This window comes from Trichosurus vulpecula (genome assembly GCF_011100635.1).
Source record: "Trichosurus vulpecula isolate mTriVul1 chromosome X unlocalized genomic scaffold, mTriVul1.pri SUPER_X_unloc_2, whole genome shotgun sequence".
Taxonomy (NCBI): Eukaryota; Metazoa; Chordata; class Mammalia; order Diprotodontia; family Phalangeridae; genus Trichosurus; species Trichosurus vulpecula.
Genome location: NW_023494378.1, coordinates 2,296,767 through 2,440,945, shown reverse-complemented (window position 1 = coordinate 2,440,945; position 144,179 = coordinate 2,296,767). Strand labels below are relative to the sequence as shown.

Below are 144,179 nucleotides of genomic sequence, written 5' to 3'. Positions count from 1 at the left end.
AAGTAATGGAGTTATGTTTTGTAGAAAAAATGATAGTCAGGTCTTGAGTTCTTATAATAAATAAACCTTTCCCTTCCTCTACCCCCTCCTCCTCTCCCCTCAGGTTAGCTACACAATCAGCAAGTTTAATGTAAGGAAGTGATTGGGGGCAGGGGCACATTTTCATAGATGAGTTGGAAGGTATGGTAGACAGTAGAGGAGGCTGCAGGAGAAAATGGGAGAGAGGCAAGGGGAGGTGACTGTTCTAGAAGGAGATGCCCCCCTGCATGGCCCCAGGACCAAAGGCACTTTGGGAAGATCTATTGCAAATCTCCAGCAGCCCTGGTGTTGGCCACAGCTGCCAAAGTTGCAGAAGTCATCTTTGCCATAGTTATTGCTGTACCTGGTAGCACAAGACCAAGCTCTGTTGCTCTCTCTGCTGCAGGAAAAATTGTAGCCACAGTTGTTGCCATCTACACTGCTATCCATACTAATATCCTCAACCCCAATAGTGACTCAGACCAGGCCAGAGTTCTACTTCCCCTGTAGTCATGGCTATTATAGTCACTGTGGCTGGCATCCATGTTGCCATCCATACTATAGCAGGCCGTGACCTCAACTCCACTCATTCTGCTGCTTCTGCTACATTTTACTGCTTAGGCTCTCTCCATTCTCCATGTCCATCCTCAGTACCAAGGCTTCCCAGACAGCCATCCCCAAAGTTGGTTGGGTAACCAGCTGCATAAGCACCTCCTGCACATATGGCTATATAATCACCTGAAAGGCTACCAGCATGTTGAGGGGCAGTCTGCAATAGAGGCCAAGGCCATCACAGAGCCACTTTCAAAGAAGCTGCTGGCAACATCCATTCTAAGGGTCCACCCTCCAATGGCCCATTGTCTGCCAACTCTCATTCCCCTAGTATTGAGGATGCAGCTGCCTGGACAGCAAAGGGTACCCTGATTCTGATCTGAGCCTGGGACCTACCTGAGGCCCAGGCTTATTTCTTGGCTAACACCCAGGACATCATAGCCCCCTTTTACCAAGTGCAGCTATGCAGCTATGGCCTTGGCCAAGTTGGAGAGGAAGCCAAAAGCAGTGGGACCCCTTTATCTGCCAATTTACCACCACTAAGCAGTCAGTGAGCTGTGCAAAGGCCTCAAAACAGGCCTGCAGACCTTCAGGTGCACTGCTTGAGAGTTCAAATAAATAGCTTGCATAGCTGCTATGAGCTCTCCATGGTACCAAACCTCACTGCTGTTTAGTCCCAACTGGCCAACGCACTGGTCAGTCCAAGATCATCCGCTGGAACTAAGAGGCACCTAGCAATTACGGAACTGGGCCTTTGGAGATAAATGGGGAAAAGAGATTCAATATCTTGGAGACCAACAACTAGTAACCTCTTACTTAGGGCCAAGTGAGCTACATGTAGATGGATCTCAATCTGTGTTTCCTACTTCCTGAAATGGAAAATATGGAGACAGATCTTCCACAGGAGCAAGAGTATAATTAAAATCCAAGGAAGGGAGTTGTCAGAGCAGAGGATGCCAAGAATGGCTTTCCAGGGCTCAGGTCTAGTTCTGATTTAGCTGAGAGTCTCAAAGAGATTTAGTCATTTTGCTTATTGAAAGAAGCACTTATTATATACCTATTATGCAGAAAAGACTGTACTTGATGGTGAGGATACAAAATCAAAACTGAAGTCATACCAGCCTTCAGGGAACTTAGAAACAGATAAAGACATACGTTGTAATTTGAGGAGGATGAGATCTTTAAATAATTACAGAAATGAATAATAATAGCTAGTTTTTATACAATGCTTTAAGGTTTGCAAAAACATCTTTGCCTAATTTGATCCCCACAACAACCCTGGAAGATAGGTGCTATTATTACCTTCATTTTACAAATGAAGAAATTGAAGCTGACAGAGGTTAAGTGACTTGTTCACATAACTAGTAACTGTCTGCGGCAAGATTCAAACTCAGATCTTCAGCACACTATTTAAACCATGAAGGAGCATATTACTAGGAAGGAGTGCTTTGAGTAAGAGAATCAGGTGGTATGAATTCCAGTTCAGGAAGTGTCAGATCAAGCCAGATACAGATATATTAGCAGGGCAGACCAGGGTAGACCAGAGTAAGGAGGCTAATGCCATTTTCAAGGCCTCAGGATGAGGCTCCCTAAGAGCTGCTTCTCTGAAGTGGTAGAATATTCCCATTGGTCATTTGTGGCCAGGATTTTACAAGACTTCACCAGGGCCCTAAAATAATAGCTGGGGGGGGGGGGGCAGAGAAGGGAGACAGGGAACAGGGAAAGGCTGGCAACGATCTGTATGTGCATATTTGTGGCCATAATAACATACAACTGTAAACTGGTTACTACTTAACTTCTCGATTCATAAAGTCTGGCTTTTTGTTAAAGAAGAAGCATTGGAAAGAGGCACTGGAAAATTTCAGTTCTGCCACTTAATATCTCTGTGGCCTTGGGTAGATTACTTCATTCTGGGTCTCAATTAGTTTGTTTGTGAAATGTGGAGGATGTCCTAGAGGACCTCTGGTGATGAAAGGCAGGTGAAGAATCTGAATTAACTAAAAGTTCCAATTATTTGGGGATCCTTTCAGAGAAGCACAGCCTAATGGACTAGAGAAGTGATTGCCCTCCCATCCTCTAATCCATCTAGAGGACCAATCAGAGGATCACAAAGTTAGAAGGGACCTCAGTCCTATCCATTCATTTTATAGGTGAAGAACTGAGACCCAGGAAAGTGACTTGCCCAAGGTTATACAAAAAATAAATAGCAGAACTGGGATTTGAGGCCAGGGCCTCTGGCTCCAAATCCAGCCCTCTTTCTCCTGTATGATACTAGTATTCTATAGGGGTCACCCTTTAGAAGGGATATTAACCAGCCAGAGCATATTTAGAGCAAGAATCAGCAAACTCTTTCTTCAAAGAGCAGTTAGTCAATATTTCCAGGCCCTATGGGCCAAGAAGCAAAATCAAGGGTATTATGGAGATATTTGTAGAGTGAGAGAAATAAATTTCCACAAATTTTTAAATGGTGAAATTCAAAATGTAATAATAATGAAGTATAATCTTGGTAATACACACCTACTGATGAGAAGAATGGAATTCTTTTAGGGAGGAATAATATTTTGCTTAATTGGGATTCAAGATCATCAAAATCAATCATAAATGTTCATAATTATAATAAAATAATAATAATTTTAAAATGTTATAATAAAATTTTATGTATTCTATCTTTGAAAATGCCTTTTCTCTCAGAGAGGTACTGTCAAATAATGATATCAATCCATGAGCATTTGATTTTGATTTAGTCGAAAGGCTAATAGTCTCCAACATGTTTGTTTTCTCTGGACACATTTCTTGGACTGTTACAATCAAATAGGCTTTCATTAACTCACTATTGGTAAATAAATGGCTTTGTTTGCTTGGCTGACACATGAGGCACTTGGAAATTTACTTTGGTTGTAGCTTCATTTTCATTTTTTTCCATTTTTGTCAAGAAATTCTGCTCTTTTAAATTTTTGAATTTTTCTGCCTGCTGCTCTCCTATGAATTGGCAATATTACGATAAGTGCTTAGTCTATTAATAACGATATATGCTGTATTCTTTTAGCACAACTATAGTATCATTGCATAATAAACAATGCTTTGCTGTGCCTTAAAAGCTTGCCATTTGAAGTCTGCTTCTTTCCTCTTCTTGTTTCAACATGGTAAGCATACACTGGTCAATATATATATATTATATATATATATATGTGTGTGTGTGTGTATATATATATATGTGTGTGTGTGTATATATATATATATACACATATATATACGTACACACGTATACATACGCACCTCGCTGAAAGCACCGTCCAATTATCATTGTGTCTTCGCAGTTGGTACAGCAAGGAGAGCACCACATACTATCCCCTGGTATAGAAGAGATAACCAAGAAAGTGAGAGGGTTGGAAATCAAGCCTTGCGGTGAACAGTTAATAGTTAAGCAGTATGACTTGGCCACTAGTGGGTAGGCCTTGAGCCAAGATTTGAAGTATCGTCAAATGAAAGGGGAAAAGATGTCTCCTATGGCTGCAATAGCCAGCCCTCGATTCAGTAGGTAGATGCTATGGAGCATCATACATAAGTTCAGTGTAAGAAAGACCTACTGAAAAATAAGAGAAACCTCAAAATAAGCACAGTTTTTTGGTCATTTCCCAGAAGTGGGATATCTACACAAGACACGTTTCTCTCTATGAGCTGAGATGATTGCAGGGATAATGTATAGTGCCTTCCTTCAGACTAGAGTGAGCAATTGGACTGCATAATGAGTTATTGCCCGTCCTAAGATTCTGTGATTTCACTACAAGGAGATGGGATGGGGGAATAAGTTGGGGTGGGGAGGTGGCTATATGTGACTCACGAAAATGGGAGGAAATTAGATTTCTGACTCTAGAGTTTGGTCAATTCTCCCTTGATTGAGCTTTTAATCATTTTCTGAGTAGCTGAAGCCATGCTCTTTATAATGGATAGAAATTAACAAGCTGTCATCGGTCTGCTGAGGGGAGGAGCTCTGCAGCCCAGCCAGGCATATGAGATCCCATTATGGAAAAAGGATCTTAGCACTAAGCTAAGAGAGATCTTGCCTATGTTTACCAGATATAGCTTGGGAAAAGTCATCTGGGTAAGACCTTGCTAGGCTGGGCAGGGTGGAGGGGGGGAGGAGTCATTTAGTGATGCAGATGATCTGATCAGAATCTAGATTCTTCTAGCTTCTTCAAGCAGTGGGTCACACTTTTTGTCTGCTGGTACCACCTTAAAAACAACCCCCCCCCAAACCCTTACCATCAGGTCACTTGTCTACTCTAAAGCCCAAACAGCCAATATCACTTGAAGAACTTGATAATTCCCTCTCTTTTTAGATGAGAAATGGAGAGATTCAATACTGACACCAGGCAATTATTGTATAATGCTTGGACAAACCTATATCCAGTTTGGGTCCCAGGCTGATCTCAGAAAGGAAGTCTCCTTTGTTTATTTATTTACTGGAGGAAGGTAGGAAGGTACCTCTCAAGGATATTTCTTTGGTATTTCCTTGGTGTAAAAAAAAAAAATAGTGCATGCTGCGATAGTTCAAACTTTTCCCATCTAAACATTAGTAATTTTCTGTAATATTAGAAAACATTTAACAGAAAAGTCAGACTATGGTCATGTTTTTTTTTAAATTTCCTTATCTTTTAAATATAAATTTATTTGTTTAATATTTTTGCAAGCATTTATAATCTGTCCACCCCACAGACTATATGGCATATGATATGAGATATTGGTCTAAACATAATTTCTTTCAGACTGCTATTCAGTTTTCTCAGCCATTTTTGTCAAATAATGACAAAAATGCTAAATAATGAGTCTTTTGTCTGGTAACTGGGGTTTTCCTTTGGTTTTTATCAAGCACTATGTTACTGTGTTTCTTTGCTTCTGTTTGTACCCAGTCTGTTCCACTGATTAATCTCTCTGTGTTTTAACCAATACCAAATTTTTTTAGTGATTACTATTTTGTTGTACAATTTGGATGTTGTATTGATAGAGCCCCTTCCCTATCATTAAAAAAAATGTATTACTCTTGAGATCCTTGGGCTTTTGTTACCCCAGATAAATTTCATTACTATTTTTTCTAGCCCTATAAAACATTATTTTCGTAATTTGATTGGAACAGCCATGGATAAATAAATTAATTTAGGTTGTATTTTAATTATATTTGCTTAACTTACAATTAATTAATTACAATTAATGTTTCTCCAATTATTTAGGTCTACCTTGATTTCTAAAAAAGAGTGTTTCATACTTGAAGATTTTAATTTTTGGAGGGGGGGAAGGCAGGGCAATTGGGATTAAGTGACTTGCCCAAGGTCACACAGCTAGTGAATGTGTCAAGTGTCTGAGGCCGGATTTGAACTCAGGTCCTCCCGACTTCAGGGCCAGTGTTCTACTCACTGTACCACCTAGCTGCCCCACTTGAAGATTATATATATACATATATATATATATATATATACATATATATACACACATATATATATATATACATACACACACACACACACACACACACACACACACAGAGTTCCCAAATATTTTATAGCTTCTATAGTTATTCTGAATAGAATTGTTCTCTTTAGCTCTTCCTGCTGGGCTTTGTTGGCAATATATATGAATGCTGATGATTCATGTGGTTATATTTTGTTTACTACAACTTTGTTAAGTTTATTATTTCAATTAATTTTTGGTTGACTATTTAGGGCTAAGTAAATCATCATATCATCTACCAAAAAAAGATAACTTATTTCCTCTTTGTCTTTATTCCCTTGATTTTTTTCTTGTTTTATTGCTATGGTTAATAGTTCTAGCACTATGATAAATACTAGTGGTGATAATAACATCCTTTCTTTATCCCTGCTCTTATCAGAAAGGTTTCTGACTCTTCTCCATTGTATATACTATTTGCTCTTGAATTTAGATAGATGTTATTTACCATGTAAAGGAACAATCTATTTCTTTCTAAAACTTTCTAAACTTATATTTTTTTCATAGAAACAGGTGTTGGATTTTGTCAGAAGTTTTTTCCAGCATTTACTGATAAAAATCATATAGTTTTATTATAGTAGTCCCTCCACCCTTATCATCAGGGGATAATACCCCCAGTGGATGCCTGAAACCATGCATAGTATGCAACCCTATACACACAGTTCTTGATTTATGTAAATCTGCATTATGTGAATTCAACTTTAGGTAAAAAATTCTGAAAGAAACCCACATTCCAAAAAAAAAACAACTATGTTAATTTTATTGTACAGTACTGTGCTCTCTCTCTCTCTCTTCCCCCACTCTTGCCCCCTAGGCTTTGCATTCCACAGCTTCCCGCTGCCCCACCACCAAAAAAGACCCCTCTAAGTTTAAAGCAGAAGAATGGCTGGGGGAGGTAGGGGGAGGAGGGAGGGTGGAGAATGCTTCAGGATCAGGGGCTTTGCTTGAGACCTCCCACTTGCCCATGTGTCAGCCTCAGGGTGTCTACCATCTATCCACCCTAGCCCCTACCTGTCCTTGAACCATGTGCTGGCCCCATTCCTCCACAGGCTCATGACCCCCTTCCTGACTCCCTCATTCACCTGGAATTCATGGTTTAAAAGGAAACCAAGCTCCATCCCTCCTACCATCTTTGTGTATGTAATCTCCATCTTGCCTCCATGAGGGGGCTCAGATTCAATCTAATTCAGTAGCCAGTTCCCTTGGCTGAGAAGGCTTGAGTCGAATTCTTTCGGCAGGACCTGGTGCGTCAATATTTTGGGGTGTCGAGCACCTCTCAACCTTTTACCTCTTCATATATGGTGCATGGGCCGGGAACGACTGCTAATCTCAAGTTCTTCTCCAGCCAAGACTGGAAGGCTTACCCCCAGATCCTCCTTGCAGAAGAAGGGACTCCCGAAGATGGCGGCTGGTAAGCACGGACTAGAGTGAGCTCCGTACCCGAGTCCCTCCAAAAACCTATAAAAATGGCTCTGAACCAATTCTAGAACGGCAGAACCCACAGAACAGCAGAGGGAAGCAGGGCTCCAGCCCAGGACAGCCCGGATGGTCTCTGGGTGAGCTCTATTCCACACGGAGCTGGGAGCTGGGAGCTGGGAGCTGGGAACGGAGTGGAGCAGAGCCCAGCTTGAGCGGCGTGGACGATCCAGACCAGAAGCCGGGCGGAGGGGGCCCTAGCGCCCTGAATACGTGAGCAGTTACCAGACCCCTCGACCCACAAACACCAAAGACTGCGGAGAAGGTTAGTGGGAAAAGCTGCGGGAGTGGAAGGAGTTCGCGGTTCGGCTTCCAGCCCCGGGGGCAGCGGAGGTGGGGCAGCTACAGCTGTTGTTACTTCCGGCTCCAGGCCCACCTGGTGGGGGGAATTAAGGGGCGGATCACAGCAGGGGTGCACAGCCTGCCGAAGATCTGAGCCCAGTCTGGACTGGGGGTCCTTGGGGAAGGAGGAGTGCGGCTCTGACAGAGCTGGCACCTCCCCCCCAAACGTAGAACATAGAACTCTGTAATCTACAAGCAGTCATACCCCACTGAAAAACTCAAGGGTCAAGTTAGTTGGTTGGGAATATGGCCAGGACACGAAAACGCGCCCAGATTCAGTCTCAGACTTTGGATTCTTTCTTTGGTGACAAAGAAGACCAAAACATACAGCCTAAAGAAGACAGCAAAGTCATAGAGCCTACAACCAAAGCCTCCAAGAAAAACATGAACTGGCCCCAGACCATAGAAGAACTCAAAAAGGATTTGGAAAGCAAGTTAGAGAAGTAGAGGAAAAATTGGGAAGAGAAATAAGAAGGATGCGAGAAAACCATGAAAAACAAGTCAATGACTTGCTAAAGGAGACCCAAAAAAATACTGAAAAATACACTGAAGAAAACAACACCTTACAAAATAGACTAACTCAAATGGCAAAAGAGCTCCAAAAAGCCAATGAGGAGAAGAATTCCTTGAAAGGCAGAATTAGCCAAATGGAAAAGGAGGTCCAAAAGACCACTGAAGAAAATACTACTTTAAAAATTAGATTGGAGCAAGTGGAAGCTAGTGACTTTATGAGAAATCAGGATATTATAAAACAGAACCAGAGGAATGAAAAAATGGAAGATAATGTGAAATATCTCCTTGGAAAAACCACTGACCTGGAAAATAGATCCAGGAGAGATAATTTAAAAATTATTGGACTACCTAAAAGCCATGATCAAAAAAAGAGCCTAGATACCATCTTTCAGGAAATTATCAAGGAGAACTGCCCTGATATTCTAGAGCCACAGGGCAAAATAGAAATTGAAAGAATCCATCGATCGCCTCCGCAAATAGATCCCAAAAAGAAATCTCCTAGGAATATTGTTGCCAAATTCCAGAGCTCCCAGATCAAGGAGAAAATACTGCAAGCAGCCAGAAAGAAACAATTTGAATATTGTGGAAACCCAATCAGAATAACCCAAGATCTGGCAGCTTCTACATTAAGAGATCGAAGGGCTTGGAATGCGATATTCCGGAGGTCAATGGAGCTAGGATTAAAACCTAGAATCACCTACCCAGCAAAACTGAGTATCATGTTCCAAGGCAAAATATGGACTTTCAATAAAATGGAGAACTTTCAAGCTTTCTCAGTGAAAAGACCAGAACTGAATAGAAAATTTGACTTTCAAACACAAGAATCAAGAGAAGCATGAAAAGGTAATCAAGAAACGGAAATTGCAAGGGACTTACTAAAGTTGAACTGTTTTGTTTACATTCCTACATGGAAAGATGATGAGTATGATTCATGAGACCTCAGTATTAGGGTAGTTGAAGGGAATATGCATATATATATATATGCATATATATATGTTTATGTATATATATAAGTGAATGTGTATGTATGCATGTATCTATGTGTATATGTATGTATGTGTATGTATGTGTATATATATATATATGTAAAAGAAAGAGAGCAGACACAGGGTGAGTTGAGGATGAAGGGAAGATAGCTAAAAGAAATAAAATGAAATTAAGGGATGAGAGAGTAACTTACTGAGAGAGGGAGATAGGGAGAGATAGAATGGGGTGGATTATCTCCCATAAAGGTGGCAAGAGGAAGCAGTTCTAGGAGAGGAGGGGAGTGGGCAGGTGAGGGGGGAATGAGTGAACCTTGCTCTCATCAGATTTGGCCTGAGGGGGAATACCATACATACTCAGTTGGGTATCTTACCCCACAGGAAAGAAGAGGGAGGAAGATAAAAAAAAAAATAAAAGGCAGGGGGATGATGGAGTGGAGGGCAGATGGGGGTGGAGGTAATCAAAACAAACACTTTGGAAAGGGGACAGGGTCAAGGAAGAAAATTCAATAAAGCGGGATGGGTTGGGAAGGAGCAAAATGTAGTTAGCCTTTCACAACATGAATATTGTGGAAGGGTTATACATAATAACACATGTGTGGCCTAGGTTGAATTGCTCAACTTCTTAGGGAGGGTGGGTGGGAAGGGAAGAGGGAAGGGAATTTGGAACTCAAAGTTTTAAAATCAGATGTTCAAAAACAAAAAAAGCTTTTTGTATGCAACTAAAAAATAAGATACACAGGCAATGGGGTGCAGAAATTTATCTTGCCCTACAAGAAAGGAAGGGAAAAGGGGATGAGAGGGGAGGGGGGTGATAGAGGGGAGGGCTGACTGGGGAACAGGGCAACCAGAATATACGCCATCTTGGAGTGGGGGGGGGAGGGCAGAAATGGGGAGAAAATTTGTAATTCAAACTGTTGTGAAAATCAATGCTGAAAACCAAATATGTTAAATAAATAAATTGCATTAAAAAAAAAAATAAAAGGAAACCAAGGATAAGGGGATCTACAGCTAGGTGGTGCTGCAGCAGATAGGGTGCTGGGCCTGGAGTCAGGAAGACTCATCTTCCTGAGTTCAAATCTGGCCTCAGACACTTACTAGCTGTGTGACCCTGGGCAAGTCACTTAACCCTGTTTGTCTTAGTTTTCTTGTCCATAAAATGAGCTGGAGAAGAAAATGGCAAATCACTCCAGTATCTTTGACAAGAAAACACCAAATTGGATCATGAAGCATTGGACACAACTGAAAATGACTGAACACTGTATTCATATTAACATTAGCTATTACATTTAATTATAATCTTCCTTATGTTGAACCAACTTTGTCATAGTATATAATCTTTCTAATATGTTGTTGTCAGCTCACTAATATTTTAATTTTAAGCTTTTACATCAATAGTTATTAGGGATATTGGTCTATAGCTTTCTTTCTCTGCTTTCTTTTTCCTTGGTGTAAATGTCAAGACCATATTGCATCATAGAAAGCAATTGGAAGGATGTACTTCCTTTATTATTAAAGTTTGTGTAATTTTAGAATTCATTGTTCTTCAACTGTTTGATAGAATTTGCCTCCAAATTCATCTGGTTCTGAACTATTATTTTTCTTTAGGAGTTCATTTATGGCTTGCTAAATTTCTTTTTCTGATACTGGGTTAAACAATTCATTTTACCTTTTGTTAATCTTGGTATTTTATATTTTTGTGAGCATTTATCCATTTCCTCTAAGTTATCAATTTTGTTAGCACATAATTGGTCAAAATAGTTTCTGATAATTTTATTTTTCTTTAGTCATGAACTCTTTTTCATTTTTGATGTGAACAACTTGGTTTTCTTCTCTTTTTTCAAAATCATACTAGCTCTGTCTTTATCTGTTTTGTTAGTTTTTCTTCTCCAAAAAACCAGCTCCTAGTTTATTTATCAATTCAATGGTCTTTCTGCTCTCAATTATGGCAAGTTCTCCTTTGATTCTTCAGAATTTTTACTTTGTTGCTTAGTTAAGGATTTTTGATTTGTTGTTGTTCAAATTTTTTAAGTTGCATTCCCAATTTGTTCTTTCTTCTCTTTTTTGTTGATGAAAGCATTTAGAGCAATAGTTTTTCCCTAATTGCATTAGTTGCAACCCATAAGTTTTGGTATATTGTCCTCAGGCTATTATTCATAGGATCATCTACAATGAGCTTTCTTATGTAATACACACTTTGGACATACTGGTAAAACCTATGGACTTCTCAGAATAATGTTTTTAATGGCAAAACAAAATACAAGGACTTACAAAAAACCCAACTATACTGAAATATTATATATATATATATATATGTGTGTGTGTGTGTGTGTGTGTGTGTGTGTGTGTGTGTGTGTGTGTATAAAGAGAGAGAGAGAGAGAGAGAGAGAGAGAGAGAGTAGGGGAGGTGGAGCCATGATGGCAGAGTAGAGGAAGTGCTATAGCCAAGCTCTTCCAACATTCCCTTTGTAACAACAATTTGGCTAGCAGCTGCTGTTGAGGTGTAAGACCCAACAAGACCAGCAACAAGAGCTGCCAGCACAGATTCTTTTGATCTGCTCTACTAAGGAAAGTAACTTTAAGGGGTTAACAATCTCACTTTAATCACACATACAAATATAACTCACTTAGTTCAGGAGGAAAAGCCAGCACCCTGAACTTCAGAACAAATACAAATAGAAATTACAAACATACATTATAAACAGACCAAATACAAACCAACATCTGGGTTAGCAGAGCCAGGGGGCAGTTACAAGGTCAGTACTCCAAGCAGCCAGAAAGAAATCATTCAAATATAATGGAGCCCGTCAGGATCACACAAGATTTAGCAGCTACCATGGTGAAGGATCCTTAGTGTTAAAGAGGACTCTGACAAGAATCTTGCTAGCAATGTCTAAGAGAGTGACCTCCACCTCCCCCGTGATCATCACAGAACAATCTATTTCCTTTACAGAGATAGACAGTGGAAGCATACTTATGCTTCCTGGGGGAAAACCTCCTTTTTCCATATAGCCCAGAAAATTTCAGTCAGCTTTTATATGAGCAGTGAACCCCCTGCCTTGTAAATCTCAGCTGGAATAGAATCAGCATTAGGTGCTTTGCCACGTGAGAGGAATCAAATGGCATTCAAAAACTCTTCTTCAGTTGGACGTTCAGCTAGAGAGAGATTGACTTCTGCTAGAGTCTTGACCAGCAAGTTGCCCTATCTCAGTACGCAACGATGAGGCGGGAGCAATGATGGTTATAACTCCGCTTTATTGGCAGACATTATCCAGTTTTATAGGGTTTTGCACTACATAAGCAGAAGCAGGTGTTCAAGGGGATGAAAGCATGGGAAAAAAGGGATGTGCTTTAGTAATGTATTGTTGCACTTAGATTAGTAGCGATATCCAGTGGGAAGAATCTGGAGTATTATAAACTATGTTGCCTACAAGCGTATGGGAAAACTAGGGCTGTGGTAAGGTGGTTTCCATAGGAGTATGGGAACAGGAGGGGAGTGCTATTCTACAGTGACAGGGAAGGCTGGGAACAGGAGGGGAGTGCTGTTCTACAGTATCTAAAGAGGCCTGGGAAGGCTCGGGCAGGATACAAACTGATTATCAGAACTGTATGAGCTATGTGAGGCACGGGGCAGGATGCCCTTGTAAAGTATCAAAGAAGTTCCCATTAATTAAAGCATGTTTGTGTTAGGCACTGGTTCAAGAGCATTAGGTAGTGGCCAGCTGTGTTCCTCCTACTGGGCTTGTGAGTCCTTGGTGGATGGACTCTGCCTGCATGAGAAAGGATGGCTATCAGAGCAAGTGGGGTGCTGTTAGGGGGGCTGCTAGGGACGGAAGTCTTTCCTCCGGGCGCCTACTGTTCCAACTCCTACTAAGCCTGTCCGGTTTTACCCAGGAAACAGGCCAAGTGCTAGGGTCCGAGCAGCCCCGGGGTTGGCACTAACTCCCTACAGACTTCAACCTGAGATATATGATGAATGGCTTCAGCATTGATTGATGATGGTCTGTTGAGAACAATATGGTAGTATTCAACCCATCTCTCCACGATCATGTTTTTATCACTAATCACCTGAAAAATAGTCATCTACCTGAAAGCCAGTGTAGCTTCAAAAAGGGCCAAGGAATGATTGATATAGTATTTGCTGCCCGACAACTCCAGAAAAAATGCCAGGAGCAGAACAGGGGTCTGTATACAATGGTGATAGATCTGACCGAGGCCTTCGATACTGTCAGTGGAAAATAATGGCAAAATTTGGGTGCCCAGAGGAGTTCATCAGAATTATATATCAGTTTCATGACAGCATGCTAGCCCAGGTTCTGAATAATGGACAATGCTCTCATACTTTCCCAGCCACCAGTGGAGTGCAGCAAGGATATGTGCTTGCTCTCTTGCCTTTTTTTTAGCATGATGTTTTCAGCAATGTTGTCAGACACCTTCAGTGAGGACAAACGTGGCATCAAGGTATAGCAAATATTCAGCTAGCAGCTACTGTGGTTGTGTAAAACCAACAACAACCAGCACAGAGAAGGCCGCTAACACAGCTTCTTTTATCTGCTTTACTAAAGAAAGCAACATTAAGGGGTTAACAATCCTACTTTAATCCAGCATACATGTATAACTCAGCTCAGGAGGAAAAGCCAGCAACCTGAATTTCAGAGCAAGTACAAACAAATTACAAACATACACAATATAAACAGACCAAATCACAATTCATAATTACCAGGAAAGCATCAACATCTGGGTTCAGAAGCCGAGAGGCTCTTAGAGCTGCTGCCCAGAGTCCCACGCCACAATTCCAGTGGCTGAGAGCCCCAGACAGAATCCCAGCCTCTGTTCAGGGCTCAAAGGATTCACACCTAATCAGCAAAAGGGCAGGAGTCTGGGACTTCACATTTAGTTAGCGACAGGGTGTTTGCACCTAGTAAGATTCAATCAAAGACACTTAATTAATTTAGCATTCTAAAACAGAAAAAAAAGTCCCACCTTAATTACCAATACACAAGGTCAGCTATCGCTCTGACGGTAAATTATTTAACTTGAAAAGCCAAGACTAAGCCCAGACTAAAGTGGAGAAAGATTTTTTGCATGAGTGATTTTTTGTTCACAGATGACCATACACACAATGTAGCTGAGTGCAATGATTTGAAGCCGAAATGCAACAAAGTATGGATTGACTCTGTGCTACTTGTACTAATTTGGCCTAACAATTAACAGCAAGAAAAAACACATTCTCCACCAGCCAGCACCACACCATCCATACGTGGAACCATCAGTTACAGCAAATGGAGAAGTTTTGGATACTGCGGATGTGTTTGCTTACCTTGGCAGTATACTTTCCAGGGATATGACACATACATTGCCAGAGCTAGCTCAGTGTTTGAGAGGCCCCAAAGGAAAGTATGGGAGATTATAGGTATTAGACTGACTGCCAAACTGAAGGTTTACAGAGCCGTTGTGCTGACCTCGTTGTTGCATGCCTGTGAAACCTGGACAGTCTACCAGCGCCATGCCAGGAAATTGAATTGCTTTCATTTGAATTGTCTTGGGAAGATTTTGAAGATCACCTGACAAGATAAGGTACCAGACACTGAGATCTTTTCTCAAGTTGAACAGCCAAGCATTCAAACTCTACTGCAGAGAGTGCAACTCTCATGGGCTAAGCCACATTGTTCAAATGCCACACAGACTATTTTTGGAGAGCTCACACAAGTGATACAAGCCTAATCTTGGATGTTCCAGGAAGGAGATCCTCCACCTCCCCTTCTACAGGAAGCCTTTTTGAACTTTTTAAAACTCTAGAACCTTCCTCCTGTTAATTATTTCCTATTTATCCCCTATATAGCTTGCTTTGTATGTATATTTTTTGCTTGCTGTCTCCACCATTATATTGTGAGCTCCTTGAGGTTAGGGACTGTCATCTGTCTTTCTTTATATCCCTGGGGCTTAACAAAGTGCCCAGCACAGAGTAGAGGCTTAATAAATGTTTATCAGCTGACTGACAATTAGCATGACTTTTCTCTTTTTTAAATAAATTTATTTTTTATTTTTAGTTTACAACACTCAGTTCCACAAGTTTTGGGGTTCCAAATTTTCTCTCCCTCCCTCTCCTTCCCCTCTCCCCCAAGATGGCATGTAATCCAATGTAGGTTCTATATTTTCCTTCACACTGAAATTATTTACATAATAGTCCAGTTGTAAAGAATGGAATGAATCATGAGAAAGGAGAAATAAAACCAAAAAAGAGGGGGAAAAAAGAGAGCAAAAAAGTTTGCCTCAATCTGCATTGAGATTCCATAATTCTTTTTTCTGGATGTGCATAGCTTTGGCCATCATGAATCTTTTGGAGCTATCTTTGAACCTTGTATTGATGAGAGGAGTCAAGTTATCAAAGTTAGTCCTTACAGATACCATGTGTCTGTAATCGTATATAATGATCTCCTGGTTCTGCTCACCTCACTCAGCATCAGTTCATATAGGTCATTCCAGGTTACAATGACGTCCGCCTGTTCTTCATTTCTTATAGCACAATAGTATTCCATTACCTTCATATAAAACTTGTTCAGCCATTTCCCAATTGATGGGCATCCCCTTGATTTCCAATTCTTTGCCACCACAAAAAGAGCTGCTATATATATTTTTGTACACACAGGTCTCTTTCCCCCTCGTGTGATCTCTTTGGGATGTAGGTCTAGAAGTGGTATTAGCATGACTTTTCTTAAAACATTTTTATTATTTACTTTTAATATTCTTTCTTTATTTTAAGTTTCAAATTCTCTCCTCATCTCCCATCCCTCTCCCACCCACTAGAAGGCAAGTAAGATGATATCAATTATACATGTGAAATCATGCAAAACATGTTTCCCTATTAGCCATATGACAACAAAAATAAAGTGAGAAAATTATACTTCAATTTGCAGTCAGAGTTCATCACTTCTCTCTCTGGAGGGGGATAGCATTTTTTCATCATGAGTCCTTCAGAATTGTCTTTTATTGATCAGAGTAGCCAAGTCTTTCACAGTTGATCATCATTACAACATTGCTGTTACTATACACAGTGATCTCTTGGTTCTTCTCACTTCACTTTGCATCGGGTCATAAAGGTCTTGCCATGTTTTTTGAAACCACTCCCCTTCATCATTTCTTACAGAATAATAGTATTCCATCATAATCATATGCCACAACCATCGTTAAGCCATTCTCCGATAAATGAGCATACCCTCAATTTCCAATTTTTTGCCATCGCTAAAAGAACTGTTATAAATATTTTCATACATATAGGCTCTTTTCCTTTTTCTTAGATCTCTTTGGTGTATACACCTAGTATTGCTGAGTCAAAGAGTGTGCACAGTTGTATAGCCCTTTGGACATATTTTCAAATTAATCTCCAGAATGGTCAGACCAGTCCACAACTCCACCAATAATCCATCAGTGTGCCTATTTTCCCCTATCCCTTTCAGCATTTGTCATTTCTGATAGGTGTGAGGTGGCTCATTTCTCTAATCAACAGTGATTTAGAACATTCTATATGACTATAGATAGCTTTGATTTCTTTTTCTGAAAACTACATTTGACCAATTGTTAATTGGAGAATGGTTCTCAATTCTGTATATTTGGCTCAGTTCCCTCTATAATTTGAGAAATGAAGCTTTTATCAGAGAAATTTTCTGTAAATTTTTTTTTACATTACTTCATTGTCTATGGTACTTTTTAAACAAAATGTAGTTTCTCTGATTATCTCTTTTAATTAAGTTTACTTTTGCTTTTGCTTTGTCTAAAATCATGATTGCTACCCTTGACTTTTTAACTTCAGCTAAAGCATAATAGAGTCTGCTCTAGCCCTTTATCTTAACTTATGTGTGTGCGTTTCTGTTTTAAGCGTGTCTCTTGTATTGTTGGATTCTGGTTTCTGCTATCCACTTCTGTTTTATGGGTGAGCTCACTCCATTTACATTCACAGTTATGATTACTAACTGTGTATTTCCCTTCATACAGTTTTCTTCTGTTTATTCTTCTCTCACTCTCTTTCTATCCTGTCCCTCCTCAAAAGCTGGTTTTGCTTCTGACCACTGCCTCCCTTTTAGCCACCCCTCCACCCTCCCTTTTATCATTCCCCTCCTCCCATATCTCTTATTCCCTTCCCTGCCTATTTCCTTATTGGGTAAGATAGATTTCTATACCCAATTGAATGTGTGTGTATATATATTCTTCCCTGTTTGGACCAATTCCGATGAGAGTGAGATTCAAGGATTGCCTGCCACCTTCCCATTTTCCACTCCATTGTAAAAGCTCTTTCTTGTACCCTAGTTTTATGTGAGAAAATTCTCACATATCCTACCTCTCCCTTCCCCCTTCTCCCAGTACATTTCTCTTTCTCACCTCTTCATTTGGGAATGGGGGGCAGGGGAATTATCCTAACATAATCGATTCACAATCATGCTCTCTGTCTATGTAGACTCCTAACTGCCCTAATAATGGTAAAGTTCTTAGGAGTTACATGTGTCATCTTCCCATATAGGAATGTAAAGAGCTTAACTTTATTGAATCCTTTATGATTACTCTTGAGCTTTGTGCTTGTCAAATTTTTCTATTCAGCTCTGGTCTTTTCATCAGGGGAATGTTTGAAAGTCTTTTTCATCAAGTTTCCATTTTCCTCTGAAGGATTACACTCAGTTTTTCTGGTAGGTTATTCTTGGTTGTAATCCTAGCTCCTTTGCCTTCAAGAATATCATATTCCAAGCCTTCCAGTCCTATTATGCAAAAGCTATTAAATCTTGTGTGATCTTAATGGTAGATCCATGATATTTGAATTGTTTCTTTCTGGTTGCTTGCAATATTTTCTCCTTCACCTGGGAGCTCTGGAATTTGGCTATAATATTCCTGGGAGTTTTCATTTTGGGATCTCTTCAGGAGGTGATCAGTAGACTCTTTCAATTTTACCCTCTGGATCTAAAATATTGGGAAAGTTTTTCCTTATAACTTCTTGAAATATAATGTCTAGGCCATTTTTTAATCATGGCTTTCAGGTAATCCAATAATTCTTAAATTATCTCTCCTTGATTCCACTTAAGTAGTTTTTCCAATGAGATGTTTCACATTTTCTTCTATTTTTCATTATTTGGACTTCATTTTATTTCTTGATGTATTCATGGAATCATTACCTTCCACTTTCCCAATTCTAATTTTTAAGGAATTTTTTCCTCAATGAGATTTTGTAACTCTTTTTCCATTTGGCCTATTCTGCTTTTTAAGGAATTATTTTCTTTTTTATCAAGCAGTTAATTCTCTTTCCATAATTTTCTTGAATCACTCTCATGTCTTCTCCCAATGTTTTCTCTACTAATCTTATGTCTTTCTTTAATACTTCTGGAAATTCTTGTTGGACCTGGGTCCAATTAGAAGTTTTCTTTGAGGCTTTGCTTTTGGCTGTTTTCAAATGGTTATCTTCTGAGTTTGTGTCTTGGTCTTCTGCTTCACTTGTAGTAGCTTTTCATTATCAAGTCCTTTTTGTTGTTGTCATTGTTTGCTCATTTTCCCAGCTTATTTCTTTGAACTTTATGACAAAGTTGGGCACTGTCCCAAGCTTCAGGCTTCCTCATGATGCTGCTTTCAGAGCTAGTTCTGGGAGTCTGCAAGTTTTCAGTGCTTCCAAGGGGTTCAGTGCTCCCTATGGTCATTGCTCTCCTGGTCTACATTCTGATCTTTATCCAGGAAGGGCCCCTGATCCCCCACAAGTGCTAGCTCTCCTCTTGGTTCTAGAATGTGACTAGAGCCTTTGCTCTCTTGAAGTCATAGGCACTAGCACATCTCTCTGCCTTGGACCTCTGACCAGGACTCCTGCTCCCTTGAGACTAACCACAAGCACTCCTTTCCACCCTAGAACTGCAGCCTAGAACTGTATATGGGAAATAGAGCTGCCAAATAGTGCCAGGTCTTACACCCAGTGCCAGAAAAGGGTCCCTTGTAATCCCTTTCTGACCAGATGTCCAACCCCCTTACCATCTCTGAGCTGTGAGCTCCCAAATCTGCTGCTGCTGCTGCTGCTGCTGCCATTGTCATGGCTACCTCCAAGATCCAGCACTGATGCTGCTGTTGAACTCACAGCTGACCCCCCCACACCAGTGTCACAGACCTCTCCTGCCAACTTACTAAGTTATCTTCAGCTGAAAATGTCTCATTCTGGCCTTTTGTTGGATCTGTCACTCCAAAATTTGATTTGAAGCATTATTTTAAAGTTGGAGGGGAATGTTAGGAGAGTTCAGCTGGGTTGCTGCCTGAACTCTGCCATTTTGCCTCCCAAAATCCCTTTGCCCCTTGTTTTGAACCTTCTCAGCATTCCGTTCTTGCTTTTAATCTAGTTGATGTAGTTTGGTAGAGTCCAAATCAATAGCCAAAGTTATCAGATATCACCAATGCTTCTAGATGTTTCATTTCCAAGACTAGTCTCCAGGTTGTGTTTCCTTGTAGTGATGACTACATGGGAATTCCAGCCAAAACCTCTTCCTTGTTTGCACAACATGGAGAGACCTCAGTCTGTACCATGGATCTTTCATAACTACTAGGGACTTGGGTGTTAGAATATAATGGCTATCATTCTGTGCAAGTAAGGTCAGGACTAAGGCTAGAGCCTTATATCACTGAAGAAAAGAGGTCTGGAGTTTTACCTATTAAAAGTAGTAATGTCATCTAACTTGTACAAAATAGTCCCTGACCTCAAGGAGCTTCCTTCTACTGGGAAAGGACAACACATAATGAGGACCTGACATGTTGGGGGAGTGGGGTGATGATGGGCCAGTTAAAGGTTATAGTAGGAGAGAAGAGGAGAATGGTTGGAATGCAGACCAATTTTTGCTGCCTACCTATGTCTCTGCATACTCACTTCTCTGAAGGAGAGTTGGAGATTCCAAAAGCAACTGGGAAAGAATTGCAAGCATCCAGATTGCCTGGACAGTCTGCTCCTGAGTATAAAGAAACATGCTAGGGGTAGTATAACATGTGTGGTCCGCATAGCCACAAAATTCCTCTAGCGGTATCACTACTGCTCTAGTGTTGGTATGAATAGGGAGAACCAATACAAGCTTCATTGTTATAAGGAGTAAGGGAAAGCTAGGGTCAGAGTTTTGAAGACCAATCCTTCTAGACATTTGGTGTACCTAGAAATGGTCCTCCCTAAATGGGATCTCTGAATCTCTTCTATGACCTATCCTTAGAGTCTAAATCATTATGAACTCCCTCAGTTCTCCCTGCTGTTTATCATCTTGGGAGTCCTTCATAATCACCTCCCTTGCTCAGGCTCAAATCATTATAACCAATAGAATAGTAGGATATGGAAATGGGTTCTCAGAATTCTCCTGGCCTTAGGAATGCTGAGTTAGAGAATTCATAAAAGGAATGTCAAAGAAAAAAGATTAACATCAATACTTTATTCTGCATAGAAATAGTCAGGTCTGCCAAAAGCAATATAATATAGTTTAATGTTAATCTATATCCAAGCCATTTCTAGCTTAAAATGAGAGAAAAATCTAAACTGACAGTCCTCTATCACCTCTGACATGCCTCTCTTCCCCAGAAGGATTTTAGATAATGTTTATTGTTATCTTCAACAAGGAAGAGAGCTCTTAAAATACAGCCCAGGTTAATGTTCCAATATTGAGCAACATGTCACTATCCCATTCCTCCCACTCCAGGAGGGAAACAAAAGCACCTCCTTCTTTCCATTAGTACCTTAATCCATTCTCAGTAGATTCTAGATGCCAAGAAGTTCCAGGTGGATGGAGAGGCATTGGTGTGAACAAGACAAATTATTCTGTTATTACCCTTACTCTATTGCCCCACATGTTGTTTCTAAAAATTTTTCATTTTACTAGAAACAAGGTTTAAATACACTCCCACAGATACCAAAAAGTTCATGGGCTTGTAGCAGACCAGAATCTCTAACATGGTGTTTTTTAGTCTTGAAGTATTCAGATATCAAGTTGTTTAGCCTTTATTCTATGAGCAATTAGCATGCATTCCCTGGACATTGCCAGCCCTGCAGTCTGCCCCACTGGAAAATTGGGATCCCATTAGGTTGGATCTCATAAACACTCTACTAACCTGACTCCCTTAGAATACAGATACTGAGACTGGAAGAACATGAGGGAATTAGGAGTCTGCTAACCACTGAGGAATAAGTCAGGCAAATATACCAGTCCTGTTCCCTGTCCCCAACTGCCCTTACTTCTATTCTCCTTATTTTACTACCACCACCACTACTCTTACCATGTCTTACTTCATAAATACCCATCCCCTTCACTATGTTCTCTGGAAAGCCTCCTCAATAATTAACAATGTTGCTTCCATCTTTTCCTTTCCGCCATATTCTGACTTTACTGAGACATGGCTCTCTCCTAATGATACAGATTCCCGGGCTACCCTTTCTAGTACTACCTGAACTGTCTCTAATATGCCTCAAATAATTGGTCATAGTCAGAAATTCAGAATACTCCTTGCTCCTCACTGCAAATTCCAGGCTTTCTCTCTACTACTATCACTCAGTAACCTCTCCACCTTTGAGGTTTATTTAATCCAAATGTATCACCTAACCTAGATTTAGAAACCATCATCCAATGGCCTCCATGACTTTCTGCTTCCTTCCCCAATGAGTTCAGTACTTGGCTCCTCCCCAGCTCCTGCCCACATAGTAGGGGACTTTGACAAATATATTGACATTTCCTCAAATAAACACTCTAACCTCCCCAATTCTTCTATATACTCATTTCTCAACCTATTTCTAACCCCTCCCCAAAGCTAAACACCTTTGATCTTTCTATAACTCAGGGTTCCATTTCCATGTTCAACTCTAAAATTCATTTATCATGATCTTTTATCCTCTTTTTTCCTTCCCTCTATCTTATGACTCCCACCCTGGTCCTAACAAACTATTTTTTAGGATACAAATATGGTGCTGATACCAAAACTAGGAAGAGCCAAAACACAGAAAAAATTATGGACCAATTTCCCTAATGAATATTGATGCAAAAATTTTTAAATAAAATATTAGCAAAGAGATTACACCAACTTATCACCAGGATAATACATTTTATACTACATTTATACTAGAAATACAGGGCTGCTTCAATATTATGAAAACTATCAGCATAATTGACCATATCATTAAAAAAACCCCAACAGAAATCATATGATTATCTCAATAGATACAGAAAAAGCTTTTGCCAAAATACAGCACCAATTCCTAGTAAAAACACCAGAGAGCATAGGAATAAATGGAATTTTCCTTAAAATGATATGCATTGTGTATCTAAAACCATTAGCAAGTATTATCTGTAATGGGGATAAGCTAGAAAAATTCCCAATAAGATCAAGATGCCCCATTATCACCACTATTATTCAATATTGTACTAGAAATGTTAGCTTTAGCAATAAAAGAAAAGAAATTAAAGGAATTAGAATAGGCAAAGAGGAAACAAAACTATCAGTCTTTGCAGATGATATAATGATATACTTAGAGAATTGTAGAGAATCAACTAAAAAACACTTGAAATAATTAACAACTTTGGCAAAGTCACAGAATATAAAATAAACCCACATAACAATCAGCATTTCTATATATTACAAAAAAGCCCAGCAGCAAGAGATAGAAAGGGAAATTCCATTTAAAATAACTGTAGACAATACAAAATATTTGGGAGTCTGCCTGCCAAGACAAACCCAGGAACTATATGCACACAATTACAAAACACTTTTCACACAAATAAAGTCAGATCTAAACAATTGGAAAAAAATGTCAATTACTCATGGATAGGCTGAGCTAATATAATAAACATGGCAATTCTATGTAAATTAATTTACTTATTCAGTGCCAAAGCAATCAAACTACCAAAAAATATTTTATAGAGCTAGAAAAAATAATAACAAAATCCATCTGGAAAAACAAAAGGTCAGGAATAGCAAAGTAATTAATGGAAAAAAATGCAAGGGAAGATGGCCTAGCCATACCAGATCTAAAACTGTATCATAAAGTGGCAATCATTAAAACTATTTGGTACTGGATAAGAAATAGAGTGGTAGGAAAGTGGAATAAATTAGGTACACAAGACACAATAGTGAATGACCATAGTAAACCCAAAGACTCCAGCTTCTGGGATAAGAACTCACTATTTGACAAAAACTGCTGGAAAAACTGGAAAATAATATAGCAGAAACTAGGCATATGCCAACATCTTACACTCAAAACAGGTACACAATTAGGAGAGTAAGGAATAGTCTACCTGTGAGATCTATGGAGAAGGGAAGAATTTATGACCAAACAAGAGATAGAGAACATTATGAAATGCAAAATAGATTGTTTTGATTAGATAAAATTTTACACATACAAAACCAATGCAACCAAGATTAGAAGGGAAACAGAAAGCTGGAAAACAATTTTTACAGCCAGTGTCTCCGATAAAGGCATCATTTCTCAAATATATAGAGAACTGAGTCAAATTTATAAGAATCCAAGTCACTCCCCAATTGATAAATGGTCAAAAGATGTAAACTGGCAGTTTTCAGAGGAAGAAATCAAAGCTATCTATAGTCATATAAAAAAATGTTCTAAATCACTCTTGATTAGAGAAATGCAAATTAAAACAACTCTGAGGTACCACTTCATACACCTCATGACAAAACAGGAAAATGATATGTTGGAGAATGTTGGAGAAGATGTGGGAAAATTGGGAAACTCATGCATTGTTGGTGGAGTTGTGAACTGATCCAATCATTCTGGAGAGCAAATTAGAACTATGCGCAAAGGGCTATAAAACTGTGCATACCCTTTGATCCAGAAATACCACTGCTAGGTCTGTATCCCAAAGAGATCATAAAAAGGGAAAAGGACCCACATGTACAAAAATATTTATAGTAGCTCTTTTTGTGGCCAAGAATTGGAAATTGAGGCTATCTGATGAGGTTTTACAGATAGCTGCAGAAAGAAGGAAAGGGGAAGGGGAAAGGGAAAGAGATACCCAACTGAATGCAGAATTCTAGAGAATAGCAAGAAGAGATACAAAGATTTTCTTAAATGAGCAATGCAAAGAAATAGAAGTAAAAAAAATAGAATGGGAAACACAAGAGATCTCTTCAAGGAAATTAAAGATATCAAGGGAAAGTTTCATACAAAAATGGGCATAAAAAAGACAAAAATGGTAGGGATTTAACAGAAGCAGAAGACATGAAGAAAAGGTGGCAATAATGCACACACAAAAAACTAGATAAGAAAGATCTTAATTTCACCATTAACCTGGATGGTATGGTTGCTGATCTAGGGCCATTCATCCTAGAGAATGAAGTCAAAGTGGGCCTTAGGAAGCATTGCTAACAATAAGACAAGTGGAGCTGATAGAATTCCAGCAGAGCTATTTAAAATCCTAAAAGATGATGCTGTTAAAATCCTGTACTCAATAAGCCAGCAAATCTCGAAAACACAACAGTGGCCATTAGATTGGAAAAGATCAGTTTATGTCCCAATCCTAAAGAAGAGCAATGCCAAGGAATGTTCACATTCCTGAACAATTGTGCTCATTTCACACACCATCAAGGTTATGCTTAAGATTCTGTAAGCTAGCCTTCAGCAATATGTGAGCCAAGAATTACCAAAAGAGCAGACTGATTTTTAAGAGACAGAGGAACTAGAGACCAAATTTCCAACAATCGCTGGGCTATGGAGAAAGCAAGGGAATTCCAGGAAAACATTTACTTCTGCTTCATTGACTACACTAAGGCTTTGACTGTGCGTATCATAACAAAATGTGGCAAATTCTCAAAGAGATGGGAATACCATCTTGTTTTATCTCTTGAGACAATGAGGGCCAAGAAAGCAACAGTTAGAACTGAAAATGGAACAAATGATTAGTTTAAGATGGGAGAAGGAGTCTGACAAGGCTGTATATTGTCACCTTATTTATTTAACCTATATGCAGAATACATCATGTGAAATACCAGGCTGGAAGAATCAAAAGCCAGAATTAAAGTACCTGGGAGTAGTATCAACCACCTCAGATATGCAGATGATACCATTCTGATGACAGAAAGTGAAGAGAAATTAAGAAGTTTCTTGATGAGGATGAAAGAGAGTGTAAAAGCTGGCTTGAAGCTTAACATCAAAAAAATGAAGATATTGGCAATTGGTCCCATCACTTCCTGGCAAACAGAGGGAAAAGAAATGGAAGAAGTGTCAGATTTTATATTCTTGCTCTCAAAAATCACTGCAGACAGTGACTGCAGCCATGAAATTAAAAGATGCTTGTTCAGGAATAGTTTACCTATCAGAGTTATGGAAAAGAAAAGAATTTATGATACAACAAGAGATAGAGAGCATTACAAAATGCAAAATGGATACTTTTGATTATGTTAAATTGAAATGTTTTTGTATAAAAAAGCCAATGCAACAAAGATTAGGAGGGAAGCAGAAAATTGGGAGAAAATCTTTACAACCAGTGTCTCTGATAAAGGCCTCATCTCTAAAATATACAGGGAACTGAGCAAAATATATAGGAATACAAGTCATTCCCCAATTGAGAAATAGTCAAAGGATATGAACAGGCAGTTTTCAGAGGAAGAAATTAAAGGTATCTATAGGCATATGAAAAAATGCTCTGGATCACTACTGATTAGAGAAATGCAAATCAAAACAACTCTTAGGTACTACATCTCTCCTGTCAGATTGGCTAAAATGACAAAACAGGAAAATTATAAATGCTGGAGAGAATGTGGGAAAATTGGAACATTGTTACATTGCTGGTGGAGTTGTGAACTGATCCAGCCATTCTGGAGAGCAATTTGGAACTATGCCCAAAAGGCTATAAAAATGTTCATACCCTTTGACCCAGCAATATCACTTCTAGGCTTGTATCCCAAAGAGATCACACAAGCGGGAAAAGGACCCATATGTACAAAAATATTTATAGCAGCGCTTTTTGTAGTAGCTAAGAAATGGAAATCAAGGGGATGCCCATCCATTGGGGAATGGCTGAACAAGTTGTGGTATATGAAGGTAATGGAATACTACTGTGCTATAAGAAATGGGGATGATACAGACTTCATAACAACCTGGAAAAACCTACATGATATAATGCTGAGTGAGCGGAGCAGAACCAGGAGAACACTATACACAACCACAGATAAATGGATTCTGTGGTGACTAACCCTGATAGACTTTGCTCTTCTCAGCAACACAAGGTGCACAGACAACTCCAAAGGACTCATGATGGAGAAGATTATCTACATCCAGAGAAAGAACTATGAAGTATGTATGCAGATTGAGGCACACTTTACGCTTGCCTTTTTTTCCCTTTTTCTCTCTCTTTTTGTTTTTGGGGTTTTTTTGGTTCTGTTTCTTCTTTCTCATGATTCATTCCATTGGTCATAATTCTTCTTCACAACTTGACTAGTGTGTAAATAAGTTCAAGGTGAAGTTATACATAGAAGATATATCGGATTCCATGCCGTCTTGGGGAGGGAGGAGGAAAGGGGGGAGAAGAAAATCTGGAACTCAAAATTATGTAGAACCGAGTGTTATAAACTAAAAATAAAAAATATAAAAAGATGCTTGCTCCTTGGAAGGAAAGTCATGGCAAATCTGGACAGTATACTGAAAAGCAGAAGCATCACCTTGCCAACAAAGATCTGTATAGTCAAAGCTATGCTTTTTCTAGAAGCAATGTATGGCTGTGAGAACAAACAGTTCTCAAAGGAAGAACTGCAATGTATTCACAAGCACTTGAAAAAATGTTCCACATCACTAATAATAAGAGAAATTCAAATCAAAACACTGATATTTCACCTCACACTGTGGAAATTGGCAAATGACCAAAAAATGGCAACAGTCCGTGCTGAAGGGGTTGTGAGAAGATAGGCACTCTAATACATTGTTGGTAGAGTTGTAAAATGGTACAACCATTTTGGAAAGCAACTTGTAATTATGCAAGTAAAGAGACTAAAATATCCACACTCTTTGAACCAGAGACTCTATTACTCAAATGAAGCCATCACTAAGAAAAAGTCCCCACATATGCCAAAATACTTATAGCAGCACTTTTTTGTGGTGGCTAAGAACTGGAAATGAAGTAGATGACTATGAACTGGAGAATGGCTAAACAAATTGTGGTACATGAATGTAATGGCATATTACTGTACTGTAAGAAATGGTGTATGATGAATATAGAGAAGCATGGAAAGATCTATATGAAGTCAGCAGAGCCAAGAAAATGATATACACAGTAACTACGACAACGTAAATGGAAAGAACAATGACCCACACAAAAAACAATCATGCGGGACTTGAATGAGGTGGTAGGGCCACATGTGTCACACATAGCACATATTTTTGGAATTTCTCAACGTATCAATCGTGTTGATTTTTTTTTCCTCTAAGGAAAAAATCCCACTATTTGTCATATGGGATGACTCTTGCGGGGGAAGAGGAGGTGAAAGATACATGAGATACTATGGAGATATAGGAAACAGAAAATATCAATAAAATTATTTTTAAAAATATTTACATAGCTAATACTGACCTCATTATTTCAAGGTAATTTGTGAAGATTAGATAATAGATGCAAAAGTGATTTTAGAAGTATAAAGCACTCTACAGATATAAGCTATTAAGATAAGAATTTTACTAGAAAAAGAAGAATATAAACTCCTTGAGGTCAGGAACTATCTTTGTTTTTGCTTAGTTTGCTCATATTTGTTTTTTTTTTCTTTTGGAGGGGGGAAGGCAAGGCAGTTGGGGTTAAGTGACTTGCCCAAGGTCACACAGCTACTAAGTATGTCTGAGGCCAGATTTGAACTCAGGTCCTCCTGACTCCAGGGCCAGTGCTCTACTCACTGTGCCACCTAGCTGCTCCAATTTGCTCATATTTGTATCTCCAGCACTTAGCAAAGTTCCTGGTCCATGCTTAATAAATGCTTATTTCCTTTCTTCCTTATTCTTTTCTCTTCACATACTATTTCACTTGGTGATCTCATCAGCTCCCATGGATTCAATTATTACCTCTATGCAGATGATTCTCAAATTTATTTATTTAGCCCTAACTTTTCTCCTAATCTCCCACGTCACATCTCCAACTGACTATTAGATATCTCAAACTGGATGCATTGTAAACATCTTAAACTCAAAATGTTCAAAAATAGAATTCTTTAACTTTCCCCCTAAGCCTTCTCCTCTTCCTAACTTTCCTATTACTATAGAAGGCACCATCATCCTCCCAGTCATCACTTAGGCTTATCACCTTGGTGTCATCCTCAGCTCCTCACTTGAGCTTAATCTACATGTTAAGTCTTTTGTTGAATTTCTATTTCACAACATCTCTCATATACATTTCTTTCTCTTCTCTGACACTGCCCACCTATCTGGTGCAGGGCCTCATCGCCTCATACCTGGATTATTACAAAAGCCTGCTAGTGGGTGTCTCTGTCTCAAGTCTCTCTCCACTTCAGTCCATCCTCCATTCAGCCACCAAGTGATTTTCCTAAAGCACAGTCTGACCATGTCACCCCCTTACTCAATAACTCCCATGAGTTTATTTATTAACTCCCTGTCACCTCAAGGATCAAATATAAAATCCTCTGTCCTTCATAACCTGACTCCCTCCTACTTTTCCAGTCTTCTTACCTCTTAAACCCACCCCAATCCCACAATATACTCTGAAATCCAGTAACACTGACCTCCTTGCAATTCCTCACACAAGACACTTCATTATCTCCCAACTCCATTCATTTTCACCAGCTATCCCCCATGCCTGGAATTCTCTTTCTGCTCATTTCCACCTCTTGGTTTCCCTGGCTTCCTTCAAATCCCAGCTAAAATCTTACCTAATGCTAGTGCTTCCATATTTATTCTGTATATATCATGTTTGTACATAACTGTTTGCATTTTGTCTTCCCCATTAGACTGTGCACTCCTTGAGAGCAGCACTGTTTTTTGCCCTTCCAAAGGCACATAGTAGGTACTTAATAAATGCTTATAGACTTGCCTTGACTTTCCCTATTAGAATGTTAGCACTAGAGCATCCTACAGTTCCTTCCAATTGACTAAATACATTTACTTTTCTAAGTTACTCTTGACTCTTGTGTTTACATTTCAAAGTTACTACTCAGCTCTAGTGTTTTTTATTTCTTTTTTTTAATTTTTAGTTTACAACACTCAGTTCCACAAGTTTTTGAGTTCTTAATTTTCTTCCCCTCCCTCTCCTTCCCCCTTGCCCCCCAAAAGAGCATGTAATCCAATATAGGTTCTACATATACCATCACATTAAACTTATTTACACAATAGTCAAGTTGTAAAGAAGAAGTATAACCAATGGAATGAACCATGACAAAGAAGAAACAAAACCAAAAAAGAAGGAAAAAAGAAGGCAAATAGTTTGCCTCAATCTGTATTCAGACTCCATAATTCTTTCTCTGAATGTGGATAACTTTTTCCATCATGAGTCTTTTGGAGCTGCCTTAGAACCTTGTAATGCTAAAAAGAGCCAAGTCTATCGAAGTTAGTCATCACAGACACCGTATGTCTATAATCATGTATAATGTTCTCCTGGTTCTGCTCCCCTCACTCATCAGCTCGAGTGTTTTATAAGATATTCTTGAGAGCTTTCTATCCCATTAAAGTTCAGGGGTTTATTTTCCTCTGTAGGATTATGCTTAGCTTTGCCAAGTAAGGGGTTCTTGGTTGTAAGCCTATCTCTTTAGACTTTTGGAATATTATATTCCAAGATCTTCTTTGATTTTTTAATAGAAGCTGAGAATCTCCAACCACCAATACTTATCACTTCATTCTCTGAAGCTTACTGGATGATCTTTCACTTAAAAGAAGAGAAGTATCTCACTAAGCAGATATGCAAAAGTAATATATTCCAAGCATGGTGGTCAGCCTTCACTATAACCAAACTTAAGATAGTGAGATGATTATTCCCCAATGTTCCCCTTTACCCATTAGTTCTCCTTTTTAATTTCATACTTAATTAAAGTCTGAAACTTAATTTCAAGGTCAACAAGCATTGATTACTATGTGCTAGGCACTGTGCTAAGCACTAGGGAAGTAAAGAAATAGACTCCTGCAGAGCTCTACAGACTTGAAATGGAGAGACAATTTCTTTTGATTCTCTTCCATATTTGAGCTGTCTTTAAAAAAAGGCAGGGAAGCGAGGATGCAGAAGTAAGACAAACAGGGTTAAGTCATTTGCCCAGGGTCACTTGCCCAGATTCCTTTAAACTAGTAAGTGTCTGAGGCCGGATTTGAATTCAGGTCTTCCTGACTCCAGTCCTAGCACTCCACTGTGCCACCTAACTGTTACAAGCCAGAGAGGACACCTAATGGAAATAGAATGTCCTGTGACAAGAACAATAGGCCAGTGTATATGTATTATAGCTTAGTGGAGTGGAGGAAGGGAGGGAGAGCAGGACACAAATCATAAGACAACTGGAATGGGGTCAGATTTTGAAGGGTTTTAAGTGCTAAATAACGGAATTTGTATTTGATCCTGTAGGTGATAGAAGTCACAAGAGTTTATTTTTTAATTAATTAATTTATTTAGTTTTGGTTTTCAACATTCACTTTTATAAGATTTTGACTTCTAAATTTTCCCCCTACCCAAGATGGCATGCAGTCTGATATAGACTATACTAATCATATTAAATATATTTCCACATTAGTCATGTTGTGAAATAAAAATCAGAACAAAAAGGGAAAACCATGAGCAAGAAAAAACAAAAAAAGAGAGAAAGTATGCTTCTATCTGCATTCAGACTCTATAGTTCTTTCTCTGGATATGGATAGAGTTTTCCATCATGAGTCTTTTGGAATCGTCTTAGATCATTGCACTGCTGAGAAGAGCTAAGTCTATCAAAGTTGGTCATCTCACAATGTTGCTGTTACTATGTACAGTGTTCTCCTGGTCCTGCTCACTTCACTCAGCATCAGTTCATGTAAGACTTTCCAGGTTTTTCTAAAATCTGCCTGCTCATCATTTCCTATGGAACAATACTATTCCATTACATTCAGATACCACAACTTGTCCAGCCATTCCCCAACTGATAGACATCCCCTCAATTTCCAATTCTTTGCCGCCACAGAAAGAGCTACTAGAAATATTTTTGTATATGTAAATCTTTTTCCCTTTTCTATGATCTCTTTGGGATAAAACCTAGTAGTGGTATTTCTGGATCAAAGGGTATGCACAGTTTTATAGCCCTTTGGGCATAGTTCCAAATTGCTCTCCAGAATGACTGGATCAGTTCACAACTCCACCAACAATGCGTGAGTGTCCCAATTTTCCCACATCTCCAACATTTATCATTTTCCTGTTTTGTCATGTTAGCCAATCTGAGAGGAGTGAAGTGGTACCTTAGAGTTGTTTTAATTTGCATTTCTCTAATCAAGAGTGATTTAGAGCATTTTTATATGACTGGATAGCTTTAATTTCTTCCTCTGAAAACTGCGTGTTCATATCCTTTGACCATTCATCAATTAGGGAATGACTTGCATTCTTATAAATTTGACTCAGTTCTCTATATATTTGAAGAATGAGGCCTTTATCAGAGATACTAGCTGTAAAAACTGTTTCCAAGTTTCTGCTTCTCTTCCAATCTTGGTTGCATTAGCTTTGTTTTTGCAAAAACTTTTCAATTTAATGTAATCAAAATTATCCATTTAGCATTTCATAATATTCTTTGTCTCTTGTTTGATTGTAAATTCTCCATAAACATGACAGGTAAAATATTCCTTGCTTTCCTAATTTGTTTATAGTATCACCTTTTATGTCTAAATCATGTACCCATTTTGACCTTCTCTTGGTACGTGGTGTAAAAAATTGGTCTATGCCTCATTTTTGCCATACTATTTTCCAGTTTTCACAGCAGTTTTTGTCAAATAGTGAGCTATTACCCCAGAAGCTGGAGTCTTTCAGTTTATCAAACAGTAGGTTACTATAGTCATTGACTACTGTGTCTTGTGTACCTAAGCTATTCCACTGATCCACCACTCTATTTCTTAGCCAGCACCAAGTAGTTTTGATGACTGCTGCTCTGTAGTACAGTTTAATATCTGCTATGGCAAGGCCACCTTCCCTTGCATTTCTTTTCATTAATTCCCTTGATATTTTGGACCTTCTTCCAGATGAATTTTGTTTTTATTTTTTTCTAGCTCTATAATTTCTTGGTAGTTTGATTGGTATGGCATGGGATAAGTAAATGAATTTAGGTAGAACTGTCATTTATGTTATATTATATTATGTTATGTTACATTATGTTATATTATTAGTTTTTCCAATTATTTAGATCTGACGTTATTTGTGTGAAAAGTGTTTTGTAACTGTGTTCATATAGTTCCTGGGTTTGTCTTGGCAGGCTTACTTCCAAATATTTTATAGTGTCTGCAGTTACTTTAAATGGAATTTCTCTGTCTCTTGCTGCTGGGCTTTGTTGGTAATTTATAGAATGCCAATGATCTGGTGTGGGCTCATTTCATGTCCTGCAACTTAGGTTGCTAATTATTTCAAGTAGTTTTTAGTTGATTCTCTAGGGTTCTCTAAGTGTATCATCATATCATCTGCAGCGAGTGATAGCTTTGTTTATTCATTGCCTGTTGTGCTGCCACAAGAGTTTGTTGAATAGGGGAAGTGACATGGTCAGATTTTTCTTCAGATTTTCCCCAATTTTTCCCAAATTTTGCCAAATTTGCCCTCCCAAAATTCAAACTCTGACATCCTTTTCTCTTCCAAATGCCTCCCACTTGCCTACAGAATTTATTTCTCTTTCTTATTTGCTTCAGTTTCTCGTTTCTTCCATGGAAGCCAAAACTAGAAAGTCGGACTTATTTGAAAGAACTAACTCTCCCCTCCCCCCTCCTGCTCCCCCTCTCCCCGCCTGCCCTTCCTCAGCCTGTCTCTTCACTGTTCACATCAATAAGAATGAATCTAAATCCCTTCTTGGCCGCGTCTTACTTTGGTGAACACAAGAGCAAATCATCCTAACCTCTAGGAGCTTCTGTTTCTTCACCTGTAAAATTTGGAGGCCTTCTAACATTCCTTCCAGCTCTGAACCCCCCTCCCTGTCTACTTAGGCCAGCCCCGCTTTCTAACTGACCCCCCCCTCTCCGTGGGCCCGCCTCCTTTTCTGACGCACCACATCCTGGATACATTAGAACGCTGGCATTGTTTGGGTCTGTAAGTGGCTCGCTGTGCGGAGGTTCCCTCTGGTAGTCGACTGCCCTGACCGCAGGGCAGGGGCTACCGAGAGGGAAAGGAAAGGTGGGTGGAGCGGAGGCTAGTACACTTCCTCTCAGCTCACTAGTGGGGCGGTGAGAGGCGGACTTCGTGAAAGCTGAGAGAGGCGAGGCAAAGCTAGAGGAGTGAGGTTGGTGTTGTTCTCCAGTCCCCTCTGGCAGACGTGCGCCAACGGTTCAGTTGGCTAGGGCTGCCAACTGCCGAAGCTGGGTACAGCCGGTCAGTTGGACCTGAACACTCCCTCTCGGTCCTGAGCCCTGCCGTGATGGCCTGCAGACAGCCAGGGAAGATGGGTGCCAAGGCTGCCGTGCTCTTAGCCATTATGTGGCTCCGGCCCCTATCCATCATGGCCTATCCATGGCTGCTGACCCTGAATGACACGCAGATGAGCTCCAGCAACCTGAGCAAGGAAGACAGCACCCTGAAGCACTACGCTGAAATCCTGCAACAGATGGCCCAGAGAGTACCCACCCAGGGTACCGCTGGCAAGGAGCAGGCTACTACTGTCAGCTCTAACAGGGAGAACGAAATCAAGGAAGCCACCGCAGCGGTCCCTAAGGAGATCCTGGAGAAAATCCCAGTTTTCCTGACCTCTCGGTCTTCTAAGTGTAACAAGACGGTACCTAAGGTGCCTCTGATGAAAGAGCCAGCCTGGCCTAAGGAAAAACTGGAGCTCAAGAGCTCCATCCGGCACCCCAGAGAGCAGAACGAAAAGGATAACGAGACGACAGTCAACATGGCTACCGAAGAGGCGCCTGGCAACATGGAGAACGTGAATTTGGAGGATGATGACAATAGTGTTTTAGAAACTGACGAATCTGATAGTGAAGAAGAGGCACTGGAGAAAGCTGTGATCTCAACTCTGGAGCTAGCTGCGAAACTGGCTGTGGAACAGGAACTGTCTAAGGAAATGTTGGACAATATGATTCTCAAACCACTTGTGAAAGTAGCTCCTAAACCAGTCCCAAAAGCACCTGCCAAAGTGTACAAGAAAGCATCTTTGGAGTCGGCTTTGAAACTCATTGAAGAAGCTTCCCAACAAGTGAAAAAAAACCCAGAGAAAAGGGTTATCCTAGGACAAATGGCTCTTGTGGCTCCACCTGCCATGGACTACCCAGAGACACAGGTGCACGATTTAGGAGCAGGGTTTTCCCAGCCATCAGTGGAAGCCAAAGACCAACTGAATAAGAAGCGAGTGGTGGAAGATCAAATCCTGAAAAAAATCGCAGACATAAATACTGAGATAAAACGTGCACTGAAAAATGCAAAACACCACATGGAATTCAAAGATGATGTTGAGTCTGCCAAAAAGTATCTAATCCAAAGCCTTTCCTTAGTAGAGGAACAAAACACATCCGGCAGTGGGCATAAACCTCAGAAGTTAACAAGAGAAAAGGATGATGATGAAAGAATTAGATTATTTATTAACTTCTTATATGATTTCAAGTCTCAACTAACTGAATTCTTAAATATTAATAATATTCCATTTGATCTTCAAGGGAAAGCCACTACTGTATTCAGTATTATGGAAGCAGTGCTTTGTGGAAATCAACAAAAAAGGGAAAATATCATTAAGGAGTTATTGGAGGATAATATGAGAATGTTAAACATGCTTAATGTTACAATAAACCCATGATTAGCCTTTAATTGAGTTGTCTATTCATTTTAAGAGAAGCTAGATTTTCTTTTCCTTAAATTCATAAGTAAATTTTCTATTGCACATCACTCTGACATCTTTAATTAGTAATGTATTGTGAACAGTTTTCATCTTTAACTGTAATTTTTGTCTTCAGTAAAGTTTGCAATTTTCCTTAAACAGCTGAAAAATGTGTTCTTTTGCCTGTTTAAAACTTATTTTTCATTTATGCTTGAATATACTTAGTTTAGAATCTATTTTCTGAATTGGTGTAATATTACAAATTTATTCCAGCAATCGAGTGCTCTGTGTGGGTTCCGTATATGTATTCAGTGTTAAAAATTGCTTATCAATTTATTTCTTTAGGTATAGACAGTCTACTGATATCTGAGAAAGTATATTTCAATTTTCTTAGTGATTCCAGATCCCTTTACCATCTTGATCGGTCTTCTGAATATCCTCTAGTTTGGTGATTCACTTCCTAAAATGTCCCCAACAAATAAAGCTAGTATCATTCCATGTTCTCACCAGGACAGGGCATATATACAGTACAACCCTGACCATCCTCATTCTGTACACTATAATTAAGACAATCTAAGATCACATTAGCTTTTTTTTAAGCTACAATAAGTAAATATACCAACGACTTCCCAAGATATATGTCACAAGGATGGTAGATTTTTTTGGTGATTTTTGGATAGAAGAATTTCCCCATAGCAGCAAGCCAATTTCTTACTCAAATAAAAACATTCGTAGCATGGTTTAATGGAAAGAGTGCTATATTTGGACCCAAAAAACCTAGGTCTCGCTCAGTTTCTTCATCTGTAAAGTAAGGAGGTAAGGACCCTCTGGTTTTGTGACCTCACATAACTTCATAAACCATGGTCCTTATCCATAGGGAGAGTTAGTGAATATCCATATGGTATGATTTCAGGAACTTCTTAAAGATCCTGTTATTCCCCTAAATCCTATTCATTCCTCCAATTACCTTGTATTTATGTTTTCTTCCCCAGTAGAAGGTGAGCAACTTGAGGGAATATGAGGACTGTTTCATTTTTGTCTTTCTATCCACAATGCCTGGCACATAGTAGGTACTTAGTAAATTCTTATTGATTGATTGACAAAACCCTCCAGCTGATGCCTGAAATCTATAACATCCCCTTAGAATCATAGATTTAAAACCAGAAGAAACCACCTTAATCAACCTTCTTATCTACTACCTTCACCTTACAGATGAGGAAACAGTTCCAAAGACTTTAAGAGACTTGCCCAAGGTCACACAGTAACAAAGCAGAGGAACTAGGTCCCAATATGACTCCAATTCAGTTTTCTTTCCACTGTGTCACACTTGAATTTAAGCCTTTGATCCCCATTATATTGCTAATCCCTCTGGGGGGGGTGTCATAGGCTTAAATGCCCCCTTTTCATAGGAGGAAATAGAACTCAGAGAGATGAAATTAATTCCCCAAGGACATTTTCCTCTCACAACTGAGGAAATGGGGCAAAGAAAGGAGTGTGTGTTTATGTGGTGAGGGGAAATACATCAGGCAGAACATTAATTTCCAAATTTTATATATATATGCGTATGTATGTATGTATGTATACATATATATATATATATATATATATATATATAAATTTTATATGTGTTTTGTGTGTGTGTGCGTGTGTGTGTGTGTGTAAAAATCGACCACTTTCGGAGAAAGAACCCTATGGGGAAAATAGAAATTTGAGAAAGACAAACATTTCCATATGATCTCTTTCCTCCATGCCCCACAGTAGTAGCTGCACTATACTGACTACATGGCATATGCTCAGTTTATACATGTTAGTGAGGATGAAGAGATGGGTCTTCGGAGAACTTCTGAAATCTCCCCTGCCCAGACTTTCCTAAAAGTAACAATGGCTGACATTTACTGTGTGTACTCATCAGCCCCTTGTTACACTCTGAAATATTATAGGTACAACTATCCCTACTTGAACAGGCAAGAAAATTGTGACTCAGAGTTGAAGGGCCTTGTTCACAGTCACAGGCAGTAAGTATCACAGGCAGAGCATACACTCAAGTCCCACATTCTCTCTACTAAACTATCTACCAGATAAAGGCATTTTGACTAGTCCCAATCCCATCCATGCTGCTTATCAACTCAACAGCTCAGTATGAGAGATCTGAAAGAGGTTTTGATAGGGAGATGGGGGACAGAAAGCACAGGGACATGGGTTTTTGGGGAGGTAGGAAACACCACTCATGGAAGAAAAAGGGGGAAAACAAGCCAAATGACAGGAGAAAAGTAACTTCAACTACTTCCCAATTTTCCCCATGGCACACTGATCCTGGCTGGACATGAAACTTTGGTTCAGCTTAGCTCTCATCTTTGAATTGCTTTTAAAGGTAAAAAGGTAAGAATAATAGAAAGAACCAATGTCTTCTAAGTAGATGTATTGGGAATCAAGATAGGCTCTTAGCACTTATTCAACCAAGTGCCCTTGAAGAGTTTGGCCTTTGTTTCCTTGATTAAATTGGGAGTCCTTGATGACCTCCTTGCCTCAAGGGAAAGCCTAGTTTACATGGGTTTGAGTGACATGTTGGTGACATCAGAGGCTTTTAGACCATGTGGGTTTAAGTTGCATTTTTGTGACAATTTTAGGTCACATGGGTCCTAAGGGGAGTTGCTAAGACCAGAGCCAATAGTAAGAGCTTAAGTTCTGGTCACTCAGATGACTTTTGATGATGGCTAAAGAGTGCATAAAAAGAGAGAACAGAGCTATTTGGTTAGGGGTCTCATTCTCGGTGATGTGCTGATATGGAGATTCTGGGCAGCTGTAGTTAAGAGCCCTCCAGCTTGTAAACTCAGATGTTGGGACTTTGTTATCTGGTAACTATGCATTGAGACAAGGTCTGTCTGTTGATGTTTGTAATTTGTTTGTATTTGCTCTGAAGTTCAGGGTGCTGGCTTTTTCCCCTGAACTAAGTGAATGATATTTGTATGCTGGATTAAAGTAAGATTGTTAACCCCTTAATGTTGCTTTCCTTAGCAAAGCAGATCAGAAGAACTTGGGCTTGCAGCATTCTGTGTGCTGGTTGTTGTTGGTTTTACACAGCCACAGTAGCTGCTAGCTGGAGTGCTGCAACAGTAGGCTAGAGGGGAATAAGCATTTTTATATAGCAACTACTCTGTGCCATGCATTGTGCTATGTGTTCTACAAGTAATACCCTCATTTGACCCTCACAAAACCCTTCAAGGTAGGTGCTGTTATCATCCCCATTTTTACAGGTAAGGGTCAAACATGGTCCAAGGCTGGATTTGAACTCAAGATTTCCTGACTCCAAGACCAGTGCTCCACTGTGCCACCAGCTGGCTCTGCTAAAGGTGCAAATATTTCAAAGTCAAATCTAGGACTATAGTTATAACTTAGTATAGTAAGTTGGAGAGCTAGAATTCACAGCTGGGTCCTCTGATGCCTGCTATTTAGTAGCAGGGAATAAGCTTGTACAAAAAGGGAGAGCAGCAGATGGTGAACTCTGTGAGGGGAGAGAAGACCCCTTGATTGGGAGCCAGGAATCCCAGCTCTATCACTTAGTGGGCTAGGGGGTGACCTTGGGCAAGTCTTTATACCCCCTGGGCCTCAGTTTCCTCATTTATAAAATGAGGGAATAAAATGTCCTCTAAGATCCCTTCTAACTATGACCATGTGAGAGTGAGGAGAAATGTGTAATGGTAGAAAGCTTTGCCACTTTGAATACTGGCAGAGTAGATAGGGCACTGAACTTGGAGTCAGGAAAACTTAGGTCCAAATCTCTTCTCAGATATTTACTAGCTGGCTATGTGACCCTGAGCAAGTCACTTCCTCTTTTAGTTTACAAAATGGAGGATGGGACAGGAGTGGACTCAGCATCTAGGGTCTTTTCCTGCTCTAAGTCTATGATCTTATAAACATTTTGGTCAAAGATTTTTTAGATTTATTTTTAGTTTTCAACATTCAATTCCATAAGCTTTTAATTTTTCAATTTTCTCCTCCTCCTTCCCCCCTGCCTCCCCAAGAAGGCATGCAATCTGCTATAGTCTCTATATATACATTCATACTAAACATATTTTTACATTAGTCGTGTTGTAAAGAAGAATTATAATCAATGGGATGAACCACGAGAAAGAAGAAAAAGATGTTTGTACCTTGGGGATGGGCACAGTTGGTGGATACCTCCAGGTGACCAAATAACTGGCCAGTCTCTTGCATTGTTAATGTATTTTTGCTTAATTTGAAGATCTTTCCTACCCATTAATAGGCCCATGTGACCTGCTTAAATCACATGGAAGCCTAAATCACATGTGGTGGGAGGAGCTTGCTGGACAGGTGGAACAGGAAATTGGTCAGAGCAGATAAAGTGGTAAGAGTGAAAGGATGTAGGCAAGCGGACAGCTAGAATTGTGAGTGTTTGTTTGTGGGAAGGCCCCAGCAGGGGGAAGGCTTTGGGATGGTGTTGGTCCCTGCAGTGATAATGTATATTAACTTCTTTGTTGCTATGATGGATTCAGTCTACTGGTGTTGGGATTTGGCTTTCTGGTGTCTGAATAAATGTTTTGGTTCTGTCTTCCATATATTTTGCAGTTTAGAACTATTCATAGTCGACATCGGCACTCTGAATATTGTGTTGGCAATACATCTCTTTAGCTTAAAGAGTCTAAAACTGCATCGCTAAATGGTGGTCTTGATGCTGTGAATGGCTGACTGGCTGTTTCCGCTGTTGTTCTTCCTATGTCGTCCCAACTATTTCTCTGACTCTCTTTGGACAGTTACCTGTCGGAGGTTTTCTTGGTCATCTTCCATATGCAGTTTAAAGCACAAATATATCAGATCCACAACATCCAACCATATTCTTACCAGCCTCTGGGAGGCAGACTCCATCCCTGCTCTACAAATCCAAATCCCATTCTCTGACATGGTCTTTTTAGCAAGGCAGATAAGACGTCTTGGGAGATGTCTGTATCCCTGCCCTAGTTCAGTCCTGCTTAGAAAGTCACAGAGTGGGAATTTGCTGACCAAGACATTAGGGCAAGCCTGATGAATTTCTAACCCTAAAGGAGAAGAACTGCCTGTCTGCTTCTAATAAATGGACTTTCATGGACAAAACAAACAAACCAAGTGTCCAGAAGCAGATAGCGCTTTCTGGAGGGAAGAGCAGCCCTGTAAGTTTGAATACTTAGCATCAACAAGAAAAGCAAAGGCAGGGGTATAACATACAAAGTTTAGTTAGGGACTCTGTAGGGCCTGGGTCAGGGGTGGGGAACCTGTGGCCTCCAGGCCACATGTGGCCCTCTAGGTCCTGAAGCATGTCCCTTTGACGGAATCCAAACTTCACAGAACAAATCCCCTTAATAAAAGGATTTGTTCTATAAAACTTGGACTCAGTCAGAAGGCCAAACCCAAGGATGTAGAAGGCCACATGTGGCCTTGGAGCTGCAGGTTCCCCACCCCTTCCCTCAGCTGAGAGTGGGAGTGCAAGAACAATCAGAAGATCAAAAGAAGTTTGAGTAGGCCAGAACCTTTGAGGCCAGGTTGGAGAGACTGGTAGTCAGGGTATAGTTTGGCAAGTGGAGTGAAACCTCAACTAAGTGAGACCACAAATCAAGCAATCAAAAGAACTTAGACAAAATGTGGAAAGGTCTTCAAACCATAATAACATTGTTCAAGAATTTTGTCTGGATAAACTGAGGAAAGTTGAACATGTCTCACTTATCACGTATACATTTTCAAGGGAACTGAGAAGCAGAAATTCCAAAAATTGGTGGAAAGTCCCCTGAGAAGAAATAGCATTTGGGCAATAACTCAGACATGGAAGAATGAAGTTGTCTGGTGAAAATTGAGATACTCTTGGTTAGTATGACCAGACAAGATATTTCCAAACCTATCTGAATATGGAGATAACAATTCACGCCTGCAAGCATTCCATTCTTCTCCATCTCTTAAAATCTTCATGTCAGTTGCAATCCTGTCAAGAGTTCTTTTCAGCAGAAAATCAAAGTAAGTAAAGTCAACTTTTTTCCTGGAGTGTGTGGTTTTAAAGGAATCTGTTCACCAAATGGCTTTGAACTGTCTACATGCTTAACTCCAAATGGAGGTTTGGTTTCTGGTAGGGGTTTGAAACCACAAGATCTGGGGCTTGACTGCACTGACCAATCCTCCTGGCAAAGGCACCAGATCACATGTGGTGATGGAGAAGGTCTTGAGCTTTTGCTAAGCTTCTCACAAGCATTTTCCATCATCTTTACTCTTAATATCTGTAAAGGGGGTCTGAGCACTCATTTACAACATGATGCCTCTGCAGGCCTCAATTGTCTCAATTTTTTTCAAAATGTTTTTGATGGACAAGTGAGTTTTTTGACAGCTGCCCTCACAGAAAACTCTATTTTTGGAGAGGTGCTTGGAAAGCCTAGAGGTGTCTTCGTTAGTATTTTTCGGTCTACCCCAGGGTATAGAGAAGCCAGCCTGGATTCAGGGAACAGAAGATCCCATGTGTTTTCTTTGTAATAGGCCAACAATGCCCCCTCTGGAGGTATTAGCTGTATTAGTTCAAACCTGATCATATAAATTTCTAGAAGCTCTACTACAGTGGCTGGATCAAGAGCATTTATAAATATAACCTTGTGATTCGTAAGGGGAAACACAGCAGGAAAGTATTTTGTGTCCCTTGTGTCAATAGATCAAGAATGCAGAGACTGAGTAAAAGTCCTTTCTTCTCTGGAAGAAACACATCTGGGCAGGTGATCATGTGATCATTCCAGGGGCATCTTCCGCAGCTGGGGCAGGAAGGGTTGGAAAGGGACCTTGCTGCACTGGGCAGAGGAGTGGGATTTCTTCCTTGGCCCTCTCGCCCTGACCTCTTTCCCATGGTGAGAGTTGGAGTCTCTGCTGCTACCGTTTCCCCTAGGAAATACATTTTCCACCCATAGCTGCATTAGGTATATTATCTAATTCTTTTCTAACTTTTTTGTATAATCATTAATATAAATCAGGTAACATTTCCATTTTGAATATATCAGAAATATGAAGTAAGATGTTGGTTTGAGCCTACTTTCTGCTAGACTGCTTTATAGTTTTCCAACAGTATTTATTAAATATGGAGTTTTTTCCTAAGTAATTTAATTTTTGGCTTTATCAAACACTGGGTTAGTGAGTGCCACTGTTTCTGATCCTCCCTTAGTCTGTTTCATTGATCTACTTGCCTTGTCATTTTGAAGGACTTCTCTTTCTATTATGGCATCTTAGACTTTGTTACTATTGTATAGAAATTTTGTTGATTCTTGAGTATTTATTTCAGGCCTGCACAACATAACCTCCCAGGGCTACTTGCAGTCCACCAAAGCAGCCCGCAGACAGTATGTTGTGCAGGCCTGTTTTACATCCTCTAAATTTTTCACAAGCCACCCCAAATCCATTGGCAGGCTGCAAGCAGCCTGTGGGTGGTATGTTGTACAGTCCTGGTTTACTTTGCAGCCTGCAACTTTGCTGAAGTTATTGTCTCAAATTAATCTTTGCTGATTTCCTAGAATTTTCCAAGTAAGCCATAATGTCATCAGCAAAAAGAGATAGCTTTATCTCCTTGCTGCCTATTATTATGCCTTTAATTTTTCTTGTCTAATACTACAATTTACTGCCTATTGTATTTCTAGAACTATATCAAACAATAGCTGGGAGAGCGGGTGTCTCTGCTTTACTCTCATATTTATTGGGAAAGCTTCTAATGCATTCTCATTGCTTAAGATGTTTGCTTTTAGTTTTAGATACCTTTTAACAATCTTATAAAGGTCTGGTTTATTTGGCCTCATGGTTTGGGTTAAAGCAAATACTTGGGTTTGGCATTTCTAGAAAATTGGTGCTCAGGAAAATGATACAATCAATCACAAACTTTATTGTTATGTGATGCAGCAAGCAGGCAAACACATACTTTGGCAGTATAAACATACAGGTTTGTCACCACATGCAAGAAAGCCTGAGGGTGAGGGCAATGTGTTGGGCAGGAAACATGCTCAAAGTTGGGATTTAGGTGGCAAGATTATATACCCTAAGGACAGGCTTGGTTAAGAACTTGTAATCAGTGCCAGATGTAGGAAGAGGTATTCCTAATCAGATCCAGATGTGGTAGAAAAGTTCTCCCAGTCCCTTATTGATACCAGGCTTAGGGAAAGCTCAAGTAGGGGGAGTTTCTTTATTAGGACCATAAACTTGTGGGAGGATCTAACATTAATTATCTAAGGCAGTGGAAAGAGAATGATTCAAGGCCCCTACAATAGGTCAAGAGTTCATCCAATTAAAAAGTTGTAAGCTTTATCTGCCTGACACGGAGTTAATAGTGGAAAAGTAGGTGTGTGTTTTACCTCTATGTTTCTATGGGCATTAGGACCATTAGCCTAAGTAACTCCATATTGGAGTTCTATCATTATAATATTATTATTACCATTATCAATATAATATTACCATCACCAAACTATTACCATAGCTACAAATAATAATGCCAAGCAATATAAAGTTTATCATATCACAATATGAAGTTTACATATCACATGGTCCCTCTCTGCTGCAGACACAGAGGCTTGTAGGGTTTTTAGTATAAATAAGTTTTATACTTCATCAAAGGTTTTCTCTGCATCTATTAAGATAATCATGTGGTTTTCAGTGATTTTTTTTTAATATGATAGATTACGTTGATTGTTTTCCTATTGTTGAATCATCTTTGTCTCCCTGCTAAAAATCCAACTTCATCATAAAGAATGATTTCTTAGATGAACTGATACAGTGTTTCAAAGGATTTTATTTAAAGTGATATTGTTCTACTACTTCCTTCCTTCATTTATCCTTCCCTGATTTAGTTATTAGGACTACATTTGTCTCATCAAAGCAATCTGGCAGAGGGCTTTCTTAATTCTTTAGAATAATCTACTTACTATTGGTATTAATTATTCTTTAAAATTTTGACAGAATTTTTCCATGTTATCAGGATAAGGAGTCTTTTTCATTAGCAATTCCTTTACAAGTTGTTCTATTTTCTTTTCTGAGACTGGACTAACTCAATTCAATAAATATTTATTGAGCACCTACAATGTGCTGGGTACTATGCTAAGCACTGAGGATACAAAAAAAGGCAAAAGATAGTCCCTGCCTTCAAGGAGTTTACAATCTAATGAAGACAACATGCAAACAAATATATACAAAGCAAGCTATATAGAGATAAATAGGAAATAATTAGAAGTGGGAAAGCACTGGAATTAAGAGGTATTAAGGAAGGCTTCTTGTAGAAGGTGGAATTTTAGTTGGAACTTAAAGGAAGCCATGGTGGTCATTAGGTTGAATGGAAGAGAACATTCCAGGTATGGAGAACAGCCAGAGAGAATGCCAGCAGCCAAGAAATAAAGGGGGCCATTGAATTGAAGATTAAGTGTCAAGGAGAAATGTATAAGAAGACTGGAAAGGGGTGGGGTGGAAGTAAGATGGCAGAGAAAACGTAGGGACTTACCTGAGCTCTCCCACATTTCCTTGCAAACAACTTTAAATAACACCTCAAAACGAATTCTCAAGTAGCAAAATCTACAAAAGGGCAGGGTGAAACAATTTTCCAGCCCAAGACAACTTAGAAGGATGTCAGTAAAGGTCTGTCACACCAGGGTGAGAGAGGAGCATAGTTCAGCTCCAGCTATATGAGCACAGTAGCAGACCCAGCAAACCAGCAGCAGCCCTTGGGGACAACTAAAGTAGCAGCATCAGCAGCTGCTTCTAAAGCTCTCAGCCCACAGACAGTAAGGGGGTCATACAACTGGTCAGAAGGACATTACAGGGGTCTTTGCTGGCACTGGCAGCATGAGTATGATTGCTGTCACAATCCTGGGTCTCAGTCCCAGGGCAAGGAGGAGCACCAGCATACCAGAGCTTGTGGCAGCAGGGGAGCAGGGACCCTGGTCACAGTTCCAGGGCAGAAAAGGGAACTTGTGCTCACTCACAGACTAGAACACAGGCCAGAAAAGTAGTAAATACACCTCTCCATATCAACCAGGAATCACCTACCCAGCAAAAGTGAGTTTTTTCAGGGGAAAATGGACATTCAATGAGATAGAGGACTTTCAAGCATTCCTGATGAAAAGACCAGAGCTGAATAGAAAATATGACTTTCAAATATAAGACTTAATAGAAGCATTAAAAGGCAAACATGAAAGAGAAATCATAAGGGATTCAATAAGGTTAAACTGTTTACATTCCTATATGGGAAGATGATACTTGTAACTCCTAAGAACTTTCACATTATTTCTCACTATTAGGGCAGATAGGTGTGTATATAGACAGAGGGCATAAATGTGATAGAATATGAAGGGATGATATCTAAAAAAATAAAACCAAGGGGTGAGATAGGAATGTACTTGGAGAAAGAAAGGGAGAGGTAGAATGGGGTAAATTATCTCACATAATGGAGGCAGAAAAGAGCCTTTTAAATTGGAGGGGAAATTAGGGGTGGGGATAGTGCTTGAACTCTCATCAGAATTGGCCCAAAGAGACAATAATATACACACTCAACTGGGTATAGACATCTATCCTACCCTACAGGAAAGTAGGAAGAGAAGGGAATAAGAGGAAAGGGACAGTGCTGATAGAAGGGAGGGTGGATTGGGGTGGTGGTCGTCAGAAATAAAACACTTTAAAAATGGATATGGTGAAAGGAGAAAGAGTAGGATAAACAGTGGAAAAATAGGATGGAGAGAAACATACAGTAATCATAACTATGAAATAATTTTATAGTAAATTTCTCTGATAATGGTCTCATTTCTCAAATATATAGAGAACTAAGTCAAATTTATAAAAAATAAGAGCCATTCCCCAAATGATAAATGGTCAAAGGATATGAACAGGCAGCTTTCAGATGAAGTAATCAAAGCTATCTATACTCATATAAAAATGCTCTAAATCACTATTGATTAGAGAAATGCAAATTAAAATAATCCTGAGGTACCACCCTATACCTATCATATTAACTAATAAGACAGAAAAGGAAAATGACAAATGTTGGAGGGCATGTGGGAAAAATGAGAGCACCGATACATAGTCAATGGGCTGATCCAACTATTCTGGAAAGCAATTAGGAATTGTGCCCAAAGGGCTGTAAAACCACATATGCCCTTTGACCCAGCAATACTAGGTCTATATCCCAAAGATATAAAAAACAAAAAGAAAAAATGATCTATATGTACAAAAACATTTATAGTTGCTCTTTTATTGTGGCAAAGACTTGGAAATTGAGAGAATGTCCATCAATTGGGAAATGGCTAAAGAAACTGTGGTATATGATTGTGATGGAATACTATTGTACTGTAAGAAATTATGAGCAAGATGCTCTCAAAAAACCTGGAAAAACTTACATAAATTGCTTCAAAGCAAAATAAGCAGAATCAGGAGAACATTGTGCACAGTAACAGCAATATGGTATGATGTTCAACTGTGAATTACTTGGCTATTCTCAGCAATACAATGATCCAAGACAATTCCAAAGGATTTGTGATGAAAAAATGCCATCTAACTACAGAGAAAGAACTGATAGAATCTGAATGCAAATCGAAACATGCTTTTTTAACTTTATTTTTCTTGGTTTTTGGGTGGGGGTATATTTTCATTTACAACATGACTAATATAGAAATATGTTTTGCATGACTGGACATGTATAAGCTATATGAAATTTTTGCCTTCGGAGTGAGGGAGGAAGGAAGGGAGAGAAAGAATTTGGAACTCAAAATTTAAAAAAAACAAATGTTAAAAATTATTTTTATATGTAATGGGGAAAAAATAAAATATTAAATGGAAAAAAGAAGACTGAAGAAGGGAGGAAGGGCTAAATTATGAAAGTTTTTGAATGCCAAACAGAACATTTATACACATATATAATATATTCAATGCATACATATTTTATATATATAATATACACACCCCTAATTGTCATATCTCAGCAGATAAATGATCAAAGGATATGAACAAAGAGTTCTCCAAAGAAGAATTCTAAAGTATTCACAACCTCATGAAAGAATCCTTCAAATTCAAAGAACCCTAAGATTCCAACTGAAACTCTGCAAATTGGCAAAAATGACAAAAAAAATGGCAAGATTCAATGTTGGAGGAGTTGCACACTAATACATTGTTGGTAAAGCTGCGAAATGGTGTATCCATTTTGGAAAGCAATTTGGAATTCTGCAAATTAAGTGAATAAAATATCTATGCCCTTTGAACCAGAGACTCATTATTAGGCTTATATCTCAAGGAAGCCATCAATAAAAAGAAAGTCCTCACATACTCCAAAATATGTATAGCAGCACTTTTGAAAAGAATTGGAAATGAATAGATGCCCATCAATCTGGGCTAAACAAACTGTGATACATGAATGTAATGGAATATTACTGTGTCGAAAAAAATTACGTGTGTGATAAATACTGAGAATCCTGGAAAAATCTACATGAACTGATACCAAATAAAGGAAGCAGAGCCAATAAAACAATATACACAGTAACTACAAAGAACAATACACCAAAAAAATCAAAAGTAAACTTACAAAATTATAAAGATCAAACAGGCCTGAAATGAAGGGATAGGAGAGGACACCTTAACTTACCTCTTCATGGAGATAGCATGTCCACAGGTGTTACACATCCATGTGTTTTCTGACTTTTTCAATATATTGATCAGTTGGGCTGGTTCTTTCCCCCCTTTCTAAAATAAAGATTATTTGTTATATGGGATGGCTCCAGAGAGGGGGAGAGAAAAGGATACTTGGGATGACTATGGTGATGTAAGAACAAGAAGACAACAATAAAAATTTATTTAAAAAAAGAAAGAGAACCAAGCATAAGTCCCCAATCCAGAAAGTGAGTCTGGAAATATGGTTTAGCAATGATCAGAACCCATTTCCTTTGGTGGAATCCATGAGAGATTCTGGTCCAGACTGATGAACACTTACTTCAGCCAATTCTGAGCGAAAGAGACCACCTTCATACAATGACTGTCTGACTGCAACAATGACTCAGAAACAGACAGTACAAGTATAGAAGACTCTGTGGACTGCACTCCCAAAACTAGTTCCAATGATAAGAGAGGGATAAATTGAGAAGTAGCCCCTTTTCTGGCTAGTACCTCAGCTATAGAGATATCCAAGTATAGGCACACCCCAACAGAGTATAGGAAGACGGCTGGTCTGGGCCCCTATAAATTCAGTTTTAGGAAGGCAGGACTATAGTTCTTATGAGGATGATGATCAGTCTATTATGGTCAATTAGCTCAGTTACAGGGGCAAGCAGTTCGCATTACAGAGAGCTAAGAATATTTTACCTCTGACCAGACTAACTTATAACATCCTGGGGGGAAATGGAGAAATGGTTATGCATGAAGCCAGACAATGCTGATGTTTACTCATTTAATTTGTGTTGTGGATGTAATGATATATGTGCATTGATGCACACATTAATTAGCTGGGAGCTGAGCCAAATAAGAGAGAAGCTTATAGTTTTGACATTAATAATTCTTATTATATTTCCATAAGAAAGATTGGGTCTTATGAATCTGGACCCAAGGTAATGTAATGATCCATGAGTAAGCAGATTTAAGTAGTGCAATGAGGCTTGGTAAAAAGGAGTATCATTCTGTCTCCTTCTAAGTGACAAGCAGCTTAGTGGTATAGTCTAAGCTAAGGAAAAGTCACGCCCCCAAGACTGTGTAAGGAAGGAGCTGGGAAAGGGTGGTGCTTGAAACTACGACCAGCAGATAGCAGTGGACGATGACCTCTTAAAAAGAAAGGGCTGGGGGCGGCTAGGTGGTGCAGTGAATAAAGCACCAGCCCTATAGTCAGGAGGACCTAAGTTCAAATCCAGCCAGCCTCAGATGCTTGACACTTACTAGATGCAACCCCAATTGCCTCGTCCCCCCCTCCAAAAAAGAAGAAGAAGAAGAAAGGGCTGAGGGGAAGGACTGGGGGAAGATTTTGATGTTAGTCCTAGAGGAGCCTAGATCCCCTGCAAACACCCTAGCGAAGCTTAAAAATGCACCAGTTAACAAAAGAATAAGGAGAATCACCTGCAGATTTCTCCAGGGATACACAGGAGCCTGCAGAAACCTTGAAGTAGACAACATGGGGGTAGACAGAAGGAAAGACAGGAAACAGCCCTATGAACAACGGAAGCATGACTCAAATGGAACCCAGTGTGAGGGTAGTAGTCCCAGAGCCTAGCAGCAAGGGTGGAGAGGTGAGAGGGCCCTAGGCAGAACCCAGAAGGGCCCTTGGGAATCCAGTGCGCATCGTGGCAAAGGAAGATCTTAGCATAGGAGTGGCTTGGGATTCCCTGCAGAAATAGGAGAGAAAGGCTCAGCAGCAAGCCGCCCCCCCCCCCCCCCCCGCAACAGAATCCTGACCATAGTAGAAAAGATGCCTAAGAGGAATCAGTGCAACCCTAGCCAAAATTAGCATCCAGGCATACCAGGCCAGAATTCCAGCAGGAGAAAGACCCAATAATTCCTACAAAGAGAGGAGCTTAATCTTGACTACTATATTCAGGGGCAGGCAGGATTCAGAAGGAGAGCTTTATCCAAGCCTAGCCCCACCCCACCCCCAACACTGAAACTGCTGAGGTGAGAAAAATAAGGAAAACAGTAAGGGACATGAGGAAGAGGATAAAATAAGGGGAAAAGATTTCTTTAGATAGCACCCATTACATTCCAAGCACTGTGCTAAGTGTTTTACAAATATGATCTCATTTGATCTTCCCCAACAACCCTGGGAGGTAGGTGTTATTATTGTCTCCTTTTAACAGGTGAAGGAACTGAGGCAAACAGGGCTTAAGTGACTTGTTCAGGGTCACACAGTAAGTGTCTGAGGCTCAGCAAGAGCGAAGTCCTAGAGATATTGTAATCCCTGTTTTATACCGAGTCTCAGAAAGGTTAAGTGATTTTCCCACTGTCATAAAACTAGGAGATTGAGGCAGCTAGGTGGCTCAGTGAGTACAGCACCGGCCCTGGAGTCAGGAGGACCTGAGTTCAAATCCAGCCTCAGACACTTGACACACTTACTAGCTGTGTGACCTTGGGCAAGTCACTTAACCCCAATTGCCCTGCCTTCCCCCCTCCAAAAAAAAATAAATAAAACTAGGAGATATCAGAGGCAGAATTTCTACCTACAGCCTCCAAGGCCAGCATTCAATCTGCTTTCCCCCCCTAGGATCATCTACCTTCAGGCCTCCAGCTTGTCTCAATCTTTGATGCCATCTCATTTCTCTCCCCCTATTCAGAGGCTCTGTGATGCTGGGTGTCACTCAAGGAAGGCCCCAAGCTATGCTGTTTTTATCACCATATAATTATGGTGCATGCATATCGGATTGCATGCAGTCTTGGGAAGGGAGGGGGGAAGGAAAGGGAAAGGAGGAGGAGAAAATTTAAAACTTATGGAAATGAATGTTGAAAACTGAAAATAAATAAATTACATATTAAAAAATAAATAAAAACAATGGAGTTTTAAATAAATTATCGTGCATGGCCTCAGCTCCAACAACAACCTCCCTGTGGGGTTCCCTGTCTCTTGCCTCCCTCTGTCCAACCATGTCAGTGAAGAAGCTCCTGGGGCTCCCTCTTTTCTCTAGAACCACACCCAAAGTCTTCAGCCTGGAGTTAAAGCCTTACATAATTGGTTTCCAGCCTCTCTTTCTATATTGGCATCACATTAGTATTACTTCACATTACATTACTCTTCTAGCATGCCACTCGTTATTTCCCAAATTTGGCACTACAGATACTGTAGCCCTTTTTTCACAGATGAAGAAACTGAGGTTCAAACCATAGTCAATTAACATTCATTAAGCATCTACTTACCACATGCCAGGCACTTGCTAAGCACTGGGGATACAAAGGCAAAGAACAGTCCTGCCTTCAAGGAGCTCACGGTCTAATAAAGGAGATGATATGCAAACAACTATGTACAAGCAAGTTGAATATGGAATAAATTGGGAGTAGCCTCAGAGCAAAGGCACTAAGATTAAGAAGGACTGGGAAAAGCTTCTTGCAGAAGGCAGGACTTTTTCTGGGGCTTGAAGGGATCTAAGACAATGAGACTAGTGGGAGAGAATCCCATGGGGCACAACCAGTAAAAATGCTCAGAGCTGAGAAGTATACCAGTGTTGTTAGTTAATGGAGGGGAGGAAGGTCTAAAAAGACTGGAAAGGTAGGAAGGGTCCAGGTTAAGAAGGGTTTTAAAAGCCAAAGAGAGGATTTTACATTTGATCCTGAAGATATGAGGAAGCCACTGGAATTGACTGAATAAGATGGGTGAGTGAGTAGGGTGTGACATGGTCAGATCTAAGCTTTAGCAAGGCCATGTTGATGACTGAATGGGGAATGGACTGGAGTGGGGAGAGACTTGTGCCAGGCAGACCCCCCCAACAGCTATTGAGAAACTCCAGGCATGAGGCGATGAGGGCCCGCAACAGTGTCGGAGTAGAGAAAGGGGCATATGTAAGATATATTTCAAAGACAGATTGGTCAGGCCTTGGCAACAGATTGGATTAAGGAGTGAAAGAGAATGAGGAGTCAAGGATGACCTTCAGGTTGCAAGTGTGTTTCACATAGGAGGGTGGTAGTGGCAACGAAGCTGGAAGAAGGGAGTGTTCGGGCATAAAGATAACTTCAGTTTGGGGCATGTTGAATTTAAGATATCTGGACATCCATTCAGTTCAAGTCACACAACTTGTAGGTATCATAAGCAGAATGAGAATCCAGGTCTTCCTATTCCCATATCATTTGCATAAAAAGGTATTTGAAGCCTTGGGAATAAATGAGAATTCCACAAGTACAGAGATCAAAGCTCTACATGGGGGAAAAATGTAGAAGTGGCACATTTTGAAGTTGAATTTGCCTTATTCATTTTCTCCATCACTTTTTTTTACATCTAGACAATCAACAAAACACTCAATCAAGCCTTGAGTAGTAGCTTTGCTGATTCCTGAAATGCAAATGCTTTGCTGAGCCAGTTCCAGCACAACACTGGCTGTGGAGAATACTCGACAGGAGGAAAAAGGAACAGGTGAACATAAACTAGAAGGATCACTCCTAATCTCATCACCATGCTGCTAATGGGCCGCTAGGTGGTGCTGCAGTGAATAGAGCTCTGATCCTGGAGTCAGGAGGACCTGAGTTTAAATCAGGCCTCAGATACTCACTAGCTGTGTGACCCTGCGCAAGTCACTCCACCTTGTTTGCCTCAGTTTCCTCATCTGTAAATTGAGCTGGAGTAGGAAATGGCAAACTGCTCCAGTATCTTTGCCAAGGGAAAAAACCCCAAATGGGGTCATGTCTCTCATGGAGAGTCAGACACAACTGAAAAGACTCAACAACAATGTTGCTAACTTAAGCCTTGATTGACACTCCCTCAGCCGCCTCTCCCCTCTGATTAGAGAGCTGGAGAAAAGAGCACCAAACTCATCCCAATGCCTTCCTTTATAGAGGGCAGAAACTGGACTCAGCTCACTCTATTGTGCATCTGTTGCCCTGCCTGGTTTCAGCTTCATGGAACAAGAGACCTCCTGTGCCAGTTACCCTGATGTCCTCCTCCCATTTTCCTGCCTCCTTTTGTGCATTGTCTCCCTCCATTAGATAGTAAGCTCCTTGAGGACAAGGACTATCTTTCTTGTTTGTATCCCCAGCGCTCAGCACAGTATCTGGCATGTAGTAGGCACTTAATAAATGTTGATTGGATTGGATTGACTAGTCAGGCAAGTAGGTGAAAAACCAATAGGCAACAGTGTCGTGGAAGCCAAGAGAGGAAAGAGTAGTCAACATTGCCAAATACTGCAAAAAAGGTCAAGGCCAAAGAGGAATGAAAATGGACAAATGCATTAGGTAAATATGTTACTTTGTTTCTCTAATAACTTCAGAGAGAACAGTTTCAGTAGAGAGACCAAAATTAGACTGCAGGAAGTAATGACAGACGAAGAAGTAGGGTGGGCAAGCAAAGTTTAGCAGTGAAGAAGAGAGAGAAAATGGTGTTGTTGTTCATCCTTCATTTTCTAGGAGGGCCAATGGCATCCTGGGTGATGCCTTGACTTGCATGTGAATTAGATTTAAGTGAGGCAGAGTTGTATGAAGTCATCAGCCTTACTCTCTCTTCCAGAGACATCAGAGTCCAGTGGCAAATCAAAAGTCAGGATGACTGGTGATGGCCCAGAATGCAGTTGATGACCTTGGCATCTTTGATGTCTGGCCAAGATCTGTTTCATAGCACCTGTTTCAGCCACCTTCATGGTCACTGGAACAAATTGTTCTCAACCACCTATTCCACCAAGGGAAATCTTCACGTGCTTGGGGTGGACACCCCCCTAACTCACCAAAGGGTCTAAGGCCTGTCGGTACCCCTCAACCAAGTTCAACCCAACTTCCAAGACAGTTTACTGGATTGTGGCCACTGCACAACAGCTTCTTGGATCCATAGGTGAGATAGTAAGACTAAGTGACAAGCTTTGACTTATTTGCTTTTTAAAGATGGGGGACATCTGAGCATGTTTATAAGTGGAGGGTATGGAACCAGTAGAGAGGAAGAGATAGAAAGTAGGAGAGAAGCATATTTCACAGAGTAAAGCCAAACTGGGGTGTATCTTTATTTTTAAATGTATTATTTATTTACTTATACTTTTTTGTTCATTTCTTTTTAAATTTTGAGTTCTAAATTTTCTCCCTCCCACCCACCCATATCCCACCTATTGAGAAGGCAAGTATATTATAAAAATATTATATATAAAACATATTTTCATATTAGCTATATCACAAAAAAAGGAAAAATGAGGAAAGCAAGAAAATTATATCTCAGGGCAGCTAGATAGCTCAGTGAGTAGAGCACTGGCCCTAGAATCAAGAGGACCTGAGTTCAAATACAGCCTCAAACACTTGACACGCTTACTAGTTGTGTGACCTTGGGCAAGTCACTTAACTCCAATTGCATTGCCTTCCGCCCTCCAAAAAAAAGAAAGAAAAATATATCTCAATTTGCATTCAGAGTTCATCAGTTCTTTCTCTGGAGGTAGATAGCATTTTTTCATCATGAGTCCTTTGAAATTGTTTTGGATCATTGTATTGATCAGAGTATCCAAGTCTTTCACAGTTGATCATCATTACAACATTGCTGTTGCTCTGCATAATGATCATTTTCCATCAGTTCATCAAGGTTTTGCTATGTTTTTTTTTCTGAAACCACCCTCCTTACAATTTCTTATCGCACAATAATACGTTATCATAATTGTATGCCGCCACTTGTTTAGCCATCTTTGGCACCACAAAAAGAAGTTGCTATAAATATTTTTGTGCATATAGGTCCTTTTTTCTTTTTCTTTGATCTCTTTGAGGTACAGGCCTAGTAGCGGTATTGCTGGGTCAAAGGGTAGGCATAGCGGATACTTTTATGGCCCTTTGTACATAGTTCTAAATTATTCTCCAGAATGATTAACCAGTTCACAACTCCACCAATAGTAATAAGTATACCTATTTTCCCTCATCCCTTCCAGCATTTGTCATTTCTGCTAGGTGTGAGGTGGTACCTCATAGTTGTTTTAATTTGCATTTCTCTAATCAATAGTGATTTAGAGCATTTTTTTATATTACTATAGATAGCTTTGATTTCTTCTTCTGAAAACTGCCTGTTCATAAGCCTTTGACCATTTGTCAATTGGGGAATGGCTCTTATTTTTATAAATGTGACTCAGTTCCTTATATATTTGAGAAATGAGGCCTTTAATCAAAGAAATTTACCTTTAAAAAATTTTTATATTACTTCATTATCTATGGAACTTTTTAGTAAAATGCAGATTCCCTGATCATCTCTGTTAATTAGGTCTATTTTTGCTTTTGATTTGTCTGAGATCATGATTGCTATCCCTGCCTTTTTTTTTTTTACTTCAGCTGAAGCATAAAAGATTCTGCTTTGGCAGTAAAATCTAAAGCAGCCCTTTATTTTAACTCTGTGTGGCTTGTATCTTACAGACAAATAAATTCTGGCTTATCTTAGACATTAAATTAGGAGAGACATATTTCACTTAAAATGAGACCAGAATGCATTTAATTACCTTTACGTTGTGTCCCAGTACAGAAAAACTTTTCCTTTTATGTGAGGCAGGAAAGGGTTGAGTGCCTGTTCTATTCCAAAGTCCAAGTCCTGAAACTTCTTCATTGATACAGCTCCCAAGTCTGCCTCTCTCTAATCAGCAAAATGACCTTCTTCTCGTCTGCCCCTCTACACTCAGAGCCTGGATTATACACAGACATTCACTAATACCACACAGAAACTCAAACACAGAACAGAATGATACAGATAATGATGGAGAGAATCCAAAAGCTCAGAGAGGCTTGTCAGAAATCCCTTGCACAAATCAAACATTTTTTCTTGGTCCTCTAGATCATATTGAGGCCAGGCAAGATGTTCCTTTTTGAGGTCTTGGAGACCAAGCTTTTTCCAGTGCTGTAACCTAAGAGCAAATTGGCCCATCTTTTTGCCTGTATACCTTAGAGACAAAGGGAAATCGATAAGTGCCTGAAGGCATACCTCTACTGGTGTCCCAGAGAGGGAAATGACCACATGTGTTGCCAAAACAAGGCATCCCTTGTCAAGAGGGAATTCTGCTAAGGGCCTCTTGTAGGGCTCTGGCAAGCTCAATCCAGAGTTCCAACAAACCTTCCTAGGTGCTTGTAGGATGACCCAACTACAGGGCAAGGGGAAGAGGCTTACCTTGACTAGGAGAGGGCTTGAGATCTCAGACATGCCTTGTGTTGGGTGGCATTAAATGATGCAGTTTAGGGGCAGCTAAGTGGTGCAGTGAGTAGAGCACCAGCCCTAGAGTCAGGAGGACCTGAGTTCAGATTCAGCCTCAGACATGTGACACATTCACTAGCTGTGTGACCTTGGGCAAGTCACTTAACCCCAATTGCTTTGCCTTACCCCTTCCAAAAAAATTTTTAAAAATGATGCAGTTTAGGGGTGCAGGGACTCCAAAATACCAAGGTTCAGGGCAGAGTTGTCTGGAAAGAATTTGAGGACTCAAGCAGTCTTCCAGTCAAGTGGCAAAAGATTTATTGTAATGCTAATATGGTGGGCAGAGCTCCTTAGGGAACTCAAAATCTAACAGGAGTGATGCTAAAGCTCATATAAGAAAGATTCAGTGAGTGGTGTGCCAAGTATGTTAATTAGGTGGTGACCATACAGTTTCTGTGCCTTGGACACAGGCATCATTCACTACTGGCATGGCCTGGGGTAGGGGAGTGGTTCTAAGGGGTCTGTACATCTATAGCCAGATAGAGTTGATGTCTATGGCTTGACTTCTGAATTGTATATGGTAGCTGTGGGAATCAGTACATGATAGTTCTGCTGGTACAAGACAGTCCTGTGTAACAGGGAGAGATAGGTTCCCTCACTGGGCCTACTCATGAGTTATTGCCAGAGATAGGATCTTTGGGCTGGGCAGAGGTATGGTCCTAGGGCTGGGGTCCAGCACAAGCACCTGATCAGATCCAGCAAAGCAGACAGAGGAGAGGTCGGACAGGTAGAAGGAGAATCAGGAGAGAACAGTATTGCAAAAACCTAGGGAGAACTGATTATGAAGGAAAAGAGGATAATCAACAGTGTGCAAGGCTACATAAAGGTTACCTTATCTGGCTTCAAAGTCTGGATTAAAGTAAAGACTTGAGTTTGACGATTTGCAGAAAATTGGTACTTGGGAAGCTAGCATAAACATGAGCTTTATTACTATGTGGCACAGCAAGCAGACGCCCCCCAAAAACCCCAACCATATACACACAACCTATATAGCAATACAGACAGAGGTTCAGCCCAACATTGCAAGAAACTCATGCAGTCTAAGCAGAGGGAGTTGCATTGGGGAAAGTATATGTTCAAAATTGAGATTTGAGCAGGGATTTGAGATATGGGCTTAGTTGAGAATAAGTAATCGATGCCAGATGTGGGAAGGGACATTCCAAAACAGACACATATGTGGTGGAGAAGTCCTCAGGGTTACTTATTGATACCAGGCTTGAGTGGGGAGAATTTATTTATCAGGAGCAGAAATTGAGTGAGGGTTTGAGTTGGCTATCTGAAGCAGAAAAGGAGTAGTTGCAGCAGCCAATATTTTTATCCAATCAGACGCCGTGATCACTAACTGCTTAACACAGGGTTAAAATTGGTCAAAACAGCGGGAAAGCACAAAACTGCCTGCCATTGCCTATATGTTTTATGGACATTAGGAACACAGCCTAAGTGACTCCATATTGGAGCCTTATTATAATTATAACATCAAACAATATATTTCAAAAATCACAAGTACCAAAGTCAAGAAGGATGAGGATTGAGAAAATATCAGTGGGAGAGGATTCTGGGAAGATGGAGCGGTAGGTCAGAAAACTTTTGGCTTTCCAAATTTCCTCCACAAAAAAGAAAGACAGAACACTGCCTCAGAAAGAACACAGAGCAGCAGGAATAAACAGGAGTGGGGCAAAACAGTTGTCCTCCTAAGACAACTTGAGAAGACCGCAGGAAAGACTTAACTTCCAGAGGGGTAGAGGTTTGGACTGAGTGAAATGTAAACACCTCCAGGCCAGTTCTGGGGAATCAACAAACAATCCCTGGGAGCAGCTGGGGATTGGGAGGCAAACTCAGCCTCAGGAACTTTCACCTCCCAGACAGTGGGGATGGGGGTGGGGGTGGGGGTGGGGGTGGGGTGGGGGGAAGTCCAATGGTTGAGTAGGAGAAGATTGAAGGGTCTTCCACTGTTAAGGGACACCAAGCACAGCTCTGCTGACCTGATGCTGCAGCTACAGAGGAGAAGGAGCTAGTACACACCTGGTGAGTGGGGCAGCAGAAGGGCAGGGACAGGGTTGTGGGCATTTGCAGGAGAGCAGAGTCCCTGGTTCCAGTTCCACGGTAGAGAGGACAGCTGTAGTTTGAAGCCACAAGAAGGACCAAGAGCATTTGTGGGACAGCATGGACAGGGTCCCTAGCTGTGGCCTAGGGAAGGAGAGAAGTGCCCAAGGTGGGGCCCCAGGACAGAGCCCAGAAAACAACGGTAAGAAAACCTGAGGCTTACCATACCTCAGGACTAGAACTTGATTATATTAATAGCTGCTAAAAACAAAATAAAAATAAAAATGAGTAAGCAAAGGAGAAAGAACATAGCTACTATGGAATGCAGATCAAAACATACTATTTGCTCTCTCTGTTTTGTTTTGTTTTGTTTTGTTTTTTTGGTTTCTTTTCTCGTGCTTCATTCCATTGGTTCTAATTCTTCTAATTCTAATTCACATGACTAATGTGAAAATATGTGTAATATGAATGTATATGTAGAGCACATATCATATTGTATGCCATTTTGGGGAGGGGGTAGGGAGGGGGAGAAAATTTAAAACCCAAAAGCTTCTGGAACTGAATGTTGTAAACTAAAAATAAATAAATTAATTAAAAAAAGAAAAAAGAAAGAAAGCTACTATGGGGATAGAGAAGATCTTTGTTCATATTCAGAGGAAGATAGTGGAGCTAAAAAAGCCATTCCTTTTTCAATGAGAAATGTCAAATGGTCCCAAGCACAAAAAGAGTTTTTAGAAGAACTTTAAAAAAGACTTTCAAAATCAAATAAGAGAGATCAAGGAAAAATTAGAAAAAAAAAATAAGCAACCCAAGAAAATCAAGAAAATTATGAAAAGAAAGTCAACCAATCGGAAATAATCAAAGACTTAAGAAAGAAAATAATTTCTTGAAAATTAGAAGTGGGCAACAGGAAGCTGATGACATTATAAGACACCAAGAAATAATAAAACAAAATCAAAAGAATGAAAAACTAGAAGTGAGTGTGAAACAACTCATCAGAAAAACAAATGATTTGGAGAAATGAACAAGGAGAGGCAATATAAGAATAGTCAAACTATCTGAAAGGTACAATTAAAAAAATAAAAAGAATATTGATAAAGTATTATAAGAAATTATCAAGGAAAATTGCCCTGAAGTTCTAGAACAAGAAGACAAAGCAGAAATAGAAAAAATCCACTGATCACCACCTGAAAGAGACCCCAGAAGGAAAACTTAAAGGCATATCAGAGCCAAATTTCAAAGCTCCAAGGTTAAGGAGAAAATATTGCAAGCAACAAGGAAAAAAATATATATAAATATATATATTTTTATTATGGGGCTACAATAAGGATTACACAAGACCACCAGCTACCACGTTGAAGGACCATAGGTCTTAGAATACTATATTTCATAGAGCAAAAGAGCTGGGGTTACGATCAAAAGTAACTTACCCAACAAAGTATAATCCTGAATAAAAAAAGGGGTGGGAATATTTAATGAACTCAAAGACTTTCAGGTATCTGAGACAAAAACAGCAGAATTTAAGGGAAAATTCAACATATAAGATCCAGGTGAAATATAAGATAAACATTAAAGACCAATTATAAGGGACTCAATAAGGTCAAACTGTTTACTTCTTACATGTGGAAATGTTATCAGTGCTCTTATGACTGTCATCATTATTTGGGTAGTTTGAAAGAAAGACTTGGGCTGAACTGTGTATGATGGGGTAATTCTAAAACAAAAAAATAAAACTAGGGAGAGATTTAAAAGGAGTAATTATCTCATACAAATGAGGCATAAAAGGAAAAATTGATACAGAAGAAGCTAGTGGGGGGATTGCAGGTAGTGCTACTCTCGCTGGGAATGGGTTAAAGAGGGAAAAACATATGTATCTAGAAGGGTATAAAAGTCTCCTAAATTCAGAAACAAACAAGAGGTCAAGGGGATAGGGTGGGGGGGGAGAAGATAAGGGATGGATTCTTGGAAGGGTGGGTAGGTTAAGGAATAGGAGGGCAAGGTAGCAGGTAGAAGTAAATTGGAGGAGTGAGGAGGGATAGGGTAAATAGGGTGAGAAGGATAGTGAGGAAAAATAGGAAGGAAGGAAATACACAACAAGTAATTATAGTTTAGAATCTGAATGGGATGAATTTGTCCATTAAATGTACATGGATAGCAGATTAAAAATTTTAATTTAACAATATGTTGCTTTCAGGAAACACAATAAAAACACAAAGATGAAATAAAGGGCTAGAGCAGAATTTTTATGTAAAAAAGCTGGGGTAGTAATCATGATCTCAAAGTTAAAGCTAAAATAGATTTCATTAAAAGAGAAAAATAAAGAAATGACACTATGTCACACCAATATTATTTAATATTATTTTAGACCATTTAAAATAACTAGACAATATAAAATACCTGAGAGTATACCTGCCAAAACAGATACAGGTGCTACAAATAAAAGTTAGATTTAAATAATTGGAGTAATATTTATTGTTCATGGGTGGGTAAACCAATATTTTTTTAAATGACAATTTTACCTAATCTATCTCTTCAATGCCATCCCAGTTAAATTACAAAAAAAAATTATCTTACTGAGTTAGAAAAAATAATAACAAAGTTCATTGGAAGAAAAAAAGGCCAGAAATTTCAAAGAAATGGGGGTGGGGAGAAATGTAAAGGAGGCAGATTCAGCAGTATCAGACCTTAAACTATATTATAAGGTGAGAGCATTGTTGAAGTATAAAATGGATAATTTTGATTATTTTAAATTAAAATTTTCTTGTATAAATAAAATCAATGTAACCAAGAACAGAAAGAGTGCAGAAAATTGTGAAGAAACTTTCATGAACAATTTCTTGGATAGAATGTGATTGAGTTCGAATATTGCTGTGGTATAGGAAGTGATAAGCTGGGTAATTCAGAAAAACATGGAAAGATCTGGACCATTGAAGAAAGATCCTATCCACCTCCAGAGAAAGAGATGACGAGTGGAAATATGCATAGTGTGGTTTTACGTATATGTATATGAGTGTGTATATGTTTATGTTTATAGATATCTATGTATACTTATATGGATATATACATCTGCCTTTAATTGTAGTCTTTTTTAGGGCAGGATAGGAGAAGAAGGGGAAAAAAGTAAAGTAAAAAGTACAGATCAGATAAAAAAGAAAGCCTAGAAGGAAGCAAAGAAAAGCTGGGTAGCTTTAAAAACAATGGATAGTATTTATTACATAGGTTTTCTTGAAATGGAAATGTATTGTTTTATTTTGAATCCTCTCCTATGTTCTGCTGCGTACATGGAAATGTTCTTTTTTCTTTTCTGGTTTTGTATTTAAGTTTAAAATGAATAAAAAATTTACAAAAAAGAGAAAATATCAGTGATTTCGCAATTAAGAGATCATTAGTAATTTTGGAGACAGCAGTTTCAGTTGAATGATGAATTTGGAAATCTAATTACAAAGAGTTAAGAAGAGAGGAAAGGAAGTGGAGGCACCACAAAATGCCAGGGGTTCAGCCACAAAGGGCAGAAGAAATATAAGACAATAGCTAGTGGGGGTGGAAGTATCAAGTGAGAGTTTTTTCCAGGATGGGAGAAACATAGTCATCTTTGAAGGCAATAGAAAGGTAGAGAGAGTTTGAGGATTAGTTAGTGAGAGTGAGGTGAAGTCAAGCCGATGGAGTGAGAAGTATTTTAGCCTACCTCACCCAACAAACCTCCTCAGCAAAGATCTAGAAAATATACTAGGTTAAATTCTCAGGAGATCTGAGAAAAAGTAATAGTGAGTCATTTTTCCAGGCCAGGGAAGCTTAGGGAGACAGAGAGGTCTCTGGACACTGGGGACAGGGAGTGGCCAGGAGTGTATGTGGTAATGGGCAACATTCCAGCATCCAGAGACTTAAAGAAGGCACCAAGGCAGGAAGCACCAAGGGCAGAATGAGATCCCAGGGAATCCCTGACTAAGTTCTGCATGCAAGAACACATGCCATTGGTAGCTCTGTGCCTCACTACCCTGCTGTGGGGTCACAGGTCCAGAATGGAGAGAAGCAGTAGCTAGCCTTAGATGTGTACCGAGCAAGGAAGAAGTTCTGGAAATAAATAACAGCTCTGTGCCTCTGATCCCAGAAGCTGGAACTGTGACCCATTTCTAGCCTTTAGATTAATACCATAAGCTTCCAGTGAAATAACCAGGGTAGAAGTCCCAGAACAAAGAGGAGCCTGCAATTTAGTAATCCTGAACTTGCAGGGCCTCACAGTGAGCTGATAGTGACTGAGTCCAGAAACAGTCTACTGAAACCTCCAACCAGGGACAAGTCAGTAGATTTAAATCTGGGTGAGGAACTTGCAGAGCACAGACTAGGAGGGCAGAGAACAAACCTCATCCCAGATCACCCCACTTTTGGAGCACAAAAAGCTTCCAGGGAAGACATCCTCTCCACCCTCACCCCCACACTCAGCCACAAATGCACAGAGCCCAGCTCTAACATAAAGTCCAAAGTCAAAAAGCAGGCTGGAGGAACAAGCAAACAACTGAAAAAATAACCCAACTATAAAGAGATGCTCCTACAGTGATGGGGAAGCTCAAGACAAAGTTCAAGAGAAGAGAATGACTTCAAAATATCTACAAGTAAAACCTCAAAGAAAAAGTCAATAGACACAAGTATACCACAGATTCCTAAAAGAGTTAAAGAAAGTGTTTTTAAAAAGAGTTTTTAAAAGAGCAAAAAATATTTTAAGCCAAATAAGAATGGTAGAGGAAAAAATGGGAAAAAAAGCAAGAGCTAAGGAAGAAAGATATGCAAAGAGAATTAACAGCTTAGAAAAAGAGGCACGATGCCTTAATGAAGAAAATAACTCCTTGAAAATTAGAATTGGCCATATGGAAGCTGATGGCACCATGAGACATCAAGAAATAATAAAACAAAGTCAAAAGACTGAAAAAAAAATAAAAGAAAATGTGAAATATCTCATAGGAAAAACAACTCAGCTGGAAAACAGATCAAAGAGAGATAATTTAAGAATCACTGGATTACCCAAAATCCATGAACATAAAAAAGAGATTAGACACTTTATTTCAAGAACTCAAAAAAGAAAACTCTCCAGATATATGAAAACCAGAGAAAAGTATAAATTTAAATAATTCACAAGTCACCTCCTGAAGGAATCCCCAAAAGAAAATTCCCAGGAGTATTAGAGTCAAAATCCAGAGCTTCCAGGTCAAGGAAAAAATAATGCAAGCATACAGAAAAAAAAGAATTCAAGTACCAAGGAGCCACAGTCAGGATCACAAAAGATTTAGTATCCACCACCATAAAGAAACAGAGAGTTTGGAATATAATATTCCAGAAGGTGAAGGAACTAGGCTTACAATGAAAAAAAAATAACCAACCAGCAAAACAAAGCATAATCCTATGGGGGATTCGGGGTGGGGTGGGGTGGGGAGGTGCAGCTGAGTAGAAAATTCGACATACAAACAAAAGACTCAAGATAAGCAACAATAGCCAAAAAAGTAAATATGAGTAAGCAATGATAAGAGACTAAACAAAGTTAAACTGTTTACATTCTTATATGGAGAGATGACACATATCACCCCTAAGAACTCAATCATGATGAATTATAGAGGAATTAGCCACAAGAACTGAGAGTGATTCTATCATGTTTTGATCATCTCAAAAGAATAATGGGAAGGATGGAGAAGAGAAACACACTGAAAAAAGGGGGAAGGGAGAGGAATAATGGGGGCATTATTTCATATAAATGGGTTGTGCAAAAATATGAGGAGAGGGCAGTGGGAGGCAGCAGATGACATTTAAACATCACTTTCATGTGAACTGGCTAAAGGAGGTAAGAATTCACAACTGGGTACAAAAATATATCTTAGGCAACAGGGAAATAGGAGGGAAATGAATTAATAAAAAGGAGAGGAATAAGAGGGAGGGGAAAGTTGAATAAGGGCAGCATTAGTCAGAAGCAAAACAGGCTCTAAAAGAGGGGTTGGGAAAAAGAGAAGGCAAAGTATAAGAGATATGGATGGAAGGAAATAGCAATCATCACTATGAATATAAATGGGATGAACTCACACAGAAAATGGAAGAACATAGAGGAATGGATTAGAAATCAGAATCTAGGGGCAACTAGGTGGTGCAGTGAGTAGAGCACCGGCCCTGGAGTCAGGAGGACCTGAGTTCAAATCTGGCTTCAGACACTTGATACACTTACTAGCTTAGCTGTGTGACCTTGGGCAAGTCACTTAACCCCAATTGCCCTGCCTTGCCCCTGAAAAACAACAAAAAAAAGAAATCAGAATCTAAAATATATTGTTTATAAGAAACCATCATGAAACAAAAAATATACAGTTCTGACTTTGTGTAAATCTGCTTTATGCAAATTTGACTTTAGGTAAAGAATTCTGAAAGAAATCTGTATTCCAAAAAAAAAATCTATGTTAATTTTACTGTATAGTATTGTGTTCTCCCCACTCCTGCCCCTCAGCTCAGTGCTCCTTGGCCGCTCACCCCAACCACAAAAAAAAAACATACAATCTAAGAAAAAAACCTACTAAAAATGAAAGAATGAAGACCACCACCATTGGATGAGGTCTTGGCTTAAGACCTCCAGTGCCCAAAGAAGAGACCTTTGCCTTGTTTCAGCTTCCATGTGTCTCTTTCCTGTCTGCCTGTGCTTGAGTACCACGTGTCTGTCCCCAGCCCCTGCATATCACCCATCCTCTCCTATCTGTGTCTATGTCTGGCCCCCACATGTCTACCCTCTGTGTGTTCTTCCTCTCAGTTCCAGCCAGGCCCCCATATAGCTGGCCCCATTCCCCATGTGTTCCTCCTCCTGTTCTTGCTTCTCTGTCCTTGGCCCTTATATGTCTTTGAACCATGTGCCAGCTGCCTCCCTCTACAAGTGTGCAGTTCTTTTCCTGCCTCCCTTCTTCCCTCCCTCCCTTCCTCACAGAACAGGTCCACTTGCATAAAGTAAGAACTGCCTGTATATACAGGGTTAAAATAAGGGACTAGAGCAGAAGCTATTTTGCTTTAGCTAAAGTAAAAAAGTAAAAAAGACAAGGATAGTAATTATGATATCAGATAAAGCAAAAACAAAAATTGCCCTAAGTAAAAGAGAAAGTACATTTTGCTAAGAGGTACCATAGATAATGAATTAACATCAATACTAAACATATATACAACAAATGGCATAACATCTAAATTCTTAAAGGAAAAGTTAAATGAGTTACAGGAAGAAATAAATAGTAAGGGACCTCAATTGAACCCTCTCAGATCTAGATAAACCTAAACAACAAATAAACAAAAAAGAAGTTAATGACCTGAAAATAATTTTAGAAAAGTTAAATATAAAAGACTTCTGGAGAACATTGAATGGAAATAAAAGGAAGGAATATACTTTTTCAAAGTATAAGTAAAGTAAAAGGCACTTTTACAAACATTGATCATGTATTATGGCATAATAAGCTCACTAACATATGCAGAAAAGCAAATATATTAAATGTATCTCTAACTGACCATAAAGTGCCTTTAAAGCAAAATTAAAAATTAATTGGAAACTAAATAACATAATACTAAAGAGCAGGTGGATGAGAGAACAAATTATAGAACAAATCAGTAATTTCATTAATGATAATGACAATAATGGGACAATATATCAAAATTTGTAGGATGTAGCCAGAGTAGTAAATATTGGAAATTTTAGATCTTTAAATGTGTTTGTCAATAAAAAAGAGGAAAAGCAGATCAATGAATCAGATATGCAATTAAAAAAAAAGCTAGAACACTAACAAATTAAAAACCTTCAATTAAACACTGAAATAGAAATCCTGAGAAGTAAAGATTAACAAAATTGCAAGCTAAAAAAATGCTATAAAAATGAAACCTAGGATCTAGTTTTTTTTAAGAAAAAACAATAAAAGAGATAATCCATTAGCTAATTTGATTTTAAAAAAGAAAGAATAAAAACAAATTACCAGTATCAAAAAGAAAAAGGTAAATTCACAACAAATGAAGAAAAAATAAAAGCAATTATTAGGAGCTATTTCACCCAACCATATGCTAATAAAAATGACAACCTAAATGAAATGGATGAATATTTACAAAAATATAAATAACCCAGAATAATGGTACAGGAAATAGAATACTTAATAATCTTATCTTGGAAAAAGAAATTAAGTCAAAGTGAACTCCTAAGGAAAAATACCCAGGACCAGATGGATTTATAAGAAAATTTTACCAAACTTTTAAATTAATTCCAATACTACATTAACTTCTCGAAAAAGTAGATAAAGAAAGGGTCCTGCCAATTCCTTCTGTGTTCTTGATATTTAAACCAATGATTTCAATGTGTCTTTGATACTTAAACCAGGGAGATTCAAAACAGAGAAAGAGAACTATAGACAAATTTTCCTAACGAATATTGATACAAAAAAATTAAATAAAATATTAGCAAGGAGACAACAGAAACATATCACAAAGATCATGCTCTCTGACCAGCTGGATTTATATCAAGAATGCAGGACCAGTTCAATATTAGGAAAACTATAAACATAATTGGCCATATTAACAATAAAAACCACAAAAATCTTGTGATTATTTCAAACAAAAATGCAGAAAAAAATGCAGAAAAAGCATTGGACAAGGTACAATATGCATTCCTTTAAAAAAAAACACTAGATAGCATAGGAATAAATGGAGCTTTCCTTAAAACTATGAGGATAAATCATGATTGATTGTGAGATATGGAAGACACTGGCATAGGACTATCTAGCATGGTGTGCTAGCATCAAAGAAGGTACTCTGTTCTATAAGCAAAGCAGAATAAAACTAGCTCAAAAGAAATGTGAAATGTGCAGATTTAAAGATATCTCCATCCTGAATGTTCATACAGATTATTTATGCCTCACTTGTGGTAGTTCTCTAAGCTCATTATTGGTTAAACACACTGTACATTAACCCCAGCATTGTGACGTCACTCTGATCCTCTTCAAGAATGAAGGACAAACAACAACAAGTAAAATCTATCTAAAACCAAGAGCAAGGGAAAAATAAACTAGAAGCCTTTCCAATACGATAAGGGGTGAAGCAAGGATGTCCATTATTACCATTACTATTCAAAACCATATTAGAAATACTAGCTATAGTAATAAGACAAAAAAGAAATTAATCTAGAAATTAAGGGGAAAACCCTAGGCAAAGTGGAAACAAAAACTATCACTCCTAGGCTCAATTTGGCTTTGTAGGGTTACTCTCTTCTTTGGGATTTATTCCTTGGGCATCTCTCAGTCCAATGTATTGGTTTTCAGTGTTTTCTTTGTTCTGCTCATAACAGTTTCAGTGCCTGAGGTGCCCATTCCAGGACCAAAAGAAATCTCTCCAGAACAATAAGAGAAAGGGCTAGTCAATTTCCTCCTGGGTAGATTATATAGGCCCTAAAGGAAGAATTGTTGGAAAATATTATCTTCCTCCCTCCCACATTCCAGCTTTGGCCAAGATTTTGAATGTAGAAGAGAGAAAGATAAGGAGGAAAGGAGGGCAAATCTTTTCCCCTCAGATCAAAGGGAGGCAGGCTAAATAAGCCTTTAAACATTCCCTGCCTTACCTAAAAGAGAAAATTTTTTGTGTAATAAGACCCAACTGGAAAAAAATTGTATTCATTCAGGTCGTATTTAAAAATATGAATAGTGTAATGTGTCACTCCTAATTTAATGCTTAAGATATGTCAGAATTTATTTTACTATTTGGCACTAAAGTAAGATTAGTAAACAAAAATCTTAAGCAGGCAGCTTAGAGTAAAAGGCTGATAGCCTAATTTAAAAACCAATAGATAAACTTCTGGAGAGATAAAAAGAATTATGTCCACCCACCTTTCAGGCTAGATCCGTGGGTGGGTTCTATTAAATCTAATATGGATATTGGCTATGGTAAAGATATTGGTTATTGTGAATTATTATTATTACTGTTCAATTAATTATCAAACTCCTCTGCCTGGAGGGGGAACTGACTATACCTTGTCAGCAATGATCCAAATTCCTTAGGCTTCCTTTTTACCTGGGCCAAAAGAAGTAGTTAGAATACTGGCCCAGCATATTTTAAACTGACTTGATTATAATAGGTGATTCCAAACTATTTGTAAAACTTTCCCAAGAAAAATGTGAATGTGAATGGGGAACTGAAATATTAGAGAAATATATGAATTTGTGGATAATATTCCTTTATAAAGGGCCAAGGGTATTGAACTTAGAAATGTATATTTGTATAATTTTAAAAGTAAATATTGTTATTTGGCATTGAGAAATTTATTAACTATATAGCCCCAAGAAAGTTCTATTTACTTTAGTTTACTGTTCAGTAAGGGGATGGTGGTGGAATTCATTCCCAGGGATGTTACAAAGATCACATGATTGTAAAGGTGCTTGGCACAATGCTTGGCATAAAACAAATGCTATCTGAATGTAGACTGTTTTAAGTTGAATATAATTGCCTCATATTCGTTATCTTTATGTGGATTTTCTTAGATGTGAAATTTATGTCAATAGTGATGAGATGAATCTGGAAATGCATCCAACCCAGGTTGGTAATTAATTGGTTTCAGTTTAAAAGTTTAAATAGATGATAATTGTTTATGGTATTGTTGTGTTCCTAAAAATTTCCTTTGTTGCATTACTTGGCAAACAACTGTATCATCTGTGTTGTCAGAAAAGCAATTTCTCTTATAATCTAAATGTTGTTAGGTTAGGAATTGTACTGTAAAAACAATGGTGAATGAGTTAGGAAACTTTTAAGTCATTCTATTTGACCATATATTACAATATGTTGAAGTATTGTAATTTAAGAAATCATAAATTACCAAATTTTGTCTTTATTTAAAGGGATTTTCAGTTAAAATTGTTTTGCTATCATGGAGGAAATTTGTGAGATTGTTAACTAAGCTATTGGGGTTATTGCCTAAATCAAGTATTTACAAAAGTATATTTAGTTTTCTTTTTATTTCTTTTCAATTATGTGGAAAAGGTTTAGTGATCAAATTTAAGAATTGTTTAGTACTTAGGAATTAATAATAATATCAGGATAAATTGTAAGTTGTTTCTGAGGATGGGAAATATTTTTATGAAGAAATGTTTTGCAAAATCCTTTGCATGATTTTTAGAAGGCCTACTAAATTTCTATTTGCAAGCTAATCTGTTGCAGCAATTTGATATTGATGACAATTATGTCCAAACCTACTGCGAATTTTTTAAATTTTATTTAAGTTTCATTCCTAGGTTTGTGGTGTCTTTGGATCGACCTTGAATAAATGTGCTCAGAGAAACAGCAAAGGATAGCAAACAGGCCCAAGGTTTTTCTATGAACCCCTCTCATCCCAGATCAGGTTAGAGAGAGAGAGATTTATTTTCCCCCACCTGGCAAAGGGATGTAAACTTTAAAAAAAGGAATGGGGGGGGGTGATGTAAGCCAGTGGTGTTCCTCCCCAAAGTATTACACTCAGTGTCACATGGGGCTGGCCAGAAGGTGTACAGGCAGTGGCAACTAGTGCCATTCTGGTAGAAGATAGTAGGAAGTAGAGGAAGAGGCCAAAGGTAGAGAAGCCTGCCAGTCAGTGTCTATACCCAGGGTAGGGCAGCCCACCCTTTTATAAACAATAATTATTATTTTTATTGATCTAGAAATGTATTTGATGTCACTGAAATTTGTTTTTATTACAATTAAGAGCAGTTTGGTTATTTTGTTGATTGTTGTTTTAATGCTAAAACCAAAAATGGTTAATTGATTACTGTATGTGGAAAGAAGGGGATTGTGTAAAGCCTTATCAAGTGGGTTCTTCCCATTCAGTACAGTTTTCCTGTATGCATGGGAGTCAGCAGGCAGAGGACATCAGTATTAACCCCTTCCTGGGATCCATGTTAATTCTCCTTATTTTGTAAAATTGCCAAGGCCCCTAGAAACTATCTGTATGGGCAAGGTCATGAGCCCCAGGAAAAGAACTTGTTTGATTTATGTGGATCCTAAACAATGAACTTAGCTTGCTGAGAAGTTGCAAGTTTATGTACGATAGATAGAAAGGATTTGGCTTTTACACCAGGACAAGTTTAAATTTAAAAAGAGTAAGATGTTTAATGGAATTCTTATATATGTGAGTCCTAGTAAATTTTTATTGCTTATTGCAACTCCATGAAAGTAAAAACAACTGTATCTGGCTCTAAGCTGTGACTAGTGAGACTTGATGTTTAAGGTGAAAGGTGCTTGGGACCATAACTAATTTGTTTTGAGTTTGAATTTGGGTATAGTTGTCTGCATTAAATCAGTATCTGAAAAAAAATGCCACAAGATAAGCTACTCAGAGGGAATGTGATCCTGCATTTGGAAAAAAGCCAAGGGGACAATCTTAGCCTCAATCTAGGATGGGATCCTCCTGGCTCAGTTTCCCCATTGTGTTCCTTTGGAAAGGAATGTTTCCCACCTGACTATTCCTGAGTCTGGCTATGAGGAGAAACATATACTGCATCATTAGTGACTGTCTGAATTTAAACAAAGCTAAGGATGTTTTATCCTGTCATATTTGGTATGTCACATCTCCCTGCTTCTTTTCCTTCTATAGTAAGTTTCTATGATCAAAGCAAGTAGTCAGTATAAGATATGAGCTCTTTTGTGTTATCTTACTGGGAAATCTAATAATATTTTAATTTAGAACTAGAAGGTGTGCAGAAATTTATGCAAACTACTTAAGACTCACCTTAAGATGTTCCCTTCATTTAAAAGGATTCTAAGAGCAGTAGTATTTTTTTTTGTAATCAGTCTCTTACTGTTACCAATGTGAGATTTTATTATAACACCTTTTGACTAAGGATTCTATGAGATATTTAGAGACTCTGTGATAACTAGGAATTTAATTTCTTGATAATACTCTAGAATTTGTGTTACTTAAGGACTTTTGTGCACCAACTTAGTAAGGCCTTATGAATAAGGGTGGAAATGCATGTGAGCTAGTTAGGGCTTGCTTTAGAGATGTTCCTTAAGCAATGTGAAACTATAGTCATATCTTAAACTGATTATTGGAATTTGGTATTCAAAGACCTAATGGGACTGAAAACTGATAAATCTCTAATCTCTTGGTGGCAAATTTCTATAATCGGAAGGTTTTGTAAGTACAGTAACAAATTTACTCAAATAATTGATTATGGAACATTTTAGGTTCCTATAGGACTGGGACTAGTGCTCCTGTGCATGCTCCTGAATGAGTTAGGGTCCTTTAATTCTTGGTAATGGTATGGAGACAATTAGGTCAAGGGCTTGTGAGAATGTTATTTTGTTATTTGATTAGCATCATGCTTGTCTAAAGTTTTGTTACAATTAATAATGCTTAAAAAAGAATGGCTTGTGGTTTATTTTGTAAATGCCATCAAAAGAAACATGGCATGACTAAAAGTTTAAAATTTTATATATACTGTGTTAAAAATTGGTTATTTAATATATTTATGTATGTACTGGAGCCTGTTATTAATTCCTTAAGGGAAATCTCATCCTCCTGGTGAGGAAATTAATAATGGATTAATGTAAAGTATAAGACACTGGGTTCTAATGTGAACTTCTTAAGCATGACAATTGGCTATGGTTCCAATTTTGAGCTTGTAAAACGATCAGGATTATGAGGATTAAAAATGATAGTTTAAAATTGTGCTAAGGTCACGTCTGTAGAAGAATGGACAGAAAGCCGGTTCCTAGAAGAAGAGAAGAAGAAGATGCTGAGATGCTGTGTTGGAGATGGCTGGAACAAACACTAAAGACCAGAGGACTTCATGGATGATATTCCCTGCCAGATAGCTGTATAGGAAAAGACTTTTTGAATCTTAAAGGGATAATTGCATCATTGTTTTCTTTTGGGTCTTTGTATATAAAGGGGACTGCTCCTTTGATTTGTCAATGCCTCGATCAATCCTTCCCATGTTTACTTAAAGGGGTGATAGTTAAGGGGAAGAATTCAGATGTATCAGTAATGGTGAGAGGTCTTCAGAAAGTTGAAGGGAAGAGGAAGGATTGAGTGGAATGCTGAAACAGTGAAGGCCCCCCCACCCCCAGCATGGGAAAAGACCTTGTCTCTCCTACCATCCACCCCCCACCCTGCACCCCTTCTATACTTGTAGAAACTGCTCTGCTGAGAAAGTAGAGATAGAAATTACATCAGTAGACAGACTGCAAGGTCCTGTTTATCTAACTTTTACTCCCTCTTCCCTGGTCTCACGCCTGTTTCTTTTTGTTCTTTGTTCTCTGTTGTTGGGAAAAGATTCCGTGTTTAGAATGTGAGCTCCAAATCCAGTCAATGGGAAGAGGACTCAGTAGGGGGTGGGGGAACTCTGTTAGGCTCTATATAACTTGCTTTGAGCTGTATGCAACACACACACGTGCTGGCATCATCTTGGGCCACGCTGAGGTGTGTCCTTTCTCATGAGAAAGTAATAAACTCCTTTTTGCCTTTTCTCAAGAATGGTCTCTGTCTGTTTTTAATGTGAGTAGTTGTCTTTGACCCACACACTACCTATCTCCATCTATATTAGACATATTGGCTGAATTGAATGTAAGTCACGAGGGCAGACTATTTTTTGTTTTCGTATAGCACAGTGTTTGGCACTTAATAAATGCTTGTTGACTGATCATGCATTGTATGAGTTTGTAATTAGGCACTGTTTACTTATTTTATACATGAGCCAGCTCAATAGTGAGCCAAATGCTCTCTGTAATACAGTAGGTGGAGCAAATGGGTGGGGTTTCCTGATTGACAATTCAGAGGCTCAGCCACTAGATCACCCTGAGGTCCATCCCAGTTGAGTGAGGCCAGGAGATTGATTCTGGCCAGAGAAGCAAAAGCACTTAAGTCCTTTCCTAGGACCACTCCCTATCTGACTCTAAGGCAGTCGGGCCGCGGCTCCAAACTACCAGTCCCAGCATGCACCGTGACCTCAGAGAAGGAGGAGAACCGGAAGAAACACTTGCCCTTCCCCATTCCCTTTCCCAGAAGGCCGCGGGCGGGAGTGCGCCTGCGCAGCCCGGGCGCCAGCTCGGACCTCCGCTTGGGGTCCCTCTCACCCCTCCCCCTCCCTGATTGTTGCATTCAGTTACGAGGGAAGCGTCATTAGCCCGGCTGGTCGTAGGCGTGCGCGCGCAAACGGCACCCGCTGCCTCTCCACCTTCGACTGTATATGCCCCTCCCCCTCACGCACCCACGCACGCACCCAGCATTCCGAACCTCCCTCCTCCCGGGCAACGCAGCAAGCTGGGCCGAGCGATCCTCTGCCGCCGATTGGGGCCGCTCGGGCGGGCCGCCCTGCTGCCACTGAGGTAGGTGACCTCCCTGCTTCCCTGGCAGCCTCGGCCACTGGGGCAAGCCGCCCCCTCTCTTCTCTCTCTCTCTTTCCCCTTCCTCCTTCCATTTCCCCCTCCCTCTTTCTCCCTCCGGTTTCCTTCTCCCCCCCATCTCCCCCTCCCCCTTGTCCCCCAATCTCCCCCTCCATCGTCCCTCCCACCTCTCCCCCCTCTCCTTTCTTCATTCTGCGGGGCGGGGCCTGTAGGGGGCCGGGCGCGGGGGGGGGAGAGGTGGAGCACTGGGGGCCGAAGTCACTAGGCCCCACCCTTACCCGGAGCCTCTTTTCTTCCTTTCCGTGGCCACACCTGACTGTCAGGAGGGAAGACTCTTGACAGGCTGAGTGGAAGGGCTGTCTATAGCTTCCCACTTATGTTGTTGAGGACCTCCCCCCCGCCCCCGCCCTCTTTCAATTTAGCGAGTGGGTTTAGGAGTTGACATGGGATTAAAAGGAAAAACATAAAAGCACAGAATCGGAAACTGAGGGGATGCTCATCAATTGGGAAATGGCTGAACAAGTTGTGGTTTATGAAGGTGATGGGCAGCACTATTGTGCTGTAAGAAGTGATGCGAGGAGGGGAGTGATTTCAGACAAACCGGCGGACCTTGTCTGAACTGTTGCAAACTGAAATGAACAAGACCAGGAGAACAATTTATACAATAGCAATCCCATTGTAAAGACAGTCAGTTCTGAAAGATTTAGTGACTGATCAACACAGTGGCCCAACACAATTTGTAAAGGATTCGTGATGAAACATGCTGACCATATTTTCTGCACTTGAAGGGCAGATTTAGGCATATTTTTAGGCATGGCCAATATGTGGATTTGTTTAGCTTAACTATGTTTATTTGTTACAAAAGGAGTTGCCGTGGCAGAAATACGTTTTTGCTTGTAACCAATTTAGTAATTACTCTGTCTACTTCCGTTATAAATAAACCGATCCTGAAAGTTGATAAGCCTTGTAGAGTTTATGCTTAACTGGCATAGACCCCCAAGGTGGGCACAGTATCACCTCCACATCCACAAGCTCTACTTCAGTGTGGAACAAATATTTGTCATTGGCTGAAAAAGCTATGGGAATAAAGGAAGGAATAATACATTTAGGAAGAAAGCCCAAGACACTGTGTGCCAAATACTATGCTAAGTCCTGGGTATATAGCAATACAAGATAGAGGCACTCACTGCCCTGAAAAGAACTTACATTCTAATTGAGGAAACAATTCATATTGGGCACTGGTAGCCAAGGAGAGGGGTGTTTTGGTCTGAAAAGTTACTGCTGTTATGAGTGGAGCCATAAGAGAGTTGATTGAAATGTTTACAATCTACTTTAAGATACTTCTATTTAGTAGTACCATCAAGGATGCTTTAAGCATCTGACTAAATCTGATAAGCACATCTGAAATTTTACAGATAGCTTTCTGTTGAAGCCCCTGCTTCAAGTTTCCTCCCAGTTCATTCCATTTAGCTGTCAAAGTGCAGAGAGCAGTTCTTTTTTTTTTTTTACTTATGACATCATAATGGATGTTACCTTTAGTATCTCAACCCTGACTAACCTGGATTTTATTTTATATTTTCTTCGAATAATATTTTTTCCCAGTTACATGTAAAAACTGTTTTTAATGTTCTTTTGTAAAATTTTGAGTTCCACATTCTCTCCATCTTTCTCACCTCCCTGAGATGGTAAGCAATTTGATATAGGTTATACATGTGCAGTAATGCAAAACATATTTCCATATTAGTCATGTTGTGAAAAAAACAGGCCAAAAAAACTGCAAAAAAAGAAATGAAAAATAATATCCTTTGATCTCCATTCAGACTCCATCGGATCTTTCTTTGGAGTTGGATAGCATTTTTCATCATGAGTCTTGAATCATTGTATTGCTGAGAATAGCTAAGTCTTTCACAGTTAATCATTATACAATATTGCTATTACTGTGTACAATGTTCTGGTTCTGCTCACTTCACTTTGCATCAGTTCACATAAGTCTTTACATGTTTTTCAGAAATCATCCTGCTTGCTATTTCTTATAACACAGTAGTATTCCACTACAATCATATGCCACAACTTGTTCATACATTCATCAATTGATGGACATCCCCTCAATTCCCAATTCTTTGCCACCACAAAAAGAGTTGCTATAAATATTTTTGTACAAATAGGTCCTTTTTTTTTAATCTCTTTGGGTTACAGACCTAGTAGTTGTATTGCTAGATAAGTTTTACAACTCTTTGGGCATAGTTCCAAATTGTACTCCAGAGTGGTTGGATCAGTTCACAATTCCACCAACAGTGTCTCAATTTTCCCACATCCCCTTCAGCATTTGTCATTTTTCTTTTCTGTCACACTAGCCAATCTGATAGGTGTGGGGTGTTACCTCAGAGTTGTTTGAATTTCCATTTCTCTAATCAGTAGCGATTTAACACATTTTTTCATATGGCCATAGATAACTTTGATTTCTTCTTCTGAGAACTGCCTGTTCATATCCTTTGACCATTTATCAATTGGGGAACCAAAGAGCAGTTCTGGCCATGTCACCTTCTCCCCCACCCCCACAAACTTCACTGACTCCCAGTCACCTCCAGGATCAAATATAAAATCTTTTTATCTTTTAAAGCACTTCACTACCTGTCTCCCTTCCAACCTTTTAGTCAATCAATCAGTAAACATTTATTAATCATTTACTATGTGCCAGGCCCTGGGCTAAGTGTTGGGGGTACAAAAAGGGGAAAAGACAGTCTCTGCCCTCAAGGAGCTTACAGTCTAATGGAAGAGACAACATGCAAGCAAATATATACAAAGCAAGCTATACACAGCATAAATAGGAAATAATTAATAAAGGGAAAGCATTAGAATTAAGAGGGGTTGGGGAAGGCTCCTTGGAACTTAAGGGAAGCCAAGGAGGTCAGTAGGTGGAGTGGAGGATGGAGAGCATCCCTGGCATGGGGGACAGCTAGAGAGTGTGCCCAAAGCCAGAGGTGGAATGTCTTGAACAGCCAGGAGGCCAGGACTACTGGATCAAAGAGTATCTGTCAGCGAGTAAAGGGGGGAGAAGAGGAAAAAGAAGGAGGAGACTAGGTTATGAAGGACTTTGAATGCCAAACCGAGCATTTGGTATTTGTTTCTGGAGGCCATAGGGAGCCACTGGAGTTGGGGGTGGGGGGAGGGGTAGGAAAGCTTGACGTGGTCAGACCTGTGTTTTAAGATGATCTCTTTGACAGCCAAGTGGAGAATGAACTAGAGACCTAAAGCGAGGAGACCCAGAAGCAGGCTACTGGAGTAATTGGGGCACAAGGTGAGGAGGGCCTGAAGGGGACATTCAAGAGATGCTGCAGAGGTGAAATCAAGAGGCTTTGGCAACATCTTGGATATGGAGAGTGAGGAGGTCAGGAAGACTCCTAGATTTTGAGCCTGGGGGACTGGGAGGGTAGTGCTGCCCTTTACAGTAATAGGGAAGATAGAAAGGAAGAGGGTTTTGGCAGAAAGATAACTGTTTTTGGACATGTGTTTAAGATGTCTACTGGACATACAGTTCAAGATATCTGAAAGTCTGTTGGAGATTCAAGATTGGAGGTCAGCAGAGAGGCAGGATAAGTAGATTTGAGAATCCTCATTATAGAGATGGTAATTAGATCTATGAGAGCTGATGAGATCACCAAGTGAAGTAATATACTGGGTGAAGAGGAAAGGGCCCAGGACAGAACCGGGAGCGACACCCATGGTTAGAGGAAATGATCTCAAAGAGGATCCAACAAAGGAAACTGAGAAGGAACAGATAGAGATGTAGGAGGAGAATCAGGAAAGAAGTGTGTCCCAAAAACCTAGAGAGAAGAGAGTGTCCAGAAGAAGAGAGTGTCCAGCAGTGTCCAAGGCTGCACAGAGATCAAGGAGAAGGAGGACTGAGAAAAGGGCATTGGATTTGGCACATAAGAGATCATTGGTAACTTTGGAGAAAAGTTTTGGTGGTATGATGAGGTCAGAAGCCAGATTGTAAGGGGTTAAGAAGATAGTGAAAGAAGAGGAAGTGGAGGCACCTGTTGTAAATGGCCTTTTCTAGGAGTTTAGCCACAAAGAGCCAGACCAGGTGAAGGTTTTTTGAGGATGGGGGAGATATGGGCATGTTTGTAGGCTGGAGGAAAGGAGCCAGTAGAGAGGGAGAGATTGAAAATAAGGGAAAATGTGGGGGATGACCAAGGGGACAGTCTGTTGGAGGAAACAGTATGGAATGGGATCACTTAAACAGGTACAGGAGTGAGGCCACTTCTTCATGTGAGACAGGAGTGAAGGAGGAGAGAGGGGCAGAAAGTATCTGAGTGATTGGAGAAGAGGAAGTTCATGGTGAACAGCTGCAATTTTTTCTGTATAGTATGAGGCAAGGTTCTCAGCTGAGAGAGGGGGAGAGAAGCCATGGGAGGGTGGAGGAGGGATGGGAAGGTTTGGGAGAGGTACTGTGAAGAGTGGGAGAGTGAATTGATAAGTAGGATTGCCTAGCAGCAGTGAGGGCCCAGGTGAGATTATGTAATATCAATTTGTAGTGGACCCACTGAGAATGCTTGTGTGACTTTCTCCATTTTTGTTCAGCTGTACATGTGTAAGAGTGAAGGTGATGAATGGTGAGAGTGATCCAAGGCTGAGACTTGGCTGGGTGTAATTAGGGATATCATAGGGGGACGAGGGACTCAAGAGAGGACACCAGTAGAGAGTTGAATTGTTCACCAAGGGGTCTAGGTGGGCAGAAGATGAGAGCATGCTATCCACTGCAGTGTCACCTTGCTGCTCAGATTATATGAACCTCAATATTATTATTATTATTACAGCAACCAATATTTCTATAGTGTTTACTATGTGCCAGGCACTATGCTAAGCAATTTACAGAAGGTAGATGATGTTATGATCCCCATTTTACAGATGGGGAAACTGAGGCAGACAGCAGTTAAGTGACTTGCCCAGGGTCACACAGCTAGAAAGTATCTGAGCCTGGATTTGAACTTGGGTCTTCCTTACTCCAGGCTGAGTGCTCTGTTTACTGTGGCCCAAAGGAGAAAAGGTAGTGATGGAGGTAGTCAAGGAGAACCTGGAAGTGGCCATGTTGTCCATTTTCCTTCCTTTTGTGTAGTCTAGGATCCATTGGCACTGGCCTTATTGGGGTTCTGCTCCCATCACGCTTAATGCCCTGGTTGCACGCCATGCCTGGAACGCTCTCTATCCCTACCTCCACCTTTTAGTCTTCTTGACTTCCTTCAAGATTCAGCTCAAATACCACCTTCTGCTGGAGGTCTTTCCTGGTGACCTCCTCCTCCTCCTCCTCCTCCTCCTCCTCCTCCTCCTCTGCCCCACCTTCAAGATTACCCCCCATTTGCCCTGTAGATTTCTTGTGTACTTGTTTGCTTGCTGTTTCCCTCATTAGAATATGAACTCCCTGAGGGCAGGGATTATGATTCTGGCCTTAGTTTTATCCACAGTATGGTGCTTGGCACACAGCAAGGGTTTAATAAATGCTTCTTGATTGATATTTATTGAATTCTAAAAAACTTTCTCCCACCCCCTCTAACTTCATACTAATTCTTTAAAAATACTTTATGTATGCTCCAACTGTATCATTCTTAGTATCATTCTATCCCTTCAATGCTGGAATCCATTAAAATTATTTTATCCTTTGGGAAAAACAACCAAAGCTTGAACTGAATAAACTGCCTATGTAATAATGCCCAGTCAAACTTTAGGAAATGTCTCCTGTAGTCTTAAGAACCTCATGAAAAACCTCAGTTAAGTACAGGGTCCAGAGCAAAGGTGTGGACTTGAGATTTGGTTTTAATGACTTGGCTGGCCTCTGGTTATAAAGGTGGGCCCTATTTATAGGTAAGAAGCATTTGGAATATCTTAACCCAAACTTTAGATTCTTGTTATTGCTTTGGAAGGCTATTATTTTTTGTTAAGAGACCTAATTCTTGAAGGTGTTTACAAATCGACATGACATTTCTGAATGGTGGTGGTGGGGAAAGAAGTAAAGATGAAATCTGTTTCAATACAAATGTTGCATATGAGACTATAAGAATGGTTATGTCAAGCTACTTGGCAATAATTTGATATTTGCTACTATTTACATTTCTGTGTACAACAAAAGAACACAGAGGATTGGTGTGATTCAGATTCCATACAGCCAACTTTTTAAAAAGCATATAATAAATTCAACATGGTATTTTCAAAACTCCTACTTGTCTGTGCTTTGTTATGAATTTCCTTCTCTGCATTTAAAATGTCTCAGTATCTGCCTTTTTTTTTCTTTTGGGGGGACATCACTGTTGCTAGCTTGCATCTTATGCCTTATTTGAAAAAGATAAACTAGTAACAAATAAGCACACTCAAGCAAAACAAATCCACCACCTTCATCTTTGTGAATTCCCGTTTCTGATCACAGTCTGTTGTCATTCTCCTTCTCTCTCTGCCTCACCTGCCCAAAGCACAACTGCAGATCTCTCCACCCGTTTGTTTTCTCCTAAGCTGTCAGCCCTGCACTCACTCCACTCTCCTCCCTTCCCCATCCTGACCTCTTAGTGAACCAGTTCAACTCTATACCATCTTGTGCTCAGCACAACTGGAAAAAATCACAACCGAGGTGACTGGGAGTTCACTGTAACTTTATGTCACATAGCCTCAACTGGGCCCTCACTGCTGCTTGACAGTCCCTCTATACCTCCCTTATCGACTCACTTTCTACAGCAACTCTTCTAGACTTTCTCAAACCTCCCGTGGCTTCCCTTCCCTCCACTCTCAGCCAAGAACCCTAACATGTGCTTCACATCTCCTGAAAAACTGAAGCCAAGAGCCTCCTCTTTTCCCCTCTTTCTCAACCCACATCTCTCAGATACCTTCTGCCACTATTTCTACCTCCACCTATCTCACATGAAGAGGTGGCCCATCTCCTGGCCAAGGGAAACCCCTCTATATGCACCCTGATCTTGTGCCATCCTGTCTTCTCCAGCAGGTTGTGTTGCTTAATATTGCTTACAGGTTGCTTCCCTATAAACATGCCTATGTCTTCCCTGTCCTCAAAAAACCCTTACTTGATCCATCCATCCCCGCTGTCATTCCATATCTCTTCCTTTTTTGTGACTAAACTCCTTGAGAAGGCTGTATACAGTAGGTGTCTGGGCTTGCTTTCCTCTCACTCATCTTAATTTTCTGCAGACTTGCATCTCTGCCTAGTGGGTATGTTAAACTGAATTAAACTCAACATACCTGAAACTAAACTCATCTTTCTCCCTAAGTTCTCTCCTCTTCCTAACTTCTTTATTACTGTTAAGGACCCTGCTATCCTCTCAGTCACCCAGGCTCTCAACTCCTTTCTCACCTTCTATATCTAGTCTGTTTCAGAGTTCTATCAATTTTTCAACTGTAACATCTCTCAAATATACTCCTTTTTCTTCTGATAACTGCCACCACCCTGGCACAGGACCTCATGCCTAGACTGTTGCAATAGCCAACTGGTTGATCTCCATATATCAAATCTCAATCTCTCTCTCTCTCTCTCTCTCTCTCTCCCTCTCTCCCTCCCTCTCCCCCTCCCTCTCTCTCCCTCTCTCTCTCTCCTCCTCTCCCTCTCTCCCCCCCCCACTCAGCTGTCAGACTGAACTTCCTAAAGTGCCAGATCTACACATGTCATCTCCCAATTCAGTCAACTCCAGTGACTTCTTATCACCTCCAGGATCAAATATAAAATTATTAGGCATTCAAGGCCATTCATAATCTGGGCTCTCTTCCCATTGTTCTTACAATTTACTCCCCTCTTATACTCTGATACAGTGACACTGGCCTCCTTGCTTTTTTCCTTGCATAATCTCCTCACTCCATGTATTTTCACTGGCTATACCCTGTACCGGAAATTCTTTCACTCATTTTCACCTGGCTTCCCTGGATAAAATCCTACCCTTTATGAGAAAAGCCTTTCCAGATCCCACTGCCACCATTTAACATTAACCAAAAAAAAAATGGCAAGTCCATGAGAAATGCATTGCATCTGGATTTATTACAAGACAAAGACACATGCATGTAGGAACTCTTTATACCAAAGAGCCCAGTGCTGCAGGGAAAGTTACAGGGAAAGGAGGTAGTTATAGGGGATGGGAAAAAGACTAATCCCCTCCCAAAGGGGAGGAGAAAGGCCATGGCAAAAGCAGCATTCTGTTCCCTTGGGAACTGCTAGACCATGAGGAGAGAAGGGTCCCAGCTGCACAAACAGTTTCTCAGTCTGGTGCAGACTGACTGGCGCCTGTCTTGACTCCCAAGGACACACAGGGAGTCCAGCTTGGGGTGCAGATAACAAATTATGTCAGCCCAGGGGGAGCTTCCTCCTTGACACGTTCGGGGGCTCCTGTATACTCTAGGTCCAATGTGTCTGGAAAATACGGCAACTCAAGAAGACGAGGTCAGGGGGGCCCTTAACACCCTTAATGCTAGTAGTGCCTGTCCTCAGTTGATTTTCTCCCATTTATACTGTCTGTAGCTTGTTTGTGCATAGGTGTTTGCATATTTTCTCCTCCATTAGTTTCTGAGCTCCTTGAGAGGAAAATTGTCTTGTGCAATCCCTAGCACTTAGTGTAGTATCCAACATAGACTAAACACATAAATGCTGGTTAACTGACATGTGGGGAACTCTCCCTCTTCATCTCATCCTCCTCGATTCCTTAAGTCTCAACTACAGGCCCCGGAATCTGCAAGAAGTCTGTCCCAGTGCCCTTCAGTCTTAGTGCCTCCTCTCTGAGATTCTCCTGTTTATTCTGTATGTATCTTGTTTGTATGGGGTTGTTACCATGTTGTCTCCCTCTTCAGACTGAGCTTCTTGACAGCGGAACTTTTTCCCCTTACTTTGTATCCCCAGCACTTAGTACAGTGCTTGTCACATAGTAGGTGCTTAATAAGTAATAGTTGATTGATCATCATCTAATGATATCAAGGACTTCTCATGTTTCTAATGCCCCTTTCTTTAAGATTTAGTCCAATTAAAGAAAATACATGAGAAAAAAAGGAGAAAAGAGAAAAGCTAAGTGAGGATAGATAGCTATATTTTTTTTCTTTTTTAGTGCACATTCAAAAATAATAGCAGCTGGAAAGTCTGTTTATATATGTATCTTTTTAAATGATTTTTAAAAAATAAGTTTTTGTTAATAGTGTCTGGTTGTTGTGTTTTTTACATCACTATTGTTATCCCAAGAATCCCTCTCTTTCCCCCACCCCCTCCCAGAGAGCCATGTCATATGACAAATAGTATTTACTAGAGAGGGGGAAAAAATCAGTGCAACTGATCAATACATTGAAAAAGTCTAAAAACATGATCCATATGTAACACCTGTGGAACCTCCTTCTTCCACTAAGGGGCAGGTTCTTCATTCTTGATTTTTATAATTTTGCTATATTTACTTTGGATTTTTTGGTGTGTCACTGTTTGCATTTACATGTTGAAGTCACTAGGTAGATTGTTTTCTTGGTTCTACTGACTTTACTCTGTATCGGTTCATATAGTTCTTTCCATGCTTCTCTGTATTCATCATATATATCATTTCTTACAGCACAGTAATAGCGCATTGCATCCATGTACTACAATGTGTTTAGCCATTCCCAAATTGATGGGCATCCACTTTGTTTTCAATTCTTTGCTATCACAAAAGATGCTGCTATAAATATTTTGGAATATATGGGGACTTCTTATCAATGGCTTCCTTGGGATATGAGCCCAGAGATGGAGTCTCTTATTCAAAGGATATGGACATTAGTCACTTTATTTACATAATTCCAAATTTCTTTCCAAAATGATTGTACCACTTCACAGCTCCACCAGCAATGTATTAGAGTGCCTATCCTTCTACAACCCCTCCAACATTGTGTGTTGCCATTTTTTGACATTTTTGTCAATTTTCAGAGTATGAAGTAAAACCTCAGAGTTTGGATTTCCATTTCTCTTTATCAGCTAGCCACTAGGTGATGCAGTAGATAGACCACTGAGCATCTAGTCAGGAAGACCCAACTTCAAATGCAGCATCGGACACTTGCTAACCCTGTGTCCCTGGGCAAGTCACTTAACCTCTGTTTGCCTCAGTTTCTTCATCTGTAAAATGGAGATAATAATAACACCTTTCCAGGCTTGTTGTGAGGATCAAATGAGATAATAATTAATTGAAAAGCACTTACCACAGTACTTGTCACACAGTAAGTGCTATATAAATGTCTTCTTTTTCTTTTATTACTAGTGATCTAGAGCACTCTTTTATGTGGTTATGTGATTATATACTTTGAAGTCCTTTTGAGAACTGTTTATTCATATCCTTTGACCATTTATTTATCTGATGGCTATTAGTGTTATATGTTTTTGTTGTTCAGTCGTTTCACTCAAGTCCAACTCTTTGTGACTCCATTTGGGGTTATCTTGGCACAGATAATGGGGCGGTTTGCCATTTCCTTCTCCCACTCATTTTACAAATCAGAAACCTGAGGTGAGCAAGGTGAAGTGATTTGGCTAGGGTCACACAGCTATATAGTTTATGTATTTTGGATACCAAACACTTATCAGGGAAATTGGATATGAAATTTCCCATTCAACTACTTCCCTTCTCATCCTAGATGCCTTAATGTTGTCTGTACAGAAGCTTTCCAGTTTCAAGTAATCAGTTAACTATTTTATCTTTTGTAATTGCCTGTTTACTCTTTTGGTTAAGACTACATCTCCTACCCATAGCTGCAAGAGGTATATGATGTTTCTCTTAATTATTTTATAGAATGATCTTTAATATTAAGGTTATGTGTTCACTTTGAATGTATTGTGTAGTGTGGTGTAAGGTGTTAGTCTAAGCCTAATTTCTGGCAGAATACTTTCCAGTTTTCCTAGCAGTTTTTATTAAATAAGGAGTTTTTCCTAGGTTATTTTTTGTTACCCACTTTATCAAACACTGGGTGATTGAATTTTTGATTCTCCTGGGAGTCATTCTGGAATCGTCAGTCTCTCTTACCTCTTATATCCAAGCTGCTGCCAAGGCCTCTTGATATCACCTCTGCAGCATCTCTTGAATATGCCCTCTTCTCTCCTTTGACTCTCTCTCCAACCTGGTGTAGGCCCTTATCACCTCACCTGGACTACTGGAATAGCTTGCTGGGTGGGGGGAGGGGGGAGTCTGCCTGCCTCAGGTCTCATCCCTACACCGGTCTGTCCTCCATTCAGCCACTAAAATGATCATGTTACCGCCCTCCCTCCCCCCAATAAACTCCAGTGGCTTCCTATCACTTCCAGGAGTAAATAGAAAATTCTGTTTGGCATTCAAAGACTCTCATAACCTAGCTCCCTCCTCGTCCCTTTCCAGGCTTCTTACACCTTACTCCCTGACGTGTACTCTTCAGTCCACACACTGGTCTCCTGGCTGTTCCATGAACAAGATGCTCCATCTCTAGGCATTCACTCTGGCTGTCTCCCATGCTTGGAAATGCTCTCTCTCCTCTACTCCAACTTCTGACCTCCCTGGTTTCAAGTCCCAACTAAAATCTTGTACAGGGAGTCTTCTCCAAGTCCTCTTAATTCCAGTACCTTCCTTCTGTTAATTATTTCCCATGTAGTTATTTATAATTGCTTTGTATATATTTGTTTTCATGTCATCTCTCCCATTACCTCCTTGAGGGCAGGGACTATTTTTTGCCTCTTTTTGTACCCCCAGCTCAGGGCCTGGCACATACATAGTAGGTGATTAATAATTTTTTCTTGGTTGATAGTCTGTTCCATTGATCTCTCTATTCCTTAATCATTATTAGATGGTTTTGATGACTGCTGCTTTATAATCTAGTTTGTGGTCTGGAAGTGGTATTCTTTTGTCCCTAATTCTTTTAATCATTTCCTTTGATAGTTAAGATCTTTTGTAAATTCAATTGGTCTAACATTAATTTGGGTGGTATTGTCATTTTATTATATTGGCATGCCCTAGCCATGAGCACTTAATATTTTTCCATTTATTTAAGCTGTTCTTTAATTCTTTTTTAAAAAGTAAATTTCATTGTATTTTCAGTTCCAGATTGTATGGCTCCTTCCCTTGCCCATTGAGAAGGCAAAAAATACAAAACCCGTTATAAATATGAAGTCATGCAACACAAATTTCTGAATTAGCCATGTTTTAAACAAAAAAAGAATAGAAAAAATAAACTTCCATCTGCTCTCTGTATCAGTTCTCTCTCTGGAGGTGGGCAGCATGTTTCATCATGAGTCTTTTGGAATTGTGGTGGATCGTTGTGTTGATCAGAATTACTAAGTCTTTCACAGTTGATTATCTTTTACTTTTTTATTGCTGTTCTCCTGGTTCTGGTTACTTCACTTTGCATCAGTTCATATAAGCTTTTCCAGGTATTTCTGAGATAATCCCTTTCATAATTTCTTATAGCACAATAATATGCCATCAAATTTATATACCATACCTTGTTCAGCCATTCCCCAATTAATGGACATACCTTCAGTTTCTAGTTCTTTGCCACCACAGAAAAAGGTGCTATAAATATTTTTGTGTTTATGGGTCCTTTTCCTTTTTCTTTGATCTTTTTGAGTTATGGACCTAAAAGTCCATTGGGGCAGAGGGTTTGTAGTTTAGTAGCTTTTTGGGCACAGTTCAAAATTGCTTTCCATAGTGGTCAGACCAGTTCACAACTCCACCAAAGTTCATTAGTGTACTTGTTTTCCCATATCCTCTCCAGCATTTGTCATTTTCCTTTTCTGACATCTTAATCTTTTTGATGGGTGTGAGGTAGTCTTTCTTTAAGGAACATTTTGTAATTGAATCTATTTTGGGTCTTTTGGGTGCTTTGGTAGGTAGATTATTCAGATTATTTTATGCATTTTTTTAGTTATTTGGAACGAGATTTCCCTTTCTATTATTGCATCCTGTGTTTTGTTATTATTGTATAGAAATGCTGTTGCTATTTGAAGATTTATTATGTAGCCTGCAACTCTGTTGAAGCTATTAATTCTTTCAGTTAATATCTTCACTTGTTCCCTAGGATTTTCCAACTGTACCATCATATCAGCAACCAGGGATATTTGTATCTCCGCTTTACCTATCTTTATTCCTTTTATTTCTTTCTCTTATCTTATTGCTATTGCTAGCAAAGCTGTATCAAATAATAATGGGGAGAGTCAATATCATTTTTTCATTTACCTATTTTTTGGAAGAGGTTCTACTGTGTCCCCATTGAATGTGATGCTTGCTTTTCATTTTACATAGATGCTTTTTATAAAGGTCCTTTTATGCCTGTACTTTGTAGGGTTTTTGGCATAAAGAGTGTTATACTCTGAGACTTTTGCTACATCTGTTGGGATAATCATGTGGTTTGGGATGTTTTGGTTTTTAATATGATTAATTATGTTGTTTCCCTAATGTTGAACCATCCTTGCATCCCTAGCATAAATACTACTTGATCATAATGAATGATTTCTTGTATATATTATTGTAATGTATTTAATAGGCTTTTGTTTAAAATGTTTTATATTGTCTTACAGTTTTCTGTGTTTTATCTTTCCCTGGTTTAGATATTAGGACTATATTTGTCTCATAAAAGACTTCTGGTAGGTAGTCTTGCATTATTCAAATTTCCTTTCGTTTGTATTTTGAAGGTCTTTCTCTTCCTGGCTTACCAAACTTCTTTCTGAATTGAATTGTTAAATTTAACCATACTGTGTCTTGGAGTTTGCAGCCTTAGTCCCCCTCACCCCACCCCACCCCCTTTCTGGAGACAATTTAGGAATTTTCAAAATTGGTATTTCATTTTTTATGTTCAGAAGTTCTGGCCAATTCTCTTCTGCTACTGTCTACATTATGCTGTTACCGTTTTTTTTTGTCCTGTCATGTTCTTCTGAAAAACTTGGGCTCTTTAGGTTGTCTCTAGGTTGTCCTTCACTTCTGTGTATTTGCATTCCAAATCCATTGTTTTCTTTTTTGTTATCTTTGGTGAGGCTTGACACGGCAGATTCCATTTATTCTGTTTTGCTCATTATTTCTGCTGCATAGGCCATAAATCCTGCTCTCATAATTCTCATTTCTCTTTTGAGCCACTCAAGGAACTATCTTCTCCTCAAATTCCACAGGGTCCTCTCTCTCATCAAATATCAGATTGTTTTCCTTTATTTTGCAGTATTTATTAATGGATTTCTGAACTCATTTATTAGATCTGGAGGTCATATTTCCTTGTTTTTCCTGTTATCTCTGCTTGTGTTCAAGGTCTTAGAATTTTCTTCTTCCTGAAATCTTTGATAATTTCAGTCTTTTTAAAATAAAAATAAGGGGGACCCTTACTTCCCCCTGTCATTCACTTCTTGACTCCCTTCCCTCTGACGATGGTTTCCTTGGGGGCTGGATTTCACAGTGTCTCAGCCTCTTTCCACACTGGGCAATTCACAGTTCACCAGTCTTCTTGCGCCTTACTCTCCTCATTTACCCTGTGATCTAGCCACACTGGCCTCCTGGCTCTTTTTGCATTCAGATTTCATATTCAAAGTGTATTCATTAATGGGTGTTAGGCACATAGGGGTGTCAGTAACAAGCAGAGTTATGAATCTGATCAAGAGGCTTTTCAACTGAAAATCAAAGGAGAGGAAAAACCGCTTATGTGTTTCCACTAAATCAGATACCACCTCTAATTCTTTTCTCTGGAGTTTTTATTTCACTGTTTATCTCTTGCTTTCTCTCTTCTAAAGATTTTTGTAGTTTTCATGGAAAATGCTTTTTTTTCCCCTTTCAGTTTCTCCTTGTAGTTATTATGGAGTTAGGATTATTCACTAAGATGGTCAAGAACTCAGGGTCATGGATGATTCAGAGCAGTTGGTGTCAGTGAAAAACTGGGCCACTAAACCTTTCACAAGGAGGCCTGAGGCCACATATCGACTTGGAAAACACCTATTAACATCATCTATGTTCTATTGTATTTTCATTTAGTTTGTTAGATATGTCCCAATTACATTTAATCTGATTACTGAGATATAATTATTGTGTGTTTGTCCCTCTGGACAAACCAGTCCCTTCCAGCCTTTTTGCATACAGGAACCCCTTTTTACATTAACCAATTTTAAGAATACCCATAATAGAGAAGGGAGGGAATAGGCATTTATTAATTGCTTGCTATGTGCCAGGCACTGTGCTTGAGGGGCTTTATTTACAATTAGCACCTCATTTGATCCTCACAACAGCCTTGCAAGGTAGGTGATGTTATTATTCCCATTTCATAGCTGAGGAAACTGAGATAGAGGTTAAGTCACTTGTCCAGGGTCACACAGCAAGGACATGTCTGAGGTCAAATTTGAACTCTGGCCTCTCTGACTTTGTTGAGGGTGAAAAACCCAGGGATTCCGGAATCCCAAACTAAAGGTCCCAAGGCAAGGTTGCCTGGCATGAATTCACAGACCCAAGCAATCTTTAAGTCAAGTTGGCAAAAGTTTGTTATACTTTACAGCGGGCAAGACTTCTTAGGGGACCTGCAATCTAAAGGGGACATAATTATATCTTATATAGGGCATTTTGGGGGGAAACCTGTCAAGTGTCATGATTAGTTGTTTTGGGGTGGGATTAGGGAGTGATTAAGGCGTGGTTAAGGAGTGGTTAGTTCTTAAAGGAACATGCACTTTTTGTATCTACTGCGCAGGTGTATTGCCCAGAGTTCACTGGGAAATAGCCCAAGGTGGGGCTAGGAGGAGGTGTGGTTTTGACCCTGAAACATCACTAAGTCAAGTCACTAAGTCAATTAACGGTTGGGGCTGACTGGAGATATCCAGTTTGCTTCCATCAAATGTCGTTAGTCAAGATTAATGTAAGGGAGTATACATTTGACTATGTCTAGGATACATATCAGTAAGGTCAGTAGGCAGTAAATATTGTTATGTCCCAGTGCACAGCCAATTAGCAATACATAGGGAGATGGACCAATAAATTCTATAGGTAGGCACAGATGGCAACTGTGATAGGAGTAGAGATAAGTATTCTGCTAGGGCATGCTGCCCTTGAACTAGAGAGAAACTGTCAGAGACAGTATTTTGAAGCTAGGGAGAGATGGGATTTTAGAACTGGATGTGGTTTTGGAATTGGGGTTCAGGCACAGGCACCCAAGCAGAAGCTGTTAGAATTAGGGTCCAAGCACAAGCACCCAAGCACCTCATCAACTTCAGGCCCAGCACTCTATCCACTATGCTACCAGAATATATATGATACCAAAAGGCTTCTGTGAAGCTCATAGGAGCATCTATCTGCATGTAAATATGTAAATAAATATGTAAATAATACATGTTCAAACAAGATACATTTCTCCAGTCAATAGGAATTTTGCTTATGGAAGGATCGGTAGAGGAAATGGGCTATTAAAACATAACAGAGTGCCTGGAGGGCAGTCTGGGGATTGTGACCCCTTTTAGCTATGTTTTAGGGCAGGAAGAAAAACAAATAATAAGGGCTGGCCCCCAGGGGTGTGGCTGGTGGTGTAATATTCAAAGATTTGAGAGAAAACAGATGATGTAGGAGCACTAGACAAGGAGTCAGGGCATCTGCTACTTACTGTGTGTCCATGGATAAGTCATTCATCCTCTGAGCCTCAGTTTCTTCAGCTTTAAAATGGAGACAATAATACTCATACTGTATATCTGATAGTACAAAAGTACTCATGTCTTCATCACATGCATTGTTGACTAGCTTCAGCAACCTGGAATTTAGACCATCATTTGAGCCTATTGATATTTTTGTATTGAACCATTTGGATAAAAAAATCAAAAGAGTGGTGTGATAGAAGCAATATTCCCTCAATGTCCTAGCAGCTTGGGGGCACCACAGGGCACAGAGTGCTGGACTTGGTGTCTAGAAGACCTGAGTTCAAATCCAGCCTCAGAACACCAGCCCTGTGACCCTGGGCAAGTCACTTCACCTTTGCCTACTTCAGTCTCTTCACCTTTAAAATTATTCTTGTCATTCATCCTTCCTTGTAGAAGAAGACCAGTGACATCAGGAGGTGTTGTCTTGACTTGAAAATGAATTGGACTTAAGTGAGGCAGAGCTGGTGCAGCTCTCACTCTCAGCCTCATTCTCTCCTCCAGGGTCGTGAGAGTACAGTGGCAAGACATAGATCAGGATGACTGGTGATGGCCCCTGCCTTTAAAATGGGGATCATGAATAACGCCTTCCTCTCAGGCTTATTGTGAGGATCAAATGAGATCATATTTGTAAAGTGCTTTGCAAGCCTTAAAGTGCTATAGAAATCCTAGCTATGATTATTAGCTAAGCTTTCCCCCACCCTCTCACCCCACCCCCATACAAGTTAGACTAGTTTTTCTTTAAATGGTGTTAAGAAATACCTCAGGACTTGGTTGGCTCAGAAATAAAGGTATTTATCAGACTGATGTGGATCTCTTGCTCATCACTTGTGTACAAAGCAGTCATGAACAGTGTACAAAGCAGTCATGAAGATCTCCAGGTGTTCTCTATGATGCTTGGCTGGTAGATCACAGTGGGTCATTTAGGCAAGGGAGCTTCCCTCCCAGCTGAACCAACTCGAGGGGTCTTCCAGTGCTTCTGTTCTTTTTGAATGTCATTCTTTGGCTAGAAGTAAATCTCTTGTTCTAACTCTTGGATCATTGCTTTTTTTTATGTTTGACTGATTAGTTTTATTTTTTTTCTTTATTTCTTTAATATTTTTTAGTTTTCAACTAAATTGTATTTATTTATTTATTTTTAGATATCATCCCTTCATATTCAGCTCACCCAGTGCCCTTTGTCTATATATATATATATGTATATTCCCTTCAACTACCCTAATACTTAGAAAGGTTTCATGAGTTACAAATATCATCTTTCCATGTAGGAATGTAAACAAAACAGTTCAACTTTAATAAGTCCCTTATGATTTCTCTTTCCTGTTTACCTTTTCATGCTTCTCTTGTTTCTTGTATTTGAAAGTCAGATTTTCTCTTCAGCTCTGGGCTTTTCTTCGAGAATGCTTGAAAGTCCTCTATTTTATTGAAAATCCATATTTTGTCCTGGACTGTTATACTCAGTTTTGCTGGGTAGGTGATTCTTGGTTTTAATCCTAGCTCCTTTGACCTCTGGAATATCATATTCCAAGCCCTTTGATCCTTAAATGTAGAAGCTGCTAGATCTTGTGTTATCCTAATTGTGTTTCCACGATACTCAAGTTGTTTCTTTCTGGCTGCTTGCAATATTTTTCCCTGGGAACTCTGGAATTTGGCTATAATATTCCTAGGAGATTTCTTTTTGGGATCTTTTTCAAGAGGTGATCGATGTATTCTTTCAGTTTCTATTTTACTCTCTGGTTCTAGAATATCATGGCAGTTTTCCTTGGTAATTTGTTGAAAGATGATGTCTAGGCTCTTTTTTTGATCATGGTTTTCAGGTAGTCCAATAATTTTTCAGTAATCTCTCCTGGATCTATTCTCCAGGTCAGTCGTTTTTCCAGTGAGATATTTTACATTGTCTTCCATTTTTTCATTCTTTTGGTTCTGTTTTATAATTTCTTGATTTCTCATAAAGTCACTAGCTTCCACTTGCTCCATTCTAATTTTTAAGGTGGTATTTTCTTCAGTGTTCTTTTGGACCTCCTTTTCCATTTGGCTAATTCTGTCTTTTAAGGCATTCTTCTCCTCATTGGGTTTTTGGAGCTCTTTTGCCATTTGGGTTAGTCTATTTTTTAAGGTGTTATTTTCTTCAGTGTTTTTTTGGGTCTCCTTTAGCAAGTCATTGACTTGTTTTCCATGTTTTTCTTGCATCATTCTCATTTCTCTTCCCAATTTTTCCTTTACTTCTCTTACTTGCCTTTCCAAATCCTTTTTGAGCTCTTCCATGGCCTGACACCAATTCATATTTTTCTTGGAGGCTTTTGATGTGGGTTCTTTGACTTTGTTGACTTCTTCTGGCTGTATGTTTTGATCTTCTTTGTCACCAAAAAAATCTCCAATAGTCTGAGTCTTTTATGCTGCTTGCTCATGTTCCCAGCCAACTACTCGATCCTTGAGGTTTTTGTCAGGGTATGACTGCCTTCAGAATGATGAGTGCTTTGTGCCAGGCTTCAGGGCCATTGTATTGCTGTTTTCAGAGCTACTTCTACACAGCAAGCTCTGCCATACCAGTGCTCCTCCTCCCCCAAGAACCACGAACCAGGACCGTGACCCAGATCCAAGCAGGGCAAAGCAAGAGAACCCTGCCTCTGGGCCAGCAAAGTGTTCCCTGCACTCTGGCTCTGATCTGCTGCTTAATTCCTCCCACCAGGTGGGTCTGGGGCTGGAAGCAACTGCAGCTGGAGCTCTGGAAGTAGCCGCTGGAGCTTCCTGCTGCTATCACTGCCAATTCCAGGGCTGGGGCCAGACCTGCACTTCTCTCCCCCAGATTCAGCAGTTTTCCCACTGACCTGCTAAGTTGTCTTTGGCATTTGTGGGTTAAGAAGTCTGGTAGCTGCCACAGCTCAGTGATTTCATGGCCTTACGGTCTGCTCTGCCCATCTCATCAGAGCCTGGTCTGTCCTGTGCGGTCCACACTGGGCTGTGCTCCATGCGATGGACCCTTCCCAGCGACCATCCAGGCCATCTTGGGCTAGAGACCTGCTTCCCTCTGTTATTTTGTGGGTTCTGTAGCTCTAGAATTTGTTCAGAGCCATTTTTCACAGGTGTTTGGAGGGATTTGGGGGAGAGCTTAAGTGAGTCCCTGTTTTCCAGCTGCCATCTTGGCTCTGCCCCCACTCTTGAATCATTTTGTTCCAATATTGACCCTAAACTACTAGGGACCTATCCTGAGTCAACCAAGAACAAGAGATGACTAATAGATTGATGTCCTCTGGAAGGAAAGTAAGTCACTAGTGTTCTGTCCTGGGACCTTGGTGATCAAAGTTGTGGGCACCACCCAATTGGAAGTAATAGCCAGTATGTTAGAAGATAGCTTCAGGATCCAGAATGTCTCAGTGAATTAAAACACCAGGCTGAATTGGACAGGCTGCACTTAGAGATAAATGTTAAGTTATTTGAATCCTTAGTACTATACAGAATTGGAGTCAACAGCAGTTCATGTGATAAAAGACTCGGTATGAGTGAACAGTATTTATGGCAGCCCAAAACACTCATGTGACAATAGGCTGCATTCAAAGAATGCAGAAAGGGAGGCGACAGACAGTTTGATCAGATCACATATGTGATAAAAGGTTGGCTTCTGGACACAACCTTTTGTGTGTTCGTTTTTTGTTTTTGAAGAGGACCATGGCATCAGGGAAATGATGACATGACTTGCAGTTGACTTTGATTTGAGTGAGGCGGGGTTGTGCAGGGTCACCAGCCTCACTTTCTTCTCTAGAGCCTTCTAGGTCTGATACTCACCAGGATGACTGGAGATGACCCAGGATGCAGTGGGGGAACCTGGCCCTTTAAGGCAAAGGCCCTTTCACGTACTCACTTAGAGTGAGGTAAGGCCCGTTCAAAGAATAGGCCTCTTTAAAAAGTGAGTCAAGGGATGGCCCAGGTTGTGTTTGTCACAACCTTTTAGAACAATCATGGATAAGTGGGAGTGGCTCTAGTTAATGGAGGGTGACCAGGATGTTTCAAATGGCCTGAAAACATGGTATTTCAAAAAGAACAGTTGAATGTTTACCTCTGCGTGTTGTTTTCTATTTGAATATGAGCTCCTTGAGGCTAGGAACTGGCTTGCTTTTTGTTTGTATCTCCGATGCTTATCACAGTGCTTGGAACATACTAAACACTTTGTCAAAGCATTGGATCTCTAGCAGCCACATGAAGATTAGCTTGTGCAGAACTAGGCCAATGGGTGAAAGTTTGAGAGGAGCAGATTCGAGGATAATATAAGGAAAACTGACCTAAAAATGAAAGTTGATTGAAAATGGCCTGTGGTGCCTGCCAAGATCCCTTCACTGTGAGTGTTCTGAGGGAGGCTGTGTGGTCATCTTTCAGATTTCTGAAGAATAAGCTCTTCGAGGCATGTGGTATTTGTCTCCCCAGTACCTGATACTGTTAAACTGTGGCTCATTTATTGATGGTCGATTCAATCAAGTAGGGATTAAAGGAGAAGACCACCTATGCTTCCTTCTAGCTCTAATGTTTTTTAGGTTATTCTCATAGTCAAGTTGTTGGTTGTATCTGACTCTTTGTGACTCCATTTGAGGTTTTCTTGGCAAAGATACTGGAGTGGTTTACCGTTTCCTTCTCCAGCTCATTTTATAGATGAAACTGAGGTAAACAGGGTGAAGTGACTTGCCTAGGGTCACACAGCTAGTAAGTGTCTGAGGCCAGATTTGAACTCAGGGAGATGAGTCTTCCTGACACCAGGCCTGGCACTATATCCACTGCACCACGTAGTTGCCCTCATAAGCAAGTTAGTAGATATTTATTAAGCATCTGCTATATCTGCCTGGCACTTGCTAAGCACTGGGAATACAAAAACAGGCAAAAAGCATTATCTGCCCTCAAGAAGCTTACAGTCTAATGGGGGAGACAACATGCAAACCACAAATGTGTATACAGAGTAAATGGGAGCTCACCAACAGAGGGAAGACACTTTCAAGAAGATCTGGAAAGACCTCTTGAAGAAGCTGGGACTTGAAGGAAGCCAGGAAAGTTAGGAGGTGGAGAAGGAGTGGGAGGTAATTCCAGGCAGGGGGGAAGGCCAATGTAAAATGCCCAGATTCAGGAGATCTCCTGTGGAGTCTCTTATGAAAGGAACAGCAGGGAGGCTGTTGTCACTATATTGTAGCATCCAGGAAGAGGTGTAAGGTGCAAGAAGACCAGAAAGGTAGAAAGGGGTTGGGTTAGGCTGGCCTCTGAATGACAAACAGAGCATTTTGTATTTGATCTGGGAGGTGATGGGGAGCTGCTGGAGTTTGGAGTCCAGGAGTGACATAGTCAGAACTGCATTTTAGAAAAATCAGTTTGCTGTCTGAGTGGAAGGGGGAAGGGAAGGGAAAGGAATACACATTTATATAGCACCCATTAGATGCCAGGCATTGTATTAAGTCACAATGTCACAGCTGGGGAACCTTCAGCCTGGAGGCCATATATGGCCTGCTAGGTCCTTGGGTGCATCCTTTTGACTGAGTCCAAGCTTTACGGAACAAATCCTTTTATTAAGGAGGTTTGTTCTGTGAAGTTTGGATTCAGTCAAAGGGCTCCCCTCGAGGACCTAGAGGACCCCATGTGACCTGTATTAAGTGCTTTATTAACATTATCTCATTTGATCTTCATAACAACCCTGTGGGGTAGGTGCTGTTGAGGAAACTGAGGCAGACAGTAAATATAGGAAGGCCAACTAGAACTCATTCTCCGATTTGATTTGGTTATTGCTTTCATATTTGAAGAGGACCAAAAGTACATCACTATGTCGGGGTCAAGGCACAGTGTGTCCAACTGTGGCTGATCAGACCAATACTAGGGCAGAAGGCTCTACCATTTGGGGTGGAGATGTCTCTAGATTTGTGTATGTCATGTTTCCTTTGTGCTACTGCAATTCCACTTTGCTCATAGAGCACAGCACCTTCTCTGATGCTGGGTGGTCCTGTGCCAGTGTCTCCCATGCCTCACAATCAATTCCATAGTTCTTCAGAGAGACTTTGAGAGTGTCCTTGTAATGCTTCTTCCAACCACCATATGAGCTCTTGCTTACCTCGTGTTTTAGGCAAGTGTACATTTGACATTTAAACAATGTGGCCAGCCCATGAGAGTTGCATTTTCTGGCAGTTCAGTTCAAGAAAGGACCTCAGTGTCCGGTACCTTATCCTGCCAGGTGATCTTCAGAGTCTTCCTAAGACAATTCAAATGGAAGCGAATCAGTTTTCTGGTATGGCGCTGGTCCAGATTTTACAGACGTGCAACAATGAGATCCGCTTAGTGGAGAGCTCTGGGCTTGGAATCAAGAAGACTCACCTTCAAGAGTTCAGATACTTACTCTAGCTGTGTGACCCTGGGCAAGTAACTTAACCCTGTTTGCCTCAGTTCCTCATCTGTAAAATGAGCTGGAGAAGGAAATGGCAGGGCACTCCAGTATCTTTGCAAGAAAACCCCAGATGGGATCACAAGGAGTCAGACGTGATTAAAACAACTGGACAATACAATGGCTCTGTGGACAGACCTTCAGTTTGGTAGGCAGCCTAATACCTCTTCTTTCCTACACTTTCCTTCGGAGCCTCCCAAACACTGAGCTAACTCTGGCAGTGTCAACCTGATCATCTATGCGGACCTCCCTGGAACGTACACTGACAAGGTAAGTGAACTTATCCACAGGATTCAGAATTACTCCACTTGCTCTAACCAGTGGTTCCAAGTATGGATTTTGTGATGCTGGCTGGTAGAGAACCTCTGTTTTCTTGGTGTTTGTTTTTAGGCCAAAATTAGCACAAGCAGCAGAGAATCGATGCATATTCTGTTGCTTTTCAGCCTCAGAGGCTGCATAGAGTGTACAGTCATCTGCAAACGAAAAGTTGCACTCCAACTCTCCTTCCACTTTAGTCTTGGCTCATAGCCTTTTCAAGTTCAGTAATTTATCATCAGTGCAGTAGCTGACCTTGATGCTGTTTACGCCGTGATGCTGCCTTCGTTGAAGGCATCTGACACCATTTTTGAAAACATCATGCTAAAAAAGCATGGGAGCAAGCACACAGTCCTGCTTCACTGCATTGGTGACTGGGAAAGCAAGAGTCCATCATCCTGGGGGCTGGCATACAATACTGATGAACCTCTCTGGATAATCAGATTTTGCCATGATCTTCCACAGACCTGGTCAGATTGATGAATGTTGTATACAGACCTCTGTTCTGCTCCTGGCATTTCTCCTGGAATTATCAGACAGCAGACACCATATCGACCGTTTCTTGGCCCTTTTAGAAGCCACGCTGGCTCTTGGGTAGATGACCATCTTCCAGGTGAAGGATCATCCTATTAAGGAGGACTCTGGCAAGAATCTTGCCAGCAGTGACTAAGAGAGAGACCCCCTTGTGATTGTCACAGGACAATCTATTTCCTTTACCTTTTTAGAGATGTACATTGGAGGCATCCTTGAACCTCCTGAGGGAATAACCTCCTCTTGCCATATAACCCAGATGATTTCAGACAGCTTTTGTAAGAGCAGTGGACCCCACCACCATCACCACCACCTTGTAAATGTCAGCTGGAATAGAACCAGCACCAGGCAGTTTGCCACAGGAGAGGAACCTAATGACATTCAAAACCTCTTCTTCAGTTGGAAGCTCAGTTAGAGAGGGATTGACTTAAGCCTGAGGTTTATTGGTCAGTGTCTGCAGCATTGATTGATGACGATCTGTTGAGAACACTATGGAAATGTCCAGCCCATCTTTCCAGGATCGTGTCCTCGTCACTGATCAATGTGGCTCCATCAGCACCAAGTAGTTGAGATGCACCATAGGTCTGTGGCCCATGAATAGCCTTCAGGGCATCATAAAAGCACTTTGGGTTGTTACTGTCAGTGTAAAACTGAATTTCACCAGCCTTCTTACTGAGCCAAGAATCCTGCATCTCTCTAAGCTTTGCTTGCCCTTTACTTTTGATGGAGTTAAATGCTGCCTTCTTTGAGACAGATGAACTATCCTGGCCTGATTCCTTGTCTTAGAGGTTTGTATCTGTTGGTATGGCTTAGTCTGAGCATCAAGAAGTCAATGACGCGGTACAGTGCTACATCTAATTAGATGTTCACTAAGTGCTTTTCGATAACAAAAAATTCTGGTGGAAGAACTAATCTGTCTCATTTCTGTTTTCTTTTGTTAGATTGAAAGCATGGCTATCCTTTTTGCAGTTGTTGCCAGAGGCACAACCATTCTTGCCAAACATGCTTGGTGTGGCGGAAACTTCCTGGAGGTGACAGAGCAGATTCTGGCTAAAATACCCTCTGAAAATAACAAACTTACTTATTCACATGGAAAGTGAGTCTTGCTTGGTAATGATGAAAGGGTGGGAAAGGGAGTTTCATAACTACAACTAGGACAACATTAGAAAACAGACTTTTAGATGGGTCTTTGAATTACCTGCCAGTAATCCATGACTGATTTTGAAGTTAGAACAGTGTTTGCCAAACTAATTTTGTCACAGGTCATTTCTGTGCTTGAACTATATTGAGAGGATCCATCACAGCTGATTGAGGAGTGATGGCTGGAGACACAGAATCAACCCTTGGATAAAGAGGGAGGGCAGGAAAAGTTTGGAGTAAAGTGGAAGAGATTCAATCTATTTTCACACCAAAAAACGGGCTGTATATAATTTTTCAGATACATAACTTCAAATTTAGTATTTTAGGGAGAATCATATAGTAAGAGTAAGTTGGATTTATTTGCACTAAATCTTCAGGCAGCAGACATACAGTGGCATAGGCCCAAAGCCTCTGCCTTGGTAGGACTTGCCAGGCCTTATCCTCTACTTACGTGCCCTTCAAGACCCCTAAGCCACGATGAGGCATTGAAGAGTGTTGCCAATATTGGGGTTGTGAAATAGCCCATGCTTTACATATTCTCTAGCATAGAGAGAGAAACTTTTTTTTTTAATGTTACTGGTATTCTTTTTTTCTACAGTTATCTGTTTCACTACATCTGCCAAGACAGGATTGTGTATCTTTGTATCACAGATGATGTAAGTACCTTGGAAACAGATTGTTGCTAATAACCCACTTGCATTTTCTAGTACTGTCACATCATGTTTTGCTGTATAAATGTAGGGGAACATTGTCCAGAGAATAACCTAAAGTAGCTACAAAAGTAACTGAAACTCAGCTAGCCCACATTTAGTGAGTTGAAATTTGTCTTCTGAACGTGCCTCTGGATGTGTCTATGGATGTTTCAGAGACTAACAACAGAACGAGCTGAAGTCAAGGTTTCTGTATTTTTTAAAACTCAGCTTGGTCTGTGGCCTGGGGGTCAGAATAGTTGTGTGATGGCTTGTAAGGCCTCTACTGCAGTTTCTTAAATCTCAAAAGGGAGATTCCATTCTGTTCACTAGACTGTAAAGCAGGAAAGTGTTAGAAAGATTTCCAACAAAGCTTTTAAACCAAAATCAGGATTTTATTTAATCCTTAGTTAACCAGAAAACTAAGGTAATTAGAAGGCTCCATTCCCCAATGGATATGGTTAATGGGATGTAGAGTTTTATAATAATTGTGATTTTCTCTCTCCTTTCCTTGTAGTTGACTGTTCAAGTTATTCTTTGAGAGTCTGCCAAGGGGTGAAGATAGAAACATGTTGGGTGGCTATGCAAAACTATCTTGAGATGATCATTTTCCCTCCATAATTGAGAATTGACCATATTTATATTTAATCAGATCAGTCATTAATCAGATTCTGAGTCTCCCCGCCCTCCATTCCATTTTTCAGCTTCTGTTGAGATAAGATTGAGGCCTAGGATTGCAGTAATGAGAACTGTAGAGTACTAGTAGTCTGGTCAGCCAAAGTGGTATTTCAGAGCTCTAGACTCTGCTGAGAGAGTTTGGCAAGGAAGTACTTTAGTATGGGAATACTTTACAGATGCTGGGCGCTATGGGATGTGATCATTGCCTTCTAGTTGCTTAAATTATAAGGCAGCTAGAGAATCCATTTTCCCCCCATTCTCAGTGATTGCTTTCTGCTTTACTTAAAAAAACACAAAAAGACAGACCTTATAACTCTTATGGGGAAGTTATAGATGAGTGTTGAAAATGTGCAGATCCTGAAGTCAGGATTTAGCTTTTCACTGTTTATAAACTTTTAAGTAACTTCTTGCTAACATGAGAAGGTGGGAGATTGAAAGAAAGATGCGGTTGAGTGGACTATGAGATTGTACCCCTGTGTTTGGCCCAGTCACATCAAGTCTTCCACTGGTCAGTCATAAGAGGGACCTGCTAAGAGTGTATCTGGCAAGGTCACTCCTGGAAAGCCAGCTTCCCAGTCCATGCCCTCCTGACCACATGTGTTATCTTGGCTGTATTCCCCTTTGCTGAGCGTCTCCTTGGTGCCAGCTGCTGCTTTGGCTATGGAGCACATTAAAGCATCTTCTGCTGAGCAGCCTGCTCTCTTTACAGATGTGGCAATGTCTTTTCAGGATTTCGAACGTTCCCGAGCCTTCAGTTTTCTGAATGAAATCAAGAAGAGGTTTCAGACTACTTATGGTTCCAGAGCACAAACAGCCCTTCCCTATGCCATGAACAGTGAGTTCTCCAGCGTTCTGGCTGCACAACTGGTAAGGTTTTTTTCAGCATCAAATGGTTCCGTTTCCAATTTCTGCCACTTCTAAATATTTTCCCTGAATAACAAGGTTTAATTCATCCCATAGGCAGGAGCTTGACTTCCCTGCTTCCCTTTTAGTAAGCTCCTGATTCTTCAGAACAGAAGGGACTCTGAAAGCAGTAGAGATTAGAACCTGTCTCTTTTTTCTCCCCCCCACTCATAGCCAGGCCTTAGCACTCCAGGCTCCTGTTGGTATTCTCAGAATCACGCGCATTGCTAGCAGTTGTCCTAGCCTGAGGTTAGTACTCTTACTTTTAGCAGTTTTCCAATTGTCTGGGCGCACACACTAAAGACTGGTGTTCTTTATTCTGATTGGCAAGACAGGCTTGACCACATGCAGTTGGTCAGCTCTTGTAGTGAACTCTTCCCTGTCTCCTCCAGGATCAGATACCAAATTCTTCCCAGCCAGGCTCCTTCCTTCCTGCCTTTCCATTCTTACACCTACTTTATGATCTCATGACCCCAGCCTCCTTGCCATTCCTGGAACATTTTATTGTTTCTCTGCACTGTGTCTTCTTACTGGCTGTCCTCCATGCTTGGGATGCTCTTCTTCCTGGCCTCAGCCTCCTAGCTTCCTTCAAGTGGCTGCCAAAATCCCACCTTTTCCTGGAAGCCCTTACTGCTTCCCCTGAGTTGCTGGTGCCTTCCCTCTGAGGTTGTCTCCAATTGAAATTTACCCCATCTATATCTTTGTACCTCCAATGCTTGGCATGGTATGTGGCGCAAAGCAGGTGCTCTGTAAATGCTTGTTGCCTCCATAAGTTTCTGGCAGGATTATTCAGTGTTTGCCAGAGCCATCGAAGTGAGCATGGAAGGAAGCACTATGACCGTTTCCAGGGAAATTCTAGTGGAACAGCTTCAAGTACATCTTGCCTGGAAACGTAGAAACAGCCCCTGGAGCTGCTGCTGCTCTGGTTTGCACTCTTGCTCCTGAGACCTTCTTGACACCAGCCACTTGCCTAGGACTATCCCATTTTCGCATTTCAGAAGAAGCATTAGAGCAAGAATGTGGACACATGGCTGAGGTCAGGAAGCTGTCACAAGAGCCCCGTAATGTCAGACATGTGAGGGATGAATCAGTTAGAACTGTTGCCCTTACGCAATGCGCCCCCCCCCCCATTTCCTCCTGCCTGCCCTGCTGCTTACACACACACACACTCACACACACTCACACTCTCCCTGGAACCTGGCACAGGGGACATTTCCACATCTTGCTCACCCAGATCACTCAGTAACTTTTGAAAAAGTCAGCTATTTCAAAAGGGCAAAACTTCACTTACACTTTATGTGGGGAAGAGAAGGTGTTAGAATGAGATTATATATAATTTTTTTTCTCGCATAATTTTTTCAGATGGTACTTTAGCTTTTTCTTCAGCAAAATTAACCCTTGAACTGCAGTTTTTACCTGTATATGCATTCTAGATTTGACTAGAAGTTGGGTGGTCCATTAGATTGATTCTTAGGATTCAAATGAAGAATGTGATGCTAATTTCTGGGCCTTCCAGTGTATATTATCTCTTAAGATCCAACTAAGAGAGCTTCAAATAGTCAACAAGCATTTGTTAAATGCTTACTATATACCAAGTACTGACTATGCTAAGAAAGAAAGAAGCATGGGCCTTACCTTTAAGGAGTTTCCATTTTAATGGGAGAAACAGCATTCAAGCCATTATGTGTGGAGGAGATTCAAGGTGACCTCCTAGGAGATGAGGCTAGTTTTCAGGTGGATTGTCAAGTGTAAGGCTTCCTGCCAAAGGGAGGATTTGCAGGGAGTCGTAAGGGAAACCAAAGAAACCAAGAATTGGAAGGGAGGAGGGAGAGTAGTCTGAGAGTGGGGGACAGTCACTGACAGTGACCAGGAGAAGATAGAGTGCATGGAGATCAGTGTTGAGGTTTAGGGGTGCTGGAACACCAAAGTAGTGTCACGCCGGATCCTATCCGAATGAATTCGACCCAAGCCTTCTTTCAGCCAAAGAAAAACAAAGTTTATTAAAGATTCGCTGTATTGGATAGACTCTTAAGAAATCTGAGCATTTGTAGCTCTAATGCCAGCGGGCCAGATTGAACCTTGAGCAGGCTAAATAGAATCTGAGCACTTTCATGGATCTTACATACAGAAAGACTGAGGGAAGAATCCAGGGGTGGCCAAGTAGTCTGGGGGTTCCAGGGATGGTCTCCTTGGGAGTAGTCAGTAGCCTGAAGTGACTAGAGGTCAAATCTTGGGAAGATCTTGATGGGAATAACCAGCATCCTGGGGTGACTAGAGGTCTAATCTAGGGAGGATCTTGATGGGAGTGGCCAGTAGCCTAGAAAATGGAATTAAGGGTGGGGAGTAGCTGAACCTAGCAATAATGAAAGGCTTATGGGCTCCAGGGAACCACCAGATCAAGTGGGAAAATCCTAGGAGATTTCAAGGTGGGGTTTTCCAGGGGCCCTTTAGACTAATGGGACCTAAACTCTTTTGGGGTAAGGGACAAAGGTCTCAGCTTGGGCCTGTACCCCATCAGAAGAGCTTTGTGCTCCTGGAGGCCATGAGGAGTTACTGCAGTTGGGGGGGGGGCAGTGGGGGGAGGTGGGGCACAGAGCAGTTTGACCTGCCCTTTAGGAAAACCATTTTAGTGGCTGGATGGAGAATGGATTGGAAAGACTTGAAGCAGCAGATCCACCAGAAGGCTGGCTATTCCAGTACTTCAGACATGAGGTGATGAGGGTTTGCACTAGTGGAGTGACTGAATGAATGGACAGGAGAAGATATATAAGAAGGATGTTATAAAAGTAGAAAAGACAAAATTTGGCATTTGGTTGGATGTGTAGGGTAAAAGAGACACCAAGATTATAGGTCCAGGTGACTGGGAAGAAGATGGTGCCTTCCCCAGTAATAGGGAATTTCAGAAGAAGGGGGAATGTTTTTGGGGGTAGAGTAGAAACTTCGGGAAGGGCACTGTTTTAACTGTTGGGGGGCACACCTCCTCACCTGCTTCCCCCCAACACCCTCCAGGCTCAGCCCCACTGGTGCTTTGTATGCCTGGTGGTTTGAATTCTAAAATGATTTTGCCTGGGGGCAGGGAAGGGTGTCTAAAATGTTTTCTTTAGCTCTAGGCTTCTTAAACTATGGGTCTGACCCCATGGGGTCATGAAAAATTTGGCAACAGGAAAAGGTTTCCGAACAAACAACAAAAAATTAACTCAAAATCAAACGCAAAATGAATCCAAGGTGTTTCTGGCAGCACTTGCAACTTTACTGCAGCCTTGGTTCTGAACACAGGACACGCACACTTCGCACACTTCGTACTGCCCATGCCATCACGCCCATGAATGCTGAAATGGAGTAGCCAGTGGAAAAAAGCTCACTTATCCTGCCAGTAGAGTGCCTCCTTCAGGTCCTGACCGGGAGGCCTTGTTTCTTTTTGGTTCTTGTATGATGTGTCAAATTTTTTTTTTACAGGCAGGGTTAAGTGACCCGCCCAGGTAGTAAGTGTCTGATGCTACATTGGAACTCAGGTCCTCCAGACTCCAGGGCCAGTGCTCTAGGCAGTACCACCTTGCTGCCCCTTGATGTGTTGATTTTAAACATCAGTTGCTAAAATCGTTTTAAATTGTATTTTTATGAGGGCTGATTGCATTTACAGCAATGACAGAAAGACCACCTGGAGCCTTCTGGACTGTGCTCCAGAGCTTGCACTAGTCTTCTCTGTGAGCAGAGGTGGTTTTTTTTTTAATTTGTTTCTATTCAATTTTGCTTTTTTAATGGCCTTGTGATTAAATTCCTGTTTGAAAGGCAAAAAGTGTTGTGGAAAAAGGGGAGCTCTGGGTAATGGATTGATTAAAGACAATTTTATTTTCCTAGTAAAAAAAAAAGCCTTGTTTAGAATGGGAGGTAGGGGAAAGGGAAGGGAATAAGCATTTACATGGCACTTACTCTGTGCTAAACATAGTAGTAAGCAGGAGGTAGGGGCTGTTATTAGTTCCATTTTACAGTTGAGGAGACTGAGGCAAACAGAGGTTAAGTGACTTGCCCAGGGTCACACAGCTAGGAAGTGTTTGAGGCCAGCCCCAGCACTCTATCCACTATGGTGCAACCTAGCTTTCTCAAAACAGGATAATTATGATTGAGAACTATAGCTGATAGTAAAAGAACCTCAAGCTTATCTTCATTACTTCTTCCTGCCATACTATTTAGCCAGCTTGGTGATGCAGTGGGAAGAGTGCTGGACTTGGATTCTGGAAGACCTGAGTTCAAATGTCACCTCAGATAGTCCTGTGACCCTGAGCAAGTTACTTAACCTCTCTTAGCCTCGGTTTTCTGATCTGTAAAGTGGGAGTGATCATAGTAGCTACCTCTCAAAGGCGTTGTGTGGATCGTGAGAAGTAACATTACTGTTAGTTACTTCCTAGGGAAGGAAGTGTGGGTGTGGGAGTCAGTGAGTGGGAAGGCTTTTCACATTTGGGAAGTAGGACTGTTGCATAAGAAATTAAAATCACAAGTTAAAGAAACATCTATGGCCAATAAAGGTGTGGTCTAATGGGGGTGATTTAGGGCACTTTATAAAGAGTCTGTTGGAGAAATGCATCCAGTGAGTGGCTTTACACTAAACCTGGCAGGAGGATCCCTGGGGCTGCCTGTTGACTTAGAAAACCACATATTAATATTATCTCTGTTCTATTTTTATTTATCTTGTTAACTATTTCCCAATTACATTTGAATCTGGGTTGGGCTGTAGCACACTTGTCCTAGAAGAGCTTGCAAATGATTTGTTCTTATAAAAGCAGTTGAATCAGTTGGTGGTTCCAGATGGGGATCTCCCTTTATTCCTTTTCAAGTAGAAAAATTGGGGAATTTTTTATACTGTGTACTTATCCTATAAAGGTGAATTCTTCCATAGTCAGTTTCTCAATGGAGGATAGTGAGAGAGGGGGTGAAATTTTTTAGAGAGAGATGTGGTGGATTCCATTTATGCCCCTTCTACATGACACTCCCCTGCCCCCCACTACTTCAGGTATAATTAAACTCCACCCTCTTCTACCTCTTCCTTCTCTAACCCCATTTTGAACTTCAGTATCCCCCAGTGGCCAAAGAGAAGCATCATCAGAAATGGAACAGCAGACAGGCACCAGATAGGGACTGGAACAAGAAAATGGACCCTTTAGCAATTGTTGAATGTCTGTTCCAATGTCCTCCTTCCTCCTTGAAGAACGGAGAGGAGGGGGCAGGAGATGACTGAGCTGTGCCCCTTGGTCTTCCTTCCCTCTCCTTCTCTGCTCCCCCTGAATCAGAGTAAGAATCCACACCAGCCTCTGATGTTCTCTCTAAAGCCTAGGGAGTGTTTTTCGTAGTCTGTCCTAGTGAGTAGGCACCTTCCCCCAAACCTTTTCTTCTTAGGGCCCTAAGAGTCTGCTTTTCGACTGCACTCGCCCCTTCGCTGCCAACTGGAGGACCATGACACGATTTAGTAGCATAGATTTTTTTCATTTCTTTTTTTTTTTAATTTCATCAGTCCATTGATCAATTAATGTGTCATTGGAAAAATATTTCCCACTGAGTTCACGTGATAGGTAACTGCTGCTGAATAAATCTACCACAAGGCAGAAACTAATATAGAGATAAAAACCTAGGTTTTATTGTGCTTAAACACAGGGAGGTAGAAAAAAAATAACCCTGAACCAAGATCAAGATTCTAACAAGGATTTTTATGGACAAAAATTATGTCAGAGAGTCAGATAAATAATCTTTTTAACATAAAACAATCTTTATGGCCTCTTAGGCCATACAGACTGTACAGGCCTAGTCAAAGAGATTAATTATCTCATGCTTCCTTCAATTGAAGTTGAACAAACTAAGTGACAACAAATTAATTAATAGACTAAAGTACAGATGTAAACACTGAGTTTGCAAAATCTGCACTTACAGAACTACAAGGCTACATTCTAAAAAGGTCACAATTGGGCTAATGGAGAGGAAGGGATTTATGTGTCACCAAGATAGCCAAAGGTTCTCAGGGAAATCCCTCCACAAGAAGAGTTAGCTAAATCACTTTGGGAAGGTTTAAAGAATTTTGTAGATGCTGTTTTCCCTTCTTCCTCTTCTCTTGGCTTCTGATCTCAAATGTCAAACATCTTCCCGTAATATTATCATTTCATTAGTCAGGTTTTAGGCAGATGAAGTTAATAGGAACAGGAGTCAAGCTTCAGTTAGCCAGATATTCCAGGAGGAACAGCATAGTAAAATTGAATTTAAAAAAAGAAATTTAAATTCTCATAATAGAGCCTGGGAATGGCTAAGACCACATCTCAGAGATGGACAGAGTCTTCTTCCGAGAAGCTACAAATCAGGGGTTTTGTTCTCCCCATTTCCTGGGTTGGTAGGGACACGTATTCCTTTTGGAAAGACCTGCCAGTGGCAGTGGATTTTAGCTATAGATTCTTCACTGCCATACAAGCCTGGGAAGATCAGTTGGTGGAGTTTGACCATGAGACCATGGGGCCTTAGCAGCAGCTGTTTTGATAAGTAGAGCTGTCCATATGTATAGGCACCTTGGAGATGACAAGAGGAAGCACAATGCCCATCTATCATTTTAGGTGGGCAAAGGATAATATTCTTTCCTTTAATGACAATGAAAGGGTTAGTAAAATTATATATTTTTTTCTTTTTTTTTTTGGAGGGGGGAAGGCAGGGTAATTGGGGTTAAGTGACTTGCCCAAGGTCACACAGCTAGTAAGTGTGTCAAGTATCTGAGGCCAGATTTGAACTCAGGTCCTCCTGCCTCCAGGGCCAGTGCTCTACTGGCTGCGCTACCCAGCTGCCCCTGTAAAATTATATTTTTATAACCTGAAAGCAGGGTAGAAAGGGTTCTTATGCCCCACCAAAATTTAGGTCACTCCTTAGATCCCCTATTCTACCTGCTTGGTCCATGGTTTTTTATAACTGCCTAAGATTTTCTGTACACTCTGGAGAAACTTTAGGTATGAGTCTTTCTCAGATAAGTGCCAGCGCAGGGAATGATTTAAATGCAGGACCTTGCTGGGGACCAAGTTACATAGTGTGGAAAGGGCAAGGGTGCCATACATAGGGGGCTGCTAGGGGATCTTCAGTGGCTTTATAAGGGTTCTCCTGATTCTGTTAGGGATTTGGAAGGATTACTGTGTGCAGGGGGAGGTGTGTTTCCTGATCCTGTACCAACCCTTCCCTCAGTTACTTAACATTTGTCGAACTCCAATACCCATTCCTTCTTCCACTTGTGTTCTTTGGAATATGTGCTCAATAGGTAACAGACCTGCTTTCATCTTAAAATCTTTTCCTTTTCCACTCCTTAAATCTTCTGACACTGAGATCTGGCTCCCTCTTAATGACATTACCTATTGGACATCCTTTCTAGCACTGATTGCACTTTGCATCATTCCCACCCCCCACTATCTTGTTGAGGTAGGGGAATTGGATGACCATTTCCAGTTTCTCTCCCTGCCTCCTCCATCATTCTATTCCTTTGAGGTTCACTCAATCCATATGTATCACCCAATCAAAATTCTTATAGTTACTATCTCTGGGCCTCTGGGCCACTCCCTTATTTTCTCAGAGTTAAGCACCTGGTCCACAGTCTTTCTTTTAACTGCTGCCATCGTATTAGAGGACTTCGGCTTGCATATCATTACTCTCTCAAACACCCTTACCCCCAAGTTCCTCAGCTTGCTCGTTTCCCATGACTTCCTCCACCCCCACCTCAGCTACACACAGAGATGGTTGTATCCCACAGATGCCTCACTTCGATGTTGACAAACTCTAAAACTTCATTATATGATCCTTTGTCATTCCACCTCTCCCTCTCCCTTGTACCCCCAAGCCCCGTTCTTTGGCCTCTTTGTTACCCTTGGCCCCCTCATTTCTTTCCCAGCCCATCACCCCTGCACTGGCTGAATTTTCTTCCCTTGCCCATTTCAACCCCTTGTTGAAGCAGTTCAATCCTATACTGTTCTCTGTAATCCTTTGCCTTCTTAACCTATCTCAGATTTTGCCTTGCCATGCCTCAGCCCTAGATTACTCCCACTATTTGCTGCCTTGGCTCCAATACATATGTTACTGAACAAAAGCTAGAGAAATCATGAAATCATGCTGACTGGATCCACTACAAATTTATGTTATGTACACTTAACTAGGTCCTTACTGAGACAGTCTCCTTTTCACTGTCCTGCTCCACTTCCAGATCTTGTCATCCCTCCAACCTCCCATGGTTCCCACTCTCTCAGCTGAGAACCTTGCCTCATATTTTACAGAAAAAATGGAGACCACTCATCATGAGCTTCCTCTCCTCTTCCTCATTTCCTATCACTCAGATGCCTTTTGCCCCCCTCTCCTCCTTCAACCCTTGGAGTTTCCTGAATCATCCCTGTACCTAGTTCTAAACAATACCTGCTCCTAAGTGGGAGGGTATATGGCACCAGATATTTTCTCCTAAGTAATGGCTATTGAAGGAGGCTGGAATATGCTGTTATCAATATTCTCCTTTACTGGGTATTAGACAGAGTAGTTATGCTGGTTGCTGTTGCCACAGCTGTCCCTGGTCTTGCCAGTGTGATGGGCCAGATAGCCTAGGCCCCACATGAGTGACATGGGGTCATTATGGCTGAAAACATTCAGGACCAGTAGTTTTCTTTTTACGTATTTTTTTAAAAGTTTTTAAATTTATTTTAAACTTAAATACAAAATAAGAAAAGAAATAAACATTGCCATGTACACAGCAGAACATGAGAGGATTCAATATAAAGCAGTGAATTTCCATTTCAAGAAAACCTACATAATAAATCCTACACACTGTTTTCAAAGCTGTCCAGCTTTTCTTTGTTTCCTTGTAGGTTTTCTTTTGTTCTCTGCTGTGCACTTTTTACTTTGTTTTTCCCCTCCCCCCCAGAAGGCTACAATTAAACACAGATATGTGTGTATGTATATATGGATGTATATGTATATGTATGTGTATATACACACAGATATCTATAGACATACACATATACACTCATACCCATATAAGACCACACTATCCTTATTTCCACTTGTCATCTGTTTCTCTGACCTTGGATAGCATCTTCCTTCATAAGTCCAAGCCTTTCCATGTTTTTCTAAATCAGCCAGCTCATCATTTCCTACACCACAGCAATATCCAACCCAACCCCATTCTGTTTGAGAGGTTGTCTATGAAAGTTTTTTTCCAAATTTTCTGCATTCCTTCTATTCTTGGCTGCATGCGTTTTATTTATGCCAGAACTTTTTAATTTAAAATAATTACAATTATCCATTTTACACTTCAACAATTCTCTCACTTATAATATGGTTTGGAATTCCTCCTTGCTATTTTTCCTCACCGTCTTTCTCACCCTATTGCTATCCCTCCTCACTTCTCTGCTTTATTTCTACCCACTACCTTGGCCTCCTATTCCTTAACCTACTCACCCCTCCAAGAATCCTTCCCTTATCCTCTCCCCCCACCCTATCCCTTTGCCCTCTTGTTTGTTTCTGAATTTAGAAGACTTTTATACCCTTCTAGATATATATGTTCTTCCCTCTTACCATTCCCAGCGAGAGTAAGGTTTCAACACTACCCACCTCCTCCCTACTGGCTTCTTCTGTATCAATTTTTCCTTTTTTGTCTCATTTGTATGAGATAATTTCTCCTTTTTATCCCTCCCTACAGAGTTTTTTTTAAGAATCACCCCATCATACTCACCTCAGCCCAAGCCTTTCTTTCAAACTACCCAAATAAAAATGACAGTCATAAAAGAACTGATAATATTTTCATGTATAAGAGTAAATGATTTGACCTTATTGAGTCCCTTGTAGTTGGTCCTTAATGTCTACTTTATATTTCTCCTGCTATTGTTGTCACAAATATCTGAAAGTCTTTCAGTTCATTAAATGTCTACTTTTTTTCCATTCAGGATTATACTTAACTTTGCTGGTTAAGTTACCTATGGTCGTAACCCCAGCTCTTTTGCTCTATGTAATATAATATTCCAAGACCGACCTATAGTCCTTCAACATAGTAGCTCCTAGGTCTTGTGTAATCCTCATTGTAGCTCCATAATATTTAAATTGTTTTTTTCTTGTTGCTTCCAATATTTTCTCCTTAACCTGGGAGCTTTGAAACTTGGCTATAACATTTCTGCAAATTTTCCTCCTGGGATTCTTTCAGGTGGTGATTGGTGGATTTTTTCTGTTTCTGCTTTGCCTTCTTATTCTAGAACTGCAGGGCAGTTTTCCTTGATAATTTCTTGTAATATTATATCAAGATTCTTTTTTTTTATCACAATTATCAGGCGATTTGACTATTCTTATATTATTTCTCCTCTATCTGTTCTCCAGATTAGTTGTTTTTTTGATGAGGTGTTTCATATTCTTTTCTATTTTTTCATTCTTTTGATTTTGTTTTATTATTTCTTTGTGTCTTAGAATGTCATCAGCTTCCCTCTGCCCAATTAAAGTTTTCAAGGAATTATTTTCTTCTTTAAGATTTTGTTTCTCTATTTCAAGTTGGTTGTCATTCTTTTCATAATTGTCTTGATTTTCTTGGGTTGCCCTTTTTTTCCCTAATTTTTCCTTGATCTTTCTTATTTGATTTTTAAAGTCCTTTTTAGTTTTTTTTTTAAGAAATCTCTTTGTGCTTGGGACCACTTGACATTTCTCATTGGAAAAGGAGTGTGGCTTTTTTAGCTCTGTTATCTTCCTCTGAATATGAATCCAGATCTCCATCCCTATAATGGTTGTCTGTGGTTGGGTTCTTTCTTCTTTGCTTTTCATTTATTTATCTATCCATTCATTCATTCATTTATTTTTAGCAGCTATTAGTGTGACCAAGTTGTAGTCCTGAGGTATAGGGAATGATGACCCAAGCCTCATATTTTCTGATGTCTGGCCTGGGGCTCAACCTTGGGCTCTCCTCTCCACTGCTAAGCCATGGCTAGAACCCCTGATCATGCTGTCCCACGCAAACTACAGCTGTCCTCTATTTCCTGGAACTGAAACCAGAGACTCTGCTCTCCTGAAAGTGCCCACAGCCAGCAGGGTCCCTGCCGCTCACTACTGCACTCACCAGGTGCATGCTAGCTCGTTCTCCCTGCAGCCACAGCATGGGACATGTCTGATCAGCACAGCTGTACTTGGCATCCCTAGACTATGGAAGGTCCATAGGTCTTCTCCTCAGCCATCAGACCTTCTACACTGTCCATGAGATGAAAAAGCTGAGGCTGCCTCCCAACCCCAGCTGCCCCCAGGGCTTGTTGTTTGTAGATTCCAGAGTTGGCCTGGAGGTGTTTGCACTTCACTCAGGCCAAACCTCTGCCTCTAGAGGCCAGGTCTTTCCTGGGGTCTTCTTAGGTTGTCTTAGGAGAACAACTGCTTTACCCTGACTTTTGTCTATTTCTGCTGCTCTACATTCTCTCTGAGGCAATGTTCTGTCTTTTTTTGTGAAGGAAATTTGGAGAGCAGAAAGTTTTCTGACCTACTCTGCCATCTTCCCAGAATCTTCTCTCCAGTAATTTTTTTTTTAACTGAGAAGGAGTTAAGTATACTTTGCCCATCCTTCCCTGGGGTTATCTGAACCCGCCATAGTTTTGCCACAATTTAGTTGGCAGAGAACTAAAGGAGGCCCCATTTCCTAAGTGCTTCGTAACCTATCATTATGTTTTTGATGTAATGCCAACTGGGCATAAGATCTGATACTAGCTGATAAGAGAGCAAGTTTTGGGAGATAAACCGGAAGAAAATTCAGGGGCCGGTTAAGTTTGTAGGGCTCCATTGGGCAGGGTGAACTTGTTCTCTTTTGGACTTCATTGGAAATTAAACTTTGAAGTTGACTTCAGTTCTGCTTACTTTCTAATCAATGAAATCACTTTTTTCCCTTCACACTAAAGCGGTAAATCTTTTACTCTCCAGGGAAGGGAAAGAATGATAGAGGGGAGTGCCATTTGTGTGAAGAAGTCCCAGTGGGCTGCAGCCCCCAAACCCACTAGAATATTTCAGCATTCATTCAAACTACATTTTCATCAAGATTGGGGGAATGCATGGTAAACAGACTTCCTTTCTGTTCACAAATTTAGTCTCTAATTAATTTGCAGTGCTATAAATTTCTGCAAAGAAGAAAGATCTCTTCCCTATTAACTCTTTCTTTTTGCATTCCCAACCTGGCCAATATTGAGAACATGAAGATGAGATGAGATGAGATCATATTTTTTTGAAAGCTATAAAATTTTCTGCATAAAAAATTCCCACACTTTCCCTGCCCATTTGTTCTTAAAACTCATCTCACTTGAAAGTTGAATCAGTAGAAGTCCCTGTTTATTGGGAAGGCTAGTTTACCATAAGAATTGCAGTAATTATAGATTTCAGAGAGAGCCGATTTGTATATGAAGCTTCAACAGTTAACTTAAGCATATACAATATTTCAGAATCAAAATCTCCTCCCTGGGGTCAAGGATGTTTGGGTTGTTAACTGCAGTCCTTATATTTTTTTTTTAACTGAGTCTAACCAGACTATAGTTCCCATATCAGGAATAGATTCCACCAAATATACAAGCAATGGCCACAAACTAGAATTACCAGAACCTGAGGGATCCCTTAATGATCACTGACCACTCAAGGTGGAGTTGAAACTTAAGTGAGATTTATAGGAATCCCACTGATCACTTGAGATTTTTGTCAGACCAGACCAGGACAACTCAGAAATCTAGATAGGGAAGGAAGGCAAGACAGTAAGCAGTTATAAATGACAGACAGTTAAACAAATAGGGAAAACACTTACCTAATCCCTGTAGTTTTTCTAGATAGAACTGTGACTTTACTGATCAGTAGATATTTCCTACCCATAAATTTCTCTAAGTAAAATCTTCCTTGTGTGTACTGTAGGATTAATGGGCTAGAAAATTAGATCTTGATCTTCATCTAGGCAGTCTCATATGAAATAATTGAGATAAAAATTTCCCAAGGGTCCATTGACTTCACTTGGGGGTCTCATCGGCTCCCATGAATTGAATGACCATCTCTATGCTGATGATTTTCACATCTACCTATCCTGCCCCAGCCTCTCTGCTGACCTCCAATCTCCAACCACCTTTCAGACATCTCAGACTAGATGTCCAGTGGGCATCTGAAACTCAACATATTCAAAACGGAACTTACTGTCTTTCCCCTGAACCCTCCCTGCTTCCTCTTCAGTGTTCAATAGTTTTCTGTCATGTCAAACTCTTCATGACACCATTTGGGGTTTTCTTGGCAGAGATACTGGAGTGGTTTACCATTTCCTTCTCCAGCTCATTTTACAGATGAGGAAACTGAGGCAAACAGGGTTAAGTGCCCAGGATCACACAACTAGCAAATGTCTGAGGCCTGATCTGAGGCCCGCCACTCTATCTGCTATGCCACCTAGCTGCCCCCCCCCTTCCTTATTACCATGAGGTCACCACTGTCTTCCAAGTCCCTCAGGCTCACAACCTAGGAGTCATCCTGGATTCCTCATTCTTTTTCTTTCTTTTTAGTTTTCAACATTTGCGTTTATAAGATTTTGAGTTCTAAATTTTTTCCTCTTCCCTCCCCTCCCCCCTCCCCAAGATGGCATGCAATCTGATATAGGCTGTACGTGCATAATCATATTAAACATATTTCCACATTAGTCATGTTGTGAAGGAAGAATCAGAACAAAAAACTCCTGGCTGTTGCCAAGGCCTGTCCATTTCACCTTTGTAGCATCTCTAGAATATGTCCTCTTCTCTCCCCTCTCCTACCCTAGTGCAGACCTTATCACCTCATATCTAGACTATTGTAATAGCCTGCTGGGGAGTGAGGAAGGGGGGCAAGGTCTGCCTGCTTCCAGTCTCTCCCTACCCCATTCCATCCTCCATTCAGCTACCAAAGTGATTTTCCTAAATTGCAAATCACCCCCTACCCAATAAACTCCAGTGGCTCCCTGTTACCTCCAGAAGAATATACCATACACTTTGTGTGTCATTCAATATATAACCTTCATAATCTACCTTTCCAGTCTTCTCACACCTTACTCCCTGACATGTATTCTTTGACCCAGTGACACTGGCCTCCTGGCTGTTCCATGAACAAGACCCTTTCTCAGCTCCAGGCATGTTCTCTGTTCCCCATGCCTGGAACACTCTCCCTCCTCTGTTCTGACTGTTGACTTACCTGGTTTCCTTTAAGTCCCAACTAAAATCCTACCTTTCACTGGAAGTCTTCCTCAACCCCTCTTAATTCCGGTGCCTTCCCTCTGTTAATTATTTCCTATTTCTCCCATATATAGTTTACTTGTATCTGTTTTCATGTTGTGTCCTCCATTAGATTGTAAGCTCCTTAAGGGCAGGGACTGTCTTTTGCATCTGTATATCCCTGGGGCTTAGCATAGTAGGGGCAGGCACATAGTAGGCACCTAATAAATTTTGATTGAGTGATTACTGTCAATCACCCAAATTATGATGCTCAGATAGTAACTGCAGCTTTCTTATACTTTGAGCACTGGCTCCAATCACTCAGTGAGGCCAGAATGTGACTATATCAGCAGGACTGTGCTGGACCAAGAACATAGGCTGGGTCCAGTGGAATCTTACAGAAAGCAGAAGGGGAAGATAAGGATGGATGTATGCATCAGGCAGGTCAGGGAACTGACTGCTCAAAACTGGAAATGAAGGTTCTGTCCCAGGCTTGATTTGGCAGACTATTGTAGGATGGAGGCCCTGCTTGCTTCGAGCAACAGTGGAGGAAGCCCAGGCTATATGGAGTCTGGGAAGCCTCAACCCAATATTCTCTTGTCACTTTTTGTATCTCCTTAGATGTGTGCAGGCTATTTCCCCCGAGAGAATGTAAACTTCTTGAAGATAGGATTGTTTCACTTTTGTCTTAGTATCTTCACTACCGATCACAGTGCATGGCACATAGTAGATACTTCATAAATGTTTATTGACCGAAAGACAGACTTTCAGTTTGATGTCGAGATTGAAGGGTTTGGGCAGCAATAAAATGTCATGATTTATAAAGTACTCACTAGGAAGTAGTTGGTTGCAGTGGGAAGGCTGAATGGAGCAGGGAGAGACCGTATTCAGAGAAACAAGCTAGGATATTGTTAACAGTAATTGAGGTGTGAGATGATAAAGGTTAGGACTAGTAGCCATCATAATGGAAAGAAAACTATGTGTTCAGAGGTGAATTTGGAGAGAGAACCAACAGGATTTGGTAACTGGATATGTAGAGAGATAAGGAAGAGTTGAAGATGGCAGGTTTTGAACCTGGGAGAATGGTGGTGCCTGTCAAGCAGGGAAGGAAACTAGCTGGTTGAGGGAGGTAGAGGATGATGAGTTCCTTGTTATATATGTTGTTTGAGGTTATAATGGGACATCTTCATGGAAATGTTTAGTGGGCGGTTTACAGGCCAAGTGAAGGTTAGAAATCCCTAAGATTGTGAAGTCATCAGTATAGAAGTGATAGTTGAAGTAGTGATTAATGGATCTGGTTCCTCATGTGGAGAGTGTGTAAAGGGAAAAAGGAAAAGGGACTGGAAGAGGAGCTGGACAGGTAAGTCAGAGAAGAAGCAGGACTCATGGAGCTTTGTAGGAACCCAGGGATGCATCTTTTTTTTCTTTTTCTTTTTAATTTTTAGTTTACAACACTCGGTTCTACATAAATTTGAGTTCCAGATTTTCTTCCCTCCCTCCCCACCCCCCCAAGACGGCATTGAATCCAATATATCTTTTACGTATAACTTCACATTGAACTTATTTACATACTAGTCAAGTTGTGAAGAAGAGTTATGACCAGTGGAATGAATCATGAGAAAGAAGAAACAGAACCAAAAAAACCCCCAAAAACAAAAACAAAAGAGAGGAAAAAAAAGGGAAAGAAAAAGGCAAGCATAAAGTGTGCCTCAATCTGCATTCATACTTCATAGTTCTTTCTCTGGATGTAGATAGTACTCTCCATCATGAGTCCTTTGGAGTTGTCTGTGCACCTTGTGTTGCTGAGAAGAGCAAAGTCTGTCAGGGTTAGTCATCACAGAATCCATGTATCTGTGATTGTGTATAATGTTCTCCTGGTTCTGCTCCACTCACTCAGCATTATATCGTGTAGGTTTTTCCAGGTCGTTATGAAGTCCGTATCATCCCCATTTCTTATAGCACAATAGTACTCCATTACCTTCATATACCACAGCTTGTTCAGCCATTCCCCAATTGATGGGCATCCCCTTGATTTCCAATTGTTAGCTACTACAAAAAGAGCCGCTATAAATATTTTTTGTACATATGGGTCCTTTTCCCACTTGTGTGATCTCTTTGGGATACAAGCCTAGAAGTGGTATTGCTGGGTCAAAGGGTATGAACATTTTTATAGCCCTTTGGGCATAGTTCCAAATTGCTCTCCCGAATGGCTGAATCAGTTCACAACTCCACCAGCAGTGTAACAGTGTTTCAATTTTCCCACATCCTCTCCAGCATTTATCATTTTCCTGTTTTGTCATTTTAGCCAATCTGACAGGAGAGATGTGGTACCTAAGAGTTGTTTTGATTTGCGTTTCTCTAATCAGTAGTGATTTTGAGCATTTTTTCATATGCCTGTAGATAGCTTTAATATCTTCCTCTGAAAACTGCCTGTTCATATCCTTTGACCATTTCTCAATTGGGGAATGACTTGTATTCCTATATATTTGGCTCAGTTCCCTGTATATTTTAGAGATGAGGCCTTTACCAGAGATACTGGTTGTAAAGATTTTCTCCCAATTTTCTGCTTCCCTCCTAATCTTTGTTGCATTGGCTTTTTTTATACAAAGACATTTCAATTTAACATAATCAAAATTACCCATTTTGCATTTTGTAATGCTCTCTATCTCTTGTTGTGTCATGAATTCTTTTCCATAAATCTGATAGGTAAACTATTCCTTGCTTTCCCAACTTGCTTATAGTATCAGCCTTTATTCCTAAATCATGAACCCATTTTGACTTTATTTTGGTATATGGTGAAGGTATTGGTCTATGCCCAGTTTCTGCCCTACCATTTTCCAATTTTCCCAGCAGTTTTTGTGAAATAGTGAATTCTTAGGCCAGAAGCTGGATTCTTTGGGTTTATCAAAGAGTAGATTGCTATAGTCGTTGACTTCTCCATCTTGTGTACCTATCCTATTCCACTGATCCACGGCTCTGTTTCTTGGCCAGTACCAGGTAGTTTTGATGACTGCTGCTTTATAGTACAGTTTAATATCTGGTATGGCTAGGCCACCTTCTCTAGCATTTCTTTTCATTAATACCCTAGATATTCTAGACCTCTTTTTCTTCCAGATGAATTTTGTTATTATTTTATCCAGCTCTGTAAAATAATTTTTTGGTAGTTTGATTGGTATGGCACTGAATAGATAGATAAATTTAGGTAAAATTATGATTTTTATCATATTAGCTCGTCCTAACCATGAGCAACTGATAGTTTCCCATTTATTTAGATCTGACTTTATTCGCGTGAAAACTGTTTCATAATTATGTTTACAGAGTCCCTGGGTTTGTCTTGGCAGATAGACTCCCAAATATTTTATAATGTCTACAGTAACTTTGAATGGAATTTCTCTATCTCTTGCTGTTGGGCTTTGTTAGTAATGTATAGGAATGCTAAGGATTTATGTGGGTTTATTTTATATCCTGCAACTTTGCTAAAGTTCTTTATTATTTCAAGTAGTTTTTTACTTGATTCTTTAGGATTCTCTAAGTAAATCATCATATCATCTGCAAAAGATGATAATTTAGTTTCTTCTTTGCCTGTTCTAATTCCTTCAATTCCTTTTTCTTTTATTGCTACAGCTAACATTTCTAGTTCCAAATTGAATAGTAGAGGTGATAATGGACATCCTTGTTTGACCCCTGATCTTATTGGGAATGCATCTAGCTTATCCCCATTACAAATAATGCTTGTTGATGGTTTAAGGTAGATGCTGTTTATAATTTTAAGGAAGGCTCCATTTATTCCTATGCTTTCTAGTGTTTTTAATAGGAATGGGTGTTGTATTTTGTCAAAGGCTTTTTCTGCATCTATTGAGATGATAATATGGTTTCTGCTAGTTTTGTTGTTGATATGGTCAATTATGCTAATAGTTTTCCTAATATTGAACCAGCCTTGCATTCCTGGAATAAATCCTAACTGGTCATAGTATATTATTCTGGTGATAAGATTCTGCAATCTTTTTGCTAATATGTTATTTAAAATTTTTGCTTCAGTATTCATTAGGGAAATTGGTCTATGATTTTCTTTCTCTGTTTTGACTCTACCTGGTTTGGGTATTAGTACTATATTTGTGTCATAAAAACCAGGCATGTATCTTGAGGGGAGGGTGGTCAGTAGTATAAAATACAGTTAGGACCCTGAAAATTCAGACTGAGAAGAGGCCAGAGGACTTACCAAGTAGGTGACCCTTCAGAATTTCATGAATATGAGGGTGGATCTCATGAAGTTACAGGAAAGATAAATGGCTATAGAAATGGTAGCTTTGGGCATCAGGAGCTAGATTTCTTGGTGTTAGAGGGAATTACGGCAAGGAAATAGAGGGATCTGTTTAGACCTCTTATTTTTAAATTTTGACTTTTTAAGATTACCAAAGCAGAACCTGAATGCAGTCATAAGTACTTTTTGATGGGATGATTGTTTTTGTTTATTCTGGTGATTCTAAGTCACAGATAATGGACTGTTGTGTCATTTTCAGTTTGGACACTTCAATTCTAAATGGTTCTAAAGGGCTTGTTGAATTTTGGTCTGTGACAAATCAGAATGCCTTATGAAGGATATGTATGTTGTTCAAGCCAGACTAATCATTCACATTTCTATCTTAGGATTTACAAAGTGCCTTCCCTTACAACAACCCTCCAAGATATGTGTTACAAGTAGTATTGGCATTTAACTGATGAAGAAACAAAGGCTCACTGAAGTGGTTGTTTACCTCTGATCACACAGGTGGTTAGTCAAATTTGAATCCAAGTCTCTGCTGCCTCCAAATCCAGCATATTATGCTACATAATTGGTGTTTAGAGGATAGGAGGGATATCGTTTTGTGATTAGAGTTTTAATTTTAAAAAATTTTGTTTTATTTGTTCCTGTGGTCATTGCCTATTAGTGTAATGAATAGTGCTAGATTTGAAGACGTGAATTCGAATCCCATTCAGCGCTTACTTGCTCAGCTTCCTCTGCTCTGTAGTACCTGCCCTCCCTCAAAGGGTGGTTGCTGAGAGTACCAATGAGTTTTTGTTTGTAAAGCACCTCACAAACTTTCCTGAACTGCCAGCACTATAGGAATGTAATCAACATTATTTTGAGGGTTTAGGTCCCAAGGTGTACAGAGAATAACTTCTGCTGTCTTGCTCATTCAAGGCAACTTCTAATAGAACAGGATGCCCCCATATAATTTATCATTGTTTGAGAATACATTATTGCACAGAGAGGAGTTCATTAAACATCCACAACATATTGTGTAGACAATAATACAATAAGATGGATTTGGAACTGTTGGAAAGGCCAGGTTTGAAGAGTAATCATTAATGGGTCAATATCTACTTGGGAGGATGTCTTCAGTGGAGTGTCGCAGGGATCTGTACTTGGCTCCATCTGTTGAACATTTTTAACAATAACTAGGATAAAAGCCTAGCCCTGGATAGTATAAGCATCAGTTTTACAGATGGCAGCAAATTAGAAGGGAAAACTAACACATTGGATTACAGAGTCAGGATCCAAAAAGCTCTTAATTGCTAGAACATTATACTGAATCTAATAAGATGAAATTCACTGGGCACGAAGTCTTATACTTAGGTTCCAAAACTCAACTTCAAGTACAAGATGTGTCATAGGCTAATAGCATGCTAGATAAAGAGCTAGATACCTCATCTAACAGATAAGAAATGAAGCCTAGAGAGGTTAAGGAGCTCACTCGTCCAGTCAAGGGCACATTGGCAGTGAATGGCTGATCTGGCCTTTGTACCAAGTCCTATGACTTCAAATCCAGTAAACTTCCACTGTTCCTGATGCCATGGGGAAGACGTGGTTGGACATTAGTTTGTCTCAAAAAGTTTCCCGGGCTTCAGTGGCCTGCCTGTGAGTGACCCTGTGAGGCAGCACTTGGGGCTATTGCATTCCAAAGGGCAGAGTTTCCAGGAATAAGGAGGCTAGAGTCCTTCTGTGCTTTTGATCGTAAGCGCCTTGAGGGCAGGGACTAGCTTGTGTCTCCTTTTATATTCCCTGTGCTTAACTGGGAGTACCTTTTGTTGGTGCTTAATAAATGTTGATTGGCTGACTGATTGGTGACTCCCAAATCTAGAAATCCAGCCTAACCTCTCTGCTGAATTCCATTCTAAAGAGATTGATATGAATTCACCAAGAACTTAACTACCTCCTTTTTTTTATTTGGCTTTTAAATCCCCTTGCGTCTAAATGTATCTTTTCTAAAGGTTTCTTTGCCTCCTTCCTTAGTCTTGGAGGCATCCCTTCTTATGGGATGAAATATGAAAGAGAACTTTTTAGAAGTGCTTTTTTCTGACCTTTTTTATGTCCTGGTCCCCTTTGCAGTCTGGTGACACCTATGGATCTCTTCTCAGAATAATGTTTTTAAATGCTTAAAATAAAATATATAGGATTACAAAGGAAATTAATTATTTTTAAATACAGTTATCAAAATATGTTAAAAACAAGTTTATAACCCCAGGTTAACCCTGCTCAGAGACACCAGCTAATAGTACATGCAGTTTTTTCATACCCGTTGTCCTCTACTTCTGCAAGGGAGGGAAGGACGGGGCCAAGTGAGGCCATAATAATGACCTAATGATGAATTTCCTTTTTTGTTAGTTTTTTTTTCTATTTACATGATTACAGTCATTTTTAATTAAACTTCACTCTGTATCAGCTCACATGGCTACCTTTACCTGCTTCTCTGAATTCTTTATATTTATTGTATTATACATTTATTTATATAGTTCATCAGAGATGAACACACACACACACACACACACACACTGAAAACAATGCCAGGTAATCAGAGATGAACACAAAAACGTTTAAACCAACATAGGGGCAAGAGAGGGATAAAAGGGATGAATGATAGCCCAAATGTTGAAGCTTCTCAGCTCTTAACTTCATTCCTGGGTTTTGTTTTGGGTTTTTTCCCCCAGCATATTGAATGATCTTTATTCTTCCTCTGCCTCCTTCCCACTCTCTACTCACAGGTATATGTTTTATATTTTCTTGTATATTTTTTGTTATTTTTTCCTTAGTATAAAATGATGTTTTAGTACCATAGTCCTTCCTTTTCTATTTTCTGTAATGTCTCTTTCTGCTTTCTGTATTATTTCTATCTGTGATGATGGAGTTTCTGACCAAGAGGTAGGCTATACCTCTTAGTTACTAGACACACTTCTTCTCCCAGTTTTGTCATTCTTGCTAATTTTTGCAGTGTAAGTAAGTTTTCATTGTGTGTTAGGTTGCCTCACATGAACCTTCTTTTCTTATAGAAACATCACTCTGAGAACAAAAACGTGGACAAAGTGGTGGAGACTCAAGCCCAAGTGGATGAACTAAAAGGAATCATGGTCCGGAACATTGGTATGGCTTGTGGTCTAGTAGGAGAAGCCTCTAGGCAAATGGAGGGGCAGGAGCCAAGCTGCTTGGGCTCATCAGGGTTCTGTACTGGTTAGAAAGATTCTTCTGGTTTGTTTACCCCCAAGCACTGTTGTCTACTTAGGGAGATCTTGTGTAACCCTGCCTCCATATTTTCTATCTCTTCTGTATCTTCTGACCATGCTTAGATACAGAGCAAGACAAATTCCCCCCAAAAGACAAATAGTCTAACAGTGTCAGAGGTACTACATTGGTAAGTAATAAAAAAAAATAGAGTGAGGTAAATATCTCCTTGTCAATCTATACCTTAAACTATAACTTCTTTAGAAATACAAGTTTTGTAGAGAGAAAAGTATACATGACTGAGTTTGGATGCTATTAAAAAAAATCTGCCATAGTCTCCCAACTTGTGGAGTCCATTTTTGTCCTGATTTTCTCAAAGCCAAACTTGTTCTCCAAAACCTTACAAGACTAGCTTATGTTAAAATTAACTCATAACTTGCTTAGTGGTACTTAAATTGATCATTTTTCAAGATGGCGTTATTGAAGGGGATCTGAATTTTAGTCCTACATTTGATCTTTTATTAATAACTTGAATACTAATAGCTGTGAATAGTTGTTAGTTTTTAGGCATGTGATTAGAAATGATTAGAGAAATTATTGGACAAGCTACTTCCATATCTCCCTCACATTTTGCAATAGCCGTCATCTCCGAATAGAGAGAGAGCTGATGTTTTGGTCTTTCTCATTCCTTCCAGTGAGTTAAGGGTGATTAATGGTTCTGCAGTGAACAGATGCTGGCAAGAATGCCAGCCATGGAATCAGACAAATTTGGTTATGGCCAAGAACAAAATAGCAGAATTTTAAACTAGCCTCTTTTTTTCTTTTCTATTTCCCCAATTTCCCTATTCTGCTGCTTCTCCCCTCCCCTTCCCCTCCCTCCTCCCCTGCTCCCCAGATCTAGTGGCCCAACGAGGAGAAAGATTGGAGTTACTGATAGATAAAACAGAACATCTGGTAGATTCAGTAAGTATTTTGCAAGAACCACATTTGATTTGATGGCTTAGTCATTGGGGAAAATTCCAAAGTTTGGTTCCAAAACGGATTAGTTGTTATTAAATGCTTTCTACTGTGTGCCAGGCAGTATACTGGGGAAATATAAAGATGAGTAAGGAAAAGTCTCTTGACAATGAAGAGCCTACGTGTTCAAAGAGAGAGGAAAGATGTACACAGATAAGGGAGAAATCGCTTTCAGCTCCAGGGCTTAGAGAAAGCTTCATGACAGACTTTGAGTTGGACCTTAAAGGTGGGTGAAGACACTATGGACAGACACATTGTGACTAAGGAAACCTGAAGGACAGAGAGTAATTCAGAATCCCACTTGGCTTTCTCCTGTGTGGAATGTGGAAAGGAGGTAGTAGGAGCCAAAGCCAGAATTAGCCAAAGCCAGTTTGGGGAGGCCTTGAATGCAACGCTGAGGACTTTGGGCTTTAACCAGACCTTTTATCAGGTAACTCTCTATAAGCTAACACCTTTTCTATTAGTTTAGGAAGAAGGATTATCTTCATAAGCCCCAAGGGAATGGATCCCTTATGGTGGAATTTGGGGCACCTTAACTGCCAGTAGTATTATTTTGTTTTTGTGGGAGAGGAGAGGGATTCTCCACTAAAGTCTTCCTCCAAGTTCTAAAAAGCCAGGCAGGCTCTGGCCAGGCCTGCCAAGCTAGAAAGGTTTTGATGACAGACTATGTGTCTATTATTTGGGGAAGGCTGGTGACCAGGTATGTGGTTGTTTTTTGGTTTTTGTTTTGGGGTGGGGTTTTTTTGGCCACAGAAATTCATGAAATTAGAGGGGTTGTGATCTACATTGGTGGAGTGAGCATCCACACTAATGAGATCACAGTTCTTTCAAGCCTTCCTGGCCCCCCTCAGATTACATCAGCTTGGCTGGTAGCCACTTCTCTGCTTATGTAGAAGACTGGCCTTGCCTGGAGTAGCCTTAAAGCAAAACACATTTAGGGAAATGAAAATCACTTGGGAAAATCAGTTGCCATGTGCCCTTTACTCAGGGGTCACATTCATTTCATATGCTTGTTGAGAAATATATGTCTGTCATAGTTCTTGCTAACCATTAAGAGACATGGAGGTCTAAAATACATTAATATAAGGGAGAGGTAGGCGGAAGCTGCAAAGCCACCTGTAAAGCTATTGACAAATCACATAGCAATGCGCGTTCATTTTGCCCCTGTCCATTCACCATTGGCCAGGCCTATCCTTCTAGAAGCAAGTGAATGACAGCTTGGTCTGGATTATAAAACTGAAGCTTTTCCTTCTGGATAGGCAGTGAGCCTACTGACCTCAGCAGGGCTCATGATCTCCCCATGGTCCTGAAATGTGTCACTTGGAGTCAGGAAAGAACTGGGAGATCCAGCATGGGACTCCAGCTTCTCTTCTTTCCAAGGTCCTCCCTGAGATGGCACAGGTTTTCATCCCAGACTGAAGCAGCCCCTCTCTGTTTTCTCTTAATCCTCCCTTCTCCTTCCCTTAATTCTTTAAAGAGTCACACTTATTTGTCTACTTGAGGCTAGACAGGATAAAAGAAAGGCAAGAGAACTTTACCCCATTAATAGTCAATAAAGATTTTTTTTTAGAGGGCTCCCTTATTAAATAGAAATAATTTTTTTTTCCAAAGAAACGTCAGTGTCTTGGCTATGTGGGCCATTTCACTTCTTGCCAGAGTGTTCAGGGAGCCTGCATTTGTAAAATGAGAACCATGACATGACATGACATGTTCAAGGCATTCTACAATCTGCCACTAAGTGACCTTTTCAGCTTGAGATAACGGAGCTGTTATATACCGTACCCTCTAGACAAGCTAGGCAAACAGTTTGGAGAATTTTGGTGCCTTTGGATGTGCTGTTGTCAAGGTTCAGCTCAAATTACCATCTTTTCCATAAAGCCTTTCCCAGTTTCCCTGGCCACTGAAAGTGATTTCTCCATCACATATTATGTCAATAGCACTTTGTTCTCCTCTAGTTTACTTTTCATGTTCCAATTTTTAGTGTATTTATCTCCTTACAAGTTCTATGTAAGACAACTCAGACTTTGGGGGCAGTGGATCTGTCTGTCTTATCTCTGTGTTTCCTCTGATGACCAGCACTATTCATTGCATATAATAGATGCTTAATAAATGCTTATTAAATTTCAAGAAAAGGCCAGATGCTGCCAAGTACAACTCGTGTAGCTCTTTCATAGTCTATGTGGATGCAAAATAAAAGAGTGTTGATAGGTTCCTTATTAGGTCACCAAATTTAGGCTGGGATTAGATTTAAAAAAAAAAAAAGAAACATTTGGGATTGGTTTTGAAGAGTGGACATGAAATAATGCTTGTTTACCTCTCTTATATTGTATAGATTTTAAAAAAATCTTTCTCTAGTTTTGAATCAACTTAGCTTTTGATATGTTATCCTGACTTAGTTTAAGGTAAAGTAGTGGAGTTTCTTTATGGATGAATGAGATCAAAAAGCTTTGTGGTTTGAACAGAAACTGTGTGATCTGTGCTTTCCAGATGGGCAGTTGAGGTAAGCCATTCTGTTTTATTATACTCAAGTACTCAGATGGATCTGGGGATGTTCTCTCCACCAGTACAGATTCCAGTGCATCCATGCCTGCCCAGCCTGTTCAACTACTGTCCATGTTCTCCCACGAGCTTGCCAGAAGCATTCCTCCCAACATGCTAAGGGCCTTCCTCAGTGTCACCTCACATTACAAGGATGCTACAGGTGGAACACAGACTTTCCAGCTGTTATCCCTCACCACATGACCAGCTTGTCTTATTTTTCAATCATGCATTTCCCTAATAACATCCTTTACTCCTGTTTTGCAAAGTTCCTTATTTGCTTTATGTTGTAGCTTGTTCACATCCACCATGAGTTTTTCCTTGCCTGTAGTGCAATATTTATTTTCGAATCTTCAGAGACTACTGTGTTCCACACCTCTATGATATTGGTATTATATTGGTATTGAAAAGATAGACCTTTGTTTCTGGGAGAAATTTGGGATTATTAAGAGAGCTTTGCAATTTCCTAAAGGTAACCTAGCCTTCTCTCCTCTTTGTGTTGAATTCTGAGCCCAACTAAATGTCTATTTGTATAGTGTATCTCTCTGTACTGATAGACATGTTTTCAACTTGGTAATAGACATTCTTCGTTCACTTGGTTTTTCCTGTGTGGATGGTTAGTTCAGACTTGTCCTCATTGTTGCAAATTTCTTCCAGGAGGCTCTGCCCCTCCATCACAGTAGTGAATACCTGGTACAGTCATAACCCTCTCTAATAATTTTGCTGCATAGAAAGGAGACACCTTGTTGGAAGAAATGGTACTTTGCTTTATCAAATTAAATGCTTTTCATTGTATTCTCAGTATCTCTTAGTCAATTGCATGATCTAGAGCTGGAAGGGGCCTTAGAGGTTATCTAATCCCAACTCCTTCATTTGACAGATGAGGAAACTGAAGCTCAGAAGTTAAGTGCCACAGGTAGTAAGTATTAGAGCTGGGATTGGAACTCCAAGTTTTATGGTCTTTCCACTATACCACACTGCCTCCGATAAAATCCTCCTTACTACTCTGAGTGTATATAGATAGCTACTTCAAGAGTAACATGGTAATCGCCACATCAGTAAGAAATCATTTCCTGTCAAAATATAAATCCATTTCACTTTTTGTAATGTTACTTAGCACTCATCCTGTCTAGCACCTAGCGATTCTCTTCTCCAAGATTCGTGATGTAGAGGCATGAGGCTTCTGTGTACAGTCTACGAGTCTTTAGCCTTTTTCAGTTCTTATTCCTAAACTGTGCTTTCCAGTATATTTCTCACCATCCTTGCTAGTCCCACCTTTTCATTGAAGAGTCCCAGTACCAAAACCTCTGTTGACCTAGTTCTATGTAGAAAGTCTCTCCCTCTTCATTCTTTACAATAACTATTGGTACATAAGCTGCAGTGACTCTGGTGGTCTTTTTTGCAGATGCTTATCATGAGCAGTGCAGTGTGAGATGAAAAACTGTGTAGTATGCCTTTGGGCAACTCTGTCAACTCCTTTGTCTGTCTGAGGAGTGCCTTCCACCATCTTTCCGTTTGGTGGCAACTTCCTTCTTTCTTCTGGCTCTATTTATAGCCAGAATTTCAAGATTGATAGGATCCTGGTCCTGAAACAGTATGTCTGCTTGTTGATCTTGGGACAAGGATCTCATATTTCGAGTCCCAATGGCCAAGTTAAAGTTTATAGACAGTTGGAAAACTGGGATTCTTAGCTCCTTTGTCAGATCTCTTTGCTGCCGCTTGCCTACCATCACTGCAAAGGCCACACAGATTTAAGGGCTACTTTGTGTTTGTTTCATGGATCACCATGAAATCCTCCCCAGTGGGCAGCCTCCTGGTGATGAGTCTCTCTGCCCTTAGTGAGAACTGATTAAGGGGCTCCAATTCAAGTTTTACTTTTCTTTCAACCATTGCAGTGTGAGCAGCTTAGTCGTAGAAATAGCATTACAACTAAATGTCAGCTTTTGTTAAAGAGTCCCAAGTGCTGACATTTTTCATAGCTGCCGAAATGTTAAGGGAAAAGATTTGCCATATTTTACAGACCTTTAACCAAAGCTCATAGGGATGAGGAAGTTCCATTTGACTGCTAAAGTTTGTTTAGCCTTTTCCCCCACCTCTCATCCTTTCTCAGTGTTCAGTGTCACCAGGAAGCAGTATGGTCTGTGTTTTCCCAGGCAGCAGCTGGAGGGCCTTTAATAGTTCTAACCAAAATGAAATGGGGCAGTAAGATGACAGTAGAGAAAGAGGGGACATTATCAGTTGGGAGGTGAAGTTTGGAACCCAAGTTGAGTTTCTTTTTTCCAACAGATTGCTTGCTATTGGCCTTGTTTAGAGTAGATACTGTTTTGTCCCCCTTTGTGTTTCTTGCTCACCTTTCTCTACTTAGAAGTCAAACATTTTAAAGAAACAATAAAGAAAATGTTCAAGCCTAATTTTATATGTATGCTCAACAGAGCTTTCTGGGAGAGGCAAGATGTATTTTAGGAGTTACTGAGAGAATGGAATATTGAATATTACGGATCAAACTCTTCGCTCATTTTCTTCTAGTCAGTCACCTTCAAAACTACTAGCAGGAACCTTGCCAGAGCCATGTGTATGAAGAACCTGAAGCTCACCGTCATCATCATCATCGCAGCAATGGTAAGTTCAGGAGCTTCTCTATGCTGTCCTGTGAGTGTGGGCAGCTTCAGTTGTCCTTAGAGAAGGTGAGCTGCTGAGAAATTGCTTCATAGTCACTAAGCAAGAGGTCGGATGTCTGCTCTAAATGGACCTTTCTCACTAAAAGGTTGACAAGATAATGAAAATGATCTCTGTAGCTTCCATAGGCCATGTGAAAATACTTCAGTATGCACTGTGATCTCATGTGATTTCATTCATGTAGTAGTGTCCTCCAGATGGATTGTGGAGGTCACATCTTGTATAGGCCATGTCTTCCTATCAATCCTCCACAAGGAGTCTACCCGAAATGCTGGCAGCCTCCCTCTCAATCTCTTGACATTGGGTCAAGATAAATGGGGCCTCCAGGCTCCTTGCTCTCACCAATGACCAATTCCCCTTCTTTTTTAGTTATAAATCTGGAGGGTGCTGAGAATCTCACAGTTTTTAGAAAACCTATAATCTCCAATTTTAGCTGCTCCTTGTTGGTCCTCTGAATCTGAGACACAAATAACAATGCCATGATTAAAACCTAGGAAGTTCTACCCTGATACTAGAAAACTGAATTTTCAGTTTCAGGGGTAAAAGCACTTAAGGAGGATCCCTATCCTTTCAAAGCATGTGGCTGGCATGAATCAGGTCAATCAAGAAGCATTTATTAATTATGTGCGAGACACTGCTGGGCACTGGGTATATAAAGAAATGCAAAAGATAGTCCTTGTCCTTGAAATTACAATCTATAGGGGGAGACAACAAACAAATACTTAAAAGCAAGCTATGTAAAGAATAAATAGGAAATAATTAACAAAGAAGGGCACTAGAGTTAAGAGGGGTTGGAAAAGGCATCCTGTAAAAGATGGGAATTCAATTGGAACTTAAACTAGACAAATCAGTAGGTGAGTTGAGGAGGGAGAGCATTCCATCCATGGAAGACAGCTAGAGAAAATTGCAGGAACTGAGAGATGAAGGGTCTTGTTTGTGGAACAAACAGCCAAGAGGCCAGTGTCACTGGATTAAAGGGCACATGCCAGGGAGTAAGGTATAAGAAGATTAAAAAGATAGGAGGGCCAGGTCATGAAGGGCTTTGAATGCCAAACATGATTTTGGATTTGATCCTAAAGATTATAGGGAGCCACTGGAGTTTACTGAGTAGGGAGTGACGTGGGCAGACCAGCATACTGCAAGGCTACTGTAGTCCAGGTGTGAGGCGATGAGGATCTGCGCCAGGGCGATGACAGTGTCAGAGGAGAGAAGAGAGCGTATTCAAGAGATGTTGCAAAGGGCAAATTGTCAAGCTTTGACAACAGATTGGATATGGGCGTGAGAGGGAGTGAGGAGTCCAGTATGACTCCTAGGTTGGAAGCTTGGGGGATTGGGAAGATAGTGGTGACTTCAACAGTAATAGGGAAGGTAGGGGGAGGTTTAGAGGAAAAGAGTTCCATTTTGTCCATGTTGAGTTTAAAATGTCTACTGGACATCTAGTTCAAGATGTCTGAAAGGCAGTTGGAGATGGGAGCTTGGAGCTTAATAGGGAGATTGGGGCAGGAAAGATAGATCTGAGAATCATCGGCATAGAGATAATAATTAAATCTATGAGAGCTGATTAGGTCCCCAAGGGAAGTAGGATAGAGAGAGGAGAGAAGAGGGCCCAGGACAGAGCCCTGAGGGTCACCTATGGTTAGAGATAATGATCTGGAGAAGGATCCAGCAAAGGAGACAGAAGAGGAACAATCAGAGATGTAGGAGGAGAACCAGGACAGGGAGGGTGTCCTAGAGACCTAGAGAGAAGAGAGTGATCAGCAGTGTCAAAGGCTGCTGCAGAGGGGTCAAGGAGAATGAGAATTGAGAGAAGGCCATGAATACTCATTTCTGGGCAGTGTGCCTCAGAATGGGTATTTCATACAGGCAGTTGGACAACCAAATATTTGACTCATATATCATGTACAAGAAATTTTCCTTTTAGCCTTTGCTTCTCCCTCTTTTTCTCCTCACTGCTACACACTCCACCACTGGCTCTGTCCTGCCTCCTCCACTCTGTCACCTCCACAGGGACAGCTGGCAACAGGTAAAAAAGAGAGAAACAGAGGTAAAACCCCTGTCCTAGACCATTTCCCTGTCCCATCGCCCAGCCCCATTTTGGAGGGTCTATCACAGGCCAGAAGAACTACTACCAGGGGAGCTTGGACTATACTATAGCATGAAAGACTCATGCTACAAGCTTTCTGACAAGCTTTCGTTAGTCACCTACTATGTGCCAGATGCCTCCCCTCAAGGAGCCTCCCTTCTGGTAAATACCATTGGAGGACAAAAGAGAGCATTAAGGAAGCAATGAGGAAAGACTTTACAAAGGAAGTGGGGCAGGGGGGAGGAAGGGTGTACCTCAAGTACAGGAGCCAGCCCTAGCATGGGCACGGAGGTGGGAGATGGCTTATTTGGCTGCAGCTGGAGTATGTGAGGGGGAGTGATGTGAAGGAAGTCTAGAAAAGTCAGCTGAGTGCCTTCTCTTGGCAGATAGCAGGTCATAGACTGTAGGTGAAGAATGAGGCCCACATTGTCAGACAGAGGCAGTGTGCTGCTTTGTTTTGCCCAGCTATACTTCTTTGTCACAAAGGGGAGTTCAAAGTGGGGTAAGAGGCAGCAAGTTATTGGGAGTGACAGAAGGAAACATGTTACCACTAACTTTTTTTGCTTTTTTGAAGAGAGAAAGGCAGGGAAGGTTAAAGAAGTAGATGCTGCAGTCAGGGGAAAATACGTATTGTGTTTGAGTCATGTTCACTTAGAGATTACCTACTACGTAGATCCAGGTAGGCACAGCCAGGTAGAAATACCCAGGAGCCAACTGGTGATTTGGGCCTGGATTTTAGGAGAGTCATCTGTATAGAAATAATTGAACCCATGGGAGAAGACATAGAATGAAAAAAGAAGAGGGTCCAGAACAAAACTGGGGACAACACCCATGAGAGACTCTTGGGTGATAGCCCAATAAAAACGAGTTGAAAGAAAGAGTCTAGTGGGCAGGAGGAGAACTAAGAGAGCAAGAGAAGAAGGAGGGAGTGGGTGGTCAGTGGTGGCAGATGCTACAGCAGAGTCCCAAAGGATCAGGACCATCCTTCTAGACTAGAGCAAAAGCATAGAAAACCAAGGATGGATGAAATAGAGGGACTGGGAGGTTTGGAGTAGGAGAGAAGAGGGACCTTCCCCCAGATGGCTTCTGTTTGCTCAGATCTTCTTCAGTAAAAGCCTTGAGAAGAGAAGGTATGGAACATCTGCTGTGGGATTACAATTCATTGCATTCCATTTATTGATTATTCATCAGCAACAAAATAAAAGCAGAGCTTTGCCGCAGCCTTCCCACCTCTAATTGGCTAACAAATTTGTAGTTTTATGACTCATGCTGACTCTACTGAATAGCATGCAAGAAGAAGCAGAAAAGGTGAATGGTGGGGGGTAACCCAGAACCAAGAGTTAGGCCAAGGGCTCAAGGGGAACTGGTTAGCTATAGCTTCAAGACTTCAAAGAGAGGGAAATAAAGCCCAAGAAGGAATGATGGCTTGGAACAGGCCTGAAGGCAGAGGGAGAAGAGATTGGTTAGAAAGTGGTGGTCTGAGGAATTTAAGAGCTCTGGAATGTAGCAGCGATTCCAGATGAGAACTCTGAATGTACTTGAGATCTACAGTGCTATTAGACCTCTTAGATACCGTTTCTGTGGGAAAATACATTCGGAGTTCCAAGCAACTAATTTGTAAACAGACTTTTGAAATATAATCCATTCAAAAATGGGATGCTGTCTCCAGTGATAATACAGGCAGAGCCCCATGTGAGTGTCCATATTGGAGGATACTACAGGTTACTCTAGATCAAGGCTTGAAAACTTTTTCCTCTCAGGGCCTCTTTAGTGCTTCTTAAACTGTGGGTCGTGGCCCCAAATGGAGTGTAAGAAGCACTGCTCTAGATGGTTTTGCATTGAGTCAAAACTCTTAGTGGAAATCCAGACCTTAACAACAGTGGATTATTCTGATGTAGTTGCACCACCTGCTTCACTGGGTTGCGAGGAAAGCACTTTGTAAACCTTAAAGCATTTTAGAAGTTAGGAATTGCTCTTATTTATTAGTTAAATTACTCAAGGATATCTTGGACTGGCCCATCATAGTCCCCTGAATAGATATCAGCATCATGTGGGCTTTTGGCTTCCAAAGTCCTACCAATTCAGCCTGAGTCCCAGAACTTCTATGGTTAGGCCTAGCTAGTCCTGCAGCACACCACAAACACAAGAACAAATCTACTGGATCAGATTCATTCTTTCTTCAGGCCAGGATGCTGTCTTGGATTTGCCCTTATTTCCAACCCTACATTCCCCACTCTAGTCAAGTCAGCTTTCTTCTACATCTCTCACATGCCTTACTTGGAAGTTCTGAACTAGCCACATGCTAGAATTGGGTTTTGCCCTGGCAGAAATCATGCAGCTGTGCTGACTTGAGTGACTGGGACCACTACAGATTTATGTTGTACAGTCTCAACCGGACCCTCATTGAAGCTAAGCAATCTTTTTGCCTTGTCTCCTTAATTAACTTGCTATCCTACTCTCTACAGAGGCTCTTGCAAACCTTTTCGTCCCTTCTCAAACCTCCCATGACTCCCCTTTCCCCAACCTTCTCAGGTGAGAACCTTTCCTTTTGTTTTAATGAAAAAACTGAGGACATTCACCAAGATCTCTTTCTTCTCCCATCCTTCTTATCTCACATTATTCAAATGCCTTCTATCATTCTCCTTCACTCTTGCCTCACATGATGAGGTTGCTGTTCTTGCACTGGACTTCAGTGAATCTGGAAGAGAGAATGTCTCACTTAAATCCAGTTCATGTGAAAGTCAAGACATCACCTGTGGTGTCATTGGTCCTCTTTGAAAACGAAGGATGAACAACAACCCCCTCTACATGCACAAGTAATCCCCATCTTCTCCAACAAATCATATCCCCTCCCCCCCATCATCCTCCCTCTGTCCTTTCAATCTCTTGCGTCCTTACTGTCTGCAAACATGTCAACCCTATCTGCAATAAAATTGTTTGATCCATCCATCCATATTCACCTTATCTCCCCTCCCTTGTGTGGTTTACCTCTTTGAAAATGCTGAGTCTGCAATAGGTGGCTCCACTTCCTATCTTCTCACTTTCTTATTAATTCTCTACAATCTGCTTTCTGACTTCATCATTCAACTGAAATGGCTCTCTCTGTAGTTACCAGTGATCTCCTTATTGCTAAATTCAATGGCCCTTCTCAATCTTCATCCTTCTATACCTCACCTTTGATGCTGTTGATCACTCTCTCTCCTTGATACTCTCTAGGTTTTGGGGATATAACTCTCTACTGGTTCTCTTCCTATCTGCCCACTCTTTCTCAGTCTCCTTTATTGGACCTTTATCCAACTTGTACCCTCAGTTAGAGGGTTTCTCCCAGGACTCTCTCCTGGCTTCTCTCCTCCCTCTATCCTACTTCATTTGGTGATCTCACTGGCTCCCATGCATTGAATTATCATCTCTATGCTGATGATTCTCAAATCAGCTTATCCAGCCCTAACTTCCTTGCTGATGTCTAGACTCCAGTCAGCTACCTGTTAGACATCTCACTCTAGATGCCCTATATACATCTTAAGCTTAATATGCCCCAGATGGAACTTATCATGTTTCCCCTTAGACCCTCCCCCCTCCCACCTTCTCTGTTACTGTCACGGGCATAACCGTACTCCCATTCTCTCAGGCTCACAATCTAGAAGTCATCCTGGACTCCTCACTCTCAACCCCACACCCCCCACCCAGATCCAAGCTATATCCATATTGCCAAGGCCTGTTGAGTTGACCTCTGCAGCATCTCTCACATATGCTCCCTTCTCTCCTCTGTCACTGCCCCCACCCTGGTGCAGGCCCTCTTTACCTCATGACTGGACTGTTGCAGTAGCTGCTCGTGGGTCTGCCTGCCTCAAGCCTCTCCCCATCCTCCATTCAGAGACCAAAGTGCTTTTCCTAAATCAAAGGTATGATCATGTCACCCTCCTGCTCAGTAAACTCCAGTGGCTCCCTGTCATCTCTAGGATCAAATACAAAATCCTCTGCCATTTAAAACTTTATAACTTAACCCCTCTGCCCCCTTTCCAGTCTTTTTACACTTTACTCCCTGCCATGTACTCTTCGACACAGTGACACTGGCCTCCTGGCTGTCCATGAACAAAACACTCCATCTCTTGGATCTGAGCATTCTCTCCAGCTGACCCCCATGCCTGAAATGCTCTCCCTCCTTTCCTCCAACTTCTGACCTCCCAGGCTTCCTTTAAGTCCTGGCAAAAATCCTACCTTCCTACAGGAAGCCTTCCCCAACCCCTTCTAATTCTAGTGCCTTCCCTCTGTTAATTATTTCCCATTCATCCTGTTTGTACATATTTCTTTGCTTGGTATTTCCCACATTAGACTCTGAGCTCCTTGAGGTCAGGGATTGGCTATTGCCTTTCTTTGTATCTCTAGTGCTCAGCACAGTGCTTGGCACATATTGGGCACTTAATAAGTGCTTATTGGCTAGTTGACTGACTAGCGGAAAGTATATGAGACTGCCTGATAAAAACTGCCTGATAAGAGATTTCAAGTTTTTGCTGCTTGTACTTTGAGCTCATTTCCTTACCTGCTTACCAAGCTTTTGCCCTAGGTCTTGTCTTGCTTTCACCTTCACTTTCTATGTGTATTCCATGATTCCTCAACTGCTTATTGACCTGATGCTCCTTTCTTTAATCCAATCCAAAAAGCACTTTTTTTCACTTCAATCTTTTTTTTGTTTTTTTTTATTTAATATTTTTAGTTTTCAGCATTGATTTTCACAAAAGTTTGAATTACAAATTTTCTCCCCATTTCTACCCTCCCCCCCACTCCAAGATGGCAAATATTCTGGTTGCCCCGTTCCCCAGTCAGCCCTCCCTTCTATCACCCCAGTCCCCCCCCATCCCCTTTTCCCTTACTTTCTTGTAGGGCAAGATATATTTCTACGCCCCATTGCCTGTATATCTTATTTCCTAGTTGCATGCAAAAACTTTTATTTTTAAACATCTGTTTTTAAAACTTTGAGTTCCAAATTCTTTCCACTCTTCCCTCCCAACCCACCCTCCCTAAGAAAGCAAGCAATTCCACATAGGCCACATGCGTATCATTATGTAAAACCCTTCCACAATACTCATGTTGTGAAAGACTAACTATATTTTGCTCCTTCCTATCCTATCTCCCTTTATTCAATTTTCTCCCTTGACCCTGTCCCTTTTCGAAAATGTTTGTTTTTGATTACCTCCTCCCCCTATCTGTCCTCCCTTCTATCGTTCCCCCTTTTTTGTCTCCTTCCTCCTTCTTTCCTATGGAGTAAGATACCCAATTGAGTGTATATGTTATTCCCTCCTCAGGTCAAATATGACGAGAGCAAGATTCACTCATTCCCCCTCACCTGCCCCCTCTTCCCTTCCTACACAACTGCTTTTTCTTGCCACTTTTATGTGAGATAGTTTACCCCATTCTATCTCTCTCTTTCTCCTCTCAATATATTCCTTTCTCAGCCCTTAATTTGATTTTTTTTTTAGATATCATCCCTTCATATACAACTCACCCTGTGCCCTCTGTCATACACACACACACACACACACACACACACACACATATATGTATACGTATGTATGTATGTATATTCCCTTCAGCTACCCTAATACTGAGGTCTCATGAATCATACACATCATCTTTCCATGTAGGAATGTAAGCAAAACAGTTCAAAGTTAGTAAGTCCCTTATGATTTCTCTTTCCTGTTTACCTTTTCATGCTTCTCTTGATTCTTGTGTTTGAAAGTCAGATTTCCTATTCAGCTCTGGTCTTTACACTGAGAAAGCTTGAAAGCCCTCTATTTTATTGAAAGTCTATATTTTGCTTTGGAGCATGATACTCAGTTTTGCTGGGTAGGTGATTCTAGGTTTTAATCCTAGCTCCATTGACCTCTGGAATATCATGTTCCAAGCCCTTCGATCCCTTAATGTGGAAGCTGCTAGATCTCATGTTGCCAAAAAGCACTTTTTAAGTGGCAGTTCTAGGTCAGGCCCTTTAGGAGGTGCCATCCTTGCTCTTAAGGATCTTGAATTCTCCCAGGAGTATACAAGCCATAAACAGATAACGTTTGAGGAGGGAGAGCAAACTTTCAAAAGAGTTCCTATAGAAAATTGTGCGTAAGCTAAGCCTTGAATTCAGATGGGGATTCTGAGCATCAGGGGCCTTCTAGGCATGCAGACGACCTATGCCAAGGTCTTAAGGAAGGAGCTGGAGCATCCAGGATGTTGTACAGTAAATAGGCCAGTTTGTTGGGAACATCAAATCTGCAAAGGGAACTAATGTACCTGGCAAGGCAGGTTGGAGCTGTATCGTAAAGGGCTTGAAGTTCCAAGCTGAAGACATTTGAAATTTATCCTAGAGGCAATAGAGGAGAACTGCTGAACATTATTGAGCAGAGAAGTGAGGTGGATGGATTGGAGAGGGAGATGCCGTGTAAGTGCTGATGACAGCTTGTGCCAGAGTGGTGACCATGGGAGTATAGATGCAAGCTAGTGATATTGTTAAAGAAAGATCCACAAGACATGCCTACTGATTGGCTAACTGGAAGGGTGGTGGGCCTCTCAGAACCTCAGTTCTTCCACAAACCCTTAGTTTTCCTGAGCTTGACATGCCTGTCTTTCTTACTGATCTCCTGTCAGTCATTGTGACACGGTTGGAGCGTGTTAGGCATCTATGATGTCAAGCTCGAAAGATTTGCTCAATGACTTGCATAATGGTAGAGATGGTCTGCTAATAGCATGAAAGTGGGAGGTGGGTGGTCAGGACCTAGAATGTCATGATAAGCAGTGATCAAAATGCCACTTCACACTTAGCAAGGGTGAATGTAAAGCCCTGTGGCCCAGGGTGCAAAAATGTCAGCTGCATTAGTACAGGGTGTAAGGAAAAGACAGTACAAAGGACTGTGGGAGCTTCAATGGGGACCATCAGTGTCATGTGCTAGTCAAAAAAGCAGAGTGACCCTATGCTGGTGTTACTTTAGAAATACAATGGCGAGAACAAGGAAAGTGTTAGACTTTCTATCCCCTGCCCTACTCCAGACAACATTGGGAGTGGTCAGTTCTTGGTGCCACATATTTGGAGAGACAGTAATCAAAAGCTGTATTACTTCCAGAGGAAGATGACTAAGCTTCGGAGGAGGGGAGAAGACCTTAAACTGTGCCATGTAAGGTTCAGTTAAAGAAACTGACATCTAACCTAGGAAAGAGAGGATTTGGGGTTTGGATTGGGGGAAAGACTGGATTATTGGTTTCAAATGTTTAAAGAACTATCATATTGAAAGGAGATTAGGAAGCTAAGATTTAGAGCTACAAAAGATTTACTTCATCCCCATCATCTTACAGATGAAGAAACTGAGGACTAGAAAGATTCAACAACTTGCCTGGGGTAAAGCAGAAGAGTCAAGATGAGTTTAAAATTTTGTTTGGTCCCAGAAGGCAGAATTGAGACTGAGAAATAGAAGTTATATGGTGGCAGATTTTGCCTTAATATAGGGAAATTCCTAACAAGGAATAGTTGCTGTGAGAGCTAGTGAATTCTACATCATTAGAAGGGTGAAAGCAAGTGAAGATACTATCAAGTAGCATTCACTTCAGAGCAGGGTTGAATTAGGTGATAAATGGTTAAGATCTCTTCTTTATAGGTGAAGAGGTAACAGGTACGTGTGGTTGACTTGATTGGTGTATTGGTTGCTTTTACCAAATAGCTTTTTTTTTCCTTTTTTTCATTCTTTGTTACATGGGATGGCTTGCTGGCTATGGGCAGAGAGGAGAAATACTTAAAAATGAAAGTAAAAGCAAAATAAATCAATAAACATTTCAGTTTTAAAAATATTATATCATGGGAATCACAGAATTTGAGAGTAGAAGGGACTTTAACAGTCCAACCCATGTTCAGAGGGGGCTCGTCACTATAATATACCTGACAAGCAGCCATCCAGCTTTTGTTTGTAGCTCTCCAAGGAGGGGAATCCCACCACTTCTGGAGGTAGCCCATTCCATTTGGGGATTGTTCTCATTGTTAGGAAGCTTTTTCTGACATCAGCCCCAAATTACAACTTCTACCCATTTCTTACTGGCAACTGGGGCCAAACAAAACAAGTCTAATCTTTCTTTCACACAACAGCTCTTCAAATACTTGAATCTTATCGTGTTCCATGTAAGTTATCTCTTCCCAAGGCTAAACATACCCAGTTCCTTCAGCTACTCCTCATATGACATGACAGATGGCCAGCCACCATCCTGGTTGCTTAGAACTGAACACAATTCTCCAGGTTAGGTCTGACAAGGGCAGAGTCTAAAGAGACTGTTACCTCCTTAAAGGAGTCTTGGAAGTTAGACCTCTTTTAAGGCAGCCCAAAACTGCGTTAGCTTCTTCGGCTGCCATGTCATACTGCTGACTCACCAAGCTTGCAGTCCATTAAAACCCCCCAGATCTTTTTCAGGCAAACTGCTGCCTTAACCAAATCTCCCCCATCTTATGCTGGTGAAGCTGATTTTTTTCTACCCAAGTACAAGACTTTACATTAACCCCTATTGAGTTTCATCTTCTAAGATTTGCCCCAAGATTCTCCTCTTTTAAGATCCTTTTGGATCCAGACTCACCCAGCTTCATGCTGGACCTGCCTGGAGATCACTGGGCCTGGCCAAGAGGTGGCAAGGAGTCTGCCTACACCAAGTGCCACACTCCTTTATCCTCTTCTCCCTTGCCTCATTGCTGTGGAAAATCTAAGTCGGTTGGCAGATTTCCTGTGCATTTATTTGTATGTTCTCAAATCCCCGTTTTTCCTTCTCATTGCAGTTGTTTCCCTTTGTGTCTTTAGAATTTCCTTCTTGAGCATCTCCCCTTCCTTCTGGGCTGATTCCCCTTGAAGCATGAGATCATCCCTATCCTGCCTTTGAAGTCTGCCTTCCTCAAATCCCAAATAACATGTCAGATTATGCCCAAATTTCCTCTTCTTCTCTGGTGGTCATCTACCCCTAGTGTTCCCATCATTTCTGCCCTAGAAATAGTTCCTCTATAATACTGAAAATCAGATTCAGAATAGAATTTCCCTGTCTACCTTTCGAAGGATAAAATTATCATCAGTAACTCAAGAATTCTCTCATCTATACCAGAGTTATTAAGTGCATTCCAAATTCCTCATCTATGTTTTCTTCCTTTACAGGTAGTCTGTAGTATATTCAGATAACAAATTCTCTTCTATTTCTCCCTTCACCTAAATCCAAACATCCTCTGTTTCCCTTAATGTGTCAGACGTGAGCATGCTCTTCTACTACATGGGGTATAACGCACTTTGCCAGGAGGTGGCACCAACTACCACTAACATTTGCACTGAAATGTCATAAACTCCAGTTGTGTCAAAGAAATTAGTGCCTGACTTAAAAAAAAAACAATTAGACAAATTCTGAATTTATCAATTGGATCAGCTAGCCCATCAGTTTGTATAGGAAGGAAGCGTAACTTGATAGGCAGCATAGACGGGTAGAAAGAGCTGATCTTGGAGTCAGAAGACCAAAGTTCAAGGTCTAGCTGAGAGTCTTAGTAGCTGAATACATCAACAAGTGGTCCCTGAGCTTAGCAATTCTGCTTTGTAACATGAGCATAACACTGACATACTTAAGCTACCTTACCACGGTTATCATAAGGGAAAAGCAGTTTGCAAACCTTAAAGTACTTTACACACACGAGTTGTTAATGACTCTCAAAATGATGGGACCAGTGGGGTATAGTGAGATGATTCCTAATGGAATGTACTTTGGTTGGAATGTCCTAAAGTACTTTGCTCACGAACAGAAATGTCATTTCTCCCCAGATCTTCATCTACGTTGTTGTGTCAGTCGCCTGTGGTGGGCTTACCTGGCCAAGCTGTGTGGCGAAATAAAGTCAGAACAATCTTAAGCCAAGAACATAAGGGAGCAAGGATTTAAGAAGCAACCCAAGTAACTTCCTCCTGATTGCTACTGTCCATCCCTTCCTTCCACTTTTCTTCCATCATCCCCAGACTGCACTTTTCTTTGTGTATCTCAGTGCCCCCAATTGGAGCCATCCAGTCCACTGCTTCTGCACCACTGCCACCTTGGTTGGAAAGGGACTTGTCATTTTGAACTCTTTGCTGTCACCCAGATGGAGCCATCCAGGTCTCCAATTGCTACTTGAGAATAAAGAGGGCACACATGTTGGTGTGACCATATACACCGAAGCATTTGCACTTTAATGGAATCCAATGCATCTCAGCCTCATCCCCTCTGATATGTATGGACGGACACCATTCCGAGTAGAGAATCAGTAGTGAGGGCACACCTTTGCTCCTTTTGGGGGGTTGGAATTCCAGGATTGGTGCTGTCCGTCCGTTCATGTAGAGTCCACTCAAGGCCTATCATTGCTAACCAGGTGGGGATCAGATCAATGATTAATAGAAAGCACCTGTTGGAATTCCTCAAGTCCATTCATCCCATATCGTATTTTCTGGCATCCAGTTCAGAAAAATGGACCAAACTGTTTCTCTGCTTTTCTGTTGCAATTGAGTTGAAAAAGTGATGGTTTCATTCCTGTCCAAAGTTGGAACAATGTTGCTACTTTCCCTGTTGTGTGTTTAAGTATTTTTGTCCTCTTTGGGGGAGGGGCTCTTCAGATCAACCCTCTTGTTCCCAAAGTGGTTAGAACTGCTTTGGCCAAGCATGATACAGGAAGAGACACTCTTAACAGCTTGGATTGGCTTGGAAGTTATTTAAGTAGAACACAGGAAATCTTTTTCTTATGGGGGCTTAACAGTTCTGTTGTCTTGAATGAATAAACTGAATGCCAAGTCAGCAGTGGAGCTGGTGTGGTAGCTGAGAGCACCTCTCTCCCCCCATCTCCTGTATTGGGTTTGGCTACAGACTGCACTTCCTTCAAGGCCGGGCCTGTGCACATTAAGTGGCTGTCTGCAGTTGGACAAGAGATTGAGCAAATACTTGGCCAGAGCTCAGGTCACCAAGCAAAGCATATTTTGGTGACTGAACAGCCTTCATTGGGGGTGGGGGCAGGATCCTTTAAAAATTTAAATGATTTCAAAAATCATTTGACTAGAATGGAGATGGAAAGAAAGCAAATAGTATGATGCATAAAAGGAACAGAAAGCAATGTAATGAGTCTGTCTTGGAACCTAGCTAGAGGTCATGTAGTTTAAAGGACACACCTGCCATCAAGGAAATTGGTATGTGTATGTCTCAAAGGGAGCCAGGGGTCTGTCTGTAGATTTCTCAATAAGTGCCCTTCAGTGAGATTATAGGAAGCTTTGACCCCTTTGTTAACTGAAGAATTAGTGTCTGTGCTCCATTCTCTTCAGATTGCAGCTCCTCTTGAATTATCCCAACCATGTGCCTTGACTATATATGCATCACATCATGTGGCTCGCAGTGCCTATCCTTTTAACTGCATTCCATAATTCACACTGTTTTATTGGTACCTGCTCCTTCACCCCCTTCCCTTAACCCAAAATACACACTGAAAGTATTACTGTCTCCCTTCTTATCCCCACTCCCCCACCCCCTGTGTTGATGCCTGTTGGTCAGGTCTATCACAGTGGCCCTTTCAAATCTTTTTTTTTTAAATATTACTTTAGCCTACCAGGTCCAGAACACAATTGTGCGTCCTTGGGTTATAACCACCAAAATAGCTTTACTCAGAAGCAAATGGCTTCAAAGTCTAATTCCCTTTTGTGTCCACACCTGCACCAAGTTACCAGTGCACCTAACTGTGCATGTTTCAGGGAATTGACTTTGCTCTTGATTCTATTTCTGTATAAAACCACTTTTAACAAAGATGCTCTTGTCTTAAAAGAATGCGTTCATTGACGGCGTAAATGAAAAGCTTCACCTCTTGAAATAAAACGACACAGAAATGTGAGTGGCCTTTGTTTTTAAAACATTTGCTCTCATGACTTCATTTTGGCAGCCAGGAGGTTGTTGCCTCTGCCAGAGTGGGGCAGTGTTTGGATGGTGAGGAAAGTCCATTTTAAAAGTGCTTCCTGAGCAACCAAAAGGCATCTGAGCCACTGGGGACTCTGAGTGACATCTTGAAGAGTTTTAAGATTTTCATTTCTCCACTTACTGAAAATCTTATGGGAACCTACAGGATGAGTACATACAGAAACAAAAATGAAATTCCGGTTTCTGGCCTTTGTTCCACCTAAACACAAAGGTAATGGATTACCAGGGTTGAATTTCACAGGACCTGAGTCCATCCATTCTACTTGTCTGCCAGCCAGGAGCTCCCTCTACAACATTCCCAACAAGTGGCCATCCAGTCTCCACTGGAAGGTGCCTTTACCTCCAGAGATGCAGGAGCATTTTGGGACAGCAGTGTCAGGGATGAAGGTGGATCTGGACTCTCATTGATATCAATGTTCCCACTAACCCAGAAGATTGCAACCCCTCCATGCCTGCTCATCCTATGGGATTCCTGTCCATGTCCTTCAGTAAGTTGGTAAGTTTTTCTTACATCAAACCTAAATCCTTCTCTATGCAATTTCAACCCAACCCATTATTCCTAGTTCTGCCCCTTGGAGCTAAGCAGCCCAGTGTCTTATCCCTCTTCCACTTGACAGTCCTTTAGATATTTATAGAATCATAGAACTTGAAGGAACCAGCCTCCTCACTGTACAAATGCAACTGGTGGCAGAGAAGTTAAGTGAATTGCCTAAGGTCATACAGATAATAAGTATCAGAATCAGGACTTGACCTCAGCTCCTTTGACTCCAGACCTAGAACTTTTGCGGTCCTGGTATCTTATACAGATACTGTTACATACTTTAAGGTTTGCAAAGCATATTATAACATATCTCATTTGATCCTCATAACAGCACTGGGAGGTAGGTGCTGTTATGATCCCCATGTTACTGTTTCAACAATCTTGCTAGCAGCTACTGTGGCTGTGCAAAACCAACAACTGGCTCACAGAACACTGCAAGCCCAGGTTCTTTTGATCTGCTTTACTAAGGAAAGCAGCGTTAAGGGGTTAACAATCTTACTTTAATCCAGCATACGAATATCATTCATTTAGTTCAGGGGAAAAAGCAAGCACCCTGAACTTCAGAGCAAACACAAACAAATCACAAATATCAACAGACCTTGTCAGATTCAAATCCCAATACATAGTTACCAGGGTTTAACAAAGTCCCAACATCCGGATTTACAAGCTAGAGGTCTCTTAACTACAGCTGCCCAGAGTCTCCACATCAGCACACCACCAAGTGTGAGAGCCCTAAGCAAATAGCTCTGTTCTCTCTTTTTATGCACTCTTTAGCAGTCATCAAACGTCATCTGAGCAACCAGAACTTAAGCTCTTACTATTGGCTCTGGTCTTAGCAACTCCCCTTAAGACCCTGAGGGCTTTCATGCCCACCCTAATAGATAGGGGTTTGGGCCTGGGGCTTAGCACCTAAT

At 40.5% G+C, this 144,179-nt stretch overlaps 2 protein-coding genes and 1 pseudogene across 2 annotated transcripts; 2 read left to right on the top strand and 1 right to left on the bottom strand.

The window, feature by feature from the left end:
* Positions 1 to 33,935: 33,935 nt before the first annotated feature.
* SPESP1 (sperm equatorial segment protein 1) lies at positions 33,936 to 35,282 on the top strand. The gene has a single exon (XM_036740553.1). It carries the CDS (start codon positions 33,936 to 33,938, stop codon positions 35,280 to 35,282), a length of 1,347 nt encoding a protein of 448 aa, XP_036596448.1.
* Positions 35,283 to 41,108: 5,826 nt separating this feature from the next.
* LOC118833152 lies at positions 41,109 to 42,219 on the bottom strand (annotated as a pseudogene).
* A 30,988-nt stretch (positions 42,220 to 73,207) lies between these two features.
* VAMP7 (vesicle associated membrane protein 7) lies at positions 73,208 to 141,563 on the top strand. Its single transcript, XM_036740538.1, has 8 exons — positions 73,208 to 73,506; positions 98,303 to 98,457; positions 99,100 to 99,157; positions 100,598 to 100,735; positions 122,281 to 122,371; positions 123,345 to 123,412; positions 128,531 to 128,623; positions 140,567 to 141,563. Exons 2-8 carry the CDS (start codon positions 98,312 to 98,314, stop codon positions 140,633 to 140,635), a joined length of 663 nt encoding a protein of 220 aa, XP_036596433.1. The 5' UTR covers positions 73,208 to 73,506; positions 98,303 to 98,311; the 3' UTR covers positions 140,636 to 141,563.
* The last annotated feature ends 2,616 nt before the right edge of the window (positions 141,564 to 144,179 follow it).

What these genes read in the sequence shown, in the direction of transcription:
- SPESP1 (XM_036740553.1), top strand. Translation starts at nt 33,936, where the DNA reads ATGGGTGCCAAGGCTGCCGTGCTCTTAGCCATTATGTGGCTCCGGCCC.
- VAMP7 (XM_036740538.1), top strand. Translation starts at nt 98,312, where the DNA reads ATGGCTATCCTTTTTGCAGTTGTTGCCAGAGGCACAACCATTCTTGCC. An exon ending in CTTACTTATTCACATGGAAA is followed by an intron (nt 98,458 to 99,099) that starts GTGAGTCTTGCT and finishes TTTTTTCTACAG; the next exon opens with TTATCTGTTTCACTACATCT. An exon ending in GCGTTCTGGCTGCACAACTG is followed by an intron (nt 100,736 to 122,280) that starts GTAAGGTTTTTT and finishes CTTTTCTTATAG; the next exon opens with AAACATCACTCTGAGAACAA.